This window comes from Salarias fasciatus, chromosome 16, assembly GCF_902148845.1.
Source record: "Salarias fasciatus chromosome 16, fSalaFa1.1, whole genome shotgun sequence".
NCBI classification, from domain to species: Eukaryota; Metazoa; Chordata; class Actinopteri; order Blenniiformes; family Blenniidae; genus Salarias; species Salarias fasciatus.
Genome location: NC_043760.1, coordinates 2,832,266 through 2,976,444, shown reverse-complemented (window position 1 = coordinate 2,976,444; position 144,179 = coordinate 2,832,266). Strand labels below are relative to the sequence as shown.

The following is a 144,179-nucleotide window of genomic DNA, read 5'->3' as shown; positions in this document are numbered from 1 at the left end:
TGTGAAAGGTGACGATCCAGCAGCTCTGGGAGTCAGTGTTGAAGGCGCATGGCCGTACCGGACTGGGTCCAGGACCAGGACTAGGAGAATAGGGGCCAGGACCAGGACCGGGGGAATCTGGACCAGGAGTCCTGACCCTCTGGAGGAAGGCCTTGCTCTTATCCTCCTACTGAGCATGTGCAGAAGACAACTTTTCAGAACAGTTCAATTTTTCCCCGTTTCCATGGAAACAGAGACAGGGCGTGTCGGAAAAGTTGTGTTTCAGTGACTCCCAGCACTGCTGTCATGGAAACGAATCCCAAAACGTTACAGAACATTTCGGTTTTCTCTCGAAATGCCTGAACAGGGAACCCGAGCTGGAGGAGGCGTCTCATCATATTTACATCTCAACAATATTCACATTTATTTGTGATGAAATCTTTTAACTGTCCCCAGAAATTCAATTTTACTCTGCAGCTACTTTTCAGCCATTCTCTCTCTCTGGGTTCAAACTTTTTGTCTCTCTTCCCATTATTTTATCATCTTCGTTCTGAATTTGCTTGATGATTTATAAACTTGTCTGAAGATGTTAGATAACGGCGTCCATCCTGACCAGAGTGCTGACCTCCTGTGCAGATTTACGTTACTATACGATGGGAAAAAAAAGGATGTTTGAGTAATCCTGACAGCTCATTTGTGATGTTTTGAGAATAACTGTTCAGACGGTCGATCTGCAGCTTCATCTTCACAGGAAACAAAGCTGAGAGGAGGAGGAGGAAGAGCAGACAGCAGAACGCTTCCACGATAATGACGGTTAATGAAGCTGGACTTCACTCCATTAACTGGATAAGTGAGGCTCTGAAGTTCAAACCACATTTTGCTGCAAGAACAGAAACCGAGCGAGTGTGTGACGCGACAACTCAAGCCAAGCGTCGCTAAAGAGAAAAAAACTGAAATAAAACTAACGCATGATATAAAAGCCAAACAGAGATGTTGAAGAGACGTTAAAAGAGCCGTTCCAGTCCGTCTGTATTTACAACATCTGGCCCCGGGTCTCGGTTCCCACAGAGCTCCTGGTCCTGCACTCCACGGCTCTTCTGCACATGCTCAGGAGATAGATAAGGAGGAGATGCTTTCCTCCAGCCTGCCTCGACTCTCGGTCCGCACTCCTTCGGGACTCCATATCTCACCGTCAAGCGTCTCCGGCAGGATTCGATCCGGAGCTCCGGAGCTCTGCTTGGTTATTCCCGTCGTCTCCGGCTTGCTGCCGCGGCGACTGATAACCCCGCTTTGATCTGGGCCCTCTCCAGCTATCTCCTCCGCCTCACTTTCTCTTTCATTTCAGAGCAGACTCCGGCGTTACATCACTTCCTCTCCGGCCTGTCACGACGCCGAGGGGGAAGCGGAGGAGCCGCCGTGCACGGCCCCGTGCACGTCCCCGCGGGACCGCGCTCAGCCGGAGTTAAGCTGTCAGCGCGCCTCGGCGCCGCAACAAAAGCCTCGGCGTCACCGTTCAGAGCGTGGGCCGCGCCGCCAGTTCAAGGCCCCGGGCGTCAACAGCTTAATCCGGAAATGAGGATTTCATTGGACCCTCTTTAGATACAATTATTTATGTCGACTCATTATGAGTGAACACACTGGCTGTGAGCATGACTGGGGACGATCCCGAGTCCCAGATACACACACACACACATACACACACACACACACACACACACACGAGTGGTCTGGGTCGTCATGTGTGGTTTGTGTGTCAGAAGGCGTGGTGTGTAGGGAAGCTGCGATTCTGCAGCCTCGGTGTGTTTACCTGAACTCAGCAGGGGGCGGCGAGGAGGCGCCAGCGTCTCGAGCTGAGGCCAGACCTGAGAAAACTGCTGAGTGGGGATATTATCGCTCTGTGTGTGTGTGTGTGTGTGTGTGTGTGTGTGTGTGTGTTAACCGTCAGGGTAAAGGTTAGGGCGAGGCTGGTGACTGTTAGGTTTAAAGTTGTTCTGCAGGTAATTTGTGTGTGTGTGTGTGTGTGTGTGTGTGTGTGTGTGTGTGTGTGTGTGTGTGTGTGTGTGTGTGTGTGTGTGTTCTCGTTTACCAGAAGAACCGAAAACAGAGCTCAGCCTTTCTTTTCACCCCTCCATACATCCTTTCTGTCCCCTGGCAGAGACCTCAGACCCTTAAACTACTTGTCTGTACAATAAAAAAAGATAAACTAAATAAAGCAATGACAGAAAACTGTCAGGTGATCACACTGTGACTCAAAGTCAGATGTCTGACTCATCAGGTAAAACATCCAGTGAGTCTCAGATGGAGACTGATGAAGTTTCCCCAAGGAGCCTGTGAGGGGAACTCTCATCTCGTCCAGGTTTAGACTATATGGGACCTCTGTGATCCATCTGCCAGAGGAAGGCGGTGCGGCCTGCAGGATAAAGCGCCCGGCCAGCCTGGGACAAAAGGCCGTGGAGGGTCGTGCGTCAGCTGTTAGGCTGCTGCCATGTGGGACACCGAAGAGGGCTGGGGGGGTGGCCGGGCTGCAGGACGGTCAGCCATATGAAGAGGGTCGAAGGTTTTCACCTGTTCGTTCTGGACGAGACCAGAACATTTGGCTGAGGCCTGCAGGAGACTGCACCGCTGGATTTACCGGTCCAGTACGAGAGTTTCTGAATGCTGGCTGCTCAGTAGCAATGTGAAACCTGCCCCCCTCCATACATTTAGGAAAATGTAGTGTATTTAGTTTTTTATATATTGCCTCAAGAGGACTTCATTCTCACTGCAGACTGAACCGAGGTGACGTGATTCACTGTGTGGACCAAATGGCTAGAAAAGGTCTTGATGAGGAGAAGCATTAAAAGGTGAGGAGAACTCCGGGTCGGCCGGGAGCAGAGGCTGCAGGGAGTCCGAGTCCCGGTTTGGTTTTATAGGAATTCTGGAGGAAACGAGGGCGAGTCAGTAAAACAACGTCCACTCTGAACAGCTGAGTTAGTCGAGTGGTCGTCTCTCAACTGAAAGGCTACACGTTCGATTCCCCATCCAAGTGTCCTTGAGCAAGGCACCGAACCCCAAACTGGCTCCCTTGCGTTGCAGCCGGCACGTGAATGGGTGAATGTAATAAACCGTGGTTGGGAGAGAAAGTCTAAAGAAAACAGAAACGGAAGAAAAACGCCCAAAAAAGGAAATCATGAAATGTTGAGGCAAAGACTCGATTATGCAAAGGTTAGGGCTATTACGTTCCAAATGAAAGTCAAGCACGCAGTAATTATGGCTAAGTTTAGAGTAAGTATGCAAGTCAGAGTAATTTAACCTGACAGCATGAAAACATTAGACGTGTGTGTGGCCTAGTTCTTTTATACTGAAGGGTTGGTGGAGGTTCAGCCTGCTATAGAGGAAGCCTGCAGGCCAGGAGCCAGGCTCAGAACAACGTCCGCTCCAGAAATGAGAACGCTGCGCTCTGGACCGGGGACGAGCCTGACTGCCCTCCACCTCTGGAGACGCACAGCGACTTCCATTTTTTCAACTCCACTACGACACAAAGGAAATCAATAAACGCTGAGGTGAAGAGGTCTGAAGTTTGGTTGGGGTCGGTGTCGGACAAGCGCTGCTTCGAGTGGAGTTCAGAGTGAGTCAGCAGGAAATGATTTATGAGTTTGTGTGTCAGAACATCCAGATGCATGAGGAACCGAGGTCTTCCTCGTCTCTCAGCAGACATCATGAAACCCCACCAGACGCGTTTTCTGCTGAGATCGGACGAACGCTGCCGAAACATGTCGTGGTTTGATTAAAAAAAAAAAAAAACTACGTGCCTCAAAAGACGGAAGCAAAACATATCTGGTGCAGTTTGTTGACAGAGGGAAAATCTATCCAGCGGAGGAAATACAGGAAGTGGTGTCGAGCACATGCTGCATTTTGAGCAGAAACGATTGTAGCTGGAGTTCACTTTCCCAGAGATTTAACAGCAAGTTGGTCACATTCACCCATCCCTGCTCTCATTCACACAGCAATGGAGGCGGCTGCAAGGCGCTCAGTCCAGGAAGAGGTTTGGGGTTCAGTGTCTTCCTCAGGGACACTTTGACACTGAACAGATGAGGGATCGAACCGGCAACCTGAATATCACTTGGACCCAGTTTTAGAAGCACAGAGGGTTTCTGGTGGACCAAGAGGAGGTCTCAGTGTTTATGTAAGAGGAACTACACCGGGGCAGGAGGGGGCTTCAGATGCCGTGCATACTCTACACGTCTGAGCTGAAAAAGCTCCCGCATGTGAAGCGAGAGCTGTTTGGAAAACACTTCACAGCTGATCCATCAGGGTGAAGGAGAACAACAGTAAAGCCAGACTCAATGCCTTGCAGAGTTAAGCAGCTCATCAGGAGCGAGAAGTGAAGCCTGAAAGCCTCCGAGCTGAACCTTACTGCTGGAACGGGGCGGGATGGAGCACGAAGGAGCAGAGCTGTCACACAGGAGCCTCACTCTACTGGACACTGCTCAGGACTCTGGCGTTCGTTCTTCAGAAACACCAGCGATCGGCGCCTCAGAATCCCGAAGCAGCATCTCAGTGGCTTCGAGCGTCGGCGTGGCCTCTACAGAGCACAGAAACATCTGGTTCAATCAGACGCATCGATACCCAGGGAAACCAAGTCGAAGCCTCGTGAACAGGCGCTCATGCTTCAAATTTCATCACAAAGACCCGATCCCACACAGGACAGACGCCGGAGCGAACAGGAACCAAAACAACGTGTTGTTCAGTAAACAGCCCAACGCCTCCTTTCCCGCTGCGCTTCAAAGACGAGCCGATAACGAGCCGTTCTGAGGCGCCGATCGCTGGTTCGCTTCCTCGCTCTCACTCTGTCAGCTGATCCAGCAGGAGCTCACGCCTCGCTGCTGCTCCTCCGTCACCGACTCACAGTTCACCTGATCCCAGTTCATCCTCCTGCAGCAAACAGCCAGGTGTGTGGTGCACACACCGCAGGAGCGCAGGGCAAATATTTGACAGGCCCGGGGCACGTTTGCGCGCGCGCGTGTGTGTGTGTGTGTGTGTGTGTGTGTGTGTGTGTGTCAATACAGTCGGTAAGCACCAGCGCATCCGTCCTGGACAAAATGAACAAACAGGCAGAGATTTTGACGGCGGGAGGAGGAGGAGGAGGAGGAGGAGGAGGAGGAGGAGGAGGAGGAGGAGGAGGAGGGTTTGTCTGACAGAGTCCTGCTGCTGCATTCGACCGTGTGTTCAGTTAACAAATTTGGACGCGGGGGATATTTTGAGCATATTTCCACGCCACGCCCACCAGCAGGTCGGGGGCCGCCGGCTCCCCGCGGGGCTCCAGATGGCCGAGCAGACGAGGCCAATGAGTCAAAGCGCCGGCGCTCCTTCAGGGCGCGTTCACGTTCACGCTTCAGGTTGGCAGAGCGGCGGCAGAGCGGCCGAACACCCAGGCGTGACGCCGCTCAGCGGCCCGCCACCTGCTGGCTTGGACAGATCCGCAGATCCACCTGCAGCTCCGACACCCTGCTAGCTCACCTCAGAGAGAAACCAGGCCTTCAGACGATCGGGAGCCTGAAGCCCCCTCGACTCCCGATCAGATCTCAGGATATCAGCCCAGAGAGGACGTTAGCGATTTTCCATCGATCAGGAAGTCCAGCCATTTGTGGCCAGACGTCATCCCAGACTTTAGCCCTGAGGTGTAGAACAGCAGTGCTCCACATCCAGGTTTAAACATAAATGAAAATCCCTCCAAAAAGAGGTGTTTTGACAAGAAACTTATCTAATATAAAAGCAAAACTGAACAATACTTATTGCTCTAATGAACGATACTTCGCCAGTGTTCGGAAAGGCTTAGTTCTCAGCTTTAAATCACTGTTAAAAAAAAAACTGGACTCTGGACTGAACACTGACTCACTGAAGAACTACAGCACTTCCCTCAAAGTTTTTAGCCATTTCAGCTGATTTAATGTGAATTTCTTTGTTGCAAGATCCATTAACAACGTCACACATTTATAAGAGCACACCAAAAAAAAAAACAAAAAAAAAAAAACAGTAATATACTGGGGAACATCCAGATAATAAAAGCTGGAGTTAAATTGGAAAGAGAGAGAGAAGCGCTCCCTAATTACACATTTTCAACAATTCTGCAGTCGTAAAATTCAAGTAAATTCCAGCATCCTGTCAGAAAACAGTTAAGTATTACTCATTTAAGTGTGTGAACAAGGCGCAAGTGATGCATGCAGAGTCATCTGAAATATCCTCACAGTGCAGGCGAGTATCACAGGCTGGAGATCGCTTCTGCAAAACACGTCCGTAATGTTACCCAGAGCGGCCGTAACTCGCAGCGGCGCAGCGGCGCAGCGGCGCACCGCCGAGCGGCGCAGCGTGGAGCGGTCACAACGCCGAGCGGCGCGGTCACAGCGCCGAGCCGTGTGGATGACGACACGGCATGACTTGACTTTCCAGCGTGAGCAGTGTGTGCAGGAGAGACGAGGACGACCAATGTGTGGAGTGTGTGGAGTCTTCCTCACCGCTGCTGGCCCTTAATTTTTTGAAAGAAGATCTTGTTCAATATCCTCAGATGTAAACTGAACTGTGGTAAAAGTCACCGTCAGGATCTTTTAATTGGAGGGTCAAAGTAACCTAATGAAGAAAATAACTTTGTTTTACTGAACACGTAATTTCACAGAAGAAGCAGAAACAGCCGAACTCGTCGCCGTGACTCCGCCCCCTCTGCGACCTCGGTCTCCACCGGTCCCCCAGCAGGGATCTCCTCCTACTGTTCACCCTGAAACCTCTGGATTATTCCATGATTCACTGATTCCCGTGATCTGGCGGAGTGATGCAGTCACAGAGCAGCCCTACAGCATGATGGTTCCTCCGCCATGCTCAACTGTTTGCTTGCTGCTTGTAAAATAAATGTTTTTTGTTCTTTGTTAAAAAGCACAAAGTCAAAACGTCTTCTGTCCTCAAAACGTTTTCCAGAAGGAACTGGGTTCTTCCCGGTACTCTCGTGTCTTTTCAGCGGCAGTGGTGATTCTTGACCTCGCAGGACTTTGATCAGACGTCAGATATTCCAGATTCAAGGCAGCGTGTTTGGGAGTAATGTAATAAATGGAGGGATTGACTCGAGCGCCGTTCAGTAAAACTTTATCAAAAGTTGCTGAGGAAACAGGCCAACAGCAGCATTTCACCGCCATCGGAGTGATTTCCCAGCAGGAGCGGCTGAGTGGAGCAGATGAAGGGATCCAAGGGGGAATTCATGACGGCTGCTGGTTTAAAACAATGTGTTTTATGATGTTTTTTCCTGGCAGCTCGGTACGGCGAGCGCCGCTCCATCACGGCGAGCGCCGCTCCATCACCAAACCCCTGCAGTACTTTACAACGGGGCCGGGACGCCGAGCATGTGTCAGCCATCTGTCAGGCAAGATGTCAACACAGCCATAACAGCGACGCTAAATGTGGCCGTTAAGGCCGCGCACGCCGCCGCTGCCGCCACCTCCCCGTCTCATCCATCCACGCCGTGGCTTCTGCAGCCGTTTACCCGTCACGTTTACCGTCTTTCATCTGGGTAGAACCATGGCGAACAGCGGGCGAACCTCGGTAACGAACAGGCTAAGGATTCAAACCCAAACTGCAGCGGTGTGGATCCTGGAGATGAGACGTTCACTTCCTACACACACACACACACACACACACACACACACACACACACACACAGCGCCTCTCGCTGCAGCCTCCATGAATGATTTAAACCCAGGTGTGAGCTCCAGCACTGCAACAGAGCCACAATGAACAGGCCCTGTGCACGCCGCGCAGCTCGCCGTGTGTATGAATCACCACAAACACCACCAGCAGACGTGTGTGTGTGTGTGTGTTCGTCTGCACGGTGAGTCAGTAATTACGAGTTGGGCGCAGTGCGAATGACGCATGCGCAGGCCGCACAGCTGGACGAGCGCGGCGGCGAGCAGGTGTGCGCGTGGAAGCGCTCACGCCAGTCGACACGAGCACGTCGACTGATCACCGTTATTTCAGGTAATTACTGTCATCTTTCCCCGAGCGCCCGACGTGTAAAATATGCAGGATCTGTGTAAAAAACAGCTGCGTGCAGCAGGAAGAAGAAACGCCTCGTTTTCCACACACCTCCTCCAGATATTCACTTCACTACCGTCTCAACACAACTTTCATTTCTGACTTTCAGCACTCATTTCAAAATAAAACAACTGATGGCTGAGTTTGCAGGAAATGAATGTAAGTCAATGGACTCATTTCAGAAAGCCGTGGTGTGTGTGTGTGTGTGTGTGTGTGTGTGTGTGTGTGTGTGTGTGTGTGTTGTGTGTGTGGTGTGTGTGTGTGTGTGTGTGTGTGTGTGTGTGTTTTGCATGAACTACAAATAAACCTCAACTCTAGGTTAGGAGAAGGATTCTTTTCCCTATTATTTCTCGACAGCGAGAAGAAAACCTTGTAAAATAAATAAATGTCTGAGTGGACAATAAAACTGTCAATGATTTCAACACAGAACAGAATTTTCACACTGATTTTCTTCAGATTTCATCATGAACGGAATTAAAATCTAAAAATACGCCTCAAAACAGGGCCGCAGAGTATACTGCCAATGTGATTTTTGTAAAAACATGTAGAGTATGCATGCCAAGCTGTAATAAATGTTTCCAAGATGAGCGCATTCATGAGTTCAAAATGACAGGATTCTTACTTCAAAAACATACAACTGACTCATAAAAATAAAATAACTAATTGAATGTCAGAGTGATTTCAAACTCAGAAGCACAAAAGGAAAAACGACCGAAACCAGCAAAGTCAATGAAATATTCCTCCGTTTCAAGAGAAGACATCTTAGATTTTGAATAGTTTCACATTTTAAAGTCGATGTCTGAAAACGATGGGTGCTGTTAGCATGCCAGGCCACTAGTGGCCGCTGTTTCCAGCGCACAGAAACGCTGTAACCATGGAAACGTCTGTCTTGGTCGTTATGCTTCACTCAGTATCGGTTTGTAAGAAAGAAAATGTCTCAAGGTGAGATCCAGGCGTCGGTTCAGTGTTTTCAAAAAGTTGCGTTTCCAGTGGCTCGTGCACTGTCGCCGTGCACTGCGTGAATGTTGGTCAAGAGAAAGAAGACCGTTAACGGCAAAAAGAAACCGTAAAGCACAAAGACATGAATGTCATCTGCATAGAGGCTCATTTTGATCCGAAATCGTGTCATTATCACCAGGCTGATTTCAGCCGACATCACACCGCAGCCATAAATAAAAACCGCCACATGAGAAGAGTCAGGCTTTCACTGACTACCAAATGGTTTGGTTTTAGCATGAGATTCAACTCTGTGAGAACGCCGGGGCTGAGGCCAGGAATGGAAAAGTAGTGGCAACGTGTGAGTTTCCAGTAAAACAGGAAGTGACTATAAGTCAAAGTAATGTCCCCACAAGGCATTCAAACCCCGCGCCTGTGTTTCTGCATCCAAAAAGCCCCGTGGCTCTTTAGCGCTTCTCCGCTGTAATCAATATGAAGCATCCCTGGCTGGAGGGAGCGTGGTCGGGCCCATTATAACCATCCAGAGAACAACACGTGAAACACAAGACAATAATGACAAATTGAATGAAACAAATGAAACGCATCTATTCTGGTTTCCACTGGAGGCCACCATCACAACGCATCAGACTCACGTGGATGAACTCGCAGCCGCGGCGCTCAGGCATGTGGAGGCTTCTGCACATGCAACACGAACACGGCCTGTAGCTGTTTACACGCCTGACTCTGTGTGTGTGTGTGTGTGTGTGTGTGTGTGTGTGTGTGTGTGTATCAACAAGCTCTGAATCAGCTCCGATGCAAACAAAACGAAGCGTTTATGTCAGACAGATGTTGGACGGACTAAACGAAGCGCCTTCAGCGCGCTCCGTGACGAGAGGCTGTCAGCCCCCCCCCCCAAAAAAACAATTAACATTTATCTTTCAGCTCTAGACTGCACACACACACACCACACCACACACACACTGGGAACAACCTCAGGAGGAGCAAAACAAGGTGCTACGGTGCTGCCCTCCAATTAACAAGCAGTAAGTTTTAATGGACTCTACACCTTGTTGGAGCCTGCGAGCCTTTCTGGAGGAATAAATGACGGGGTGACGGGGTGGAGGTGGAAGCTGACGCCACTCCGTGGCCTGGGCAGGACACGGTAGCAGTGAACACGCTGTCGAAACGTTAACGTAGGACTGGACCCACCGACGGGAAAGGAAGCACGATCGTGACGTTGTTTTCATCTCGAACTTTCTGAAAGCAGCAGAACTATCAGAGGAAAAGGCAAAAACGAAGCGTCTTCAATTGAATTTACTGGAATTTAATGTGCTACGTCATCTGCCCTCATCATGAGCTGAAAGCACTGCGTTTTATAATTATTTATTTCCCCCAAGCTGATGCCGCTGTCTAATGTTCCTCCGTCTGACCTTCATATTTTCCTCCCATCAGTAATTTAAATTGTTTTTTTTGTATTCAGGCAATAAAAACCAAAGTGAGAACTTGAATTTGCAATAGATTCGATACGACTTCTGCAGAGAGGCTGAATTACACCAACATGACGAGAGGAAAGCGTGGTGAACAGGTTGTGTCACATCGGTTGAAGGTCAGAGGTTAGGGTTAGGGGTTAGGGTCAGTGGAGGAGTTCACCGCCTGCAGCCAGGTTTCTCACATCAAGGCCTGCATTTACACCCCCGAGAAGATCCAGCCTCTCCGTCACGCTCCCTCCGCTCCACATCTCCGCCTGAGCAAACCAGCATTTACAACGGGAGTGTCAAACATAAGGCCTGGGGGCCAAAACCAGACCGTAAGATGCTCCAATCTGGCCAAACCACCAAGCAAAATGTAAAACTGTCAAAGAAAAGATTGATTTTTGACAAATATCTTAAGGGTAGCAGACACAACACAACAATGGCCCAGTTTACATGGGTGTTTTTTTCAATCGGATTGTAAACAATCGTATTAAACGGAGTGTATTCATGAAGTGATCCACGATGAATCCTCGTTTACAAGGACCCTGGGTGAAGCGGATTATACAGCGTCCTGTGACATGCGCACAAAGTCTCACGAGGAACTTGTAGGTCTTTAGCTCCGCAGCAGCAGTCCTCAGCGCCGAGCAGAGAGTTTTTATCTGCTAATATCTGCTCAAATAATGTCCCAAAAGTCCATGATACGCTGCTGGAGGAGCGGCTGCTCCCCTGGCTGCAGCACCGCTGCACCGAGCGGCACGTCTCGTTGTGAGCGCTGCTCCGCCTGTCGATGTTTCGAATTGACTGGTGCCCGTGTTAACTTGTGACCAATACATGATTGAAAAATGTAGTCGTCTTGCGAACGTCGGTTATCGACAGTTACAGTGAGTGTATACGTTTAAAAGTCATTTGTGAGTCTTACTTTAACAACTGCTGTAATCAGCAGGTGTTTACACAGACCTCCGCCGTCATTCGTTAACACGGGAACCAGTTAATCCATAACACCAGCCGGCACTCGCTTGTATTCTGCTATAGAGCTCTTTTATACAACTCGCTGTTGCGCGATTTGGGTTCCATCTCGCCTCTCCAATTGTTTTTCTGGCGGTTTTTACTAAAAAGGGTTTTTTCAACCACCGTGGGTTCTCTGCTGGTTTTTTTGACTGTGCTGCTTCCCGTTTACTGGCACGTCACACGCATGCGCAGAACAACACTCCCCCAGTACAATCCGCTCCGCTGTCAGACTCGTTTATAAGGGACACGGAGCGGATTGTCGATCGGCGTAGACCACCTCATACAATCGGCTCCAAATTACAATCCGCTCCGAGTGAAGCGGATCCACTCGGAGTTTACATGACACATTTTACAATCAGCTCCACGTACAATCCGCTTATACGTGGTCCATGTAAACGTGCCCAATGAGACTCTAGCTGAGATATGGGTGAAGCTGCCGTGAAAGCTAGCTAACTAGCATTAGCCTCAAAGCGATGCACTCAGGGGAGTTTGGACATTTTGCAGCACAAGGTTTCATTAAAATTGGTTTTATGTGAAGATTGTAGTAATTTCCAGTAGTAATTGTTTTTTTTGTCAAAATATAGACATTTTCAACAAGTAAACTCTTTAGTTACATCAAAGACAAACTTTACAATTTAAAGGCTATTATGTCTCTATGTTATCGGTGTGGCCCACTCAGGGCAAAACTGCTTCATATGTGGCCACTGAGCTGAAGTGTGTTTGCTGATTTCCAGTAAAAGAGGTGGACACACTCCGTGTTGTTGTAGTGTCAGTGTGTTTGGTGAATCTCTCCAGCTCCACCAGTGTTTTTTGGTCTATTTTAAAATGAGCACATCGCTCCACGCTCATCTGGCTCTCTGTGATTCCTCATCGCAGCCTCCTGAAAGGGGAAATAAAAAAGACAGTTTTCCTGCATTGATAATAAAAGAGCGGGGCTGCGATGCACCTAATGAGTGGGAAAAGTTTCTCCCTCTTTATTCTCCGTCTTTAGAGCTGTTTGTGATCTATCAGGCTAATAAAGGATGCATTGATCCCGGGTGCAACTGCTGCTATAAATTAGTGCAGATAAAAGCCGCTAATGCTAAATGGCTAAATGGCTTGTCGATAGAGAAGTTCACCGCGGGAAGGATTGCATTGCTGAACCGCAGATACTCGTTTATCCCGTTTTATCTATGACAGAATTGTGTATGCGGCATACGCATCTTCTGTAAAAATACATCAATATGAATAACTCCTGTGTGGAAAAATAGTACGTCTGAAATCTGGTCCCAGAAGAAACGCCGTGTTGCATTTCCATCCATTGTGAATGCACATGCAGCTTTTTCTGGGTGCTGTTCCAGGATTGAACGTCGCCTCCTACTGGTGGGATTGTAAGACGAAGGGCCATGAGTTCGTAAACCATGAAACAATTCCCGGACAGTGACGACTGAAACAATTCAGCGAGCGTCATTCACGTTTTCTCTGCTGCACATGTTGATCTGCGATACTCCCCGAGCGGTTTCTGCATCGTCTCGAACCCAGAAATCTTCCTTCTTCGCTCGATGCACCAAGATGAAGTCTGAAAGTCTGGGGGAATAGCTGTCTTTCATATCTGAGCTCGTTACGTCTCCGTCCTGTATAATTCAGGAACGACGTGAAGATCATTCACACACTGGATCAGCACTGCGAGCGTCACTGTGAGTCAGATCACACACACACACACACACACACACACACACACACTCCAGGTTCTTGTGATTCTGGGTAGAAAAGCTCAGAGAAAGCCTTTTAATGAAGTCCTGCGGTGTGTGACCTTCCTCGGCTTCACACCCGGACCCGTATTTCATCGCTTGGTGTGAAAATGAACTGCAGCTTGACCTGAATCACACGCCGGGTTGAAACGACTTTTCACTCAATGCACAGAAGCAGTAAAGTCTCTCCACATCTGCCAAGCACCTGAAGCACAGAAGGGCTCGTAACTCTTCACCTCCATGGTCCACAAGGAAGCAAACGTCCGTCGATTCTCTCACGCCACCCGACGTCCCTCCGCCTGTGTCTGAAACGCCGTGTTTTGGGGTTTGGAGGAGGGAAATGTCTTTTCCCCGTGTGCTCCGTGGGGGGAGTTGTTTTCCCGCGGCTGTACCCTGGTGACGGTGTGTGCTTTGGCCCACCCACGGAAAGCGGTTCGGCCTGAAAAAGCCTCCGACTGAACGACAGCGAGGCAAAGAAAACAACGTGGAGACACGAGAGGAGGAAACAAACCCAAAATATCACCGGCTGCATCAGCAATTCAAACCACCGACTTAAACAGCCCTGCAGAAACCAGCGGCGGTTTAAAAACAGGCTCCGGGTTTAGTGTTCAGCAGTTTCAGGAAAAGATGTAATTGCAATTTTTCTAGCAGATTTCGATTCGGTTCACGATATTTCTTTCAGATCAAGCTTCAGTGTGCTGTTCACCCGTGCAGAGTAACGGATTTACCACTTTACAGAAAACTAGCTGCGCCATCAAAACATTAAATGCCGTTTAAACTGATGAAAGCAGGAACACTAAAACTGCCTCCAACATGTATTTATTGCAGAGAAACATGCATGAGTGTTTTTAAAGTCCTTGACCAACGGTAGTTTTTTAGAACTGAAGAGTGTGAGACGCAGCCCTGGAGCCTCCAGCTAGCGTCTAGCTAGCAGCAGATGCTAACGTAGCCTGTAATACGCCCATATGACTGACATGCTGCCTAAATCCTCAGACTGGGCGTCTGGCTCTGTTGTGGACGTTTCCAGACACCAGTGTGTTTTTACTGAGTCGGCATGCCGTCACCTGGACAGGAGCGTCTGATCACGTAGCGTAGCTGCTAGCTAGTTTTTCTTTGCAAAGTATAAGTGATAAAAAATGTTCATATTCACACCAAACCAAAAAGTTACTACAACCATAACATCAAGCTAATTTCATAGCCCCGCCATGGTGATGTTTATTTGTACTGTTTTGCTTGGATGAATGTAAAAATCCTCCAAACTCGTCATTGTGAGATGAAAGTGGGCCCACACCGAGCCGCCGAGTCGCTGTAAATACTAACTAGACACACGACATCTCTGCAGGAGAGCAGTCAGACACGCAGGTCAGCCGGCAGATCCTTCATTAATAATGCATTAACAGAGGTGCCGAGTCCTCGTTCGCTCACAGAAACCTGCTGGGAACACAAACCGCCGTCCACGGAGAAACATGCTCACACGGACGGCACCGCAACGCCACAAACTCCAGACCAGTGGAGCCCACCGACACACACCTCTCTGCTTGTGTGAACAGAAATGTTGTGATTTCCATGTGGACGAGGTGCAAATTCACATATTTCCAAGACAAAACACCTAAAAGCATGAGGCGTGTTCAATAAAACTTAAAGAAGTTTTAATCCAGTTCAAGATTGTTTTTGTTGCACATATTCTGAAAACAACGTCCATTTCCATGGAAACAGCAAAGCAGCAACATTTCAACAAGTTGTTTAGCCTGTTTCCATGGAGACGGAATCAGAACATTTTCAAAGTGTCGTCATGTAAACGAACACCCAAAGCGTTTTCACTTGAAACGTTGTGGTGTGAACGGGGCCATTTCTGATATGAGGGGGCGGGGCTTAAAACTCCACCAAGCATTTCTATTGGATAAAACAAATCAGTGTAGTCCCAAGATGAATAACCAGATGTTACAGAGAGTGAGTGTTATTATTGTGAAGGAAACGTGGGTAAAATGTCACGTTTTAGACGCCGATGAGGAACCGAGCCCCAGCTCTGATAACCCGAACCCGGCGCCCCGCCTTCTGGAGGACGTGACTGATTACTTTGTTCACAAAAAGGTCAGCCGCTGTGTGTTTTCCACTCGCTGTGCAAACACGAAGTGGAAATGAAAGTAAGACGAGGTCCCTGGATGACGGCTGTGTTTACGCAGCTTGTGCTGAATGGCCGCTGTGCATACACAACACGAGTCCAGGAGGCGGGGGGGATTAAATAAAACACATTTAGATTTCATTTGAACTGAAACTGAGGCCGGAGGAGTTGGTGGATGTTTGCCAGGTCGAGCTTCCTGCACAGTCTGTGGTCAAAGGGCTGTAATTACAACCACAACGTGGAAGAACGACGCCTGGAGAAGAGCAGACGTTCCTACAGAGTTCGCTGGAAGTCCGTTCTGTTTTCTAGAAGCTGCTGCAGCCGCTTGACATCCCACAGAGAAAGACTCTGGAAGTGAATGCTGGCCAACAGGAATGTGTGGAAACCTGTCAGGTTTCACCATGTAGCCAGCTAGCTAACCGCTACATCACTGCGCCGGCAGGAACCGTAACGAGGCGTTGACGGTGATGGCGAATGTCTCTGAGCGTTACGATAACATGATTAGCAGAAGATACACAGTTACGCAGATGATATTAAGGTCTTTGAGAACAAACATTGCTCCGTCAGCTGATTGAACTTGTCTCATTTGGAATTAGCAGAGCGTGAACGCACGGCGTACGGAGGCGTGACCGATCGCAGCACAGTCAGTTTTCTGCGATGTGAACATTGAAATCATCCCGTGTAATGCCTCTCATCACCAGCCACACCCTGTATACATGTTACACATAGAGAACGACAAGATTTTTACAGAGGTGGATCATCTTTTCATAGTAGCATGAGTTCACAGTGCTACAGCTCAAATCAGGTATGAAACTGGTTCAAACTGACCCACATCAGACTTTACCTCGCGTCGAATCATCAAGTGTTTCTGACCTGAACTGAGGCACAAGCAGAGCGGGAAGGAGCGATTCCTCAGCGGAAACGTCGAATTTCACCAAGAAAACATGAGCTGGAGAGCCGGACGCATTAAACTCAAACAAACTGAGGGTGCTGGAGCAAATTCTGCTGCTCGACACCGAGCGGCACAACCAGACTCCGAATGCAGCGTTATTTACTGATGGCTGCACACAGAGAGCCGCTCAGATCTGCTCGGGGTGTTTTCTCCCCGGCTTGATGAGGATGGATAAATATTTTAGTGGTTCAGCGCGAGATCTCTCTGCTACATCATCTATGTGTAATTGTGCGTGTGGAAAGCAGCCGTTCGGCACATTTTCTGTCTCTCCAAGCCCCGACCGCAGGCCGAACGTCGTATATTATAAGCTGCTTGTTCGCACACACAAAAGGCCCCGGAGACAACAGCATGTATGTATTCCCATGAGGCGGCGGTCCCCGCTCAGTCACAGCCATTAGCACATTGTTGAGGCACAAAGACAAAAAAAAGCTTTTCTTTTTTTAATTGGATGGTTTTCACTGTTGCCAATTAAAACAGATTCATTATAACTGAATTAAACAGAAGCTAATTAGAGGATAGAAACTGTGGATATCCACCCCCGGCGTTTCACCGACACAATACAGACAGAAGCCCCCCCCCCCCCCACCGCCCGGTGGAGGTCGTTACTGTAGCTAACTCCTATGTCAAACCGTTTCCACGAGCGAGCCGGGTCACGCGGCGCGTGCTAGCTCGTCACGCTAGTCCATCGCGAAGCTAATGAAGAAACGCAGGCAGTCACATGGATTCATGGTCACCGGTTAACTGAACCTACATGTCTTCAGTTTGTGGAAGGAAGCAAGAAAAGGTGAAGAAAATCAGAGAACATAGAAAAAAGAATGCGCAAACTCAAAACAAGAAATGTTAAAAACTGAGATTAACAGGAAAAAAAACTGCCATCCGTTACATGGTGAGATGATTTCAGACCAGGCCTTCCAACCAACGCATGCACAGGGCGAACATGCAAACTCCAACTGAGGTGCCTGTCACTGGAACGCAGAGACGCAAACCACAGCACCAGCAGGTGACATAAACATGCAAAACGTGAGAAACAATGAATCTGTGAAATACGCATGACGACAGCCTCAGAAGCAGCTGCGCGTCCAAGACGCCGTTCAAACAATGTTTTCAAGTGCAAACTGAAAACTTTCCTTTTGGGGGTCTGTTTACACGACAACGGCGTTTTCTGAAGCACTGAAAAAAATGACAATATTTACAAAGCGTTTCCGTGTGAACATGAAAATTTTCTGAAACCAAAATGCATTTTCAGTTGAAACACCGTCGTCTTAAATGGAGCCAAAATGCGATTTAAGATGATCCGCTTACCAAAAACTCATGACCATGGAGGAGAAAAGAAAAGGGAAATAACGCACGCGCAGGAAGAACACGCAAAATCGACAGAAAAGCCACAAACCCGAAGGCAACCGGGGTCAATAGGAGCTACGGGGCAAGACAAACACTAGCATCAGCTGCATTATCGGATATTTTGAGACTGACGAAACACTAATCAAAACCAAAACGATGTTCAAATGATAGAATTTGTCTGGAAAACTAATGTTTATAAAAAATATCACATGGTGGACACAGTATGGTGAATCGCTGCGTCCGCATTGAAACGTGGAGCATCTTACTGTGGGGCTGAAGTGCATCCCACTGCTCCACCGTGCCGCCCTCTCTAATGCTGTGTTTTTTCCCCGGGTAAGAGTGTCTGCAGCGGCTGCAGGCAGCATTATGTTCAGAGCTGGGCACGCTGCCATTTAAAACGCACTCATGTCAGCCAACGTAAACAAAGCAGTGCTTAACCCAGTGACCCACAGCCCGCGGGCGCGCGGGTCCGCCGGTCCGCGTTATTAAGAGGACCACTTCCGGCCGATTCATCACTCGGGCTGCCCACGCGTCACACGCTGCATCATGTTGGAGAAAGCCGGCCACGACTGTTAGCATGACCAGCAGAGCCCCCGAGGCTGGCCGTGCCGCGGAGCCACCCGCGCTGATGTAGGTCAGTGTTTCACACATTTATTTCAGGGCAAACATGCAAAACCGCAGCGCGAGCGGAGCTGAAACACCCATTCAGAGGAGCAGGTCACCGTCCAGAGATCCGCTTCCGCTCACAAAGGAGCTGCAGAGCTCTGCCTGCCCGCTCTGTGCTTGACGACCCCAAGGACGCGTCTCCACAGCATCCTCTCAGGCCCAAGGACATCAGGGGGAATCGTCCAAACAGCCCAAAGACGACGCAAACACAAAGACATGCTGCAGTCTGCCTGCAGGTGAACACAAACACTGCGCAGGGTCGCTGCCATTCATCTTGACAGTGCGATTTTGGGCATCAGCTCAGGAAAGAGGTCAGTTGTTCTGTGGATGACCATCGATCCATCTTCTATTCTGCTTTATCCAAACCCAGAGGACACCCTCCCCGCCCAACCTCTGCACCACCCTGCAGCAACACCGAAGACAATATTCTCTATTAATTCTGATTTACAGGACGGGAGGCGGCGCGATGGAGGCAGAAGGGATCAGGAAGTTTCTTATGGAGGCAGTGAGGTGGAAGGAAATCAGATCACAGAACAGAAACACAAAAGATCATTTCACTGAAAACAAACCATTAAATTTTCACCAAGACTCAATTCATCAGACACAACCAAGAGTAAGATCACGATAAATCTCACAGGTATGCTGCTGGCAGAAACTTCATCTTAATACAAGGCTCTGAACACACAGCTGCTGTCCAGGGAAAACAGGGCATCAGTTACTGAAAGCTTGTATTGAGATCAGTCACTGTGATCTTTCTCTCTGTTTAGTCTTTTTAATGTTCCATCAGAATGTGCCCGAACTTGATATTTTCTTTAAAACACTCTGTTAAAAAACACAACGTTGCACTTCTGGGAAGACTCGACCTGAAAAGGTCTTTTCCAACCCATCGGATAGAAGAAACACACACACAAACTCGCACAGACACACACAGACACACAAATCCACACGACCTTAACAGAGGCTAAAAACTACATTATTACCTAAGCTGGCAGGCAGCACCTCGGCAAACCAAACACTCGGCTTCACCTGAGGGGGAAAAGGAAGGACGAGGGAGGCACACACACACACGTGCGCACACACACCTCCCTGCTGATATTACCACGGTTTCTGCCAGACAGAAGTGAAAAAGGCAGCGGTGGAGCAGCGAACTGGCAGGTGTCTGATTCCCAGTGGGCTCAACTGAACGAGGTGAATGAGACACGTGCACAGGACATGGAGCTACAGTCTGTCCTGTCAAGCCTACTGGAAGGAATACACACACATACATATACAGACACACACACACACACACACACACACACACACACACACACACACAGTTACTGTTTAATGACACTCAGGTTGTGTCTGACTGTCCACCCAGGTCACATCGTATGCAAATGAAGGCCAGTTTATTTTATTCACTCTGGAGCAGATCAGCGCTGCGCTGAGGACGGCGTCCACGACTAAATCCACAGCGAGTCCAACGCACCGAGGACGGAGACGCCGCCGAGGACACGAGCACGACCTCTGCCGCAGGGCGCCGAATCAACGGGCGGCCGCTGCATCGGGAGATTCAACGCCGTGATGTTACAATCATAACAACAAGACTGTGATCTAACAATCAGAGCATCAAGGCTACAATCAACACATCACAGGAGCAATCAGAACATGATAACTGCAATCACAACATAACTGCAAGCATAACATGATGACTGCAACCGTAGCATGATAATTGCAACCATAACATCACAACCTTGATCGTAACATCACAGCTGTGTTCATGATTTCACCGATATAATCACGACATCACAGCTGCTGTAGCATGCTGTATTTGTATTTACATTGCTTTGCGTTTTGATAAATTGCAGCACATTCAAACGTCACAATGATGTGAAAACCTTCATTTTCTTGACAATAACTTTGACGACACTGTTCCCGTTTCATCTGGCGCTGCTTTAAAATCAGAGCTCGGAGCCAAAGCAGGGCTGCTGTGCAGCTCTGATCTGAAGCTCTGAGAATCAAATGTTTCAGATCTGAGCTGCAGGAGCGTCGACACGCTGGGAGGGTTGGAGAAACAAAAGCCAACAGCAGCCTGGTCTTTGTGCAGAGTCCAGAGCTCCGGCTCCCACTGTGAGAAACAGGAACACAACTTTTCTTTTTTTTTTCCAAGGATGAACTAGAAAAGAGGACGGCCTCGGGGCTTGGGATGTCTCTTAATGTGTGAGTCAAACTAATGGACTGCTTGCTCGTACCGCGCCCCTGACCTCTCCTCCTCCCTCTCTCCTCCTCAGCCTCCATCCTGGATTCAACATTTCTCTTGACTTTCTGCCGCCGCGGTGGCTTCCTCTCCGTCTGCCTCGGGACGAATCGGGATCAGTCTGACAGACGTGCTCAACGCTTTCACACGCGGGACACAGACGGGCTTTTGTCCAAAAATACAATCGCTGGACAAAGTCCTGCTCTCGTCCATGAGAGAACTGGGTTTTCCAGAGTGGCCCAACACCTACACACACAGTCACAACACACACGCCGTGCAGAATGACCTACATTCACTCCTGGAAATACAACCACGCAGATCGATGCTGCTGCATATGGGGCCGACAGCCGCTGCTGTGTTTTTTTTGTAATTGAACCACACATTACATCCTGATAACAGGACATTCTGCACTTTCAAGCTCTTTAAAGCCGTCTTTCTTTGTGGTACAGGCCAAGTCAGCTGATGCCGGTGGAGACATGCTGGTAAACTGAACTGAGAGAGCAGCGTTTCTCTGGGATCCACCGTCGGCGTTGTTGTCCATCCACTCAAACACGTGCAAGACTATGTTTAAAAAGAGAGAACAGTGTGTTTCAGAAACACTACACTCCATAAGTTGTTTTAAAAAAAAATTAATTTTGAGACTCACAATGCTGCTGATGAGAAATGAAGAAGCCCAAAAAAAACTTTCCCATTTCCACTGGAGAACTCTGAACAGGTCCGAAGAGTTTGAAGCCATTTCCACGCTGACCTGGCAACCCGCGGATCCGACCTGCAGTCACAGGCTGTTAAGGCGTTTCCCGAAAAACAGGCAGCATGTCGCTAACTCCGTCTAGCTTTCAGAGCTGGCATCGAGTCAGACTCCGACATCGAAACGTTTTATTTAATGAATGCAACTGTGGTCCGGACGAAATGGAAGATTAGATCAGTGCGTCAGTTTCAGTTCAGCCCCTCCATGCAGCGTCTGCAGCTCGCCACAGGCTGCAGTGTTAAGTCAAGATATCTGAGAAGATTCCCGCTCATCCAGATCCAGTCAGGACGAGATTAACTCCTAATGAACTTCAGTAGAACTCCAGAGAGCAGCGCAGCCCGCCTGAGACAAAGGAGCGGAGAGTTTGACTTCAGTGATGGAGATAATGATCGGTATTTACATTTCAGCGGCGTGCGAGGAGAGTTTGGGCAGAGTGAGACAGACGGGAATCGCTGGCGACCGCTGTGGGATAAAGAGGAGCAGGAGCAGCTTCCAGGCCTGCCTGAACACGCAGCGAGCAGGAGCCGGTCTGATCACCCCGTCAGACCGCCGAGCATCTCCGTGACACGGCACGAGCCCCGCAACCGGTCGGCCCGCTGCGACCCGGCGCCGAGCGGCGAGCGCCGGTGCAGAGGCCGAGGTGTGGTCAGAAAACTGAAGTCTACGCAGCAACGCTTTCAGGAGAAGGCGGGAACCTTTTGGAGCGTTTCAGGTGTCCGTTTACACGACAACGGTATCCGAAATCATGCCCCCGTTTCAGAATGGTTCAAAGAAGGTGGAACTCTTCCAGAACGGGCCGAAACAAAACTCCGTGAAAACGATTTGTGGGATACGTCTCCGTGTAGACGGCGGAAACGCCGGTTCTCCTGGTCCTGGTAGTTGTACAGCTGTCAGTCACTGTAATAACAAGCCAACTCAGTGTTTTTCTCCTGAACCGTGGCGCTCAGGCGGCCTGAAGGGAGGTGGAAACCAACACAGACCCTCACAGCCGCTGGCCGAGCGTCACGTTTGGGCGACGGGAGTGGAGTTCCTGTGTTCTAACACCGGTAATCCGCCTGCATGCTTCACACGCGGCTCCTGGAACCACGGGTTCCTTTTCACTGGCAGTTCTTTAGAATCACGAGGACAAACAAAGCTGCTTAATGCACCCCGAGTGGGAAAACTGCAGAACTCACAGGAACGACTTTGTGCTGCAGCTCTGAAACTCTTCAATGCAAACTCATTCATTAAATACGCTGATTCACAGTGTTTCAGCTGCAAACCTTAACTATCACCCTCGCTTATGAAGAGAGTCATCTGGAATGTTATGACTTAATCCCATCGTGCTGCACTGTATTACACACTTCATATGAAAACACACACACACAGAAAAGGAAATGAGGGGCAAATGAGCGGCAGATGAGGGGCAGATGTTAGCAGATGTCCAGCCCCTGTCACGGCGGCCAGATGTGAATGAGTCAGTGTGTCGAGCTCTGCCCTTTAATCTCTGCACCACAGAACCAACCAGCAGGTCAAAGCACAGCGGCTCTCATGCCAGGGCCTGTGTGACACACACACACACACACACACACACACACACACACACACACACACACACACACACACACACACACACACGGGGAAGATGACACAATAAACACACCATAAACCCCTCCATGTGCCCAACACGCCCATAATAAACAAGCAAGCCTGTTCAATTAAAACAATCTTCGTCAGGTGGAGGAACTATGATGGAGGTCAGCTGAGATATCCGAGGACACGCTCACGCTCACGCTCACGCTCACGCACAGGTAGGTAGCTGCACGCTCTACAGTCTGGGCGCGCGCGCGCGTGCCCAAACCTCCGGGTTGATTATGAGGAGCGCGGATAAAGCAGCACTGAGGTGAAACACTTACTTGCCGATGACCTCGCAGAGCTCGTACACATCTTCAAACAGAATGTCGTCGTCCGCCATAGTCCGACCCCGGCTGGGGAGGAATCAGCCCCCCCTCACCCCTCCAAGCGAGACCACCGCACGGCCCGGAGCAGGGAAGAGAGAGGAGACCGGGGGAGGACGGCGGCAGCTCGCGGCGCTGCTGGACGGTGATCCCGGAGAGAGCAGCAGGCAGGACGGGAGTTCGTCCAGACCCCCCCTCCGCCCCCCCAGGACCCCCACCCAAAACAAGAAGGCAGAAAGCAGCGCCGCGGCCGGGGCGGCTCGGTAATCCAGTTTGGGAGTCAGTCAGTCGGTGTGTCCGCTCTCTCTCCTCTCTCACGGCGTCCCGGTGTCGTACTCCGGTCTCAAACCGGTTGTCAAACACTCACGGTGAACTCCTCCTCCTCCTCCTCCTCCTCCTCCTCCTCCTCCTGCGGAGAATCCACGGAGATGAAGGCACCGGGCCGCCTCGCGTGCACCGGGATCCGGTTACAGGTCGGATCCAGGTGGGCCGTGCGCCGTGCGCGAGCTGCGGGACTTCCTCATTCACTGTCCGGCTGCACAGACGAGCAGAGCTCCGCTCGCGTGAAGCTTGACGGTCCGCTGGAGGCGCGCGCAGCGGCGAGGAGAGGAGAGGCGTCACCTCCCCCTTCTCTCTCTCCCTCTCTCTCTCTCTCTCCCTCTCTTTCTTCTCCTCTCTCTCTCTCTCTCTCTCTCTCTCACCTTCTCTGTGTCGCCTGGAGGTTCAGCTCCGCGGAGCTTCCAGAAGGCTCCTCCTCCTCCTCCTCCTCCCCCCCCCTCCTCCTCCTCCTCCCCCCCCCCCTCCTCCTCCTCCTCCCCCCCCCCCTCCTCCTCCTCCTCCTCCTCCTCCCGCTGGAGTTATGAAACTGCTCCGCCGTCCTCCATCTTGGCGCACAGCAGTGAGCCGGAGCGTCCCGTCCACACGCGCAGGTTTTGAGCCAACATGGAGGACGGTCAGGTTCGTTCCCACCGCACAGTTTCACTCAATGGATGAGGAGGAAGAGGAGGAGGAGGAGGAGGAGGAGGAAGGAGCAGGGCTGATAGCGATAAGAAAATACAGGTCTGGGCTGGAAAACAAAAGTTATGTTTCACACAAACTAAAAACAATAACTTATAATAAGCCAATAAACACACACACACACACACACACACACACACACACACACAAATAAAAAAAAACAGACTGAATACAATTTCGTTTACGGTTACAAAAAATGATTTCCTTCCAGTAAATAAATTCAGTTTTATTTATTTATCCCAGTGTGGAACACATTCCAGTTCAGGGTTCACATGCAGCCAAGTTTAAGTTTTGCTATGAAAACTTAAATTTAAACGTTAAATGTTTTCTCTGTGGTGACAAAATATACGTGATGAAAATGTCTATATTTTCATGATTACTCCCAAAAAATATCTATAATCTCAACAGAAAGTGAGTTTTGTCGAACCCCAAATGTCCAAAAAAAACAAAAGCTGCGGTATTACACAGTTCCTACACCCTGACAGAGGCGTTGGGGCTGTTTGATCCCACAGGCGGCTCATTTACATCCAAACACAGACCTCAGAGAAAAAGCTCCACATGAACAAAAGCTAGTCTCTCTTAATACAATCTTATTTTAGAACCAGAAGATGTTTAGCCCCATATCTTTAATACAGGAAAAATGCATTGGATTTTCCACTTTGATATGGCAGATTTTTCCATAAAAATAGGTTTTCCACTTTAGGATGAAAACATTGTCATGTAAAATCGGTCCTAATGTTTTGAAGTTACATTTTTTTGCTATTGATTTATAATATCTGAGGAGTTAAAGAAAATCCATCAGCAGAATTGGTATCAGGCCGTATGAATTTGCTTTTCTGAATTACATTAATCCCATATTGACCATCTTTGTTTCAAAAACAAGAATCCGAATCAGTTGATACAAGATTTACTGATCTAATTCAAATTTTATTTCACATTTCTGCCCCCCTGTGTTAATATGTGCTGACACTTGCTAATATGTGATTCACACTTGATCACTTTGCATTGAAATTCTCATGATTGATGAATTCTTTTCACAGCAGCGCTGCAGTGCTTTTCTTCATGCGCCAAACGTTTTCAGCGGTTTGGATAATTTATGGACAGAGACTTGGTTACAGAATTTGTTTGCATGTTCATACGTTATCCTGCTGTTTTCATCCTTATATCTTAAGATTATTCGATCTCTTTTTGTCTCAAAGGAAGGAAAAAAAAGGAAATGAACCCACTGCTACCAAAGATCCAACCTGTCTGGGACATGTAGTCACAATGTACCGACACGTGCTGGGAATCCATATTTTATGGGCTCTGGTGGGCTCAATACATGGCAGCTGATTGCCTAATTAATGCCGTGTGAATAATTAAGCAGAGTTAGTAAACCCAAGATGATGAGCTTGTTCTTTTATTTATGGCTTTTCAGCATTTAAAAAAAAAAAAAAGGATCTGATGTGATTAAATGAGCTTGGTAACATGCACTGCAGGTAACGTCGGCCTCCACCGGCGCGTAGACGTCGACGCAGCACAAAAATCCGCCATCGGGGTCATTTGAGAGTTCTGCTGAAAAGAAAGAGGGAGAAAGGCGTGCCCTTGCTGGTCCTGTGAGGGATTCTGGGATGGAGCGAGGTGACGAGCACGAGGCAATTTGGCTTAGTAATAAGTGAAATCAGGACATCAGAGTAAATCTTATCTGTGGCCAACACACCCTTCCAGGCTCAGCCGGCGGGAACGTCCTGCGTGTGTGTGTGTGAGTGTGAGTGTGTGTGTGCTCACCTGCAGTTCTCAGCTCTGGTCTTTCCAGTTAGAAATCACAGCCCAGGCCGCTGCGCCGAGCAGCCAGCAGGAGAGCAGCTGCAGGATGTTTTCCTGGTGTAAACACTCCCACCCGGACGAGACGGCAATCATCTCTCACTCCTCCGAAAATCACTTCAAAAGGTCTTCATTTAACAGCAAACGGATCCGGATGCGAATGTCTGAGTTCAGGGAGACTGTGAGGCTGTAGAGCCGTTCACACAGCAGCGTTCCCTCTGAAAACGAGTTGTTTTTGTTTCAGAAAAGCTTCATGTTTAGGCGGCAAATTTTTGGATTTTTGAAAGACCAGAAACACTGAAAATGATGTAGTTAGCATGCCGGGCCACTGGTGGGCGCTGCTGGTTGTTTCTCTCATAAAACCACACACACACACACACACACACACACACACACACACACACACACACACACACACACACACACACACACACGCTGCAGGGAACAAGACACCGAACAGGAACAACTCCCAGAAAACTGTCCATGAGTTCCCCGTTCATCTCTCTAATATTTCATCGTTCTTGAGTTTCAGCCAATATTCTATGTTTACTTAAATTCCGCATTTATAAACCACATAGTGGTATATTTAAACGAACAGCAGCACCAAATTGTGACCAATTGCATCATTTTGAGCATGTCAGCCTTTGAAGAGACATCGTTTTCAAACGTTTCAATACTTTACAATATCCTGAATTGTCCCACTCTGGGAAATGTGTCTTGAACTCAAAAACTGTGCCATAAATACGTCGACAACCACAATGACAGCAAAGACATCTACACATTTACATAGTAGTGTTGCACATATCCCATAACGTTACTCATAACACATACGAGTATATGATAAAACCAGTGGCGGCTGCTGGTCTTCCAAAGAGGGGAAGCTCATTTTCAGCATACATTGTAATATGTGTAATCTGTTTTTTGTATGTAAATTCTATTAGCTTTCATGCCTTTTGTACGCCCTGTCAAAGTTAGACAGATCCTCAAAGCCCACTTGTGACCAGACAACACCTCCCTGAGATAGTTTCATCCGGAGGCGTGGCCAGCAGGACATTTTATTGGTGACAGCGCTTCCAGTCAGCAGCTCACCTTGTCAGACCAGGACAGCTGAAAGGACCTGTTACTTTTCCCCACCTTTCGGCACCAGCTCAGTCTTAGGAGTTGATCTGTTATGCAGTTTAACACCAATTTTCTCTTCGTAAGGAAGACTATCAAATGGCTTCACCAAAATCCGGTCCACAACATTCACATTGTCTGCCGTTGTGTGCAGCTAGCGAGCAGCTGGAGCTGCTGGAGGCTGGAGCTGTGTGAGAGAAGGGGAGAAGCTCCACAGCTGCTAGTCGAGGACAGAAACCACAGAGTGACCGAAACGAGTCTCCAAACACAACGCTAGTCGTTTTTCACAAACATAAAGTCTCCAGGGATCAGCAAAGCCTCCGAATCAACTCAGAACAACAGAATGAAAAACTTCAGAAGCACTTCGGTGCATTTTTTTTACTTCAAGATCGCTGATTTGCTCATTTCGCTGTCAATCAAGCTTCACACAGATCATCCAATCACCATGCAGAAGCTCAGCGTCCAGGCCAGCCCACTGCCCCATAGACCCCCAGAGACGCTGAGCGTCCGTGGGCGGGACCAGCCCAGTATTTTATCCAATGAGCGTCCAGTTTCACTGCAGCAGAACAACCCACTCTAGCTTCCGCATAGACGCTCAGCGTCCGGCTGTTTAAAGCGCCGTGCCGCTGCGAGGAGGAGTGAGAAAAAAGCCGAGTCAATTACTTGAGATAAGTAGCCGATTCTGAACAAAAGATGAACGTGTTGTAGAGTATATTTAGTCAATGAAATGTACACACAACAGTAAATATTGGACCACTTATTTTTTGACATTTTAGGGGAAGTTGAGCTTCCCTTGCAGTCTTAGAGCAATCGCCACTGGATAAAACACAGCGCATGATAAAAACCGTCACATCACTGTAAAAAGCATTGCCAGTCTTCAGCCTCCAGCTGCGCTGAGGTTGGAGCGAGTTGGTGAAGACTGCTGGGAGTCGGGAGTCCTGGATCGGAGCAGATCCAGACCAGCTCCTCTCCTGCAGGACCTTGTTTTGTGGTCACGCCATCATTTATCTGCATTGATAAATGAGTCTATACGTGAGCCGCTGTGAGCGGCGGCCCTGGAGCCTTTATTCAGCCCTCAGTTATCACGTCATGATTTTCTGTGACTTTATTGTGGAGCGAAAACCACCCAGAGCTCCACTGTACCCTGAAATTATGTTGACTTAAATACACTTTGGCATGAACAAAACACACTATTTACACTATTAATATCATCCTGACTGTTGTAGTGGGTATGTTTTGGGCATCCAAATGAGACTGAGTGGTGTTTATTTGGAGCTAAATGGTCTCATCATCATTTATAGGCTCTTCAGTCGCTGCACTGATCATTTCTGCGGTAAACCAGCTTTTACAAGCTCAGCCCTGAATGGCCATGAAGCCTTTCATTCACTCTTCAGTTATCAGATAATGATTTGATGTGACTTTGCCGTCCTTTGATAGACTTTTAATGGCGGTGCCTTGAGTCACTGTTCAGAGGCGTTTTATTTAAAGAGCAGAGTCGTCATATCGTTTATATGAACTCCAAGACCTTCAGACCAGCTCGCCGCGGCGGGGGAGGGGTTTAGAAAGCCATGAATCCACCGCATGTACAGTGGTTATCTGCAGGAACAGAGACAGCTGAGAATACATCACACACCGGTAATGTCCGAACATGACGGCAACGCGTCGCTTTGTTTTCATCTCAGAAAAGTTTGACATGTGGCATGAAAACAAGGTCCGTTTCCATGGAAACCCCATAAAGGCTGAAAATGGTGTGGTTTTCATGTTGCTCCACTAGTTGATGCTGATGTTTGTTTCTGGAATGAAACCAAGCACGCACACGCACACACACACACACACACACACACACACACACACACACACACACACACACACACCACAGAAAACAACACACTCTGAACATTAACAATGGAGAACACCAAACTGGACTGTTGTTACGGTGATTGTCAACTCTAAAACTACCAAGTCCAGCAGAATCTGGACCGGGACCAGGAGCTGGATCAGGACCAGGACCAGGAGGATCTGGACTGAGAGTCACGACACTCTGGAGGTAAACATGGTTCTTTTCGTCCATTTACTGACAGCAGAAAACATTTGGCAGCAGCATTCTCAAAAAGTTGCTTCCGTGGAGACGGAGTGGAGCGTTTTTCAGAAAATGGTGTTTTCAGTGACTGAAGCTACCGTCGTTCTGTAAACGAACCGAAAACGTTCCAGAAGTTTTCTGTTTTCACTTCAAACTGTTGTTTCGTTGACAGAGCGTCGGTTTGTCCCGGTTCGGCTCCTCCTCGCCTCGATGGGCGGGACGTTACCTCGGATCGTAAACATGAAGATGTATTGATTAAGACGACAGTGAACACAGTGGAGCCCGTCTCGGTCGGAGGTCTAATTCCTGCGTCAGAGGCAGAAGAACAGGGCAGTAGCAGGGGGGAACAGTTCATTCTCGTGATTCACAGCTAGAGCACTTGTGGCATTTGAGCAGTGCCATGAACGGAGCAACACCTCAGAGGTATCCAGTCCTCACAGCTGCCTGCTCTTCATAACACCATTACATACATGTTCTGATCACAGTTTACTGACAGTGTGATGGTTTACAAGCAGGATTTCAGATAAGCATCTTTTTGACTTCAAACTGAAATCGATTTCAAGAAAATCTCCCAGCAAGTTACTGTGAAATCGCCAAGACAGGAGAGTGAGCGACGGCGTGCATAAAGGATCCAGCGTGTGCTCTTTGTTTGATTACAGGATCCGTTTGATGTAGGCGGAGGATGATCACAGGCGGAACAGCTCTTCGGTCTTCCTCTGATCTCGCGGACGTCGTCGGCTGCCCTCAAGCTGCAGCCACAAAGCAGCACCAGCTCAATAAACTCTGCACTTCCACCTCTCGCCGGCCAATTGTTCCGCTGCAAACGGCACAATGTGCTGTTTGTGCACGGCTGCGGCACTCCGAGGACGTATGGAGTACATAGAGGCAATTCCATCCCCATTACAGCTCAGAGCAGCCCTGACTGCAGCCGCCGTTCTGCTGGTTCCAGTAGATCACTGCTGCAGCGCAGATCCCACCTCCAGCAGGCTCCGAGAACAGGAAGCTGTCTTTCATTCAGGTATGCTAAAGCTAACCACAGCTCCCGTGGATACAGGCTAATGCTAATGTGACTGACTGCTGGAAATCAAACTGGAGTTCCACAAAACTGGACAGAAAGAGACAGCAGCTCTGCAACTCTAAAACCGACGACAGTGAAAAGCAGCAGACTCCATGAAACTCACAGTAGTTACAGGTGTGTCATTGTTAAACTGAAGTGGTGTTTAGCACCAATGCTTTTTTCCCAAAAAAGTGTTTCCTCATAGTGAAACGACACACACACATTTTCCTTCTTCAGCTGACAGTCGTTCATTCAGTCTACTCTTCAAGCTAATGGCCGTTAGATTCTAAAGAGTGAGCAGCACAAACTCTGAAATCCTCCGTTGTCAGTGTTTATCTAACCTTGCATAGCAGACGGGCCTGCCTGATTCAGTTCCTAAATCCTGCAGATCCCATCTTGTAGCGCTCCATAGACCAATGATTTCACTCTGTTAAAATTTTGCCGGCCCAATCAGGGGAAAGAGACGGGAGCTGCTGGAGGAGCGGAAGTGACGAGAAGATGTGACGACAGCGGGAAGCGCATGAAAGTTGGAAAACAATGGCGGCATGCGAAGCGATCTCCGTGGACACGGCAATATCTGCAGTTTTATAAGAAAGCGACTCAGTTTCTTCTTTGAAAGAGGAGCACAGAACATCACTTCAAGTCTTTTTGTCAGGAAACGATGTCTGCTGCTTCTCAGCAGCAGCGCACGTAAGCTACGTCACACCGTGGCTTGATTCGGATTTGTCTGTGGTGAGTGTGTCGCGTGTCAATCAGAACGGTCGTCCAATCACCAGCTATGGATTGATTTGAAGGTCCCACCTCTGAAATCAAATCGGAAGAGCGGCTACCCAGATGGACTTGTGAAATATTTCCGTGGCGGACATATGAAACTGTCCATCTGGCGTGTCAGGTTAGGGTTTATCTCCCATGTGCAGAAAGACCAACGAGACGAAAGGCGAAACAAAAACTCTGCAAGTCGTCTGCATTTCCTGAGGCTTCCTGTCCTGCTGTCATGAATTACCAGTGAACGCACCGTGAAAGTTTATTCCGATCACCTGAGAATGTCTCGTGAACGGGTGTCGAGGCTGCACACACACATCAGACGTCGCCTCGTTCGCTTCTTCAGCTGTGTTGCTTCCGCTTTTTTCAACAGTGATCAGAAACACTCACCAATGTGCAAAGATTGTCCATCGTGACAGACATCACACTCCAACACTGGGACTCAAACGTGGTTTTTCTTGTTTGTCTTTCAGAAGTAATGAAAAGTTAATGCAAAGTCCAAGAATTCAAAGCTGCACCTGTCAGAACCACTTTCGCCTGAATATAGAACTCATTTCCAAACAAGTATAATTCAAAAAGAAGTCATTAGATCAGCATTTATATGGTTTTTTTGGATTTGCATGTAACTCTAAGATGATCAACCTGAAATGAGTGTGAACTCTTTCCAGCTTTCTTAGCTTGTCTAATTCAACATTTGAAGGTAGTCAGGTGACATAACGACAGGCGACAATCAACAAGTGCAACCGGAGTCTGACAGCCAGAGGTCGGTATCCAGACAGACTAATTACACACCATCTTTTCTCCTGGGACAAGCAGAAACTCAGGGTGATCATTATAAGCCCGAGACCACTCATTCCACTAACAAGTGTCTTTTCCAGTGTTATTAACAAAGCGGAAATCAATGGTGGTTAACATAAGCCGGATCAATGAGCCTGAATAATGCTGGGAAGTCTCAGGGAGGAAAACCAACTGAAAACATGTCTCAACATCAAACTGACACTCGCCTTGTGAACGTTAACGTTTATTTTAATGTTGCAAGAAACAATACAGGTCAATCACACCAGTTAACAAACTGCCGTCATATCATGGATGTTTGTGTTTTATTCTTTGGGAAATTAAAAGGAATCAAAATACCCCAATCTAAAAATAAATAGGAACATTTTAACTATCAAAAAAAAAAAAAAATACAACCTTGAAGTATTGATTTCAATCAATGAATTACTGCAAATAAACAATCCACAATAAATGTATGAATTTGAAAGGAGGTGCACTGTGAAATATTCGGTACTGATCAGTCCTTCACATTTTCATCATTCCGACAAATCAGAGACCAAACGGAGGAGACGTCTGGTCGACTGGCTGCACTGCTTCCTCCTCAAATGAAAAAAAAAAAAAAAAAAAAATCTCAAATCATTGAATTTCTGACGCTTTTCCATGACTTTGGTTGAGACGAACGGCTGCAGAGGCCAGACGAATGCTTGGCCAGTTCTCAGGAATCCTTCACATGTTGACTCACAGACTCCCTTCAGGGTTTTACCAAAACAGCAACGACTTCAAGAAACATGCGAACTGAGAGACGAAGCCATGATGCTGCTGTAGCTGTGAGGACTGTGGAGCCCAAAGCCTGGAGAGACCGACTCCAGCTGTCAGCCAGGAAATTAGAGATGCATCGCTCAGACTGAATAATAGCACAAGATCTTTCAGCTTCAGCTACAGAGAGCATCTTCCTCCCAATAACATCCAGATTATAGAGCATCTTCCTCCTCTATCTGATGTATCTCAAAGAGCGAAGCAAAGAAACACCGCGGTCCTCTGAAGACGAGTTCACATTGACTTCAGTGTTGCTTCATTATGAAACAGGGTCATTATAAGAACCTGAGACAGCATGAAAAAACAAAGCACAGCATCATTTTCCACTGTTTGTTTCTTTTGTCTGTGCATAAAACTGTGTGAATGTGTGCAGTAACTCAGCTGTGAATGCTCATGTTGCTCCTAAAATGTTATTAGGGAAATGAGAGATTCCTCTGCACCGGTGTTTTCGCCGGTGTGCCGCGCGGCAGCCTCCAAATGAATATGCTGCCTTGAAAAATGGCTCTTTGGCTGTTTGCTCAATTTCCTCTGCCCCGCGGTACATTTCCCCAGACAGGTGAGTTGAAAGACACGCTGAAGGAACGTAATGGACACATTTTAATGGGTTGTTGCTCCACGTCGGGGAGGAAGGAGGGAAAAACACAATCATTCACTCTGCCTGTTCGTCCACATGAGTGAGGGAAACGCTTCCAGAACGCGTTCCCCGATTCCATCGCAGGCCGTGGCTTCATGCTCAGGTTCTAATGCAGCAATGCATCAAAGCTGTGCCGAGTCAAACGTGTGTAGCGTGGTTCAACCGGGAGATGAACTGCGGGCGGCGCTGATCAGTATTCATCTTTGTGTTTCTCATCTTGCGGGTTCGGCTGAGGCGGACAGCTTCCAGACGTGAATACAGGCGTCCTGAAGCGAACTCCGGGACGACAGGAACCTCCCGTGGAGACGTTCAGAGTGAAAACACACCGTGGAAACGTGAGCCTTCTGTCTCTTCAGTGAGAGAAAGTTCCTGTTTTGGTCCCTGAACTCATCGCTGCAGAGCAGAAAGACTTCGTCACTGACGGGGATCGTCATGCTCAACCTGGTCCTGAGTCCAGGTCCACTACACCGACCTCCAGGCCGCCTCTGGCCCATGAGCAAGGCAGGCGGCTGCCATGTGAGGCACGCTGTCCATCCAAACCATCCATCTGGGCTCAGGGACATTTCCACAGGGAGAGATGGGGAATCGAACCTGCAACCTTACAGTTGAAGGATGACTTTTTCAGTGACGTTTCTGTGTTCCTGGTTGACATAATTCCCACAAATGAACAGATTTTAACAGTTGGTGATTTTAATATTGAAGTGACGACAAATCCTCACTTTTCAATTTTTCTGCTTCTAAGATCAACGTTAAAGACAAAACGGCAAAATGACGCCGACGGCCACGTTTACGCTGCAGGTCTTGATGCCCAGATGGGATTTTCTGCATAAATCTTAATTTTTGTTGACTGTGGTTACATGTATTTTACCAAATGACTCCTATCTTACGGAGGAGTTTAAGCTTTCCTCCAGCGTCAGAAACAAGGAGCACGTCGTGTTTCCAAACTTCAGACTGAATCAAGAACGCTGATGGAGATGATCTGAACTCTTCTACTGATTCATCTCTGCCCTCCTGTTGGATGATGGCCTCCATGCTTCTCGTTTATTTATGTGACTAAATCAAGCAGACGGTTGCAGATCTGATGACATTAAAGTGTTCAGAAAGTCCGATCGGTGTCAGGTTACACTTTGTCTCCGATACAGATCTGATTCAGTTCCACATGTGAACGATCCCTCCATCCCATCTGAACACACGAGTCTTTCTCCCGTTTACGCTGCCTGAAGGTTTTATTTCAACGTGCCGCTGAGTTGGATCACGAAGAGTCGTTTCAGGCCACCGGGGTTCTGAATCTAACTTCATCATGAAGTCTTTGGCTCCTCTGGCGGCTGATGGAGGCCTCGGGGCTTCGTTCATGGATTACCAGGCTTGCAGAGGATTTGTTGACACTTTGGCAGGAGGCTGAGAGAGTCTGTTCCTGAAAACGTGGAAAACATGTCTCATTAATATCAAGCTGCTTAAAACGTCTGAGTCAAGCTCGTTTGAACGATGACGCCACGGACTGGAAGACCTGACGCGTGTAAATCCAGACATATTTTGTCCCAAAGCAAAAAGAGATGAGAAGTGTGTATTCACCACATCACCAGAAGTGTGTGTGAGTCTATGATGGACTGTGTTCAGAACATCCAGATGAGTGTGTAAACGCCACACGCGGCTGAGGGTGAGGGTTATTTTCCTGTTTCTTGTCAGAATGCTGCACTCTGGGCTTCATGCTGAGAGGCTTCATAATGCAGGCCTCTCATCTCGTTTCCTCGCAGCACCGCAGCTTTTATGGAATTAAAAACCCTGTTTTTCCCCCAGTCCTTCCACCACGAGATGTAACTCAGGAACAGATTACCCAGGATCCATCAGTCCACTGAGGTGCTAATGTTCATAAGGGTCTGTAGGTTCAGCAAACTGTTCTCAACTCTGCTGCTCATCCCACAAATGCATGTTAGTAAGAAATATTGTGCTATTTAAAAGGGAAATAATCAGCTTTTGTCAGGCTTTTCAAGTGAAAACATCGATGTAGTGTTTCATGTCAGAATAGTTTCATGTTTAAATGACAACATTTCAAAAATGATGTAGTTAACATGCGTGGCCTCAGGTTAGCACAGTTATTCTTATTTAGTTTTTGTAATGAAACACAGATGCTGCAGAACAACACACAAACATTACTAATGGTAAAATAACCATCATGGCACAGTAGAAAACTTGTGTTTCCACAGAGTATTTTCAATAAGGCAGAAGTTTTTCCGTCTGTTTTTTTGTCTTCCAAACGAAGCCTCAGTCAGCTCTGTGCAGATAAAAAAAAATGTTTATATTGTTTCAAGTGTTTCTCTTTCCTGTTTACACACTGAAGAAATGTCCTCCGGATTATTTATATTCAACCAAGATGTTTCCTTTCCACCAAGTTGCCCTGATGCAACGTTACTAAAACTGGCAAAGACCTTTAAAAGTGAAAAGATACATCATCAAAGGTAAGAGACCATTTCATGTTTCACCTTCACTCCTGTGCTTTAAGTTTTCTCCGTTTTAATCTTCTCTACGTTTGAGGCAAAGTTGATTTTTCGGGATTGATTCTGGTCAATTTATGCCTGGTTAAGACGCAGAACACGCGCCTTCAGCACCTTAATGTGGCTTTAAAGACGGAGGAAAAACAAGCAGTTTGCTCCTCTGGCACGTCTGGCTGGAGATTTCTGTGCTCGGAGACGGAGAGCTTTACCCGCAGGCTGTTGTTTTCCAGACAAAGCCAAAGGCGGAGTGAGAAAGCCAGCCGGCATGTGACTGACTAATTGCTCATGCAGCGCAACAGTTTGAAGGCGGAACGCCGAACGAGCGGCTCCCTGCCGTCCGACTCAGCCTGGAGTCGACCTTGAGGAGGAATGAAGGAGCAGCAGAGCAGTGGAGAGACGATCAGACCAGACCGGACCAGACCGGACCAGACCAGAATGGACCAGAACGGACCAGACCAGACCACATCAGACCAAAGCCTGATATCACAAGTTCAGAGTATTATTTGAGGCTATTCTATTTCTTTGAAAGGCTTATTTTAGACCTCATAATAAGTTCAACATGGCTCCATGGCCTGACAGGCTAGATTCTGTGCTATGAGAGCTTCAAACAGAAACACTGTTTTTCTCAGCGCGCAACGGATACAATCAACCACATTATCAATAACTCTTCCTGAACAGCATCCATGTCGCCTCGGTTTGACATTCTGATGATGCTGATGTCTTAACACTTCCAGAAACCGACCCAAATGGACAATACAGAGACGACAGCGGGAACCAGACGGTCATTGTCGCAGTTCTTTCACTATGGCTTTATGGCGCCGCATGCCACGTACCTCACTACACTGACTCCGCCCCTTCCCCCACCGCCATTCAGAAACAGAAAGAAAGAGCCAAATAAACTCTGATACTAAATGATAATATACTAATAATGCATGTGTTTCATTTCTAAAAATAATCTGCAATAAAAGAGGAGCTAAACAGCTTGGAGCAGGAGGTGAATGTGACAAACTAAACATCTCCATCTGTCACCAAGACAAGCGAATACGCTCTTCATTTTTGATGCTAAATTTTGGCTCCAAAAAACGTCTAAATTAAAACGTGTTGGTGGAACAAAAGAACCCGTCTGGGTCACCGGACCTGAAATCGAGTGCTGTAAACAGAAGCTCAGACCAACATTTCACATTCATTCGTTCATTCATTCTGCTCTGAACCAGGTTTTCATGCGGTTCTGTGTGAATGAAGATCTTTTTGAAAACGTAGAGAGTTCAAACATCCGTTTCTGTAAACAGCCGGCTCCATGTGACCGTGGCCTCAGGTCAGCAGGACTCCTGACTGGAGGAACACGTCTGAAAGAAGCTTCCGGTTTGACCTGTGGAGAAGATGAGGAGACGTTCAGGATTTCACGCAGTACCTTGAAGCAGCTGACTGAAGAACACAGGCTGCTAATTTGTTCTAATCATAAAGTCTGGAGCGGCGGGAACTCTTCATTAGCGGTTCAATGCTGCTATTTTTAACGGCACGGCGATGTGTAACCGCCCGTTCAGAGAGAAGTTAATGACAGCCTCGCTGGGAAAAGACAAACAGATTCAAACGGACGTTTTCCAAACGGCGTCCAAACAACCAAAGACGGCGTGACATTCCCTTGATGGTGGAGGTGACGGCGTGCGGCGGGAGAGTCGGCGCCGGGCGGCAGACTGAGATGTGTCCTTGTTACATCTTTGTTTCCCTGCCTGTGAAATGCTAATGTGCCTCTGGGATGGCACCCATCAGATGGAAACCAACCAAGCATTCGGAGTGAGCTGCAAGCCTGTGATTATGGTGAGCGGCGTGTTTTTTTTAGACTGAATTAATTTGGGAGGAGTGCAGACGGAGAGCAACAAGTCGTGGAACAGAGCCGGAGGTCGCTCCAGGTCACGACCGGTCCAAACTCTCTCTCATTCGTTCCTTCTGATGGAGAAAAAAACTGAAAAAATGACTTAAAATCTAAAATGATTCAACATCAAAGTGGGAAACGATGAACTGCCAAAGGAAAGAAATTCATTTCTGAGCTGTTTCTCATTACTTTACTTTCCCTTTTGCTGTTAGTTAATGGTGAAAAAAAATCACATAGTTAATGGACAAATAAACCGGTTGATTAAGTAAACAACAACAGAGTTATCAGACCGGCACTGTATTTTTCTTCTATAATTCTCAACACTGTAGATCAAAAAAAAGCTTTTTTAATTCATAAAAAAACTTGAATAAATAAGAATTTTAAAGGATAAATATGTGCTATTTAAACAATATGTTGTCTTTTATGAGGCCTGCTGTTTTGAATTACAAGGAAATGTTCAAAAGCTCTTCCCTCTGTTTTGTTGTAAAATTCTATTAGATCCAAATGTGACTCAAGTGACTCAACTGCAGCCTTCAGCACTGATGGATGTTGAACGGACATTAAAAGGTTAATTTCTTCAGCATCCTCTTTCCACAACAATCTGCCGATATGCGATCAGTGGCATCGACCGCAGGCTTTGAAAGAGCCACAGTGTGATTAACTGATCGGCGGCGTCTGGGACGAGGCTGCAGCGCTTTGCTGCTCCGGAGCGGAGGAGGCGTCTCCAGATGAGCTCATGTCTTTCATCCTCACCGCGATCTCAGCCTCGGGCCTCGAGGATTCACCTCCCACAGCGCCGCGCTCTCTCCGTGGCTTCATTCCTCCGCTGCTCTGCCACCTCCACCACCTCCACCTCCACCTCCAGGATGGAGGTTTCTCCCATCAAACAACAAACAGCTGCTTGTCAAACATGTATCGACAAGACAAAGACACATATTGATTGTTAGATAGGGCATTTCCTTTTGCTAGTATTTTTTTTTTTTTTTTCCTGAGCAAGGTTTGTGCTCCTGGTGGAGTTCAGGCTGTTTTTCAGGCTTTTTAAAAAAACACCAGAGCACAACTCAGCGGAGGACAGATTAAAGATGCCCGGCGGCTCATCCGTGTAAACAAACAAAAGTTATGTTCAGACTCGGCTTTGCTTACCTGAACTCATTACGTCTGATCCTGCAGCTCTAAATTCTGTTTAAGTACGTTCTCCTTCCTTGTAGAACATTGATTTAGACCATGGTGTGGTTTCCCTCCTCACTTAGCAGCTCACAGCTCTCCTTTCCCTTCTTCATTGGTACTTTTGGAGTTTTTTTTTTTTTTTTTTTTTTTTTTTTTTAATGACACATTTCAAGACGGATGAAGTGAAATCATAGTTGACCCAACATTTTATTCCCCCTCCTGGTTGACGCTGGAACCTTTGAGCAGAGGACAACAGGGAACACTGGCAAATGTGAAACTTTTCTGAAATGAAAATACAACAAAAAAACCGTCTTCACTGAAAACTTCAGTGTAAACTGCCTGAAAATTCAGAGAAAGGTATCCTCCACCTGTTTTCTCATCCGTCCAGCATGACTCAGACCTGCTGGAACCCTTCTCCTCCCCTCTGCTCCTTCGGTCCTGCAGTTCTTCCTCCTCCTGCTGATCCATGTCTCCTCATTTCATCCTCACCTCGTTATATCCAATCATCCTACTCCTCCTTCTTTCATTCCTTCATTCCCATCCTGCATCCTCACCTCATCCCCTTTGTTTTATTCATCATCATCATTATCTTCATCATCATCATCATCATCATCATCGCTCTTCCCCTCCTTCGTTTGTTTTATCCAGTTATCCTCTTCCTCTCCTCCTCAGCTCTCTCACTCACGGCTCTAATCCTCGTTCCTCCTCTTCCATTCCTCACACAAACTTTTTCATCCTCTCATCCAGTTTCTTCTGATTTCCTCCCTTCTCTGTCAGGCTCCATCTGGGGGTTCGGCTCAGTCAGCCGTCTGACGCCCCACAGTGAACCTGCTCCTGCTCCGCTGGAGGGCATCAGCCTGACCCGACAACCCATCCCCCGCTCTTCTGATCTCCGTCATCTCATCTGTTTCATCCACTGCTGGGTGGTGTGTCAGACTGTTGGTGTGTCAGACTGTTGGTGTGTCAGATGGTTGGTGTGTCAGACTGTTGATGTGTCAGACTGTTGGTGTGTCAGATGGTTGGTGTGTCAGACTGTTGATGTGTCAGACTGTTGGTGTGTCAGATGGTTGGTGTGTCAGACTGTTGATGTGTCAGATGGTTGGTGTGCCAGACTGTTGATGTGTCAGACTGTTGATGTGTCAGATGGTTGGTGTGTCAGACTGTTGGTGTGTCAGATGGTTGGTGTGTCAGACTGTTGGTGTGTGAGATTGTTGATGTATCAGACTGTTGGTGTATTGGACTGTTTGTGTGTCAGACTGTTGATGTGTCAGACTGTTGGTGTGTCAGATGGTTGGTGTGTCAGACTGTTGATCTGTCAGACTGTTGGTGTGTCAGATGGTTGGTGTGTCAGACTGTTGATGTGTCAGATGGTTGGTGTGCCAGACTGTTGATGTGTCAGACTGTTGATGTGTCAGATGGTTGGTGTGTCAGACTGTTGGTGTGTCAGATGGTTGGTGTGACAGACTGTTGGTGTGTCAGATTGTTGATGTCAGACTGTTGGTGTATTGGACTGTTTGTGTGTCAGACTGTTGGTGTGTCAGACTGTAACAGACTGTTGATGTGTCAGACTGTTGATATGTGTTGGGCTGTCGGTGTGTCAGACTGTTGGTGTGTTGGATTGTTTGTGTGTCAGACTGTTGACGTGTGTTCGACTGTTGATGTGTCAGACTGTTGGTGTGTTGGACTGTTGATATGTCAGACTGTTGCTGTGTTCGACTGTTGGTGTGTCAGACTGTAACAGACTGTTGATGTGTCAGACTGTTGATGTGTGTTGGGCTGTTGGTGTGTCAGACTGTTGGTGTGTGTCAGACTGTTGGTGTATCATACTGTTGGTGTGTCAGATGGTTGGTGTGTTTGACTGTTGGTGTGTCAGACTGTAACAGACTTTTGATGTGTCAGACTGTTAGTATGTCAGACTGTTGCTGTGTTCGACTGTTGGTGTTGTGTTGGATTGTTTGTGTGTCAGACTGTTGGTGTGCTGGGCTTTTGGTGTGTCAGACTGTTTGTCAGTGTTTTGGTTGTTGGTGATGTGTAGGACTGTTTGTTGGTGTTTGTGCTGTGGATGTTGTTCGTGTGTCAGACTGTTAGTGTCGTGGTTGTTGTGTGTTAGACTGCTGATTGGTGTTGTGGTTGTCAGTGTTGTTGATGGTGTTGTTGTGTTAGACTGTTGGTGTGTAGGGCTGCTCGTTGGTGTTGTTGTGTCAAACTGTTGATGTGTTGGACTGTTTGTTGGTATTGTGGGTGTGTCAGACTGCATTGGTGTGTAGGATTGTTTGTTGTTGTGTTAGGATGTTTATTGACACATAAACACGCATTGCTGTGCTGTGGTGTGGTTGGTGTCTCAGACTGTTGGTATTATTGTTGGTGTGTCGGGCTGTTCGTTTGTGTTGCCGGTGTGTCAGACTGTTGGTGCTGTGAGTGTGTCGGACTGTGCTGGTGTGTAGGACTGTTTGTTGTGTCAGACTGTTGATGCGTTGGACTGTTTGTTGGTATTGTGGGTGTGTCAGACTGCGTTGGTGTGTAGGATTGTTTGTTGTCTTGTTAGGATATTTGTTGACACGTAAACACTCATTGCTGTGGTGTGGTTGGTGTCTCAGACTGTTGGGATTATTGTTGGTGCGTCAGACTGTTTGCTGGTGTGTAGGATTGCTTGTTGTGTTAGACTGTTTATTGACACTTGACCACGCGTTGTGTGTGTGGTTCTTGAACGATGGAACTTACTGGTATTGTATCGGAGCAGCAGGTAGAACATGCAAACGAAGCAGGAAGCTCGGCATCGTGATTTGACTGCTGCTAAACGACTGTAACACAGCCGTCCTCATTTCCCCTCCAGGAAAATGTTTCCAAGCTGCTGCTTGACAGCTTTCCGCTGACAGGAGCTCCTCTTATCTGTCAGTAAACAAAGCCTGAATTATTGAATCTGATGACTGTTCTCCTGTTGTTTTGTTGCCAATGAGCCTGTTTGTCAGCTTCTCTCTCCCATCTGCTCAATCTTAATAAGTGACTTTGAAAACCCACGGTTTGCCTAAAATTTTCAGCAATTAGTCTTTTATTTTTCTTTTCTTAGAGGAGATATAGCAGACAGGTAGCCTCACAGTAGTCGTTTCTTCCTGAATGCATTAGTCAGGGAGCTGGATGCAAAGTACCGGGTTTCAATTAAAGCAACGTTTATTTCAGGGGGAAAAAAGAAGAAAAGAACCAAATTCAAGGAAATCTGGGAGCAAAGCAGGACAAGCACATGGAGATGATCTGGGTGGCAAAATGAAGCAAGATCCAGAGACAGACTGAGGCTCTGTTCACACCACAGTGACTTCAAGTGAAAACACAAAGCTTTTGTAGTGTTTTTAGTGTCTGCTCAGCAGCGCTGCTGGGAGTCAGCGGGGGTCGGGGGGTCGGGAGGTCGCAACGTCGCAGAACAGTGACGATCCACCTGTCAAGAAAAAATGTTGGGGTGGGAATCTGGCGGGGGCCTCCTCGTTCCCTTCTATCCAGGACCGGCCCTGTCGGAGCTGAAAACACATCAATAGGAACTTTTATGAAAATAAAAACCAAAAACGGCCCATTTTCACTTGGAAGCTTAACATCAACAGCTAGATGCAAAAACATAGGACGACCTTTCTTTTTCAGATGTATTTCCATCAAACAGTGTCTCGTGTTTGGACCAAAGCTGTTTTATATTTTTGGAGAAGACAGCTTGAATCATTTGACAGGAGGAAAACAGAGTTAACAAACATCCCATGGGGGCTGACTTTAGTTTTCCCTCGGCTGCTCTATAATCGTACAGCAGCTCTTCAGGTTCACTTTTCCCTCTCTCACTGGTGGACAGAGACTTGACTCGCTGTTGTTTTCCCGGTTTCCTGCAATTCTGCTCGGGTGAGCTGCTGCATCATCCATGCATACAGATTCTTAATTAAAAAAAACTTCACACAGCAGACACCAAAAGGCGGCCGTCATTCTGCATACCGGTCACTCAACAAGCTGAGAGCACAAACAAACGGGGATTCAGGTCGCCGGAGAAAACACAGCAGCTGAGGAGATTCCTGCACGGGAATATTCAAATTCAGCTTCAGAAGGAGGCCGGCAGGAAATAAGGAGCAGAGTGTGTGTGTGTGTGTGTGTGTGTGTGTGTGTGTGTGTGTGTGTGTGTGTGTGTGTGTGTGTGTGTGTGTGTGTGTGTGTGTGTGTGTGTGTGTGGTGTCGCAGAGGGCTTTATCTCCTCCACGGCCTGGACCACTGCCTCTCTCCCCTCCTCTCGAGGGAATTAGGCTATTAAAAACCACACACAGCGGCGACACACACTCTGTGCACGCAAACAAACATGTGCTTCCTCCCCCGATCGGGCTGCCGGAGTGTGGAGAGCGCCGCACACGTGAAACCTCTCGCCATTAACTTCTAACCAAGACAAATGGACCTCTGTGTGGAGGCAGGAAGAAAGAGCTGCCAGAAATATAGAAGTGTGTCATTACTCTCATCATGTGGCTGATTACAGTACGGAGGGAGGGAGGGAGGGAGGGAAAACACATAATCACCTAAATCTCCCAGAATGCACAGCCTGAAAATAGCAGATCACAGGGTTTGTGTCACTTATCCTGCAGGAGAAGGCGGAGCGGCTGCAGCGGCCGCAGGGAGGAGTTCCTTCAACAAACTGCTTTGGCTTGATAGATCGGTTCAATTCCTCATCTCCACGTGCCAACGTGTCCTTGAGCAAGACACTGAACTGCAGAACCAGGAGGGTCAACTTCAGCAGGAAAGAATACTGACTGGTTGATGATAATCATGCTCAGTCCCGGAGACGCATACAGCCAGCTTTGGATTCCAACGGAGAAGATTTATTTAATGGAGTCATAGAAGACAGGAATACAATAAAAGAGTGGATGGATGAAAACGTAACAATACAGACCTTTTTAAAGCTGCAGCATCAAAGTTTATCGAGAAAGACCGAATCAAAAGCCACCCTGTAACGGCGGCTGCTCTGCTTGTGCTGTTTGCACGGCCAGATGTGAGTCACTCAGGATGAACACGGCTGCTGAACGTATTGTGCAGCACAGACAAAGAGCTCCAAGGACTCGCTCAAGTCTTCCCACAGAGCCGGAGAGATCAGCGGTGTTGCCTGGGAGCGCTGCCTGGTCCTTCAGTCTGGACGAAGCCCAGAGCGAGCAGAGAGCAAGGCGGCGACGCTCAGACTCACCGCTGCAGCCCGTCCACTACTCTGTTGACAATGTTCTGCTTATTCCTTGTTTGGTGCCCTGTTGTCTTATTTTCTTGACTTTTCCTGAAGTGTTTTTGGTTCTGTAGCAGTCTTCCAGTTGAAATTTTCCGATTCAAAGTTTCTATTGTTCGATTTCTTTGTTGAACATGAAGCCCTGTGAGGAGATCATAGCATTCATGAGGCTGTAAATATAGCAACTCCCTGAGAAATGCTGCGCTGGTTTAACTTCTGCTGCCTGAACAGAAGCTCCATTGAAAACAAACTCTGTAAACACAACAGCTGTGGTTGGAAACACAGAAAATGTGTTGAAAATGGCTTCCAAGGGGAAACTTTTCAAAACCCTGCTACTTAAAGTTCATAGCGTTCTCTGCAGCATGTTTGGTTTCGTCACACAAACAAGCAACAGAACCAACTAGTGGACCAACATGCTAACTACATCGCTTCCAGCATTTCTGCCATCTCTGTGTAAACGGACATCACTTTCAAAATGTTGCCGTGTAAATCCAACACTTTCCTGAAACAAAAACACAAAATCAAAGCATTTTCACTTGAAATATCATGGACTTGGGCTGAAAACCTAAAAGTTAGAAGTGGGTACTCAGTGCGTACGATGAGCTTCTGTCATCTGTGGTCATAATGTTACGGCTGATTTTTGTAACCCAGTGGTCATAATATTTTGTCTGATTGTTTTAAATGTGTCCCACTGATGATCAGTGTTGGGCAAGATATTTTTAAAAAGTCATTAGCTAAAGTTACTAGTTACTTCTTCCAAAAAGTAACAAAGTTTTTAACTGAATTAAAATACTCAAAAATATCTAATTACTCGACAAATGCGCAGATGCGCAGAATGTTTACAACAGTAAGTTTTCACAGGAGACCAGTAGGGGGAGCGCTAAAGCAAATCTTGCATAGTTCTCCTTTCATAAAACATTCAATGTAGCAGCTTTCTGTTGTCATACAGTGACAGCTAGTGGTCCCGGGTGGTATTTTTATTTGATTTGATTTGGTTTGATTTAACCTTGATTTTACTACGTAAGTTAATGGAGAATTGGCTGTAATTTACGTAACATATACTGTGTTTTAATGTAATTTTCAATGTAAGTCACTCGACCAGCCAAACAATTAAAAAACATCCCTTCAGTTGTTTGAACATTTGTGTGTCTTTGGTGCCATTTTATGCCTTAAAGGTGTATTAAGGAGTTTGCAAATTTTATGTGAAACAGCGCCCCCTGCAGGCCTTGGGCGTAATGCAGCTTAGTGAAAAACTCGTGCCTGTGGCTCGCATGCACGGAAGAGGGGAACTCCCTCCTCGCTCTTTTAGTAGAGCTCGAGTAAAGTTTAGGTTTCTTCTACCTGGTGGAGTCTGTGTGGAGCTGTGGCAGTGCTAGAGGCCAGTCTGTTCTTACTTTCTGGAAGATCCTGCTCAGTTGTTGCTCACTAAGTATCTGGCGGAGTAATGGAGGACAAAACGAAACCTAAGTAAATCAGGCCAGCCGGAGCGTGCATTACGTCATTCCTTTCAAATTCTCCCCAAAAAAACTCTGGTGCCGGACCGGCACTGTGACTTTCAAGTGACAATTTAGCGCTGTTAGAGGTACTGGTAATGAATATGTCAGGGCACACTGTACACATCATTAAAAATGTGTAACATATTTATGGTGGAAAATAAGTATTTTTAAAGTTGAAAAACTCCTTAATGCACCTTTAAATCCTGCGTTTGGTACGATTAATCCCTGCTAATCTACTGGGGAAACCCTGAGCGTCGCCTGCAGAGGCCAGTTACCTGGTAGAGAACCGGTAAGTCGCCCCGGTCTCTGTGCACCAGACTCATCTGACGCCTGTTCCACAGCAGTGTTTCCTGTAGCATCTCTTCAGCTGTGGCGGTTTTCAGGTGTAACTCATGTTTGTTTTTCCAGCTGCTTATAGAGACAACGTTCTGAACCTGCTTGTCGTTCAGATCCAGAGACACTGGAACTGCGTGGAGACGGTTCCTTTTGTCTCCCCGGATCTGTCATCCATCCGTCCCTCCCGAGCGCTCGCTCTCGTTCTGAGGCCGATGAGCTTCATGAAGTCGGACGGCGGCTCTCGGGAGCGAACGTCTCGCCGGGGAGAGTCGCAGTTCGGGGAGGTTTTTTAAGGATCGGCGGAGCCTTCGGGAGATTAGACTGGAGAGCAGCAATTAAACCATGACACGAGGCTCTATCTCCGTCTCACCTCATCCCCGACTCACACAACTACAGGTTACCATGGAAACTATCTCCCTCCCTCTCATCTCCCCGCTCCAACTTTCCCTCTCTTCCCTCCTCAGCTGCTTCTGCGTCCTCGACTCGCCGTCCACTGCATTAGTCGGGGTCATTGTTATCTCTTTTGTTTAAATATCATCTGTTTTCTGCCTGATTTTTGAGCAGCGCCTCTGTTTTTTTTTTTTTTTTAATTTCTTTCTTCATCTTTCCCCTGAAATGCGGCCATGGCGCCTGAATCTCTGTCCTGCTGCTTGCAGCATGGAAGGAAATATCAGGTCTGCACTGGCGCTGAGAGGAACGGGAAGGCAGGCCAGGCTGAAAGGAGCGAGGCGGAGGGGGGTAAAAGGACTGGGGGCAGCAGATAGAGGGGAGGTGGATCAGAGACACAAACGGAGGAGGAAGAGACAATGAGAGAAGAGCTGCTCACGCCAAACTTATACACCGATTCTCCTGGAGAGCGTTCAGAGAATACAAACAGCCCGGCGTCTGCTACCTGCCACCTTTATCAATACAACGCTTTTTAATCATTTAGAGCTTTTTTCCATTTTTTCTGGGGGGATGCACTGATACCATAAGACGAGTACTGATCTGGAGCTGTACCAAGTAATTCATAAAAACCGATGCGTGAAGGTTCTGCTTTGTCACGAACCACCTCCGAACAGCTTCTGTATCAGCGCTACGTCACCTTGAACGCCGTTACACGCAGCAGGCGGGTTTCATCAGGGAGCTTTCATGAATATGAGGAGTCTGTGCAGCATCGGTATCGGTACCGGTATCGGTATCGGTGCAGCCCCAGTTCTGATCGATTTGAATCTTTAATTCATTCCAGTCACAGTAACAGTTAAGGTTCTTTTGATCTATACTGTATTTTATTATGACCAACATTTCAACATCATTTCCATTAACTTAGTGGATTGAAAAGGTTTTTTTGGGAGGAGTAACATGAGATCTGGTTAGCAGGAAATATCTCTTGTTTATTTTCGACACCCCGGATTTAAATCCAAATCTGACCCACCGCAGGGTCCTGTCTGGAATATCATGGAAAGACTTCAAATGAGAAATAACAGATTTTTTTGTGGGCTGAACGTCAGCACTATTCCTAATGTTTCCACTGAAGCACGTATCAGCTGAACCCTTCGACGCTTCTTCTCAGAGGTTCCTGCTTCTGGAGGCTTTAGGGAGCTGGACGCGTCGGGCACTTCCTGGTTTTACTGTTATTGAGAAATCAGCCAGCAGAGAGAAGTTCTGCAGCCTCAGATTCAATATGGGGGGGTGGGGGGGTGGGGTGGGGGGGACCTTTTCCATCAGCGGTGAAAGCAGCTGCGGCCGGATCTCTCATGCTGTTACTGAAGTGAAGCTTCGGGCTACGAGGGCCGCTTGAGAAAGCTTTTCTTTGTGGAAGTTGAAGGTGGAGATTGATGGCTGCTGGGGGGCTGTGTGCTTACCGTCAAGGCAGGGTGGCTTCCACTGCAGCTGGACCGCGTTCTCGCCAGTATTGTTGCGAAGCCGAGCTTCAGTTTGGCTCTTTCCTCCTGCAGAAGCTCGAGTCGGAGCCGCAACCTGGATCCAAGAGGTGATTTCCGAATGAGACGATGGAGACTCATGCATTTCATGATTTCATGTTGTGATCTTTTCACATTATCACATCAACAGAGAGCGAAATCATCAAGGTGACCTTTCAACAAACTGCTTTCCCTTGAATCCTCCTGCATCCTGCCTGCTGAGTGTCATTTCAGTTGAATTTCTTCAATTCAGTGGCCATCAATGGTTTTGCCTGGTGAGCTGATGTTCTGATGACTTGGCCAACGTTGTGTGTAACTGACGATCAGAGTCTCATTCAGTGCCGACGCTGGACGGCAGGTGTTTGGAAAAAACGGCTCTCTGCCAATTAAACATGTTCACATTGATTCTGTAACATTCATTTATGAAAGACGGAATAACGGTACATTTCGAACGTCTTAAAATGTTGCAAGATACAGGAAATGCAAAGTGTCAGGTTAAAAAGAAAGGTGAATCTGTAAAAAAGAAAAGGACTGGAACAAGAGAGGAAAACAGAACATGGAAGAAATGGACTGAATCATAGCTGAACGCATCTTTTTCAATGAAGAAATGTATGAAAGTTTGAAACAGGTCGAGTTGAAGCAACACAAAACGAGTCGAGATGATCAAAGTGTTCGTCCTCAGAGAGAAGGAACTCATCACTGACTATAATTTAAAGAAAACTGTATTTCAGAAACAATATGGTTGTCCAAAAATCCCAATGGTAGTCGACTGCCCCCCAAAATACAAAGTCAAATAAAAAGTCTTCTCACTTTAAAGTTGTAAATGTGTATGAATCACTGCAGACCTGCTCCTCTTCATCTCAGAGTGTCTCTATCAAAAAGCAGTCGTCTGGATCACACACAACGTCTTCTGATGCTGTTTAATCTCCACTTGTGAGTTTAAGACTGTCACTTTAATTAGACGCTGTCAAATAAGAGTCATTCATCACAATTATCCTGCTTTAAAAGGCAGATTTTATTCCTGTTTCCAAGCACATTCCCACTTCCCCTTGAGTCCGAGCAACAGTCCTGTAATGACGGGATGGATGATCATACTTGTGCCATGGTGCTGCAGTGATTCGCACGCTCGCCTCACAGTGACAAGGAATCGGTTCAATTCCACTCTTGGTGGAGTCTCCATGTTATCCATGTGCCTTGTTTCCTGTCCAGAACACCACTTGGCTCTCATGGATCAGGAATACTCTCATAAACTCACTCCTTCACCTCACATGTGTCCATTCAAAATCCATGACGGCCGATGAAGCACCGATCGCCGGTTCACTGGAGGCCGTTTTGGTGAAAACTGCCTTTGTTTTCACCTTTGATCAGCAGCAACACATCTTCTGGTTTCCGTCTAATGACATAAACATGAGGGGAAAGCTCTGCACGTGCAGAAGAAAGGCAGGCTGATGTGACACTTTACACGAGGCGTTTATTGCTCATTACAGCCTTTGAAAAGGCCGAGCGAGCTGCGAGCGCAGCTGCAGCTGCTGTGGATTTGGGTAATGCTCAGGTTACAGCAGCAGTTTGTCTTCTCACCCTTCGCCTCACATCGCTGGTATTGTTGTATTTTTATGTACTCACATGCCTGAAACCGACATCAATTTTCCCAGCGAGACTCACGTTGTGAAAGAAGCGAGCTGAGGCTGTGAACATGCACGGCTTTGATGAATGGAGAGTGTTCGGCGTTCAGTTCACTATTAGACCTTCAGATCAATGGGAGTCGACCGGGACTCCGAGGCAAAGACACCGAGTCGTCGTACTCCAGACCAGTCTGTGGCGGTCCTGCTGTCTTGTCGTTTATCACACCTGACTCGTTTGCTGGACCCTGTTGTTGGTTATCTTGACATTTTGTCCATCAGTGACCACTTCAGACTTCTTCATTTGAATTTTACTGTAATAAGAACGTTAGACAGCCAACCACTGAGGTTCCTTTCTAATTCATTAATTCCTTTAAAGAAAGATGCCCCCTCTTCAGTCCACCTGAGCATTAGCGATGGAGGCGTGGTCGGCCCCTCTCCCAGCTATCAGCCCACTGTGCAGGCGTCCGGTGGAGCGTGAGAGAGGGGTCACGCCTGGGAGACGGGAGACGGAGGCTGGAGCTGCCATCCGTGAACAGGGAAGAGCAGGATAACAATTCCCCCGGCAGTCTCCCCTCCTCTGCATTAGCGATATCTGAGGGCCAATAATGTGCCGAGCCTCTCAAGTGTTTGTGCCTGCTCCACATGCTGAGAGGGGCTGAACACAAGCTGGCCGCCTGTAAAATACCTGCCTGATCGAGGTGACAGGAGTTTACACAGGCTTTGAATGAATGGAGTGTAAAAACATGGGATTACTGGGTTTTCTGTAATACTGGCAGATGAACCTCCTCAATAAATACCTTTATTGGAATGTTTTTCCTTCCTCTCATGTTTGTGTACATGATCTGCCATAACTGGAACAGTTAATGACAAAAATCATGACCAAGTACAATCATAGCACCTGTTAGTGTGTGAGATATTTCAGGCAGAAAGTGAACATTTTGTCCTCCAGACTGACGTTCGATGCGAAAAGTGGCCAAAGTGTCGAGGTCTTGAGTGACAATGTTCTGGGTCCGAGCGTCTCAAAGCCTGGTGGGTGTTCCTGGTCTGCAGAATCTGTCAGTGTTCAGAGGAAGGACCAGAGGTGAGGCGGTGTTGGTGGGGAGTAAAGGGCGAGCAAAGGGCGAGTGAGGGGCGAGTGAAGGGTGAGTGAAGGGCAAGCGAAGGACGAGCGAAGGGCGAGCGAAGGGTGAGCGAAGGGGTGAGCGAAGGGTGAGCGAAGGGTGAGCGAAGGGGTGAGCGAAGGGTGAGCGAAGGGTGAGCGAAGGGTGAGCAAAGGGTGAGTGAAGGGGTGAGCGAAGGGTGAGCGAAGGGGTGAGCGAAGGGTGAGCGAAGGGTGAGTGAAGGGCGAGCAAAGGACGAGCGAAGGGCGAGCGAAGGGTGAGCAAAGGGTGAGCGAAGGGGTGAGCGAAGGGTGAGTGAAGGGTGAGCAAAGGCCGAGTGAAGGGCGAGTGAAGGGCGAGTGAGGGGCGAGTGAGGGGTGAGTGAAGGGTGAGTGAAGGACGAGTGAAGGGCGAGCGAAGGGTGAGCAAAGGGCGAGCGAAGCGGCGAGTGAAGGGTGAGCAAAGAGGCGAGTGAAGGGCGAGCGAAGGGTGAGTGAAGGGTGAGTGAAGGGTGAGTGAAGGGTGAGTGAAGGGTGAGTGAAGGGCGGCCATGGGGTCAGTGTGTCAGTGTGGAGATGAACCAGCGGGGGCAGCGTGATGCTTGGTTCAATGTTCTGTTGGGAAATCTTGGGTTCTGCTATTTGATGCGTAACATCACTGCAACAACTACTTCGAGACATTTCTGTGGTCTCCAAATTCTCAAAATCTCATTCCAGTCACGCGTTAGTGAGATGTGCTGGACACAACTTCCATCACCGACAGGATCTGCTGCTAACCTCAAGGCATTAGACGCCTCAAAACACCTTCAGAGATCTGGTGGAATCCAGTGGATCATTCAGATTAACAGTCTCCAAAGCACTTTTCAGTGTTTTTCTCAAGGACACTTCAACATCTAGATGGACCGATGGGGAAACGAAGACGAACCCGTCCCCCAGCCGAGACCACAGCGCCGCACATGGTACCAATGACATGTGTACAAATGAGTGTTTCTTATCAGTCTTGATAAGAAATGAGAAGAACCATAAGTTTGATCAGAGAGGAAGGAGAAATTCATATTCAGTCAAAGTCTTTCTGCTACTTGAATTCAATTAACGCGGTAATGGATGCATTCACCGTCTCCTCACAGTTGTGAATTAAATTTTTCATTTGGGTTTATAATCAAGTGCAAATGAATGTGATGGCCTCCAGGGGGTTTTCTTCAGGTTTCCAGGGCATACATTGTGTGCTTAGAGCAAACCATGTTCGAAGCATGCAAATTATATAACATCATGTTATATTTATCATCTCAGGCGCAGACGATGCTTATCTCCTGGTATTGTGTCTCATTTCCAACATTTTTCCTTTAGAGTCGCTGTATCATCAAACAGTTTTCTCTAAATTTTGACCTGATTTTTTTTTTTTATTATATCACAGAATTTCCGGAAAACAGCCCAAGAAGACACCTCTAGTCAGTCAAACCACATGAAGGCGTTCTGGAAAATTAAAGGCTTAATATTTTCCCACATGTGCCACGACTGAAAACTTAGATCTGACGACCACAAATTAGGCTCAAATGCAGGACCTCCATGATCCCCTGGTTCCCATTGACCCCATGGTTCCAAACGACTGACCCCACCTTTCCACTACTGAGGAAATGATTCCCAATGACTGACCCTGTGGTTGGGAACCTCTCACTTACATCATGTGCATATAGTCTCCATTGATATTGAGTCTCCATTGTTATTAAATCGGCTTGTCTCCATTTCCCACTTATTTTGTTGGATTAGTTGATCAACACAAAACATTTTTCATAAAATTTCATGCTTGTTTTGAAGGAATAAAATAATAAAATTTAAAAAAAAATACATCATAACCTTTAGGTGTTCAAATATTCTCAAAAGATTTGCAAGATTTGCTTAAAGTGTTTGGGAGCAAATTATGAAGAGTGATTTTTTTTTTAGTACCCTGATTATTTAAAGTTCGTCTTCCAACAGTTATTACATTTTATTTGTATAGTGCCAAATATGACACTGTCAATTCTGGATAATTTTGCAGAAAAAAATCTTGGCACAAGCTGACGAATGCTTGCTTTTTTAGGCCACAGCTATTCATCTCTACACCATTTTGCACATGCGAGAGTGAGCGGACCTTTTCCTGCTGATATTGGAAGAAGGGCAGGAGTACTAGTCCGTGACAGAACCAACCCCGACAAGGTTACAGGAATACACACATTTCAAGATTATTTGAATAAGTTTATACAGATAGTAGACTAAAAAACTGGCATGCGGTGATTGGATTGGATTCCCTGAGCTGCTAAAGGTTCAGTGGAGCTGGGAAAGAGAGAAAAGCTTCGCCACGGGCAGGTAGACGGAGCGTTTACTGCGCTAATGGTTCAAATTCAGGTCCATGAGGAGGCAGTCGGTGAGATGAGGCGAAGTCGAGCTGGCATGCAGACCACAGGAGGAGGACGGGAATGTGCAGCCAGCTCAGGGGGGAAGTGGGGCAGGTCTCGGTGTGGGCAGATGATCGGGCATTCGTGAACAGGTGTGGGAGTCAAGTGGCGGCTGAAGGTCACAAACAACAGGAACTGCAGCAGCATGAGAAGAGAACAAGGGAGAGGTGGTGATAAGCTGAATAGAACTTGCAAACCTTACAGGCCGGTTCCAGCTGGACCCACTGTTTTCATCGTTACACACCGCTACATGCTTTAGCGTGGGAGGTGAAGGCTACTGTACAATCAACAGGGATGTTTCTACAAGAATGTGAACTGCATTCAACCACAAGAACCTTTTTAAGTTGAAGATTGTTGCAGGATCTTTGTGTGTTTGGTCATTTAAAGAGTCATTTAAACTTCAGATTCATGGCGTTGGATTCCCTCCCTGGTTGTCTTGGCACCACTGGTTTGGCTTGAGTTTCCTGTTGGACCCAGGTTTTCTGCCGATAGTGTTTCTGTAGTTTCAGTAACAACTTACTGTTTTCCGGGGTGGGGTTGTTATCACCACCTCCAACCCCCTAACCTCGTGGACCTGGTGCTTCTTTTCGTCTGTCCTCTCACCTGTGACCTGCCTGGCCTGGCTGGACCTGCCAGGTGCTGAAGAACCCACCAGTATAGCTCACAGGGTCATTAAGGTACACAAGCTTCCCCACACCAGAGCAAACTCTTGGTATTTTGGTTCAATCAGTGACTGAAAATATTAAAAATGCAGCCTCCATTTATACATCCAACTAATCGATGGCGTCCAACCTTCATTTCCTCAACCTTTGCTGCAACCTTTTTAAAACACAAGTCCACCGTCTGCCGGACAAAAACCCAATATCTGCTGTAATGTTGCAAGCCGGAGTCGAAAAAGTTTATTTTGTTGGTCAGACATTGCAGGTAACAGAGTGTACACACTACCCATGCCTGCCTTTCTACACGAGTGTGTTGGTTTGTACACCCCCAAGGCTGCAAGGCTGCTCTCAGGTAAAATAAAACCCCTGAGGCTAAAAGAAAGGAGAGCGACTACAGCAAGAACATACAAGAGTGTGAATATAAAACCACTACAGACATCAGAGAAAACACTTCACTGTCAGAGTATCGGTGTGCAGAGCTTCGTCTGTCCCGCACTTGAAGATAAGTAGGCTACCAAGGCCATGAGTGTGGAAGGGCTGAGTGACGGCAAAAGCTTTGCTTTATACAGCTGTTTACAAATGAAGTAATGATCCCATCTGTTTCCTCCAGTAGAGTGAGACTGTCTGCCACCCAGAGGAGTAATGGCAGCTCTAGATCAACAGCTTCAGCCAACATCAAGTCGAGTTGTTGTCAAGACCACCGAACCTCAGACTGAGTCACGACCAGGACCGGAGCACTCCAGGACAAAGACAAGATGAAGACTTTAGGGATCAAGACCAAGACCAGAGCAACCCATGACCAGATCTGAACTGAGAAAAGAGCACTGCAGAACTAAGACAAGGTCAAGATTTCAGGAGGCCAAGACCAAGGACTGAGACTTTATGAGGCCAAGACTGAGTCAGGACCAAGACCTGGGCATCCTGAAACCAAGGCATGGCTAAGACCTTCCGTACGTAGTCTCAAGACCAAGACCATTCTCCGGTACAACAACGCTAACCTCAGGGTGACAGAACAGAGGCAGCAGCTCTGCAGTCATTCTGCATAAAAGTAATGATGTGATGGAAACTTCAGTCACTTTAGCGGAGTTTCTAATTTCATCCGTCACATTACTGGAAATGAATACGTCGCTGCCTCTGCCTCTTAAGCTCACAGGTAGCGTTAAAAAGATATTTCCACTTGGCTCAGAGCTCAGTTTTTGATGGAGATTCTCACTTGATTTATCTCGAGGGCTTTTATTTTAATTAATCCATTCTGAGAAAGAGGCAAGTTGAGATATTCAAGCTTGAACCACTCAAATAGAGAGTTCCTATTCACGCTTCACCATCGCGCCTGCCCAGAAATAGGCTGCTTCAAGCTTCCTGTGTTGGCATTAAGGGCTTTTCAATATGACTAATAGACTTTTCTTTCAGTCTGCCTGCTAATTATCCCGAGCTGCAGTTAGATTGTCAGCTGGATTGCGAGGTGGAAATGGGGGCTTGTCCTCGGTGGTACATCAGCACTCAGGGGAGGCATGATTATAAACAATGTCTGCTCGCACGACAGAGAGAATGAAAGCTTGTAATTTCATTCCAGGTAAAAGCTAATTGGTGGTAATCACTGTGAAACTGACACACGGGGAAGTGCGACTCGCTAACCAGCAGAGAGCGACCCGGGCGGCTCTACCCAGCGTGGTTATGGGAATATAAAGAGCGGTAAACAAAAGAGCGCGTGGGGCGCACGGTGTACGGCGGCTGGCCGGGTCTGAGCAGAAATGGGTCTTCAGTCGCTGTCAGCTGCAGTCAGACCCGGATTAATGGGCCCTGCTGAATAGTGAGAAGCTCATGGAGGCCACAGGTGCTGCAACACACACATGAAAAGAAAATCAGCAGGTAGATATTCATGTAGCCCAGAGGAACTACTTTAAAAAGATACGCCACAGATATTAGAATATTAAAAAACACCAAAAACATGAGCACTATTTTACTAATGTTTTTATATACTGGGCCCATCTTCTTCGTTGGGATGAAATGTGGCCTCGGGGGAGCTTTGTAGAGACTTAATCCCTCAACAAAAGGCAGTATCATGTTTCACACAAAGCAGAGAGACTAAAATTCCAGACAGGTCAAAGTGCGTCCAGCATTAGTTTCTGAAAACTCAGTGAAATGAGCGTCTAAGTCAGGGGTGATGAGACCAGCGGGCCAAAACCGATGCAGGAGGCTCCGATCCAAAAAACTGGACAAAGTAAGAAGAAAAGGTTGGTTTTTAAACAAGTTTCTTGATATTCACAGATACAAGTCAACACTAAGAGCCGAGCTGAGGTATCAGTGATGCTGTCATGAAAGTTAGCTTACTAGCATTAACCTTAGAGCCATGCTGTCAGGGGGAGTTTGTAAAAACACCCAGAATGCAACAGCGATACAGCAAGTCTTTTTCAGTTTCACTGTATTTTTCACCAGAAGGTTTCGTTCAAATTGGCTTTGTGTTGAGAAAGGAATTATTTTCTGTAGTAACTGTTAAATTTTGTGAAAATACAGAATTTATATGTCACAGTATGTCTTCAGTTCTATTCACTGATCTCTGTTATCAGATGTGTTGAAGTGGAGGCACATTGAAACCAGGCAGGGAAGCAGCCCCGGAGGATCAGGGGTGCCCACGCTGTCCTGGACGGACAGAAAGACAAACACCCGCAAAGAATCAATATCATCAATTCACCTCAAAACATGGTTTGGACAGGAAACCTGCTTTGATGAAGTCCTGGTCTGGATCTGAAACTGCAACCTTCAGCTCTGAGGTATGTTTGCTAACCGCTGCACCATTCTGATTAAAAATGGGAATACCACCACAGCATACTATCCAGCCCTAGTAGTTTTACAGCTGAAGTTGTCCTTCTTGCTGAAATATGACATTGACCATTTCCACACAGATAAATACATAAAGCTTTGCAAAAAGGTGTGATTTCATTTGAGACGTCGTGTAGCTGGGTCGTCAGTGAAGGTTTCCACTTCACCAGGAAAACAGTCACAAACACACAAAAGAAAAGTGTAGTCGTCTTCTTCTTTCATACTTCGAAAGTTCTGGAGAGGCGGGCCTGAACGACGAACACGACCGCTGCTGTTTTTAGAACAATACTCATTTGCTGCAGCACAACGGACCATTAACGACTGGGGAAGACGGACGTCTTTTTGGAGCGCGCTCCATGTCCCCTCATGCTTTAGTGAGCTCAAATTAGGAGCAACACGCTGCCAAAGCGAGTGTGACCAGAACTGATTTGTTTTGATGCTTTTCTGATGTCGGGAAGCTCGATCCATGACAGCAACCCTTCAAACGCCCTTGTTCGTTCAGCACCTACATTATTGAATTTATGCAGAACATAACGCGATGCGAGCCGCACGGTGTTTGCTTTCTCACATGCTCCCCACAGTGACGGCGGTTTTACAGGTGAGAAGATGGAATTAGACCACTTCCTTGTGTTCTGGCATGATGATGCACTTGCACGCCTTGGCGCCCCGGACGCCCAGCTTCCCCCCCCCCCCCTGCAGAAGTGGCGCTCTCACGCTGGGCCTTCACTGAGGCGTAATAATCCAATAACACTCCACACAGTTAGCTTTCCAATATGATTAAGCCAGGTTGCCATTTGCAGGGACTAATTTAGAATGAGTTGTGATTAGCTTATTTCCTCCCTCCGAGGCATTATGCATTTAAATGGAACACACTTCCCCAGATGGGAATATGACGGCGTCAGCTGATTCCCTGAGAGCAACACCGGAGTGTTTATTCCTCCGCATTCACTGTAATGGGCCATTTACCTGCACAGGCAGGAGACAACAGAGGAGAGCGTTTATTGTGGGAGGAGAGAAAATGAGAGCGGGAGTGAGAGAAAAAGACTATTTGGGTTCCAGGCCTTGACTTGTGCTGCAGTCATTTCACTCCGGGGATTAGGACTCAGAAAGCCTCCCTCGACTCTCCCTCCCTCCCTCAGTCCTCCTTCCCTGCTGCAGCCTGCGGTGGATTTACTATTTACCCTAGTTATTTATCACTTTAGAGCTGTGATGGAAAGGCCTGCGGGGCCAGAGAGAGAGAGTGACGTGCCGACCAGGACTGGAATTAAAACTCCGAGGCTCGTGTAATTTGATTTGCCTGCTCTCTCATCTGCCGTCAGAGGAGCTCTCTGTTCCCGCTGCAGCTGCAGATGCTGAGATCTCCGTGTTTGTGCTTGAAGGTTGACATTTTACTGGTGTCATCTGTCAGAATCTGCCGTTTTAAACTGCAGGTGCTCGAAAAACAAGGTGGGAAAATCCCCACACATTATCCACTTGGTGAAAGTGGAAAAAGTGCATCTTTAATAAAAATGTCCTGACTCTGCTGAGAGCTGAACAACTTGTGATCTTCTCTTCCTGATCTGTTAAAGCCGGAGTCTGAGAGCTACGCTGATGACAGTGGCCTTTTTGTTTATGTTGAAGGATGCTGTCTGATTGAGACGGATTGGTTGGTAGCTAGAGAACAGCTGCTTGTCATCACAGAACAGGTGGAGTTCATTATAAACAGAAACAAGGTGAAGGTCTGAAATCAAAAGACTTCAGGAGAATCGTAGGAAACATGGAACTAAGAACAGAATGTTTGACCGACTGGTGACGAGACGCAGAACTGAGGCCCGGTTTGAACCACAGCCACCAGGTGAACCCAATCAGGGCAGGAAGCAGCAATCAGACACCGGGAGCCTGAAGCCAGAGGCAGCGTGAGGCTTCACTGCGAGTCCGTCAATAGGCATTTCTAGTATTAGAGGCCACAGCTTTCATAAAGATATGAATGGGACTGGTTGCTTTCACTTCCACAGTGATGCAGGATTCGCTCCTCCTGTCGGCGACAATGAATCAGAGTATTTAGTTCAGGGTAAAAACGAAAACTTCTCGGGGTGAAACTCTCACATTCTGAGTCCAGCTTCAAATGCAGTCATGAGGGACGAAGAGTATTTATCATTTACATCTTCAGAAGATCAGTGATGAAGTTGAATTCCTGGAGGAAGTGATGGAAACAGTGAGTCAGCCTCTAAAGCCTCCGATCAGGACTGACCTGGATTCTCTCTCATCAGGACAAATGGCCTCATTCGCCCCTTCATCCTCCTCTCGCCTCTCTGTCTGCGCCGTCGCCTCCTCTGCCCTCACCTCAACTAAGATCTTTCCTCTCACAGACTTTCCTCTCACTTTCTTTTGTCCACGTGCTTTGACAGAGTGACTGATGCTGATCATTACGAGGCTCTGATGGCTCCGTATCAGATGAAAATCTCCTCAGTGCTCCGTCAATGTCACCAAGAAAGCCATTCCGAGGCTAATGGTGCAGCTCCGGCACCCAAACCCCGACCTAAAAATAACCCGCTACCCACCCCCTGCTGTGCCGGATATCATGAGCACAAAGGCTTCCAAATGTGGAGAGGAGATCTGACATTTAGCGACTTTTAGTCGTTTCGTTTAAGAAAAGCTTCAGACAAAAGATTTAGTTTAAAATGAAAACAGGAAGAGAAGTGATATCCACCACAGCTTATCCTACTGTTTGCTCAGCCTCCGCCCATTTCCCTCATCAACCAATCAGCTGGTCACTTTTCAGGGAAACCACTGATGGTGAGAGAGCAGTTGGATTCTCATTTACCAGACATTTTCAAGTGGACACCCGGTGTCCGCATTTACGATGACAACAAAGTCACTGAAAACACAACTTTTTGAAAACGTTTCCTCTTCGTCTCCATGGAGAAACATCGTTTTTCTGAAACGCTGCTGCTGCGCATGAGCGTCACAGTAAACAGTTGTTCTGCACATGCTCAGTAGATGGACAATAAGAAGAATGCCTTCCTCCAGAGTGCCACGACTCCCAGTCCAGATTCTCCCAGTCGATCACATTGTGATCAGGTTTAGCATGTAGCATGTAGCATCGCTGGAGTGTGAGTGTAATTTACAGTCTGTCTCACTTTTACAGTCTCATTATTGTTAAAGAATGTCCAGGCCGTACTGCATCACAGAGCTTCCACCAGTGCGAGTACTTTGTGCAGTATCGGGCTGATATCGGTGCATTCCTAGTTTTAACCTCAACTTCTTCCTTTTAACATGATTTTTCTGAGAACTGAAGGAGATACACCTGAATCCGTCAGTCCCTGAGCCTCAAGGCTCAGCCTGAAATTAGCATGCTGGCTTGTTTCCTGTTGCGGGCGACATTTATCATCCAAACACTAGAGTGATATATCTTCAGTGTTATTTTCATCCTCTCAGCAAAACAAGAAGGAGTGCGTATTTCATAAAACACCAAACTTTTCCCAGAAGAGATTTAAAAGCATGCAGGCAGACACTCTGAACCTGACGCACGTGATTTTCCTCCTCATGCGTGACGAAATCTTCGCAAACATCTTCCAGGAATCAGGAGTGTGGACAACAGGAGACACTGTTCCTCCTCATCCGGGGAAAGTGAAATGTCTAACAAGAGGAGGTGCTGTAATCAATTGAGGATCTGGCAGTAAATCCAGCAGAAGTCCCAGCAGCCCAGAACAATAAGTTTGAAAGCCCTGCAGCAGTTTGAGGTGGAGGAAGCTGGCAGCGGCGATGGCTCCATCCAGACCTGCTGATTCATAAAGGGCCTGCTGTTAACGGCAGCTGGGATGAGGAGCCATGATGTCTCTATTACCTGCAATATACTGCCTCATATCGGAGCCACAGTTTGAAATCTATGAAGGCATTAACTGAAGCTTTGGTGGGTCAGTCATAAAGCATTAGTTTTAACAGCGTGTGGTTTAGCATGCTGTGAAAAATCTCTTTGAATGACTGAACCATTCACTACTTAACTCGAGGAAAAGAGCCATGAATTAGACACAGAATAGGGATGGATGGAGTTACTTTTACCTGCCCTCTTCATTAGGCCTGTCTCCACACTACAGATTGAGCTGCTTTATTTTGATGTGACACATTAGCTGAGCTGTGGGTCAGTTTAAGAACAGGTTAATGAGTTTAACTCATTACATTCATCTAAGGTTGTGACAGTCAGTGTGAGGAAGATGCTCTATGATCCAGATGTTTGTACTTGGAAAAAAAAATGAATGAAAAAGAAACAAGCAGTAAATAGCTTGAATAAACTTCACCACCTGCTGTTTTCATGAGGAAACTCACGTCGTCAGGGATCAATAATCCGGGCGTCTCGGTTCGGTTCTTGTTGCTGTGTTTGTTTACCGACCCGGCATCACCTGAGTCGCCTCCACCTGTTTTCCCTCTTGGTCTGGTTGGTTTTCTAATGTCGGCTGCTGGTTCACCGCGCTGTTCTTCCTTAAGGAGTTTGCACGTTTTATGCGAAACAGCGCCCCCTGCAGGCCTTGGGCGTAATGCAGCTTAGTGAAAAACTCGTGCCTGTGGCTCGCGTGCACGGAAGAGGGGGACTCCGTCTTCGCTCGTTTAGCAGTGCTCAGGTGAAATGTAAGTTTCTTCTCCCTGGTGGAGTCTGTGTGGAGCTGTGGCAGTGCTAGAAGCCAGTCTGTTCTGACTTTCTGGAAGATCCTGCTCAGTTGTTGCTCACTAAGCATCTGGCGGAGTAATGGTGGACAAAACGAAACTTAACTAAATCAGGCCAGCCGGAGCGTGCATTCCGTCATTCCTTTCAAATTCTCCCCCAAAAAATTCTGGTGCCGGACCGGCACTGTGACTTTCAAGTGACAATTTAGCGCTGTTAGAGGTACTTGTAATGAATATGTCAGGGCACATTGTACACATCATTAAAACTGTGGAGCATATTTATGGTGGAAATTAAGTATTTTTAAGGTTGTAAAACTCCTTAATGCACCTTTAATGTTAGTCTTAGTTCTTCCTCTGGTCTTCATCTGGAGGGTGACAGAGAGCTTTTAAGTATTTGACACTTTTCATCACCTGAAATAAAAATTCTTGATGACTTGCTTTAGTGTAGTTCTTTGTCAATTGCCTTGTTTTTGCTCTATAAATACATTTGTATTTCCTGTTGAATCGGATCGGGACTTTGTTGTCCTGCTTGAACCTCAGCCTGGTCCCTCTGCCTGTTGAGTGGTGTGTTTGAGTCCTGCCCCTTTATCTTCGTCACTGAGAGGCGTTTTCCCGCAGTCCCGGTTTCTGCCAAGGCTTTTTCAAGGCAACACATTTCATTTATAATGGACTTTCCATTTTGTAAAAATCTCAGTGTGACATTAACTGGCAAAATAATAAAAGAGCTATCAAAAGATTCTAAAATTCTACCAGATAGAATCCTAAACTTTTGTGAAATTGACATTTTTGAGTGAATTCAAATTCTCCAGAGTTTATCCAGTGAGACTTGCATTGCACTGCAGGTGAATGTTTCAGTCTGAAGGTTGGTAACTGTAGTGGAGGGGGGGAAGATCCTGACGGAGGAGATGCTGGTGGTGGGGTACAGGAAGGTGTGGAGAGGGGTGGCAATGATAATACTGTTGTTATTAGATTTGATTTGATGTTGATGCACAAGTCACAGAAAGAGTAGAGTCTGTTTAAATGTGTAGTTGTGTGTCATCAGCATAATGACTGAAGGAAACTGAAGTGTCAGAGTGGCTGTATGAAGAAGCTGAACTGCACTGGACCCAGCACTGAGCCCTGAGGAACCCCTCAGCCAGTCAGGATGTACCTGACCGGCTCTCAGCTCCTTTCAGCTCGTCACTCTTCTGTTTCCTCACCTGCAGGCCCATGAAGAACACCACACTTTTTTGTTGTTTTCAGACTTTTGAAAGTAAATTCTGCATCAAAATAGGAATCTACGCTCAAAGACAGTCACAAAAAGCACAACTAATCCCCAAATGTGTAATAAATTTTAAATCACCTGAATCCAATCCATCAGAAACAGTGATTTTCAGCTAGCTTTGCTTGTGCAATTCACCTCGGCACCCAGGGGAGAGATTCCGAGCGCCCCTGGTACTCACTGACAAAAAAACAATCTAACAGCGAGTGTGGGAGTGGGAACATTTAACGGGAGATTGCAGGCGATTTCACCGTCGAGGGAACCCGTCGAGGTACGGCTGTGGGTGGATGGACGGCTGGTGGTTGCCAAGGCCACAGCTCAGAGTCCCCGGTCCCCCCAGCACTGCCATCTGAATCCAATCCACGGTGTGACGGATTGGGAGGCAAATTGACACTGTCAGATTTCATATCGCGGCAAGCCGCGGCGGGGCCGGGAGCAGGGCGGCGGTCTAATAAAGAGAGGACAGTGTGTGTAAAGGTGACAGGAGGTGTGTGTGTGTGAGTAGTTACGGCTGCACGCATGTGCATCAACATGTATATGTGGTGGTGGTGGGGGGCGGGGGGGGGCAGCCACCCCCAGCTGCTGTGGCGCACGCAGCCGTTACACAACCTTTGGTGCAGGCTGGAAAGCATATGTTGTCAGAGCCTTTGAGCGTGGGATTGGAAAGTGGTTACAGTGACTAAGCCTGCTGTGTCAATCTGGGATTGGACGGGCCGCCGGCGGTCGCAGCTCACACTGGAGCGACGAGAGCAATGTAAGTGCCCGTATGTCAACCTGCAGAAACGGCCGGGGAACAACGTGAGCGACCCCGGTCCGGGATTAATGTGACAGCCAGACCTTCCCCTTCATCTGCCTTTTATGTGCACGTGAGCGATTCCCACAGCAGCCAGCCAGAGTGTGGCAAGGGAGAGAAACAACGACGCTGCTTCAAATGACAGCAGCTCCACGGCTCCATGCCACACAGCAGGCTGCGCTGGGCGAGTCTGCCCTCTGGTGGATATTCTCAGAACCGCAGGAAGGTGTTATGACCTCCACCTTCCACCGTTTGGGGGAAAGAAGAACACTTTGGCTGACCTTTGGCTGACCTTCAGAGAGACCAGCGGCCAGGACAGTCACAGCAAAAACACACAAACACACACTTTCACGCCTGCAGGAAATTTAAAGTCACTGAGTAACCGAAGACATGTTTCCAGACCCAGATCTGCTTCCTCCCTGACCCAACCTGCCTTTTATTTGCAGAATTGTTCTTGCTCTCAGAAACCCACCTCATGTTTTCACCGCCACCATCAGCGTTTACAGAAATGTGTGAGCTACAGTCGCTCGACTGTTGGAGACAGACAGGAGAAGACGCCCACACTCTCACATGCAAGGTGCTCACACACCACTGGGAGGAAACTGAGCTTCGATGTCTTGCCAAAGGACACTTGGGCATATGGGCAGGGCAGATGGAGGATCGAACTGCCAAACTCCGGATGGAGAGACGACCCACAACTGAACCACAGCTTTCACTCGACTGGCTCCGTCTTCTGCTTCAGTGAGTCTTCACCGCCCGACCTTCACCTGCTTCTCTTTCTCTCACCACTGCTCATGAACACTGACCACTGCAGCCGACTCTCATCTCGCAGGATTAATGAAGGCCTTTCTCCAGTAATCAGAAGGTTAGCGTAATAGTAACAATTAAGACAAAAGGTTTGGGTTGTGATCCAGTCATTGATTCATTACAATATGGCTCCAAACTGATTTAAAGTCTCACACACTGCCAGTGTTGGCTTCACAGACTTTCCATCAAGCTTTGCGTTCTCCCAACTCACACACACTCTCACACACACCCATGGTGACAGCTGCCATGCAAGGTGTCCACACAGTGTTGGGACAAACTTGGTGTTCAGTGTCTTGGCAAGAGGACATTTTGACATAAGGACAGAGCAGACGGGGATCGAACCGCCGGAGAGCTGCTCTAGAACGAAGACCCGTTCAGCCAGCTGAGCTACAACAGCCGCTAAGGACGGGTTCCGTTGTGGCTCTACTGAGTGTGCGTCCTTAGTGCTGGAGACCCCTCTGGATCAGTCCCAGCTCCACGAGGCTTTAGACACACTGGAAACAGAAGACTGACAGATGAATGGACGGAAAAACATCAGAAGGAAACGATCAGTGATTGTCGTCCAGTCATGATTTATATTCACCGTCTAATTCCTGAATTCATGTGAGAGGCTCTGCAGCGACGGGCTAACGGGGAGATTAAACCAAACAGAGCAGATAAAAGAGGATGGCATCTTAGCACGCGCACACACACGCACACGCACACACACACACTCTGAGAGGTCTACCCCGGTAAATCTTCTGTCCAGTGAAGTAGTTCTGTTCACTGGGACCCATTTTCTGGTGCCCCCCCCCTTGCTGGTTTTGCTTTCCTCTACAGCAACGACAGATTTTTGTTTGTTTGTTTGTTTGTTTGCTTCTTCCCACACAGAAAATGACTCTCATCTCTCTGGCAGTTTTTTCCGCCTCAGATTTTGATGACTTTCAGTAAATATCCACACACTCTGCAGATCGTCGCAGCGAGGCCTGCGGGGCTCTGAACCCCCCCGAACGACAGTCCAGCGAAAAGCGCTTATCCGTCTGTCTTAATTAGCTCCGGCTCCCAGCCTTTCATTCTGACCCACTTTATGGGCCGGCGGCTGCTTTCTGTTCACGGAGCAGTAAATGAGAAAGCAGTCGGCTCCCGAGCCGCCGGCAGAATCAGCCGCCGCGTCCCGGGACCGGAGCATCGCTTCGCTAACGGACCTCTCGGGACTCCAACGTCAAGATCTGATGGATTCACGGAAAACTGTGGATGAGTGGAGTTTTTTTTAATTTGCTCTCATGCCTGTGTGCAGCTTTTTGGCCATTTGTGCTGTTTTCAAAGTACTTTTTAAATTAGTGAGAACATCCTGCTTTCACTGCTCGGTCTCAGTTTTCCTGGCTTCTGGACCCTTCAGTGTCACTTCTTGACCTGAAGAAAGATTCACCAAACTGCTCTCGTCGTTTCCATCCATCACAAAGCTCTTCCGGTCCATTCCTTGATGTTTTCTGAATCCCTGCCTTGGACCGAAACGCAGACACAGGTCAGAAAAGCTTCATGTTTCCATGGAGGTGGTGTGAAAATGTTTGTTTACAGGGAAACAGCAGATGCGCTGAAAATGATTCTTCATCTACTGAGCTTGGATTTCCCCCCGTTTACACGGAGGCGAGTCAGAGTTTTGTTTTTCAGAGGCTCCGAACGCCCTTGTCATGTAAACAGACACCAAAAGTGCAACGAGCATTTAGCGCTTCCACCTGAAAACATCAGAGAAGAAATGCTGGAAGGCAGCGAGTCTAAACACCCTGGGAAGAGGGAGACGCCGGTGAGTCACATCAGGGAGGAGTCAGCTCATCAAACACTCAGGGGAGGCAGACAGAACCGGAAACAGACCAGGCACCCGAGGCTGAGAAGAAAAGACTGAAGCTGGAAACAGACGAGACGACTAGAAACACGAGGTGAACCGGGGCTGGAGCGAGGGTCTGGTCTTCCTCCAGTCCCTCGGACCCGAACCCTGACTGGACCATGCATGAAGAGTCCTGGAATGTGGTCAAACCGCTGTAATCTCTAATCTCTACCTGCAAGTGGCTCCTGTGCTCCAGATGTGCTTTGAAATGGTCAAACTTTGTTATTCCAGAAGGATTAAACTCGCAGTGAAACCCTGCAGCCTGACTGGATCCCTGTCGACCAGGTGACAGATGGAACCCTCTCCCTGTGAGTGTCTGACCTCCCCTTCGACCCCCGATGGAAAACTTTCCAGACACAATGACGCACCGAGGCAGTTCAAGACGAGTAAAAGATTTATTTCACATTTTAATTCACTTTTCAGATATCACCAGCTTCGTTTGAGGAATCAAAGACACGGAAGAACAGGTCACAGGAGAAATCAAGGAGGCTCAAAAGCACATCAGGACAAGAGGGACGAAATCAGCAAGGACGAGCTGATGGGGGGGGGCAGGGGTGGGAACGGCAGGGGGCAGCGGGGGGGACGGAGTCAGCACTTCGTTCAGCCGACAGCAGAGGAATGTCAGAGATGCTGTTAAAATGTCTTCTCAGGAGTTGGCCTGGAGGGGGGGGGTTAGTGCAGGGTGTGTGTGCGTGTGTGTGTGGTGGAGGGGGGGGGGGGTGTCAGGGGGTCTGAGGCCCCGTTTACGCCACACTTTCAAGTCAAAACCTGTCTTGCGCTTTGGGGGTTCGTTTACAGTGCAAACGAACCCCCAAAGCACAAGACAGGTTTTGTCGTTGTCGTGTAAACTTTACACGACAACGGTCATCTGAGTCACTGAAAACACAACTTTTCGAAAGTGCTGCTGTTGCACACGTGCACTACAGTACACGTGCACTAGTGATGCAGTAAACGGTTGTTCTGCACATGCACGAGCAGATGGAGAAAAACAAACATGGCGGCCTCCAGAGCGGCGTGACTCCCAGTCTAGTCGAGATTTATCGTCTGTATTAGTGGAGTCACGGCGAACTGCATCCAGTTTGATGTCCAACCCTAAAAACGTCCGTGCACGCCCACTGTTAAAGTTAACAGCGTGTTGTTCAACAGCGCCCACTCCTGGCCTGGAGGCTAGCTACACCGTTTTCAGAGCACTGTGGTGTAAACGGGGCCTGAAGGCGCTCCTCGTCACTCACTGTGTTTTAGTTTGGTGTGGGGGACATGGGGGGGGGGGGGGGGGGGGGGGGGGGGGGTGGCAGAGAGCATCAGATTCACACAGGCACTTGAGAGAAATGACAACAAAACACCACAACTTCCATTAAGGCATGACAGATGAACAACACGAACACAGCGGTTTGGGACGAGAACAGCATGATTCCTACACGAGACCTAGACAGAAGCAAGAACGTGTGTGTGTGTGTGTGTGTGTGTGTGTAATATCAGCATGTCTGCAATGCTGTGTTGATCTGTCCATGGAGACTTGAGGTTTTGCCCATGAGGACCTGAAAACATCTGCAGGTTGCTGACGGGGTTTTCTGGGGTTTCCTCTGCGCTCCATGCTCACCGAACATAAGCAGGACACGACGGAGCAACACAGCAACACAACACTGAGGCCCGACTAGAGGTTTCACTGATGCTGCCATGAAAACTTGCATCATTAAACTCGACTGTGCGTTGAGACTGGAGTCATTTTCGAAGTGAAAAGTTCAGATTTGGAAAAATAGATTTTTTCTGAACATATACTCTGCGCCACAACAGAGAAACACTTCAGAGTTTCAATTGAAAGGTTAATATGGCTCTATTTTACCTGTCAAATCGCGCCGCTGAGGAGTTTGACACCCCTGCTGCAGAGCCGCAGACACACACACTCATCTTTTCATCTTTGTTTTGTCTCTTCAGCTTCGCAGCGACACTGTGGCTCCAAACATCACGATCCAGGACGAGGAAAAACCCCAGAAGACTCAGATAAACCCAGGAGGAGTCGAAAAACAGACATTTACGGGTCCTCTTACACACACACACACACACACACACACACACACACACACACACACACAATATGATGCTATCTTATTTATTCCCACAGAACGGCTCCTCCTCACTGATGCTACAGAAGCATCTGCATCAACAAGCTTCTGCCTTCGCATCTGCCCTCTTCAAAATCTCATCACACACAAAGACACACGCACGCACGCACACACACACACACACAAACACACACACACACAAACACACACACACACACACACACGAAGTTCCTGCTAACCTCAAAGTGCAGCTCATCAGCGTGAAGTGCCGTTCAAGTGTTCGCACCAGCAGCTACTGTTCACTGCTGTGATTTCTAGCAGGAAGTCGTGCGTCTAATCTCTCCCAGAATATTTCGGCAATTCGCGGTTTTCCCCCCGAAGCATTTATTGAAATACATCAGCTCCATCCTGCGTGATTGACACTCATTAAACGTCTCTACAAGTCAATAACACAGTAAAGCATCCGATTAGTGCAGCAATAAAAGTGGAGCTAATGCAGTCATGGGTCACACACCGTACGACAAACACCAGAGCAGGTAACGAAGAAAGAATTGTTTAGTGCAGCTCTTTCCTGTTAATGTAAATCCCCAGTGACCAGGTTGAATATATACAGGTCAGTATGAGTGATTAACCATACCGATATCAACAGAGCGGTGGAGAAGTTACATTCATTTGTTACCAACAATAACTGCACAGATTAGAATAACACGACTACAATACGCCCCGAAGGCAGGCTCACAGAATAAGACTGGAATAATCTTTAACGATCAACAAACCCGAATAAATCTAGAAAATAATCATTTCAAGATCGATTTTTTTCTCAGTTAAAAGTGCGATTTTCCCATTTCCCAGTTACACACCGACACAAAACGAGGAACTGTTTCACTGCTGCTTTTCGTTGGATTTGTTGAAAATTGAAAAAGGAAAAGAAAAGAAAAGAAAAGGGAAGCAGTCTTATCCGGAAACCTGGTCTGTGATTGAGAAACTGGGCAGCGACTCCGAGCTCGACCGGATCTCATCAAGCAGCTGCAGCTGCCTGGCCGGCGAGAATCAGCACCGACAATCAGTAGAGGTAATTAGACACAGTGGAGACACAACCACACACACACACACACACTCTAACACACAGAGCTACGCACGCACACACATGCACACAGTCCAGAAACATCGTTGGCAATGTGTGGAGCAGTATTAGTGACAGATTTGTTGTTTTTCCGATGTTCTGCTGGTTCGTTTACGGTGGATTAAAAATGGCCGCCCATCTCTTCACCGTTTTCTCTTCTTTCTGAACGGACGCTGCAGAGTGACGGTGTGTGTGTGTGTGTGTGTGTGTGAGAGTGTGTTTACTGGAGATCAACAGTCTAACGGCATGGCCGTGTCCCGTGCGGCCGGCAGCGCCGCGGCCGTGAGGACGTGCAGTGGTCGGGTACGGACAGCACCGAGGTGTGTTGGATGCCGAGGAGAGGGCCGGGCGGGGCGGGAGGTTTAGCTCCGTGGAATCAGGCCCTTCCTGTACGCCACCAGGCCGGCCGCCGCCGCCGCCGACAGGACGGTGGAGAACCCGATGAACCTCAGCAGACCGCCGACCGAAGGAGAACGCCGCTCAAAGAAAGAGGTGTGGAACGGACGGGCAATGACTTCCTGTGGTGGAGAGGAAGAGGAGGAGGAAGGAGGAGAGGAAGAGGAGGAGGAAGACAGCCAGCGAGGGTTAAAATGACTTTTTCTTTTACACAAAAATTGTTTCAAAGTGATAAATCAGTCATAGGATTTTGGTTTCATCAATCCAGTCGATCCAGCTGCTGATCTGAACAGAGGAATGTTTGAAGCTAAATACATCGTTTTCAGTGTTTGTCTCATTTTTGCGAAAAATGACATCCTGTAAAATGAAGACGATGCCTTTTCCCTTCAAACAGCGTCGTGTGAACGACGCCTGGATTCAGGAAACCAGAATCAAAGTTTCTGAAAAGCTTTAACGGCTTTTATGATTTCAGATTTAACAGAAACAGGATCTTCAACAAAGTCTTCACTCTGAAGAATCTTTAAATCTTTAAACCTTCTTCTCCTGCACTGAGAATTCTTCGTCCTTCCAGCCGTCAAAGGGACTTTGAAGATTCAAAGGAGGAAAAATTATTTTCCTGGAGTGTTTGAAAATTCTTCTTCACCTAAGTCCTTCTACATCTTTCTTCTTCTCTTGTGAATTTTATTCTTCCTCCAAGTCTTCAAGATTTTTCTTTTGACTAATCTTTCACATGATTCATCTTTGTGTATGAAAATCCTTCTTCCTGTAAATCTTTAAAGATTCTTTTCCCTCAGTCATTGAATATTCTTCTTTTTCTTCTTCTTCTAGCCTTTGAATGTTGTCTTTGCTGTCAGTCTCCACACTCTGAGCCTTCTACTTCTTCCTTCTTTGGAATTCTTCTATTTCTCTGAATATTTTGAATTGACGTCCAAATCTCCAAGAGTCTTCATTGAAAGCTCTTTAAAATTTAAAATTCATCTTCTTAGAAATGTTCAATCTTCCCCTTTGTCCCTTTTTTCTTGGAACTGTCTTCATCTTTAACCTGGTTAAAGAATTTTCTTCTTGCCAAAGACTCTCCTCATTGAAGTTAAAGCTTTCACATGAAAATCTCCTCTTTGACGTCTATTTTTATTCTAATACAATCTGTAGATCATGTGATTCGGCCGAGGGAGACGCTTTTCTCTCCGTCTGGTCATTTCTTTGTTTCATGGAAAAACACCAATTCGGGTGGTTTAATAAAACTGACTCAGATGAAAGGAGCAGGTAAAACCTGAGCTAACCTGTTTCACCTGAGTCCTGCGTCGGATTCGTCTTACTGAAATACTCATTTGCTGTTCTGTAGCTTTTCTTTAGAGTCCTGAAATCAAGCATTTCAGACTGCAGACGGCCTGAACCTGTCCTGTCAGATGGACCTCAGTGCTTCAGCACCATGGAGAGCTCCGCTCCTCCCTCCTCACCTGAGACTCCGGCTCGTCCTGCCAAACCTGGCTCTGGTGGATTTTACCCATGGCACACATGATCTGCGAAGACCAAACACAGCAGCCGCTCAAAAACGTCCATTACAGTTGATTTCAAAGCGTCAGGCCTCCTTCAGACCGGCGCAGCCTGGGCGTGAACTCTGACCTCCCGGGCCGCTCGCTCTCCCGCCTGGACGGCGCCCTCCATGTAGCCGCTCCACTCGGTGGCCGTCTCGGTGCCGGCGAAGTACAAGCGGCCCACCGGCTCCCTGAGCACTCTGCAGACCGGAGACACAGGAGACACGGGGACTGACGGGGACCGACGGGGACTGACGGGGACCGACGGGGACTGACGGGGACTGACGGGGACTGACGGGGACTGACGGGGACCGATGGGGACTGACGGGGACCGATGGGGACTGACGGGGACCGACGGGGACTGACGGGGACTGACGGGGACTGACGGGGACTGACGGGCGTCTGCTGTTCACACAGCGACGTTTTCACGACTGCCACAGAATTCTGGGAGTTTAAACAACTTTACCGCACAAACTGATGGACACAGACTCCATAACGTACTGTTCTCTGCTCGCGTGTGGGTGTAGCTTCATCATAAAAACAAGCAACGGCGCCTACTAGTGGCCCTGCATGTTTACTTCATGGTTTTCAGCACTTGTGCTGTTTCGGTGGAAATGGGGATCGATCAAACTGCTGCTGTCTGAACGGGAAAATCTGGAAAAACAATGCTTGAAACGTTGTCATGGAAACAGGGCCTTGAAGCACCTAAAGCTGAATTTTATCATCTTTTTTTTTTGCAGCGTTTTCCTGAATGTCTGACTGAACATCGACGGAACGCCACGTCCGACGCTTTGTTCCAAACCTCCTCCTGGAGGCTTCAGGCGGCTGCAATGTGAAACCTCACCACAAGATGGCAGTAAATCCTACACGTTAGAGTGGAGCTGTGTGTGTGTGTGTGTGTGTGTGTGTGTGTGTGTGTGTGTGTGTGTGTGTCCTACCTGCCGTACTGCGTGAGGATTCCCGGGGGGAAATAAGCTGTGTAGCATCCTCCAGAATACTCCTCCTCGCACCAGTTCTTCTCCTCGTAGTGCACCGGCTGAAACAAACACGAGACGTGACTGTTCCGAACCACCGAATCGTTCTGCGTCGTTCAGACGGCGACTCACATGCAGGGCTTCCTCGGAGCCCAGCACTCTGGAGTAGATGTCGCAGATCCTCTTCAGCCTGAAACAGGAGAAGAGTTTGTATGAACGCCTCCCTGCAGCTGCTGGGACTCCAGCACTGTTTCTACCTTTCTTCTTTGGTCAAGCTGACCAGCTTCCTGCACTTCCGCGAGAGGATGAACCTGAAAGAAACAGAAACCAGAAATATTCATCAGAAGATGATCTATGAACTGTGGATCATATCCGCCCACAACTGAATTCTAGAGAACATTCAGTGGATCTGTGGTGATTTATATTGAAGGAAAACGGCTCCATGATAATCCATATATTCTATATTCTGCTATAATCTACTCACACACTCATGTTCTTGTATTTACTGTGTTTTGAGAACCAGCTAAATATACGTGGACCCATGAAGTGAAGACGATCTTTCTGCCTCTCTTGTAAAACACAGAAACTGGACGTTTGGAAGGTGTGTTACCTGAGTGTTTCTACAGACTATGTGGAAAACAAAGTCTGGGGAAAAGTTTTTAACCAACCAACATGGGACAAGCTCACGGTTTGTGTGAGGACGAGGAAAATGTGTCAGATCAAACCCGGGTCAGGCCCTGGAAAGGGTTTATAATGAAATCAAAGTGTGGAAAGGCCAAAAGTTCCTCACTTCACAAAGACGCACCACTTTGTTAAAGCGATACTTCAACATTTTGGCAAATTGGCCCATCTAGGGCAATTCGGTAGTCATTTAGAACAGCCTACTTACTTTTTTTGTGAGGGCGAGCTGTTGTTTATTCAGCGGTGCGTCTGAGGAGAGCTTCACGGCGGACATAATGGAAGTGGACGGTACAGTTGCTTCCCTCGTCAAACTCATCAAATACACAATCCAACAACCCCAAAACACTCAGGTGGACACGTTATAATCTGCACATTCACTACGCTGTGAAACACCAACAAATAATATTGTAGCGTTACGACATTGAAGCAAATATTGGGAACTACTTTTTCTTTTTAAATCACTACGCCCAGACGCCATGTTTAGTAAGTAGTTCCGTCTTAGCAATCTTCGCAAAAAACACTCAATCTCGTAATTTTGCATTAATATTTCACAGCGTAGTGAATGTGCGGATTATAACGTGTCCACCTGAGTGTTTTGGGGTTGTTGGATTGTGTATTTGAGGAGCAAGCAAGCAACTGTACTGTCCACTTCCATTATGTCCGCCGTGAAGCTCTCCTCAGACGCACCGGTGAATAAACAACAGCTCGCCCTCACAAAAAAAGTAAGTAGGCTGTTCTAAATGACTACCGAATTGCCCTAGATGGGCCAATTTGCCAAAATGTTGAAGTATCGCTTTAAAAATGGTCCTCACTTTGTAGCATGGACTAGAACACAGACACACACAACAACAGGTGTCTTTGAAACAGGCGCAGATTCAGAGACTAAATTTCCAAAAACATCATAAGAAGAAGAAGCTTCGACTGGAGTACAGAGGTCATGACTGTGAGGAGCTTCTGTGCTGAAATATGTTTGATGGAGATGTAGCTGAGTTTTAATCAGACGTTCAGATTTGAGTGAAAATACTGGCTCCATCATCGGCTCGAGGCGCCTCAGGAAGCCCCTCCCCGGTACAAGCACACAGCATGTGTGCACATTTAGGCAAGTCCAGTACATATCGAGACGTTTCTGTCAGAATAAAATCCAGAATCCGTCTTATATCATCCTCATTAAAAATAATAATAATCAACAGCTGCAACTAAGACTGTTCAGTGAGCGATGAGTTCTTCAACTGCTTTGACAGAAAAAGGTGAAAAAATTTATTTAAGTTTGAGACGCTTCCTGAAATGTCCTTTGTTTTGTTGAAAATCTAAAACCTAAATCTGTTCACTTTATTAACACACACACACACACACACACACACACACACACACACACACACACACACACACACACAAGCAAACATTAAACTGTAAGTAGCTTGAATCAGGAAATAAAATGATAATTCCTGGTCTGTTCCTGAGAGAAGTGGACGACTGATGATGATGAAGTTCTGAATTCACCCCATGATGGCAGGAACTGTCCCATCAGGCTTTGTGTCGTCCAGCGTCAGGCCGATCGGAGCGCCTTCCTCCTCGATCACCATCGTGCCGCAGAAACCTGCAGAGGACAACGTCAGCCGTCAGGAATCAAACCCGCGCCCGACCGCCTCCCGTCCACCACACACACACACACACACACACACACACACACACACACACACACACACACACACACACACACACACACACACACACACACACACACACACACACCCTTCTTCCTCCAGAAGTTCTCTCGGTAGTAGACCATGCACTTGATGACGGAGCCCATGGGGACGCGGTGGATCAGCTGGTTCCTGAGCGGCGGCAGCTCGGGGGTGAAATGCATCTTCAGGTTCAGGCCGGGGGGAGTGGCTACGATCACATAACGGGCCTGCGATCAGAACACACACACACACACACACACACACACACAGAAAGAGTCAAAGCATGCATCAGGATGTGATGGCGAGCAGAACCAGCAGGTGGCAGCAAAACAGCAATGTTGAATAATCCCAGCCTGGCATGTTTTCCCCATGGATCCCTGAGCATGGGGAGACAGTCTGGCTACAAAAATTCAGTTTAGATTCACAAGTTGAAAAGCTTGAAAGGTAAATTTAGACAGCTGCTGGGCTGCTGGGGTCAGTCAGGGATCAATCCTCACAACCAGCTGTTCTATGAATGAGCATAACAACAGAAACTCCTGAGGGGTCAGTTCAGTCTTCTTTAGTGGATTTAGTGGTTCAGTCCATCCATCGACAGAGAAGGGAAATCGAACGTGCACCCACCCACTTGAGCAACTGAGCCCCACACACACACACACACACACACACACACACACACACACACACACACACACACACACACACACACACACACACACACGTTTGTACAGCTATATGTTGTGAGGACATTCATTGACATAATGCATTTCCTAGCCCCTTACCCTAACCCTAACCATCAAAAATAAATGCCTAACCCTAACCTATGCCCTAAACCTAACCTAAACCTAATTGTAACCCTAAACCAAAAATGAAGTCTTAACCCTCAAAAAGGCCAAAAAAGGTCTCTGAAATAGTGAGGACCGGCAAAAATGTCCTCACTTTCCACAAATTGTCCTCACTTGTAAGGTTAAAAACCCAATGTCCTCACAAAAGGTCCTCACAACATATAGCTGTACAAGTACACACACACACACACACACACACACACACACACACACACACACACACACACACACACACACACACACTGTACTTTTATCCTTTAATGAGCTTTAAATAGCTCCTCTTTCAATAACTTCCTGATGTGGGATCAATAAAGTGCTTCACAGGTTATCTCCTAAGTTTTTCTTCTATATTTTTCTTGAGATTTTGTCTCTTAAAAACATTTTTCATGATTTGAAGATTGATGATTGTCTTGTTGAAGTTATTACATTCAGGGAGAAATAGTAAATCTGTAAAAAACAATGTATAACTATGCAGTCATTTATTATGTAGACTGTTCAAAAGTAAAAAAACTATTAAACAGAATTAATACATGTATGTATTTATATTGTTTTGATTTGCATATTTAATCTCTCTCTCTCTCTCACACACACACACACACACACACACACACACACACACACACACACACACACACACACACACACACACACACACACACACACACACACACAGGTTTGTATTTCTATCCTTGTGAGGACACTCATTGACATGATGCATTTCCTAGCCCCTAACCCTAAGCCTGACCCTAACCCAAACCACAACACAGCCTAACCCTAAAGAAATGTCTTTGACCTTTGACTTTTTTCAGTAACAACAACATGGTCAAGAAAACACTGTTTCTCCTCATTAGGACCGGAAAAAGGTCCCACAAGGCACATCGTGCAGGTTTTCCTATCCTTGTGGGGACATTTGGTCCCCACAAGGATAGAAAAAAGCCCGCGCACATGCACACACACACACACACACACACACACACACACACACACACACACACACACACACTGAGGGGTCTACCCCAATGAACCTTCTGACCAGTGGAAGTGGTAAGAATGCTCAAACACAGCAGAACTCTTTACAGCTGGTGTTTTAACGGTGCTGAAGTTACAGACTTACATAAATATTTAGTGCTAGTTTAGTTTTAAACCAGCACATCTCATTAACTACCATTTAGAGCCTTTAGATCCCACAACAGCATTTTTCAGTAAAACTCTGACTGTTGGGTGGCTTCATGTTTGAGCTATCGGCAGAGTGATTTCTGCAGCACCGTTCAGACACGATGCTTTACCACGAAATCAAAGAAACACCTTCAAACAAAGCAATAAGAACAACTTCAAAATGTAGCTAAAATCACTGTCATCTGCATGGAGATGTTAAATAAAGTGGCCCAAGGATGGAGCCTTGAGGAACACCACCAGTTCTTTCCATTGGCTCAGGCTCATGTTCAAGCAGCACTGAGGCTAAACGGAGGCTGCAGATGTGTCCCTGCTCACCTGGACATCATTCAGCCCTTTCAGAGGTGCTGTAGCCGTTTCCTGTTTTGACCTAAATCCAGATTGGAAAACAGTGAAGTCCTTGTTTTGTGAGTTGTGTTGAGTTTTACTCTGAATGTGTGGAAGTGTTCGGTCCTACTTCAGTTCTTCAAACCTTGACTTCTGTCAGACTGACCGGGGGACGCCGGGGGACGCCGTCACCCACTCACCATGTAGGTCTGCTTGTCCAGCGTCTCCACCACCACCATGTCTCCGCTCTGGTCGATCCGGTAGACCGGGGACTGCAGCTTGACGCGCTCGCCCAGCTCTTGGGCCATGCACTCGCTGATCTGGCTGGAGCCGCCCACAAACTTCCTCTCCTGCAGGGCGGAGGAACACAGCGGTGAGCAGCGGGAGGGACCCGGCTGAGAAAACCAGACCTGATCTCTTTATTTATCCTGGTGCTACACATTGTCTTGTATCTATAACAGGGGTTAAAGTTAAAAAAAATGATTTGACTGAAAATTTTCGAAAATTTTTTTTTAAGTGAAACTTTGTGCTTTCTTCTCAATTTAGATTTGATCAATGTCCTTTATAACAAACAACATCGATATTATGGTTCAGCCAAATCTGCACCACGGTTAACTTTCTCTTAAGATTCATAAATTTGTATTAATTGAATTTTTTTGTTTTGACTGATTTGCTTTTTTTTTACACAGGGATTTAAGAGTATCTCTTTATAAAGATAAAACTGTCCAGAAAGGATTATTGAATTGCTCTGATATTTATACCCTCAAATGGAGACTGAATGGACTCAAATATTTGTGACAACCTCTATGTCAGTGGCTGCATACTGGTTGACTCTCTGTAGGGTACATCTGTACTTAACTTCCTCCTCATCTCTTTCTAAGGCACACACAACGGCTGGTGGATGCCCCGCGCCACTCATGTGGGTTCAGTCGCACAGCTTTTTGTCATAGTTTAACACACAACCACATCCATGCACACACTGATAACTGACAATCTGTGAAGTTTTTCACATTTTGTAAATAAAAAGTGTTGAGCCCTGCATCCTGGCCTCTTCGCCGGTCTTTGTTGCAGACTTGGAGCTCCTGGTTGTAAAACACACAGCTTCACTGCCAGGTAAGGCTGGGCTCTGTACAGGTAGGTAAAACAGTCTCTCTGGTCTCTTCACTGCTTTAAGAGCAGCAGAAACCAGTATTAATGAAATCATAGATATGAATCAATATAATTAGACTGGGAAATATTAAAAAAGACTGACTTGAGTTTGAAACAGTTTAATACAAAAATAAAATCTTTATTGACAATGATATTCTGCAATAAAATCATTCAGGAACTGATAAGAATTTGTAGTGAAAATAAAACTGCATGAAACTGAAGAGCAGAAAACACAACAGAAAGTGTAAAGCTGGCCTCCACACAGCTCCAGAATGAGGAGACTTTGACAGGGTTTCCTCATCCTTCATCCCACCAGCATCTTTGTCCACCTGCCACAGTAAAAACAAAAACTGAAATTATCAAAGAAAACACCACTGAACAAGCCCTAAAATAGTATATTAATATAATATATAATCAGGAAGCAGTCTTGGGTGTTTTACTTGTCATCAATAGGATAACGCCTGTTAAAGCTGTAACAAAGCAGAACCTTCCTGCAGTCAGCATCAAACAATCCATTTTTTCCAATTCAGGAAGACCTTAAATTTCACTGTGGTTCACTTGAAGTCCCAATGTCTCATTTACTGTGTCATAATTCATTTATTTTAACTTAATTTTGTAAAGAAAAAAAAACACAATCAAAGAGTCTGCCTTTTTTGTTTCACTGTGAATTCAGACAAAACATTAGTGAATTTATTCTATTTTATTTGGATGTTTCAGACTTCCAAATACATCTAAAGTTTCTCAAGCAGGTTCCAGTCACCTTGCTCTTGTAAGTTAACATTGCCTGTGACTGGTGATTCTGTCAACATAGAATCATTTGAAACAGTGACTTCCATATCTTTTTCTGTAATGAGCATAAGGCTGTGGCTGTACAGCTACAGCAAGTAATAGCAGTGTGTACCAGTTACCTGTTCTTCTGCCATTGTTCCCACGAAGAAATGACTTCCAGCAGTTTGGTGAACAGAGGGTGAAAAGTTCGCCGCTCCGTCCTCTACAGTCGTCGCTGTAGCTGTTCTAAAAATAGAATCTTCGTCCATGCCGTCGCCGCGGCTGTGCAATATTTCTCCAACTCGTATCTTAAAGCACTGAAGCCCACTGGCTGAGGGCGCAGTAACATTCTCCGACCTGAGCATCACCTAGGCAAGCCCTCTGAGCCCCTGACTTGATGGAGTCCGAGTTTTAACTTGAGCGGGCCTGAAAACGGACAGCCTCCATGCGTTGGTTCCCAGACCCCGAGGAGACGCACTGACTCCCGCGGTGTCCTCCCCCGGCTGGAGCTAGCTAGCCTGAATAAGTAGCTCCTGATGTCCCGTGTGCTTTTAACGCTGCATTGTTCTTGTAGATTGTGTAAATCAGGTCATGTCTTCAAAACCGTAATGATAAATGTATTCCTTACAGCGGAGAAACTCTCCTTCGGCTGTAAATTCGAGGCAATGTGAATATGTACATGTACTTCCCGCATCACCTACAAAATAAAAGTCCCCATGTACTCCTGCTATCAGGATAGATTTATTGTGACGAGGTGCGACAACAACAAAGCCTGTAACCTTGCGCATATGACATTTTAGACCAAATGAATGAAACAACTTAATTGAAAAAGCACGCAAGCCAGAAAAGGAGGCACCCAGTCAATATGCGCTTATGATACGTATTTTTTTTTTGCTTAATTTTTTCAACTGACGGAATTCCGTCGTGGCAACGGAACTCTTTAAGCCCTGATCTATAATCTCCCCTTTACTACAAACTGCAGCCTCCTGAGCCAAGAGAGGAGAAAAAGGTGCTGGAGAAGCTGCTGGCTGATGAAGAGGAGGCTGAGGGGGCGGAGGCAGATTAAGTGCTGCCAAAGCTCTGATACACCAAATTAAACAGGCAGTGACCTTTTCCATATGGTTTGTGTCAACATCTCTCTCCCTGCCCTGATCAGAAACACATTGTGTGGATTCCACTGTGACATTTGCACAAATCATCCTGCCAGCCGCCGCCGAACGGCGAGCTGGAGCCGGCCCAGCCAAACCGCCGGAGCCCGAGCGCCGCGGATCAGATGGAAGGACGGTTTATTTCTGCACTTTTGGAGGAGAGTTGTGCTGATAGTGATGAAATAGCAGCAGTTTTTGCTGTTGTTGTTGTTCATTGCACACACACAGATCTCCACCATGTGTGCGGGGTCTGAGCGGGCAGAGCCGGCGCGGTGTTTACCGAAACACAGTCCCGAGCCGTCAGCCGCTATGGCAACAGGAACACTGCGCTTTCAGGGCAGACCGAGCTCTCCGGGAGCTGCAGGAAAACACCTTTTGTGCAGAGCGGACTGAGGGGCAGCAGACTGAGCCGGCTGTGGGATCGGTCTTTTTTTGAATGAATGAGTGCGTTTCTCTCGGTGGGATAGCCGCCGCTTGGCCCGGCGCCGCCTCCGCTGTCCTTCACTGAACTTTCTACTGGAACAGTCTTCCTGGAAAGCTTAAAGCAGAGGCTGGGAGGACTCTGAGCATTCCAGGTTTGGTGCGAGTCAGTGTGTTTACCAGAGAGAACAACATGCAACACGCAACGGGACACGATGACGGGGCAACGTTTTGAAGAGAAAACACAGAACGTGTTGATGGAGCTCAGAGGCACGGAGAATGTGACTTTCATCCTTAATAAAGATTTTAATGACTCAGAAAAGCCTCATTATTCAACCTGAGATGTGAGACTGGCCAGCAGACCGAGAGCTGAACAGTTTCCAGCTTCAGGCGTGGCGGAGCGCCCGGACCTCACCTGGCCTCCGTTATCGGTGGAGAAGATCCTCATGGTTCCGCCGCACTGCTTCACGTACCAGAGGAACCACAGGGCCGACACCTCGTGGGGTTCAGAGGTCACGTTCACGTTGACGAACAGCGTGGCGAAGCGGCGGACGGTGCTGCGGGGGAAAAGCGAGATGAGAGGAACAGCTGAGCGATGGCCGCCATTCAGAACGCCGGCGGCGACTCAGATGGTCTGCACCGACAGAGAGAGGAAAGCGTCGAGTCTAACAGACGCACAAAATCACACACTTCACGTTTAACGTCTTCGTGACTGCGTCTGTGTTTAACCTGGAAATCAAGACGCCGTATCTCAGCGAGACATTTCCTCCACTGCCCCACCTCCACTTTTATTAGCAGACTTTACTGGATCGAAGTCGGACCTCATGCATGTAAAACCCTGATTTTAACCCTCCTGTTTGGAGTTCTGTCACTCGAGGTGTTAGCTGAACTCCAGAAACTCCAGAAACTCCAGAAACTCCAGAAACTCCAGAAACTCCAGAAACTCCAGAAACTCCAGTCTCTACTCTGTGCGCCAGTCAGCATCCAGTCAGCTGGTGAACCCGACGTCTCTGTACTCAGCTCCCTTCACAAAGACATGCAGTGTCTAAGTACGTCACAAATAGCTGGTGGAATTCAAGGTGTGTGTGTGTGTGTGTGTGTGTGTGTGTGTGTGTGTGTTTCAGCAACCACCGGAACGCTGACGAACCAGCTCAAGATAATTCCTTTTTTTTTTTTTTTTTTTATTTCACGTACGGCTGTGCACAGCCTCAGAACAAACACAATAAAGTTATCTCAGCGTATAACCTCGGATGAAAAGGAGCAGGAAGAATAAAATCTTATGATCCCTGCCGCTTTCTGAAACATTAACACCGTGACAGACGGTCTGCCAGCCGGTTACGTCAGGATCAATACTCCATCACAAAAAAAACTTCACTCACAAATTTACAATCTGTGTAAGAGCGTCATGTTTCAAGTTCATATTCACTAAATATTTTATGCTTAAACATTGCTACGATGCACATCTTGAACTCTGCCTGTCATTGGTTCCACAATCGGAAGCCGTGTCTTGAGTCGGTCGTCTGCTTTGAAGCTGTTCTTGCTCTTGACTACTGACTTTAGAAACATTTGGTGACGCGCTCTCTTGGATCTGCTCTGTGAATCATTCTTACTAAATCGTCTCCTCGGTTGAGGAATTTTCATTTTTTTTAGTTGAGGAACAGTTGGAAGTCGTTAGCATGAAAAAGGCTTGGTATTTTAAAAAACAAAAAACAGTGTGAACCACGGCAAGTGTTGATTTCAATCAAAGACAGAAAAGATCCGTTTGTTCTTGTATTGCCCACTGTAATCAAGTAACTGTTGTTTAAATAGAAAATCCTATTTCTCTGATGTGTTCAGCCTAATTAAGGAGCTGATGGGGGTCAGGGGTCATGCTCAGGGCCCACAGCGGTGACCTGTCTGCAGTGGGAATGGGACGTTACCTGGTCCAGCAGATCTTGTCCACCAGCTGCTGCATGGACATCTTGTCCCACTCCTCGGCGTGCGGCGCTCTCCACGGAGCCTCCTTGGGGATCTGAAACACAGGAGGAGGCGTTCAGACGGGGGCCGGGGCGAAGCGGGCGGCGGCGGGGGCGGGGGGGCGGGGCCTCACCTCCTCTCCCATCTCGTCCATCGTCCTGAACAGGTTGTTGAAGTCCAGCATGATGATGGGGTTCCACATGGGGGGGAAGGAGCCTTTGAACGGGTACGACTTGCCCTGGAAGACACACACACACACACACACACACACACACACACACACACACACACAAATGCAGAGTTCAGTGGGAAAAGTTCTGGATTCCAGGAACGCTGAGAAACAGCGGAGCGTCATCTGGTCTTCATCGAGCAGCCGACAGTTCCCAGAAAAACCTCCTGAAGTGGTTCAGAACATCACATCACCCGCCAGGGCAGGGGTGTCAAACCTGAGGCCCGTGGCCCAAAAGCGGCACGCAAGAGTGTGACAGAAAGAGCAAAGTGAACTCCTGTCTTCTCTGGTTGGTCCACCGGCTTTATTCCTCTTTGGTTTTTACTGTCATTCTGATCCCAGAGGAGTTTCTACAGTCAGAAGCTACAGTGTGAGAAGAGTACCGATGCTTCAGTGTGCTCATTGTTTACAGGCGACCTCAACTTTGCTGAGTCACAGTGATTGTGAGCGTTCTCCAAAAAGTTTTTTTTTTTTTTTTTTATGATGGGCGGATGCAGAGTCCTCAGACCTGATAAGAAAGACCATAATGCTCACATAACGGCGCTGAGCAAGCAGACGGCCGCTCTGATCCGCACACACACATCCACACACTGCCTTTACGACTACTGCCGTCCAGAAACACTGGACATGATGGTTTCCATGCTGGGTCACTAGTGGGCGCTGTTGCCATGAAACCACAGGTCTACAAACTTACTGAGCACACAACGAAAAAATAGCAATCAGATTTTCTAAATTAAAGAGATAATTATCCCGGAATTGTTTCTTGTAATTATGAGATAACTGTCTCATTAATTTAGAAAAAACTACCTTTTTTTTAAATATATATTTTTCCTAATAATCATAACGATGACTATTATGGTTTTCAGTTTTAATTGTATTCAGACTGTATCTATTAATCAATGCAGGGCCGTCAATGAGTGTGATTAATCACAGAATCAGGGTTTGGGTTATAAACGGGCTCTAATAGGAGAGAAAACTTTTTTCCCCTCATCGATGCTTCATTGTTTTTCCTCCCGGTTCAGTCCAGGTGAATTATGAGGATTAGATTCTTCACTTGAAGCCAAAAAAGGCTCCGAACATCCTGCTGTGGCGTCGATGTTCTGGACTGAGAACCTGCTGGCCTTCCCTTGAGCAACTCAACTTTAACATGTTGGATGGCTCAAATCCCACATTCGTGTTTTCTGATGAGAAACTGATTCACTTCAGTTAAAACCTTCAGACAGACATTTTTGTGCATTAAATTGGTGATTTTGGGTGGTAATTTCAAGTTCACAATTGATGCAAATAATCAGAATTAACTGTGGTCCAAGTTGCAATTAATTAGGTTTAAAAAACATTTGTCAATTGACATCACTAATTAGAATATATGGAATTCAGAAAAGGGAAGAAATCTCCTTTTTTCCTGTGAAAACACTTCAGCACACAGAGAACGGCAGAATGGCTTTGAGGTTAGCTTGATAGCGACCAGCTAGCTCGCCTTCATGGCTGAAATGTCAGCTGGGATCTCAGTGTTGTGTTCACTACTGTAAAGAAGTTAGCTTTTTTTTGTCTTTTTAAATCAATGTTTATGTAGAAGTGTGTTCAAACATGTTCTTGATTCAGTGGACCAGATTAGAGTGTCTTGTGGGCCGGTTTTGGCCCACGGGCCTTATGTTAATTTGGATCCACTAAAACAGTTTAAGGAAAAATGTTTCTCTTGAATTCTTGAAACTCTGTCGTTTATATTAAAACGCAGCACGTCTGCATCAGACCGGAGAGGGAAAGTGCATCTGAAATCAACACGTCAGCCACAAAAACAGAAGCAGCGTCAGGATTTATAATCAGCTATAAACTAGTGGCTCTTTATCGAGCGTTTACCACATGAAGGGAACGTCGAGGCCTCGCCGCCGGTCCTCTGAGTGACGGGGTCACCAGGGTTCAGCCGTCAGGAGAGCGCTCCAGGTTTCAGAGACGTTTTAACCTCAGATGACTTCAGGCGATAACGGCGGCGGCGCCGCAGCAGCGATGCAGTGATACTTCCCCTGAACTCACGTTACACCAGAGGTGAAAGTACAGAGGCGACACCAGCTGCCGAGTTACGGAGGGCGGCGGACGCCACCCGACATTCACAACCGTCAACGGTGGTGAAAACAAAAAACAAAAAACAAAACTGGCCAAAATCAAATGTTTCTCCCAGAAGATTTCCTCTAAATGAAAGAATTCTCTCCATCTGGGGTCCGATTACACAATTCCTCAGGAGGAAACGCATCGGTTTTCTATTTTCATCACAGAAAAGTTTCACGCCTGTTTCCACGGAAACGAGGGAAAACACTGAAAACCATGTAGTAAGCATGCCGGGCCAGCAGGCGGCGCTGTACCATAATAACAATCCAACTTGGGGTTTCCATGGAGACGGAGGGTTTTCAAACAGTTGAGCACCAAAAATGCCGCCAGTGTTTCTTGCTTTCACCTCCAACACGGCGCCTGCAGTTCGACAGTTTTAATACTTTTAAAACTCTGACCGTTGCTGAATCGTCACATTTATTTGATTTCTTCCTGTCATTGGATTTGCGTGTCTTAAATCTTTCCTCAGCTGTTTTGTTGGCACCATTTTGCCTTCATCCTGTTCAGAAAGCAGTTTTCTGCCATTACATTTATTTTTTTTTTTTGCGTTTTTGCTTTTTTTTAAACGTACATTTACTAAAAAACAAGCCAGAGGGCGAAGGACGCCGCAGACGAGGGACACAGCCTACAGCATCCATGCAGGTCTGTCGCCATGGCGATGCGGTGGAGGAGGCGGGGGGCGGAGCATCTGTTTCCACATCAGGGAGCCGAGGCGGCTCCTCACAGGAGCCGCAGAAAGCTGCAGGTAACGACGCGACCGGAGCTGCACGTCCCATCAGCCTCCTCCACTTAACAAAATAAAACACTCACACACCGCCACAATAAAGCTACAGCTCTCAGATCAATCTGCAGACCAATAATCTGCTCAGGTCACTTTGAAAACTGTCCCAGTGGAAAAAGTTTCATCTTAAAGGTTGTTCAGGCTCTTTTGCTGAAGCGGTTTGTTTAACACTGCTGCTCTCAAGTTTCCAATGACGTCAATGAATGAAGTAACGATGTTCTTCAGCTCCGCGTCTCACAGCTGATCGTCTTGCCTCCTTTCAACAGTTTGTGGCTGATCTCAGCCAGAAGAGGAGGAAGAGCTGCAGGATCACAGTGGATCCCAAATATTGTGGTTTTGGCCGACAGCTGATATTTATACTGTTTAAACAAGTTTCTGTGATGATTTTGTAAACCGGCAACCATGTAAACACTGAATATGAAAAAAGGAATTTATTTATTTTCCAAATTTTCAAACATAAAATACAAAAAAATTGTATGAAAATTCAGTTTAACTTTAAAAGCTTTTGATCATAAACCACAAATCAAAACATATTGACGAGATTTAAAAGTGAAATAGTTTCAATCAGAAATATCAAAACATGAGCTGATGATATTCTCACTGATCAAACTTACTGATAACAGACTGCAATCAGTGGAAATGTTCCAAAATGAACCAGTAAAGCTTTAGTAAATGTTCCAACACTGAAACAAAGTTTTGAGTAAGAAACCCTTGTATAATCGTTGTATTTGGCAAACCAATAAAATTTAAGTCGACGCACATCTATGAAATTACTAAATCAATTATCAGAACTATGACTGAACTACAACTTATTTTTGCAAATTCCTCAACTTTAATCAACCCTAACCCACACAGAACGGGGAAGTAGAGAGAAATAAATATCAGCTGTTAATCAATAAAATCTTATCTGATGCTTTCATAGTTCATAAGCCACACTTTGTTTTCTTGGCTTTTGCTTTGCAACACATCTGATTACAAATAACTGAAGTTTTAAGCAACACTGTAAGACTTCAATAATATTTATCCATAGTTAAACTGAACACGGCTCTGCCGCTTATTTCACAGTTACAAAGTCAAGTTGTTTTCCACGTATTGGACCTGCTACTGATCCTGGTAACGGGATCATCCCCACATTTTAATAGTTAATTCCCCTGCAAAGTGAATCGATGTTTGGATGATTTGTGTACATTTCTGTTTACATTTCAAGCCTTTCCCTCTGGGATTAAAAATGTCTTTCTTTTATATTTCTATTTCTATTACAACTTGGGCACAATCTGGCATATTTCACCATAAATAGCCTGAAATCTTCTCACCATTACTTCCATTTCTCCCTGAAATCTTATGAAAAAGCATTTATCTGACCATCCGAAGAGGCATGAGAGCTTCAAACTCAATCATCTAAAAATAACCCTCATAAATCAGCTTCAAATGGGCCGTCAGGGATATTTTTATAAACAGACTGCACAACAAGCACTGCGGCTTGAAAGAGCCGGCCCACATTTTCCAAATAACTCTCATAGCTGGGAGTCAATGCAGCGACGACCCTCGGCAAGCGGCGACCACGGCGACCACGGCGCTGCGGCACCGGAGGGACAATCCCCCGGTTCGTCTCAATCCCCGATAAGCAGGGCCGGTATTTAATCAGAGTCCGTCTCCCCATCTCTGAGCGCTCACGAGAAACGCCTCATTAATAAATCCAGTGCTGAGAGCGGCAGCTGCCGGTTAGCCAGCAGTTTGCTGATCAGGGAAACCGGCGCTGGCCTTTCGGATTACAACGGGCCAGGGAAAAGCTGATTAGCTCCGCGGCTCGCTTGAAAGCCAGCCCTAATTACACAGCGGCTCGGGACACTGGCTGGCTTACTCTGACTCCAGCTTTTGGCCTGTGAAGACACGCCGAGGCTGCGGGTCTCACGCCTTCAGAGGAGGGAGGAGCCGCACGCCGTGCCGTCACTCCTGAAACGCTGCAGAACGCACCGGCAGGACGGCGAGTTTCCAGGACCAAGCAGACCTCTGACCTCCGGCCTCTGGGTCGGCTTCTCCAGCCGCTGTGCGACACAGGACGAGGGACGGTACCGAACTCTGGACTTTTGTAGGCGCCGACCGAATCCTGTCAGTACTACCGAGTACCGATTCATGTAAAATCAATCGGTACCATGTTTCAGTACCTGAACACATCCTCGTGACTGAGGGAGTGGAAGAGGAGGCGATTTTCCGGGCTGAACCTGAATGCTGCATTGCACACACACGAGCATAATGCCATCAGTAGCTAGCATGTCAACAAACAAGCGTGACCTGAAAGTGTTCCAAAGTATGGTTCCAATTTTCAAAATACTATGCCGATAACGCTCACTGTGATACTTCTAATCTGAAAGCTCCTGGTTAAGAAGAAAATTTTTATCAAAGCTGAGGAGAGACCAGCCTCAGAGCTAAAGCTACAACTCCTGCCTTTAGCACCGCTAGCATGCTAGCATCCATTTGTGACTCATCCTCTTCAGCCAGCAACAAATTAACATTTACTACCACATAAAAAATAAAAAGTACTGAAAATTGATAGTGTTGAGTAGCGGCACTGATTCCCAGGTACCGGGTACCGGTACCGGACTGGTTCAAATGTGAACCGCTACGCTGGACTTCAGAGAGGATCACAGGAGGAGCGGCGCTTTTGACATTTACACTGCAACCTTTTGAAAACCATGCAGTCTGCATGTCAGGCCACGAAGTGCTGGTTGAAATCACACACACACACACACACACACACACACACACTGTCTTAACTAGCATTACCAACCAAACACTTTACCAAATAACAGGTAGAGCGTAAACATCTGTCAGGGAAAAGATTCAAATCATCTCACATCATTTCTGCAGACTCAGCTCTGGAAACAGGAGAACCCCGCCATGCATATGCAAATAAAACACACACACACACACACACACACACACACACACACACACACACACACACACACACACACACACACACACACACACACACACACACACACACACACACACACACACACACACACACACACCCCGCCTGCCACTGCTGGAGGTGAGCAGCGTTTGATGAAGCGTGCTGCCATAGAAACCAGGCAGGAAGCTAGCAGTAGCATGCATGTGTGAGTCTGGGCCGCCCAGTGGATCTCAGCCAGATAGTAACTAAGGAGACGTGGGAGCTCCCGTCGGGCCGGCGTCGGAAATCACAGCAGCGCCGGTCACTTCACACCGCCAGACGTTTGTTCTCCGGGGGGCGTCTGCGGCCCACATCGTGTTTCACGGCGCCGCCCAACTAGGTCAAGTCAACGTAAAGCTGAGCAGAGTCCAGCCAGGCTTGACAGGGATTCAGCGGTTCCCCGATCGGACACAAGGAGCCTCAAGCAAAGACACACACAACACACAGCACACAACACACCAGCCAGTGTGTGCTCTTCAAGCTCCACTTTCCTACGTTCAGTGAACACATCACCTGTTTGATATTCATGAAGGGAAATGAACACATTTCAGATTTTTTTTTCAGCCCTGGAAATGCTAAAATCACATTAATCCATCCATCATCCATCTGTCCATCCATCCATCCACCATCCATTCATTATTCATTCATCAATCATCCATCCGCCCATCCATCATCATGTTTTCATAAATTCATTCTCATCGATGCTAATTTTCTAACAATAAGCTAACTATTTCCACCTCCAGCCTCTGAGCATCACCATTAGCTAGAAGCTAACTAGCATCAACAGCCATCCTGGGTCTCAGTGTTCAGATTTCAACATGGACTGAAACAATGAGACCCCAAACGAGAACCTGGACAGTAAGTTTTAGTGAATTTGGAGTCGGGATGCACTGATATGAACAATCTGACCGATACGATATCTGATATCAATATTACGGTTGAGGCCGATTGTCGATATTCACATATATCGATATGAAAACAACTTTCTCAGATGATTGTGGATACTGAAAACATGTAAATAATAAATAATTAATTTCAAAAACTTCAAATACAAAATACTCTGTTCCTAAGTAACAGTTTTAGTTTTAGGATCATCTGAAAACTTGTATCAAGTTCCTCCATGAAAGTTCAGCTTAACTTTGTCCCCAGGGCAAGATATAGAAAGTTTGGTGACCGCTCTTTTGCTGTTCTTGGCCCGAAGCTCTGGAACTCTCTTCCTCTGCATTTAAAGTCTATCACTGCACTTAATGTTTTTAAATGTCATCTGAAAACGCACCTTTTTCGTTTAGCGTTTGATGTTTAGCCCCTTTTAGTACTTTGTTTCTTAAAGTGTTTTTACTTATTTATTTTGTTTTACTCTGTTAAGCGCCTTGTGCTCCATTTGGCAGTTGGAAGGCGCTTTAGAAATAAAATTTGATTGATTGATTGATTGATTGAACTTTAAAGTTTTTGATCATGAATCACAAATCAAAACACCTTGACAAGGTTTCACAACGTAAATCAATTTCAACTCAAATCCAGGGAAACAGTCTAAATCAGAAAAATATCCAAACATGTCCTGACTACATTCTCACTGATCAAACATATTGATAAGAGAGGAGAGCCAGTGGAAATGTTCCAACTTAATCTGTAAAGTTAAAGTAAATGTTCAAACATTGAAACAATGTTTTGAGGGAGAAACTAGAAAAACACTCGTATGATAGTTTTTGTATTTTTTTAAACCAAAACAAGTCAATTCAACTCACATCGATGAAATTGCTTAATCTAAAATATCGGAACCGTGACTGAACTACAACTTGTTTGGTACATTTCCCAACTTCAAACAACACTAACCCAACACACACAACAGGAACTAGAAGGAAATAAATATTGACTGTTTCTATCTGACCACTTTTACTTACTGGACCAACACTGATATCAGCGCTGATGTATTGTGCATCCCTGATCAAACAATCATCAATTAAACTGACATTTGGATTTCAGTAAGAACCTGCAGCAGGTGGATGAAACCAAGACACAACTCCAGCTCCAACTCAGACCGGGAGACTTTCTCCCTCTGAAGCCAGTCGCCTATCTGCCCGTCTGTCCGTCTGCCGCTGTGTTTTGGTTCCTTTGGTAGGAAAGACTGACGACTTCCTCTGTTTTCTATTGGAAGTTTGTTTGCCAACTCCAGTGCCTGAGGTCAGATTCTGTCGATTCTCCCCCCGGAGGAACCATAAAAGGACCATAACGGGGCCGATGTGGAGATAAGCTCACACCGTTCCCACCGACAGGAAGCTGGCAGCCGCACAGAGCACTCCTGTGTGATTTACAGGGGGAGTGGTCCGACCAGGGTAAAGGCCATCAGCCACAAATCAAATCAGGTGGAGGAACACAACTGTGTTAACCAAATATGGAGCAAAGGAATACCAAGAAAAGCAGTGCAGCCTTTCCCTCTGCTCTCTTGGTTTGCCTTTCAACCACTTAAAGACAGGGGAAACTGCATTACTGATCCCTCAGGCTGAGATTAGCATCTCCAGCTCCCGCGCTGCAGAGCGAGACGGCCAGCTGCCTGCTGGACGAGTCCCGGGTCAGGACGAGGACCCGACGCTGGGTTTTCCCTCAGCCAGCTGAAAGATGGGATCACACTTCCTTCGAGTGAGAGAATGAGAGTGAGCACAGTAACGCCAAGCTCTCGTTATGCATCCACCGTCCTCTCAGTCAAGCCCGGTTTCTCACACACACATGAATACGAAGCAAAGCAGCGAGGTGATATTAACAGATGAAATCTGACGGCAATAAATCAAAACCGCTGCGAGCACGTATCAACGTCAGCATCTCCATTAACCTCTTAAGTCGACAGCAAATTCATGCGGTGTCAGTCTTCAGTACGGGAGCTCGGCTAATTAGCTGCTTACTCTGGTTTCTAGATTTGGAGGATGGATGTCTGCAGCAGCAACAAGACCTGCAGACAATTCGATTTACTCTTTCACCAAACTGGAGCCTCAGTAGCAGAAGGATCACACGCGCCAACATCCTGTTCTGCAGCCGGCACGAGTTCACAGCGAGACCACGTAGTTTTTACTGGCACCAACAGCCAACCGGGACTCACCGGGACCAAGGTCCAGACTCTGGGACTGAGGTCAGGACTCCGGGACTGAGGTCCAGACTCCGGGACCTGAAATTCTCGCCATTTAAACGAGCCCTAAATAAAATCACCTCCTCATCGACACTCCAAAGTGACCACCACGAACTCTGACTGCGCTGCTTTTAGAGGGACCCAGAGGAGGCTGGCTGGATGACGGGTCAACATGAGAGGGTGTTGTCTTCTAGAAAACCTGAAGACATGTGGAGACAACAGGGACAGAGGGACATGGTCCCACACTCACATTGGTGTAGTGCACCAGGTTCTCCTTCTCGTTGACTTTGTAGGTCTTGATGCCGTACTCTGCAGCCAGTCTGAGGATGCGGTTCTGGGTCGGTCCGACGTACGCTCCACCGAGGTCGACCCACTTGGTCTCCTTATTCTGAAGAGAGGAAGACACCAGAAGCGAGTCAGCTCATCAAATGATGAATATCTGCAATCAAAACGTTATCTGTCATGGTCATGACTCTGTCTGGGACTTTAACTCCAGTCTGCTCGACCATCTGGAAAACAAGCAACAGTCTCGCTGAAGGGTCGTATGTGTGTGTGTGTGTGTGTGTGTGTGTGTGTGTGTGTGTGTGTGTTCTCGTATTTCTATCCTTGTCGGGGCCAAATGTCCCCACAAGGATAGCAAAACGTGGAACGACGTGCCTTGTGGGGACCTTTTTCCGGTCCTAAGTAGGAGAAACAGTGTTTTCTTGACCATGTTGTTGTTACTGAAAAAAGTAAAAATGCAAAAACATTTCTTTAGGGTTAGGCTTTGTTGTGGTGTGGGTTAGGATTAGGGTTAGGGTCAGGGTTAGGGGCTAGACATGAATGGGAGTCAATGGACGGTCCCCACAAGGATAGAAATACAAGACTGGGCGTGTGTGTGTGTGTGTGTGTGTGTGTGTGTGTGTGTGTGTATGTGTCCATTCTGTCAACAGTTTGGTGCCATTTCCATTTCGTGAATGACTGTTTCTCCTATGAAGCAAACGGATAGAAGCGCCGGCAGGAAATGTTTAGGAATGTTTAATGAGTCTTTTGATCGGAAAAAAAGCCGATTTTGGTTTTGGTGCGTGAACGCGCCGCCGTCACGCAGAGCAGAGCCGTCAGCTGCGGCGTCCTTCGCACTCCAGGTGTCACACAGTTCACTAAAGACCTGGACTGTCCGTCCCTGATGTCCTGCACAGCGTGAGATCGCATCCCGCCACGAGATGTCAGAATGTGAACAAATCTTAGCTAGCATCTCACTGCCACCAGTAGCTAAGCTAGCAGCAGGGTGCTGCACGGCACAACAGGTTGTGTGGCTGCTGGGAAATGTAAACACTATGGTTTCTACAGTCATGAGACATTATTTATTTTTTAAGTCCAGACAACAGCTGAGTTATTTGCCTGAGAAATGCGAGGTGTGGGTTCGGGCATGTGAATGGACGGAAATGCGTGTGAGTTGAGAATCCTGTGCTGGATACCTTAATCCACCTAGAGCTGCTGTTGGAAGCTCTCAGTTCAGCATCCAGTCTCTCAACGGCAGGCGAAGCAGCAATGGACACAATTCTGATGTGAAGCTAAAGCATTTCTCTCTCCCGGTTCTCGATGAGGACCTCATGAGTCGTGCTTGTGCTTTTCCCACTGCATTTAGGGTTTCACAGATTCCTTTCGCCGAAGCTCTTCTTGAAGCTGGTTTTCTACCTGAAGCTGGACCTTGCTCACTGAATAACTCATTATTTTTTACAGTTAGTAATGTACTTGTGTTTCTATGCTTCTGCCTTTATCCATATGCTGCCGTGACATCCAGAGATGGAGAATATAATTTCATTGAACAGTTGCTTGCAGAGGCAATAAAAATCTTATCTTACATCATTTGGAGTCCCACCAGGCTCTTGACCCGACCCACTACTTAAAAAAAACACACAAACCCAGAAGCAATACATCATTTCCTGAACCTAATGCTCTCATAGACTTTAGTTTTAGAGTCTAACTATTTCTTTGTCGTCAGATTTTTGGACGAACACAAGACATTTTCAGGGAATAGAAGCTAGAACAGTTAAAACCCCAGTCCTTCTTATTTTCTTGAAAATCAAGGGGAATCATGGGTTGGGTTGAACCATTCCACATCTTATGAAATGTTGCACTCTGGGGAATCGTGTTCAAGGTCGAAAGCAACTGAGACATCTCAGAGACAGGTGGACCCGAAGCTGCCTCCGGACCAGGATGCAGTCCTGGGCCGACCCCGAGGCCTCAGTCCAGTGGAAACCCCTCTTCACCACGGGGGTCCTGCAGCGTGACAGCACCTGATCCCGCGACTTGGATCACCTACACACTCTGAGATAACTGAGGATTCTCCCGGTGGACGAGGCCCCGCCATAACGACCAGGTCTTACCCGCACGGTGAAGGTGCGCCCGCCGACCCGATCCCTCGCCTCCAACACCACGGGACTCAGGCCGCTTTCCTGGAGGAGCTTCGCTGCGCTCAAACCTGCAGAAACCGGAAGAAACAACGAAACCGTGAGCGCATCCATCTTTAGCGTCAGTCGATCCAACACAAGTGAAAACACAAGTTTCACATTTACACAGAAACGTTTTGAAAATGATGTTCGTTTCCATGGTTACGGCAGAAACACTGTGTAGTTTTTGTAAAGAAACCAAACACACGGTGCAGAGAACACTGTTTACTACGGCCGTGGTGCACATGAGCAGCAGCACCACAAAAGATGTGTTTTCCCGTTTCCATGGAGACGGAGTTTTACAGTTTTACTGTTCAAATGTTTGTTTTTTAAATGTTTGAGAGAACACGAGGAAGAACACGAGTCGCTCAAACATTGTTGTGTTTTCCAAGAAAACAGACGGAGTGGGTGGAGGATCGACGGACTGGAGACACGCCTTTCCTTCAACGAACCGCTTCATCACGTCTTTGTGTGGCTGCCACTGGTTGATTAGATAACTTTCAGACAGATTACGGAACTAAAAAAGGATCACTTGAATTAAAAAAAAATGAAATCTGACAATAAAGGAGAAGATTAGACTTCTGTTTCAGGCTGGAGCCTGACTGTACTGTGGGAAAGACAGAAAACTCTGAAGCAGCTGACCTGGAGATCATGTGAGGAGACGTGGAGAGGGCAGAGAAAAGAGCGGAACCCCCCCCCCCCCCCCCCCCCCCGTCCCCCGCCCCCACCCCACCACCGACGGACCAACCGCAGCCCCTCCAGCAGGGAAAAAAAACATTTTTCACACACTGACCTCAGGCACTTCCTGTCAGAACTTTAATTCACTTAGACATAACATGTACCAGCTCGGCTATGCACACACACACACACACACACACACACACACACACACAGGGATGTGGCCTGTATGTCGGAGGAGAAGTGAACACAGTGTTGAGCAGAACAACAGTGAACTTGGATTAAAGTGTCTCGACACCCAGACTGGAATCTTTCAAAAGCAGAAAAGCAAGACTTTTATCTGCAGACATGTTTAGAAACTGTGAAAGAAATATGTGTGAGGACAGCAGGGCTGGTTTTACCACCAGAACCACCTGCAAGAAAAGTATTGCTTGTTCTTTTACTTGCGTTCGTCCTGCAGTGATTAGACAGAGCTCAAAAAACACTGAGGTGGAATCGGGCGAAAAATCTGAAACAAAGAAGTGAAACCAAGAAAAACAGGAAACGATGGGGCTGAATTACAAGACTGTCTCAAACACCTTGAAAGCAAACACAATCATAAATGACGCCAATGTTTTCACCCTGTCAGCATGATATTTCACCAGTATTTTGCTTGATTTTAGATAAATCTCATATTCATGAAGTTATTCAGCTCCATCGCTACAAGGAGCATGGGGAATCCACTAAAGGAGCAGTCGGCTCTTCCACGCTCCATGGACCCGGTCTGCTGGTGCTCCTGAGCAGGTTGGCCACTCTACACTCACACTGCAAATCTTGAGACTTGGATTGGACTTGCTGCCTAAATCTCATCTTTTATTGACCCTGCAGCTACATGTAGGGCTTAACGATTTTAGGAAAAGAGCTCATTGTGAGTTTTCTTGCAGATATCATGATTTCTATCTGCGACATTTCTTCATATAAAGCTTCAGAGCAGTGTTCAGCGTGCACAGTAACAGGTTTAAAACATGACACAACATTAAATCAAAGCATTAAATACCGTTTCTCTGATGAAAGGATGAATACTAAAGGGTAACGTGCATACACACACTTTAAAGTCGTCGACCAACGGTAGTTATGACTGAGGAACCGGTGAAGCGATAAGTGATTCGGTCCTGGTTACACCCGTTATCAAATGACCCACATTTGATTTCCCGATTCCACTTTTCTCCAGCGTCAGAAACATGGTGCATGTGGACTTGTGTTTATAAGGCGACCCCTGAACCGAGCACTCCTGAGAGGTCAGGTGACCTCTTCACCCGAGCGCAGTGCCGGGTTGTCGTCCCGTCAGGAAGCCTCCATGCTTCTCATTCATTCACCTCGAAATCACGATGCAACAATAATATGGAAAAAACCCAGAAAACCTGAAATGATGCTGCAGGGTGCGTTACCACGTTCATCCACTCATCTTCACCCCGAGCAGGTCGCAGGGCGCTGGAGGCTGGGATTTGAGCCCGTGACCTTCTCACTGTGAGGTGAGAACACTAACCACTGCCATTATACAAATCCCAAAACAAATGTCATGCCTTCAGCACACATTCCCGAAATAGGAGGGTAACCTTTAATGGAAGGCAGCCGCGGATTCCTCGATGGCAAAGTGGAAAGGTTTGTTTCTTCTCGTGTTTGAACGGGCCTGAAGTTCTGATGCGCAGCAGAAAGCCATGGTGCAGCCGTCGCAGTCTGCAGGACTCCCGTCTCACAGCTCCGCTCTCAACAGACGCCCACATCTGTGCAAATGTTTTCCTGGCCTCTGCCCTGAATTCCCCGCCTCAGCTCAACGTCTTCAGGTCCGTCCGGATGCCGCTGAGCCCCGTGGAAGCCGGCCGGCTTTACGCCGCCTCAGCCTGCTCCTCCTGTACAAACACGCCCGGCTGAAAGCATTAGCTCCGGCCAGGGGGGGCTCGCCGGCGCTTCCCGCCGTGGAATTGATGCTATTACCTGTGCTCAGCTGAAAACGCTCAGCCGCCACCGGGAAACAATGAGCGTCTGTCTGCTGCTGCTGTTTGTGCAGCGAATCCCGGAGAAAGGCCGCTTCCTGTCGGGACGTGAGGCTTTGATCACAGTCTGTCTGGACAAATTGAGGCTTCAGTTTTACCTCATTTTGGGTCAATAAGTCATCCCTTGAAAGGGCTCAGTGTTTGCTTCCATTCCTCACTGAGTCGACACGAGGAGGAGGAATGGAAAGATCAACAGGCTGCCGCTGCCTCCAGCCGAGAGGAGAGGCACGGATTGAAATTCAACCGGCGCCGCGGCGAAGCAGCAAAACACCCGGCAGTCCGCAGGTTTCTCCCAAACAGAGACAAACAGGTGAGGGTCGGCCAAAACAAAGCGACTGGCTCATTTCCCAGACCGGCTTAACCCTTCCCTGACCGCCCTGCTGAGTGTGAGGAAGAATTTGGAGACTCCTGCAGACCCCATTTGGAGATCTGCAGTATCTGAAAAAAAACCCACACATTTCACAAAATAAGTAAAGATCTAAACCATCCAGCATAACTTCAGACACCAGTACAGCACAAAACTGAGACTCCACTAATTATGGAAATACCATCAAAATGTAACCTTCAGTTATAAGTTTTGCTTTCAAACGATAGAAAACATTTGCTAATAGGTGTAAACAGTACAAATTATTTCACCACGGGACGAAAAAGTCTTCTTTCACCTCCAGCTATGGTAATATGCGTGTTAAAGTTCTAAATGAAGTAAAAAGGTCAGCCTGTGTTTTGGTGGGAAGCGTGAAAAATCGGCGAGAGAAGGCAGATCTTTGGACCTCTTCCCTCTCTGATCCCGATTCTCTCTGCTGTTAGAAGCTTTTCTGCACCTAAAGACACGTCTGATATTCATCAAAGGCGTCCAGCCGCCTTGAAGCGCAGCCTTCCTGCCATCTGAGGCCCGGCTGGCCGGCGGTCCGCCCTCCATGTCTCCTTTGTGCCAACAGAGGGAGGGAGGGGAGCCGCAGGTTCAAGTCCAGGCAGCAGGAACGGCGTCTTCAGCATCTGGAGGGGAGCCGCAAGCTGCAGCCGACACGCACAGTGGAAGAGGACTGCTAAAAACAAATACTTTGAGAGCTAAAACACAGCCTCGGGTCCTCGATCCACATCTTTAACACACAGACCTCAGTCCAGAGAAGGACGACACGTCACTCAACACAACAGGTCAGAAAAACATACAACGAGTGGCCTCCTCAGCCGTGGCAGAAGCACAAAGTACCCGAACAACGGCATTAAAATGGATTTCTTTCTGCCAGTGTTTACGCCCGTTTCCATGGTAACAGCAGCACAATATCTCACAAGATGCTAAAGTTCCCTCAAGATCTCGACTCCCCTGACAGCAATCCCACAGAGCATTGTGGGAAGTCCTGACCAAACACGTTCGATCCATGAAGATCCTTCATGACAGGTTCCAGGATCTGAAGGATCTGTTGCTAAATTCATGGTATGTTGGGAGTCAGAAACCTCAGGAGCTGCAGCCGGCTGAGCCGAGCGTCTGGACATCAACACACACACACACAAGGAACCAAGTGTTTCGTTAGTGAAACGAAGCTGTACTGAAGTTTTATTACATAAAGACAGATGAGCAACACACACACACACACACACACACACACACACTAAAGCATGCATGCTGTGTTTCACTCTGCCTCCTGTGTGATGGAACAGAAGATGGGTACAGACAGTTTCCTTGACAACAGCAATTGTTACAATGGAGCCACTTGGCAGGAACAAACTGTCTGCGTGTGTGTGTGTGTGTGTGTGTTGGTGTGTGAGTGTGTGTCTGTATCTTGTCAACTTGATCAATCCGAATGACCACATGCAGTGTCAAACATCTCTCAGATGCCAACACACACAGGACCGCTGCAGTTAGATCCAGTGACTTCCTGTTAAAATCCACAGTATTCTCCAGACTTGAAGTGAAACCCGTTTTATTTCAGGTTGCTTGGCTGGTCCTGTGACTTACGCTCCAAAGTAAACCAGTACATACCGTCTAATGGCCACTAGATGTCGCTGCATGACAACAGAACGCTACCGCAAAAATCGACTGTTATGACTGTATTTTACTGACAACAGTAGTCAAGTCAAGTAAAAGCTCTCATAAATGAGGCACCAAATCATTTAACACCTTAAAAAGAAGAAAAAAAAATCTTAAAACATAAATCTTACAGAGGTTGGTGTGATTGGCAGAGACAGGACTTCACTTTGGCCAAACCCGGGTTTTACAAGAGAACTCATTGATTTGGTAAATCTGAAAGAAAAACCTCAGCCCCAAACTTTGTAAAGTGAAACATTACCAAGATGAAAACAGATTTCAAACTCCAAATTATAAAAGAGCAAAAGAATAAACTTGACAGTGTCTAAAAAAACTTGAGTTGCTGCTGATTTCTTCGGTAAGTAAGAGTTTCTGGAAAGGAAGAAAATTAATCTATGATCACTGCTTTGATTTATTCATTCTTCCATGTATTAACTTTTTACTGAGCTTTTTTATTTTCTGTAGCATTACAAAGATGTCACAATTAAATTACACTTTTTATCAAATCCCTACCTTCTTTTATCCAAAAGCCATGAGGGACGTGAAAATATGATCGGCTAATAGACCTCGCGAGGGCAGATGAATGTAGAGGTCAAGAACAATAATATGTAGAAATAAATAATAAATACGCTGCGCTGATAAAGTGATTAATTACATGTGAAAAAAATGAGAAATTAGATCAGACCATTCAATTTACTAAAAGAAAAACAAAACAAGGTTTGTAATGAATAAAGAGGGAATCTGACTGACTCTGACAATCTCACTGCTTTAATTCACCAGTATATAGGACTAAATAATTCAACATTTTTGTGTTTTTCTTCCAGAAATGTTTTACGTTTACACAGCAGCATTGAAAATTATGTCTGTTTCCATGGAAACGGCAAAAACACTGAAAACAAGTTGGACTGTTATCATGGCGACTGTCAACTCCAAACCAGGACCAGGACCAGGACCAGGACCACGACCAGAAGAATCTGGACCAGGACCAGGACATCATGCTTTCATGTCTCAGGTTGATCCATGTATATTTTTTTATTTCCCAGTTTTTCACCTCCGTGCTCTGTGAGAGTCGCAGGTTTACTCATTTTCCTAAACAGCCTCGTCGGAATGAAGACTCGCATTTTCACTGGTGTTCGTTGCGAAAGCTCAATATTTAACATCACATCAGAAAACCTGCGTCGCTCGTCAGGAAGTCTGCGCGGCGCCGGGCTGCAAAACGCCGTCACGGTGTGACATTTCATCCGCTTGATGTGTCTGCGCCTCAGCAAAGCGTTCTGTTCCCAGGAACACACGAAAAAAAAAATCCAATAGCATCCGAGTGACGAGCGAGCCACTTGAATCAGGCCTTATAAAAGGCTCTTTATTGATTTGCAGTGGAGAGACATTTATAAGACACGCGGCGATCACGTATTCCCCGTCCTGCATCCGCCTCACGCTGAGACGAAGTGGGTGCTTATGGGTAAAAACACTGAGACACAATACCGGCAAGCAATCCCATGTTTCAGTGATCCAGACAGACGTGGGAGTGGTGCTGATGCCTCGACACGACTTCCTTCCATAAGGGAAACAACAGAGACCTGTGAACTTCTCTGACTGTTTTCCGAGGGTCTTTGGTGATCAAGACCATCAAACCAGCATGATGGCAACGATAGACCACGGTGCAACACTGCAGACCAGACACAGACCAGCGCTGACTACCACAGACCAGCAAAGACCTGAATCACGGCAGCGCAGACAACAACTGGACCAGCTTAAAGCAGTACCAGGCTACCAGGGACCGTGACTGACCAGCGCTGACTACCATAGACCTCCATCAGACCAGAACAGACCACTGCAAATCATGCTGCCATGGACAGCGCTGAAATGAACCAGACCTGCACCAGACCAGCATGGACCTCCGTAGACAACCACAGAGAGGGATCAGAACAGTGTAGACCAGCACAGACCAGCACAGCGCTGGACCATAAAACAGCCTCATATGAGCCAGGCAGGTGATTATCTGGTATTGTTCGCATGTCTGAAGGCGACACCCAGCATTTCCTACATGTTGAGCAAATGTTAAATACCAGTGGAACAACTCTGAGAGCCAAGCACCAACATTTCATCACAGCAGATGGCTCGGATCACTTGTTTAATAAATCACCGACGGAGGCCAAGACCGCTCCAGTTGTATAAACACGCCGTCCAGCTACGTGCAGCTACGAGCGCGTTTCACACCAGCCTCCGTCACCATGTATGAGGCCGGTGCAGCTGAGATTACAGACGTGTGTTTTTCACGCCAAACACTAAACACAGATGAGCGAACATGCAGAACACGACCAGTGACAGAATTTACGGCTGGACCGCTGCACGTGGCGGCCGGCTTATTTACACAGCTGCACAGAGGAAGTATCGATCCGGGGCTGCAGACATATTGATGGTGATTAGAGGAACTGCCAGAGGAATAAAGGCTTCATGCTGCTGCAGGAGCTTTCAGACATCAATTCATCAGCCGGCCTTAACCACGTCAGGGTGCTGGTACTGAGAGAAGAGCGTCCTGTACCAGCCGACAGGTCTTAGGCGCACAAACGAACCTGAAACACATGATTTCAGTCTGTCTGAGGAAACCGGAGAACACAGGGGAGAGGAGGAACACGGAGGACGCAGAGCTTCGTGGAGCTCTCTTGATTTGAGGGTTATTACGTTCTTTATGTCTTAAGAACCGGTGAGCCTGCAGTTCGGGTCGGCGGTGGTTCAGGTGGCAGCGTGGTTATCTCCCAGAAGGTTGCACGTTCGATTCCCATCTCCCCTGTGGGCAAGACGCTGGCTGGACTGAGCGTCTCGCACGGCAGCCGACCGTAATCATCACTGTAAAACTCTTCCAGCTCCACTCAAGTGGTGGAAAAATTCACTAACGTCACAAAACTGTCAACTTTTACAAGCATTTCCATCCAAAGAGTCTCATTTATTCAAAGTAATACGGTTCCATAAACTGGCTGAATCGAAGCAATGGACACAGCTGGAGCCGATTTCATCTTCTGTGGTGAAAAACTGGCAAACGAAAGTTTGAGGCTGCGGAAGCTGAAGCGGCTCCAGTTCACCGAACAACAAAGAAGCCGAGTTTAACGCACAGTGTGTCATGAGGTTCCTTCTTTTATTTTCTTGTGATTGCAGGGTGTGGCGGGATGTGGCATCACCAAGGTTTACAACAGCATGGAAAACATTTGGGCCATTCAAGAGTAATAAGGTAGTAAATCACTGTCTATCAGTTAAACCAGGGTTTCCCAGGCCTGGTCCTCGGGGAACACTTCCTGCATGTTTTGGATGTCTCCCTCTTCCAACACACCTGATTCACTTGACCAGCTCGTCACCAAGCTCTGCAGAAGCCTGATAACAATCCTGATCATTTGAATCAGGTGTGTTGGAAGAGGGAAACATCCAAAACATGCAGGATAGTGTTCCCCGAGGACCAGGGTTGGGAAACCCTGAGTTAAACAAGGAAGCCAAGGCATGCAGAGAAACACCAGTCACAAACCAGCTTCGGTCCTGAAGTCCGTCAGCCAAAACCAGAAAAACAAACAGAGATGAAGGGAATGTGTCTTTAAAAATGAACGGCAGGCCAAAACAGGAACAGCGGCGAAGGAAGGAAGACTCCTGTGTCAGAAATCCCAGGAAATCCCAGGACAGTCGAACGCCGGACGACGCCCAGCCTGATCTGAACGCCAAACCAGAGAACCACGTGGCCGAGGAGACGCGGTATCGGGGATCAACAGGCCACTCAGACGCTAAGTCAATACAGGCAAATGGAGTTAAAAACATTAGATTAGCAAGACCTACTGGACGTGAACCAGGATGTATACATCCTCTTCTGTAGAAGAATATAAAAATAAAAACTGTACGTGCTGCTTCATAGTCCTTTAATATAATAGCAATGAAAAAGGGACTAATTTAGCACCGTGGGGACGAGTTCGGAGACACAGTAGCAGATAAACACGGCTGGTGGAGAAGCTGCTTCGTGTGTTTATAGACTTTTAGATTTTATGTGGCATCGTGACTCTTAAGAATTTTGCTTCTTAATGTTTTTTTTTTTTTTTTTTAAGTCAATGTTATCTTGGAATGCTTGGTCTCTTGTGGGCCAGTTTTGGTCCACAGGCTTTATGTTTGACACCCGTGAACTAAAGTAAGTGAATTCAGATCTACAGAAAGTCAGTTTATTCTCACGTCATACTTGAAATCGTGAGGAAATGTACAACCAAAAATGTCACCAGCTTTAATCACATCAGAATGTCACTGGTAAAAAAACAATACTTGATTCTAAACATATCGTAACGGAGGCAGAATCAGCCGTTACCGTGTCCAGCAGCATCTCCTCCACCAGCAGAGCATTTCCCCGCCGAACCGCTGCTCGGCTCCGGCGATCGCTTCTGAACGGCCTCAGCTGCTCATGACCGATCGCGTCTCAGGTGACCTCTGAACTCTGGCACCCTCTCACAGTCCGTCAGGGTTTGGATAAGGATTACCCAGAAAGACACTGGGCTCCACACTTTGTACTGAACATTGAGAACAAAACGCTTTAAATTACTATCATAACGTCTTCATTTGATCTGCTTCCATTTCCTCTCGGGAAAACAGAAACGGTTTCTTGTTCTAACCGGACTGTGTCTGTCTGAGGTGGGACGAGTGGTGGAACCGCGAGGAGAAGACAAAGACGACACAAAACATGAAGAAGACGAAAGAAGAAATGATGCAGAAAAACAAGAAAATGATAAATGTTACAAAGAGGAAGGAGACAGAGGAGAAAATGATGAGTAGAGAGAGGAGGAAGGAGAAGGTCATGAAGAGGAAGAAGGTCAAACAAGGATGAGGAGTGAGGAAGAAGAAAAGAGGACAAAAAAGATAAAAAACGGTGAAAATCGAGAAGATGACAAAGAAGATAAACTCAAAAGACCAAAAGGACTTGAAGTCGGTCCATTTCTCGGAACATCCTGCTGAAGCTGCCGCCTCGTCTTCACCGTTTCTGAACTTCCACCTCCTCAAACCTCTGTCCACTGGCTTCCCCCGTCTCGCTCCAGACGTTCTGATCCTCACGTCTCCGTCCTCCTTCCTCATCCGCCTCGCCACGTTTCCCACATCTCGCAGCTGCAGAGGCAGAACAGCAGGAAGCGCTTCCTCCTCCCCCTCCTCCTCGGTTTGATAACAGCCTGTCACAAACACTCACTGTCTCCTCGGAGAGCGCCGGCGGCTCCCGGCCGGCCACGGCGGTCCTGACAGGCGGGGAGACGACAATTGCATTTGCAGGCAGACGGAAGGGAAGAGAGGTGCTAAGAGAGAAAAGAGCAGCGCTTCTCCTCCATGCTTCATCTGTTCATCCGCCCTTTGATTGGACAGTGATTGTTATAAGTCGACCTCATTGGAAACCAGGAAAGGGCAGCGGCGTAAACAGATTATGCAATTACAACACCTTAATGTGACACGAGGTGGGCGGGGCCGGCGGGGGTCCGCTGCTGTGATTCAATCCGCTGCTTTCCTCCCGTGGCACTTGGTCCTGGTATTTGACTGATCTGAACTGACGCTGACCTGAATTCTCCGCCGCCGAAAGAGACGTCAGGCCGACGGGAAGAGGACGGCGAAGGGACGGACGCTGACTCTCTGTCAGGACAAACAGCTCGAGCCAGGATGGCAACGTGACGGCCGTTTCAATCTTCTGCTCTGCAACTGAATGCCCCGTCGGCACCAGAACGCTGAGTCAGCACATGAACGCCTCGTCTGCACGTGAAAGCCTCATTTGCACTTCAAGGGTTCATCTGCGCATGAACACCTTGTCTGCACAATAATGCCCCGTCTGCACCTGAACGCCTCGTCTGCACACAAACGCCTCATCATTTCACATTTCTGTAAATGTGACCGAACCCAGAAACACTGACATTTATTTGAGAACCACTGAAGAATTTCTGGTAGCTTTTTTTGCCAGACTGATTTAAAACGGTCAGAGTTTGTAAATATTAGAGCTGCTAAAAATGCTCTATAAACTGGATGCTAGAGGAGGAAGATGCTCTATAATCTGGATGGTTCGGCGGACTGAACTTCTTTCTTGTCGGCTGTTTGGATGAAAACCCTTGAAAGCGACGGTCCTTATGAATGTGGAACATTTCGTTTACAGTCTTCCTTGAAAGAGTCTTTACTGTCCGGGACTCAAACTGCTTTCACCTCAGATGAGTTTATGATGCCTGATAAGACTCTGCATGATAATCTGGAGTCCTGTTGTTTGACCTTCAGTGTGATATGATAGATTTATACAGAACGGCAAAGACCAGCGATAAGCTGCAGAGTTCTGCTGCGACCTGCTGCCCTGCGGCTTGTTTTCAATTCTCCTCAACACTTTTCTGAGGCGACATTTTACCTGGATGTGTGTTGTGTGTATCCACTGATCAAAAAGAATTATGCCCTTCATCATGTACATATTTATAATTTTATCTTCATTTTGTTTTTCTTCTCATGATTTCTGTTGAAGAAAAATGAGAGATGAAGCAGGAATGGAAAACTGATCGACTACAGGCATTTATTAAAATTACAGTTTAAAATGTATTTATTTTATGCACAATTGACTTTCAGGCCATAAATAAATGGAGTTTGGGCCACATTTTGGTCCTCGGACCAGAAGTTGTTCATGAGGGGGAATAAGACATCCTGTCCCATCATGCACCTCAACAAGACACCTGAAGACCCTCATGAGTCGCTTCAGGAGTAATTCCACTACTTTTACAGTAACCCTGTCTCTCCCGGGCAGCGGGTATCTGAAATGTGTTACACTGACAGTCGTGCACATCTTGCTGCAGATTGCTGAACTAATGACCCAGAGGTGCTGCTGCACGTGCAGCCTGCAGGACTCCCTCACTCAAAGTCTGGAAGCATAAAAAACCGCGTGTCAGCAGCACTTTTTACGACCACTCCGCTCTTATGCAATGCAAAGTGCGCTGTCTGATTAGCTGTTGCTTAACATGCTGTGGTGATACAGAGGTGGACACGCGGGGGGAAGGAGGGGGAGGAGGAGGAGGGGGAGGAAGCCCTTCGGAAGAGGAAAACAAGACGCATGCAGGCGCGTTAAAGGCGCGCGTAAAAACTGCGCGATGTGCGCAACGCGGCCGCGGCGGCGAAACCCGAGAAGATCTTGTGCAACAGTTGGTCTGGTCACCTTACACAACGCGCATCAGGCAGCGACGCACGCTGCTCCACCTCCTCCGCCTCCTCCCGCCGCGCGCTGCTCGGGATTCGATCCGCGCGGAGCGTCTCCGGCTTCAGCGCGCACCGGAGCCGGAACAAAGTTTGCGCGGCGCCGCACCCACCTGATATGCCTCCTCCGATCACGATGACATCGTAGGTGTTGCCGGGTGCAGCCATGGTGCCGTGTGCCGTGCCGTGCCGTGCCGTGCCGGGCTGTGCTGCCGCTCCGCTGTCCGCTCCGCCGCTCGACGCAGAGCGCACCGCGGAGCGCATCTGTATTAAAAGCGGCGGGCAGGCCCACTCCCACCGGGACTCCGCCCACCGGGGGGAAGCACGGGGCGGATTATCATCATCTTTATTATCAGGAGGAAGACACACACACACACACACACACACACACACACACACACACACACACACACACACACACACACACACACACACACACACACACACACACACACACACACACACGGGATTTACACTCATTCATATGCAAAGCAGCCACGCAAAAACAGTCTTATCCAACCTTTTTTTAAAAGGTCAAATAACGGTATGTCCTCTGGGGAAATAGATTGTTGAGTAATGAATTATTTAAAGCACATTCTTCCTTTCTTATCGCAAATCCTACTATATTACAAAAGTTTGTGTTCTCAGTAACGACAGTTATTCAAAAAAAATATTGTTTAATTATAGTAATCTGAGTATTTGTCATTTCCATTCCTGATCTGACCTGCAGTGAAAAACATTCTGAACACTGAGTTGACCACTCTTAATTATCTTAATAATACGCAATTTTAAGTAAAAGTAGAGTAATTACACATGTAATCTAAGAAGGAAGTTACTTGTCTGTAAACAAACCCAAATAATCAACAATTAAAGCACATTTCACCATTTTCCCCCACAAAAGATCACTATGACAGATGAACATATGTTCTCAGTAATGATTCATCAGGTGCAGTTAATTTAAAAATAAGACTTAATTACAGTCATGTAAGTATTTGTAACTCATTCTTAAATAATCTGTTGTTTGAAGTGAAAAGAGAATGAAAAACTCTCAAATGCTGTTCTATAGCTTTGAAAATAGGACTGGAATCACATCTGGAATTAAAATAGAAGTACAAAGTACTTCACTCTTTTTTCATTTAAGGCACATTTCACCATTTTCTCCACTAAATCACAGTATATTACACAAATGCACGTCTGCTGAAGAACTAGTTACAGAGCTCAAAACTGTAATCAATTAGGCAGGTAATCCAAATAACTAATCCCACATAAGTAATCCCTCATAATTCAATACGTCTTCTTCTACTGAATAATCTATTACCCGAAGTGAAAAAATACTGGGACTGTACAAAAGTAGTCAAATTGTGTTGTTATATAGCCTCAAGAATGCCGATTCCCCATCGCCGATGAGTTAAAAGAATTAAATTTATTAAAGGAAGTTGCTTTTTCTGAAGAAATACAGAGTAACTTACTTTGTACCATAATTTCAGTTTTATTAACAACAGTATTCTGATCTAGCACATTTTCAGCAGTTTATATATTATGTTCAATAAATTTTTTGGAACAAATAAGTTTTCATATTGATCAGACAGGTTCACCGTCTTCAGCTCAGACTACAGCTAAACATGGAGTTCCCCAGGGTTCTGTGTTAGAACCTCTACTCTTCGCTCATACATGTTTCCTGGAGGGAAGATCATCAGGAAACCAGCTGATCCTGATCAACTCTTAAACCAGAAGCTCCCTGTACGTCTGCAGTGTTTCAGAGTGTTTGACCTTTTACGAGATACTACAGGCTATATCCAGAATTTTTTTAAATCTTCAGAATTTCAAAATGTTTACAACCAAACTACAGGCTTTTTTTTTTTAATAAAATAAAACCCCTGATGCTCAGTTCTGGTTAAAGATCATTTGTCTTGAGGAGAAGACACACGGGACAAATACTGTGTTTTTTTCCAGTAACTTTATTGATATTGAAGCCCAATTTATTTCAATAATTACTTTTAATTCAAAAGCTGTTTTTCAGTACGTCCAAAATGTGATTCAGTATTACATATTGGAGGCATTTTTTGTGTAAGATGTATTTCTATTAGTGTATTTGTGCAGGACATTTCTCAGAAAGGTCTATTTCCAGTTATTTGGATGTGTTCACCTGAGAGAACACACACCGTTTCCAAAATGATTTGTTAAAGCAAAACTTTCTTGAAGTAAAAATGCAAAACAACGCGTCTTCACTTGACGGGTTGTCATGTAAACAGGGTCTTGGTGTGTTTTTCTTGCAGGTATCTGCAAAGCGACGGATCTGTTGGAAATATGTTTGACTATCATTGCTAAATGCTTTATTGACAACTGCACAGGAGACTAGAAGTAAACTAATCAAGAAGAGCCCTATGAACGAACCGCTTGCATTGCTAAATATTGACTGAGTGCATCTTATCTATGCTCACTGAGTGCGTTATCCTTTTCCCGTTGGAAATGATTACATCTGTTGTGACTGATTGCATCTGTTGCATTGTTTCCATAACAGTTTTACCAACCTTTAACCAAGAAACACTTGTCAGCTCCACCCTGTTTGTGAATTAAAGCTGGGAGGAAAAGTTTCTCACCAGAGAAAATAAGTGAGCTCAACCGGGGCGAACGGTGTTTCTCTCCTTGCAAGTAATTTTGACTCTGCCTGATTCATTCTGTGTTTGTGTCCTAATTTTCTTTAACTATTTCAGGGGAAAGAACCTGACAGGATCCTTTCCTGTTACTGCACCAGGCAGCTCATTGTACACAACACCAGGAGTTTAAAAAGAAGGAACAGTTTCTTTCATCTTCTGTCGGCATTCAGTTGATTTGAAGAGAAGTGATACATTACTGCAGGAAGAGTCAAATCTCCAGGATAAAGTCATAAAGAAAAGAGTTTGATGTGGAACTTTATGGAGAGCAGAGAGCTGCACTATCATTCCACTGCATTAGGAGCAAAGTCCATGTCCTGGACAGCACTTTGTAAATATTAGATATAAAAAGGAGTGGAAAGAGCACGAGCTGAGTTATATGACTCCAGAGAAAATAGCTGAGCAGGCAAAGTGTGACTGAGACACCCGGGAGTTTGTTATAAATCTGCAGATCAAAAGGTTTGAGTCTCAACTGCGGGTTTTCTCCCAGGTCACTTTTAAATGTGAAAGTAGCAAAGTCAATCGTGGTGGAAACTGCAGCCAGTAGAAGGAATTTTTATATATATAAAAAAAAAAAGATCTTTCACAGTGTATATGTAAAAACGTTGACAGTATTTAAGATTTGCTGTTGAGTTTGAAGGTGCGAGGTTTCTTCTGTGCTTTAGGGGGCAGCAGTGAGCTGCAGTGCGTTCAGGTTTTCGCAGGTTGTTTTCAGCTCTTACCAGAAGCTCCGCTTCCTGTTCTCCGGTCAACCTGCAGGACGACCAGGCGCCAGATTTCCAGTTTGAGGCTGGACAGGCTAATGCTAGCTGGTTAGCATGCTAACTTCACCAGGTGTGAATTTAACGACATCGTGGTTGTACAGGCCAAGGCTGAGTCAAGACCTGAACTACGGTAAGACCAAGACAAAAGGGGGAGGAGCCGGATCGTCTGGCTGCCGCAGGCAGGAAGGACCTCCTGTAGGGTTCTGTGGGTCACCTCCGAGGTCTCAGGCCTCATGACCCAACATGTTCTGACAGGACGTCAGTGTGGTTTACAAGGACATCCCAGGACCAGGACAAGGCCAAGACCATGGCATCCCAAAACCAAGACAAGGCCAAGACTAGGGCACCCCTAGACCAAGAGAAAGCCAACACCACTATAAGGCCAAGACCAGGGAACCCCAAGACCAAAATGAGACTAACACCCCTTTCCCACTGCAACTAGCGGGTCGACCCGTGTTTTCGACCCACTAACGATTGCCTTTTTAGACCCCTTTCCCACTGCTTGCAGACCTTCGTCTCACCTCCTGCTGGCGAGCCGCGTCGCTGCGTTTTCCCGCGCTGATGGCGTCCCACATTGATGACATCATCAGGAGCACAACGAAAGTAAACAATGCAGCAGAACACCATCCCCGTTACCTGTAGACAAATCTTCTCTTCCCCACGGTTCAGGAGAAGCTCTCTGGTCTCGCTGTCCTGCCAATGCTGGGTCATCTGGGCGAAGGAAATCTCACGCTGTGTCCAGAAACAACAACTCATGCGCTAACGTAGCCGCGCTGCGTCGACGTCATCACGTGAGTCCCCGGATATGTCCCTGCTGCAAAAGGCTGGTTGAAAGCTGACCCGGTAAATTCCCGGGTCGATTGCAGGGTCGAACGACCCGGGTCGAAATGCCGATTAAACCCTTTCCCACTGCCACGAGGAGCCGATTGTTAGCGGGTTTAAACAGGTTTTTTTTGGCCAGTGGGAAAGGGGTATAAGATCTTAAGGGACCAAGACCAAATAAAGGTCAAGGCCAGAACGTCCCAAGACCGAGATTTTACAGGGCCGAGGCTGAGTTAAGACCATGTTTTAGAGAATGTGGTCTTCAGATCGCTCTTGAGTCCTACAACCCTCGTAGTCGCGCCGCCCTTGGCGTCCAGTCTGTCTTCTCCATATTGATTCAGTCTGAATGTTTCAGTCAAGAGAGTCTTGAAAGTGAAATATTGTGCCGTACTGGACTGTGAGGCAGACCGGGCTGAGTAGACCGGGAGCTTCAGGGACCAGGACTTGGAGTCTTCCCTGGTGTTGGGTCCTGAGGGACCTCCTGTGTGCAGGTTGGAGCTCCAGCACAGCTCACTGGGACTGACCAGGTTTCTGCAGAGCTCCAGGATCTCCACCTGTTCACGTGAAGCAGGTGTGCCGGAGCGGAGACGCATCTGAAACCAGGACGGCGGTCCTAATCCGGGTCGGACCGGGTCAGCCTGCCAGATCCAGGACCAACTTCCAGGATTAAGTGATCATGTCTCTTCTCTGCTCTGCAGCTTGAGTTTCCAGTCCTCACTGGGTGAGGAATCACTGAGTATGAGCGCGTGAAGGGTGGAGGTTGTTTCTTTAGCTCCTGCTGCCCCCTGGTGGAGATGCGGTGTAGTTTGTTCAATCAGTTTCCTTTAAAAAATAAATTGTGAAGTCTCAGTGAAGTGTCAGGTCTCTGTGTTGTGATGAAACGTGACATGAAATTAAATATTTTAGGATAAAACAGTGTCTTTAACTTTTATTTTTCATACAAATCTATAAATAAAAGTCATTTAAAACAACTTTTCTCCTTCTTTTAATAGGTAAGTCTATTCAGTTTCTTCATGATTATGAAATATTTGAATATTTTTTAAATCTTTAAGATTTAAATGTTGACACATGTTTATATAAGTACTATTTAGTTTCAAAAAGACTGACTGCATTTGCAGCTATGATTTGCAGATTATTGCTGATTCTCATTTCATCGCTTTGAGCACCCGTGTCAAAAAGTGAAGGAATTGTAGACATATTATAAAAATATGAAGTGTAAAAATGAACGACAGCTGAACTCAAAAGAGACGTTATGAGCAGGATTGTATGTGATGGAGACTGAAACATGAATGTCCAGGTCAAAGGTTATTTAATGATCTGATGGTCAAAGGATAAAATCTGTTTTTCATTCTTTTAATTATATGTAATCCATGTTATTTATTTCTATTTTTTTAAAAGCATATTTATTTTTTTGCCTCTTTAGAAGAGCACTTTTATTCATTTTTTAGTGTGACCATTCTTAAGTACATGTTTTAATATTAAGAATTTATCTTTTTCATTCAATTGTATTTTTTCATTTGACTTGTTTCTGACTTCATTTTTATTTCAATCTTTTAATTACACATGTATAAGATTATCAGACAACCTTTTTTGTCTGTAATGTTTATTATCTTTAGACTTTTTAAACATTACAATGTGACATATGCATAATCTTAAAATGTTTTAATTTATCTATGTTTTTGATAAATACTTAATCATGTTTCTCTGTCTGGGAGAACGAGATGTCAAAGCGACATCAAGGCGAGGTGGATCTGATGAATCATTTCGCTCTTCCAGACTCCCCTGAGTTTCAGCCGACGGGTGCGAAGTGACGAGCCCCACAGTGGGTTAATCTCTCCATGATTGTGGTTAATCCTAATCCCCACTTGCTGAATTAGCTGCTAAAGTCCCACGTTAGCAAATCGCTGTCCTTTCAGGGAGGAGGAAGAGTAAATCCCGACCCCTCATCAACACCGTATCGTGCAAAATGATTCATTTCAACCCTTTTTGTTTGGACTCAAAGTCGACTTGGTGTGATGTTTAAATGCTGAATGTTAAGTTCACGTTTATAACATTTCATTTTTGATGCTTTAAGATGCAGAAGAAACAGTTTAAAGTTACATTGATGACTGGATTTATTCGGCTACACTAAACAAACTCCCTTTAATCCATTTTCAACTTTAATCAATCATCAGTTATGGCTCCTGTCGCGACTTGCAGTCAGTTTTAATGGTACAAAATCTAGTGAAATGTCCAAAAAACTTCACTTCTGGCAGCTGAATTCTGCAAGTTCCTCCAAACCCCCGCTGACAGCAGGCTCTGAGGCTAATGCTAGCTAGCTAGTTTTCATGACAACATCCCTGATGTCTCAGCTCGGGTCTCCGTGTTGTTTCCTATCTGCTAGTCAGAAGAAATCTGTTTAAATAAATCAGTATTTTGAGTGTTTGACCTCCTGAGTGTGTGTGGGAGGTGTTTTTGTCTTCAACACTCATTTCTGACGGTGTCAGCAGCACAAACAGCAGGAGAGCAGAGTGTGAAACACTCCAGGTCAGACTGAAGGTCAGACTCCCGATCAGTTCTCCAAACAGCAGAGGGCAGCAGGAGCCCGGGACAGACCCTCAGCCTGGAGGGGAGGTCTGGAGGACTCAACCTGAAACCAAACACTCCCCGCTTCAGCCCGCAGACAAGAACCCACACCATTCAGATCAGGTCAAAGGTCGCTGAGCAGAGCAAATTATATGGGAACAGTCAGAGAGACGCAGAAAAGAGAGGATCCAAAAGAACATAACAGAATCATGAAAATTCCAGAGAAAAACAGTGTTTGGATTAAAATATCCTCCCATCACGGACTGAATGGAGGCAGTAAATCTTTCTGCGGCCATTTTTATATCGCCACACAAAGAGGTGGAAAAGAGACGGTAATGAGGCTTCATCAGATCAGGTGGTCCAAACGCTCAGCTCGTTTAATAGTGCGGCTCGCACACACACACACACACACACACACACACACACACACACACACACACACACACTGCCAGAGCTTCTCATTAAGTTCAGATGAACTCCGGCCGACTCTCCGACTCAGGAGGACGAAGACGGAAACACTTTCTAACGAGGAGAAACAGGAGGAGCCTCTTCTTCGCACTGGACGACTTTTCTGTTTGGTTCCTCACATCTGGAGGAGGAAGATGCTCTATAATCTGATGTTAGAGGAGGAAGCTAAATGTTGAAGTTATTCACCTTAGAAGTGCTTGTTTTTAAGGAAATAACCATTTAGCATCAACTGAAGCAAAGTCAGACAACAATGTTTCAAGTTTTTGAATCTTCATTTTGAGAAAAGTTTCACGTTTTGAGAACGATGTCCATTACGTTCGGGTTCATCCTAAAACTTGTGTTTTCAGTGGCGCCCTGGTTCGTTCACAGCTAATTCTCTCGACGTCGTCGGGTAAATGAAGCAGAGCAAAGTTTCTTCTTCTTCCTCATGAATTTCCAACCTGTGATTTAATGCAGACGTGGAAAAAGAAAAGCCGCCGGTCTCGGTTTCAGACTTCCCTTACGCTCATTACCGTGTTGGCGGTTTCTCGTGCTGACAGCCTGATCACAGGCCTCAGCTGCACGAGCCGCTAACGACGCCATCGCCGCCGCCGTCAGCCCCTCTGGCTGGCGGCGGCTGGAATCCGAAGGAATGCTGAACACTAACGAGGAGCGCCGTCCAGCGAAACGCCGCTTCCCCGTGATTTTTATGAAACGGCTGGATGGCTGTGATTAGCGTGGGGAGCGAATGTGAGCTTATAAAACGACCACATCTGCGGGCCAGACCGCCTCGCACCTGGAACCCCCCCCGGACCAGAAACGGCTTCTGACGAATGATATTTGCGTTTCTTGGACTGGATCTCCTGCCGCCGCCAGCCGGTCCTGCCTGGACCGGGTCCCGACCGCCCTCATCTCGCCCCGCCGTCGCTCCGTCACGCCACTTTCCCGGTTCGATGCTCCGTTCTGCGTTGACGCACGCCGCGTGGCGATAAAGCGGCGAATCGCCGGCTGGGACCGGCCGAGTAATGCGGCTCACGTGTGAAGCTGTCAGTCACAGTCGGGATTGAAACGTCGAGGAGAGCAACCGGAGAGTGTGTGCCTGCGGGTGGAAGCCATCAGCTGTGTGTGAATCTCAGAGCGGAGAGCCGCCGGCTGTGATCGGCGCCGCTTCGCTCATCTTATAGAACCTGGTTCCAGAGCGGCGGAGAACCTGGTTCCAGAGCGGTGGAGAACCTGGTTGCAGAGCGGCGGAGAACCCGGTTCCAGAGCGGTGGAAAACCTGGTTCCAGAGCGGTGGAGAACCTGGTTCCAGAGCGGTGGAGAACCCGGTTCCAGAGCGGCGGAGAACCTGGTTCCAGAGCGGCGGAGAACCTGGTTCCAGAGCGGTGGAGAACCTGGTTCCAGAGCGGCGGAGAACCTGGTTCCAGAGCGGCGGAGAACCTGGTTCCAGAGCGGCGGAGAACCTGGTTCCAGAGCGGCGGAGAACCTGGTTCCAGAGCGGCGGAGAACCCGGTTCCAGAGCGGCGGGCGGCTCTGCTGCTTCAGTCGCTCTCATCTGGTGCGTTTCTACGGCTTCGGTGTTTCAAGTGAAAATGCCGCGTTTCGCCTTTACACAGCAACGTTGAGTAACTACCAAGTCCAGAAGAAGATGGACCGGGACCGGGACTGGGACCAGGACCAGGGGAGTCTGGACTGGGAATCATGACACTCTTTATTTTATTACTCTCTCTGAAGCACGTTTGAACACACATCACCTTCAGGTCAAAGTTGAAGCATTAGCAGGATATTGACTTTATTCACACTGTCGAGCTTTTAATGAGATGGTTTGATGATTCCAGGCATAGATCAATATACACACATCAATCAGCCATAACATTATGACCGTCTGACTGGTTCTGAGCAGGTCGACCCTCCTGCTCAGTCCTTACTCTCTGAAGCCTGGATTCCTCTGGAGACGTGTAGTTGAATCTGGAACAGAGATGTTGGCAGCAGCTCCAGGAGGCCGTGAGGCAGAGCCACGGTCTACCAAGAGCTGCAGGACCAGAGACGCTCTGAGGGCCGTGTGGTCGCACAGACACGGTCAGCGGTCTTAATATTATGGCTGATCGGCACAAAGGTTGGTAGGTGGCAGCGTTGAGCCACGATGAGTGTGGACAGATTGGGAACAAACTCCTGAAGCAGAGGATTGAAGCTGTTCTGCAGGAAGAGAAAAGTGAATCCATGCTGTCAGTATGAGACATGATACAGCGGCGGCGCAGGAATGCTCAAAATAAACTGATGTAAACAGAAAATTAGCATTAAACAATGATCTGAAGCCTTTTCTGGGTGAAACGGGCCTAAATAAACCCTTTAAAGCTCGTGTCCGGAGTTTTGAAAGAGAGAGGTTTTTTTTTAATCCAACATCTCGAGGTTCCCCCTCCCTCTGCTTTCATGAGCGACCAAGCCACGCCCCTTTAATTGTGCACGCTATTATCCGTTGGGTGAAAATGAGAGCCTCTGAGTCCTACAGCATCCTCCATGTTGAGCTGTTTCCGGTGGATGTTCAGCAGACAGTGGATATATAAGAGGTGAGCGCGGCGGCTGCAGCGGAGCTAACTCTCCTCTGCTGGGCGAGCGGCCGTGCTCTCTGGCTGCTCCACACGTTGACTGACAGCACGACAAGGCGGAAGCTCGAAATCTATTGGCTGAAGCTGACCGGCGCTTTTTTGGATAACATGGGGGTCTATGAGACGAAGGCGGGGCTCATAAATACATTTTTATATTGCTTGATGCTAATATTATATTGTAGTATGGAACCAGACTGACACATTGAAGCTCTGTTGAAAAATGATTCATACGTTGGAAACGAACGGAAACTCCGGACACGAGCTTTAAACTGGGTTTCAGAGGAGCTCACTAGCGCCCCCTGACTTCTGAACAACTGTCTGAATTTTTCACCACTTCTTCAAAATGGGAAGAAAATGCTGAATCCTTGATGTGGTGTTCTTCGACCGAAGCCCAAAGTGAAACAACAGAGTTTGCTGAGGAGTTTTTTAATGTTTCAGCGTCTTTATTTGCTTCCATGAACTGAATCCGCTCTGGATTCTCTCTGGTTGAGAAACAAAAAGAGCTTTAATGATAGAAAAACCACATTTTGGACAACGAAGACAAGTGGAGGAGGTCAGCGGGTTCACACACACACACAGACACACACACACACACACACACGCACACCGAGCGAAGTACAGAAGGGTCTGAAGGTCTGTGTTCACCGAGCTGCAGATAAGCTTGTTTCCTCTGAGACACGTCGTCAGAAACGATACGCCTCAGGTGAGAGGCGGCGGCGGCGGCGGCGGCGGCGGAGAGCGGCTGCCGGTACGATAACAATGACAGGAACCAAGACAGATAGATTACATATTGAAGCCGGTGCCGGTGACAGTCTGTTGATGGTCGGCCCCGGCCGAGTCGCCCCCCCCCCCCCCCCCCCCCCCCCCCCCCCCGATCTGCCGGAATCCCCCCCGCCCCCCGGGACTCATCTTCCCGCCGCTCCTCGTTTTACCGTCCTCGATGAGCCGCTCGTGTCTGACACGGCGAGATGAGAGTCAGCGGGGAGAGTGTGAAGCGCTGCCGGCTGAGCGAGCAGGTCTACAGATCCGCCACGTGTCCCGCCTGCTGGGCTCCCGGACTGCCGCGCCGCCGGATGCGAGGCCTCGCTTCGCTCCTCTGGCGGGCGCGTTGTGTTTTACGGGAGAAAGGCGGTGCAGATACGCGTCGTGCCGCGGTTTGCCGAGCGTGTGTGTTATGAATTACGGAGGCCTGTAATGAGTGCGGTTCTCCCGGCGCTCTGCGGTGTCTGAGGAATCTGCTTCGTGCGCACTTGACTGAACGGAGACGGCGTGTAGCGTGTTGAGTCCGCGTCCCGCGGGCCGCGGCTCGGGTTTCAAGGCCCGCGCGAGGGCGATCCGGCCGCTGCAGGCCGTCGCTCCCCGGCCAACGGCCGGCATCTCTGGGGGCAAATTCCTGATCCGATAACCGAGCCGAGCGCTCCGGTCCGCGGCTCCTGAGAGTCTGCGGGGTCTGGGAGGGTCCGGGGGGGTCTGGGAGGGTCTGGGGGGCCGGCTCAGCTGCACTCCTCGCAGTTGCAGGCCAGGATGTATCGGTACGTGGCGGTGATGCGGGTCCCGCCGGCGCAGCGCAGCCGCACCGCCTTCAGCTTGGAGGTGTGCGGCCGGCAGCAGGAGCAGGTGCTCTTGAAGGGCTGCTTGAGGACGGAGCTGAAGGAGATGAGGGGGTCGGAGCGGGTGGTGTGGCTGCAGTGGCCCTCGCAGCGCGCCAGCAGCACCATCTGCAACACACACAAGGAGGAGCGGCGGTGAGGGAAACACACTCCGGCCATTCTTTCTGGTCTGTGGCGACCTGCGGGCCGCGGCGGCGGCGGCGAACACAAAGAGGACAGTGTTTCAGGAGGCGGCTCGGCCCCGATGGCGTCTTCGGCCTTGCACCTGCACGGCGGGAGATAGCAGCAAGAGCCGCCCCGCATTCCTCCACGGCGGCCTGGCCCGACAGGCCGTTCACACCACGGTGTTTTCAGAACGACGTTTCTATGGAAACGCCCTGCAGTTAGCATGCCGGAACACTAGCTGGCGCTGCTGTTTGCTGCATGCGGACCCTTAGCTCAGGGTTTTTCTGCCAAATCCCCATTTAAATGAAAATCACTCTCATTATTGACTCAATTATCTCTAAAATGCTCACATTTGCCACATGATTGGCCGTCAGTACATTATTGGCTGAGCGTAGCGCCTTCGCTAGTATAGCTAGCAGTCGTTATGTCATGAAATAAAGTGGATAAAAGATGGTTAATGAAAAAAATCACTATTATTTACTGAACATGAAATATAGAAAAAAGTCACATTGACTGAGAAAGATTCGAAGAGAGGGATTTACAGAGCAGAGCAGCGTTGTTCTTCCTGTGTCTCTACTGAGCATGTGCAGAACAGCTGTTCACCACCAAAAGTTGTGTTCTCCCCGTTTCCATGATTTGGAAGCATCAGATCCGTATCAACAGACTCCCAAACCGACAGCTTTGTGTTCTGACTTGAAAACCCGGAGCCGGCTCACCCGCAGGCGCGCACGGCGGCCTGATTAGCCTCGGCGGCGGCATTCCTCGGAGGGACGCCGCATTCCCGCCGCCTCCCTAAACAGACTCCCGTGTCACGTCCTTCTGTCAGCTGCTGCGTGTCGCCACTCGTGTACCCACTCTGACAAAAGCCTGTCTGGGGCCATGGCAGGGTGACACACACACACACACACACACACACACACACACACACACACACACACACACACACACACACACATACTCAGACATCAGGAGTGTTGTCGCCACTTTAAGACCATTTGTCTTTGTCCAGGCTGGAGATCAGAGCATCAAACGCTGCCCTCCCCTGTTTACCCCCCCCCCCCCCCCCCACACACACACACACACACACACACACACACACACACACACCCCTCCTGCCCCATCCACCCTTCAGAGCAGCTACTCTGAAGTGCAGCCGATACAGAAGCGACTCAGAGGAGAGCGGCGTTAGTATCCAGCATTAACTGAGGCAGGTCTCCTGTTCAAAGTCTCAGAGTAATCTGATTACATGGTCAGTGTTAAAGTAACCATGAGTCGTCAAAATCATCTGGTTTTAAAATTCCCACATAAAATTCCAGGAGGATGTTACTGTTTTGTGTGATCTAAATACTTTTCTCATTACCTTCACTGGATTTTTAACTAAAAATAAAAACTTTATTTCCATGGTATGTCGACTCTCATGGTTTCTTGTTTCTTTCTCAAAACTTAAATATCATTCGACTGTCGATATTTGAATTTTTGTGAAAAAAGAAAAAGTCTCAAAATTTTGTTTTTGTTAAATTTTAGTTTAATTTTTCAAATCTTTCACTCCATTATTGACATTTAGATTTGGTTTTTCATCTTAGAAATCATTTTTACATGTCAGAAAGTTTGAATTCATTCTTAAATCTCCACTTTATTTCTTGATATTGGTATTATCAGATTTTTCTCAACATTTGGATTTGATTGTCTCCAGCTTTTTCTTCTGTTTCTGACATTTTATTTTTCTTTGAAAACAAACAAGATATTTATTTACTCTCAGCGTGATATTGTCAGTTACTGATTTTTGTCAGAGGCTGGGGGTTCAGTGTTAGACGTTACGTCTTACTGTTGATATTTCTACTTCTAAACATTTTGAGTGTTCCACATTCCTGCTCAAATCTTGAACTGTAAATTTTTAGTGAATTTACTGAAAACTTTTGACTAAACTGTGACGATTTTAAACAAAAATTAACAAAAATGTTTCTTGTTAACAGTTTATATTTCTGTTTTATTCTCAAAGAGAGCACTTTCCCTCTTTGTTTGACGTTGTCTCTGCTTTATTTCCTAGTATGAAGATATTTTTGTCTTATTTCCACATTTTGGTCAAATCTTTTCTCAACATTTAGACTCTTTTTCGTTTCACTTTTAGGTCACAATTATGACAGAATATAAGAAAAAAAAACAACAACTGAGATACACTTTTACATTATTTTTTTCCCTTTTTTGCTGCCACCGGTTTAAGCATTTACTCAATTTACTTAGTGAAGAATTTAATTGCTAAAATTAATAATTAATATTTGTCATTAGAATTAATTACATACATTTATTTACATTTTTGATGCAATGTGATTTTGATGTGAAGTCCTAAATCTCCAACAATTATTAAATCTCAGAGAAAAAAATTGTTTTCAAAGCAAGCCAAATAAAAAGATCTGCTCTGATTTCTTTAAGTTAAATCTTAAAACATTTAAAATAGTAAAATATTCATCTGTTTTCCTGACTTTGTAAATGTGAATAAAAGTTCCTGTAAATCCAGATAAATCCAGCTGAGCTGTAAAGCTGCATGTGTTCAACACCGGTCCTGCTGAAAGGAAATAACAAGTTAAATTAGTGTTTTAATTACAGTGTTTTTCTAAGCTGGAGAAGCAATAAAAATCAGAGCCTAATCCTATTTGGTTCACAGGTTTGAGACCGGAGCTTCCAGCCAAGAAAACCACGATAAAATCCCCCGGCTGATTTCCTCTCCCCTCGGAGCCGCAGAGGATGTTATACGAGTGTTTTCACAGGCTGAGCTGCGCTCTCTGTGACATGTAGCCTGAACTTTACATGCTAAGTTAGCGGATCCAGCATTTTGACCACCTGCTTCGTGTTGTGAAGGTGTGCTGAGAGCCGATCCTTCCACTCCACACCGACCGTCACATTAAACACCACATGTGGGCTTTTCAGAGCTCGGCATCATTAGTGAGGCTTTCCTTTCCATTAAATCACCCCATGCTTCAGATCCATCCCAAACGCTCCGGTTTTACAGGATAAAATCAGAGAAGCTGTCGTGTGAGACATGAATCTGTCGGATCTGGAGTCCCGCACGTCCCACAGACGCCTGATTGATTGAAATCAGAGGAATTCGGAGACCAGACCGTTTCTCAAGCACTTCCTCATCATGTCAGGATGTTTTCAGTGAATATTTCACCACTTTTGATTGATTTCACCAATAAAACCTCCAAAAGCTAAAGGTCTGCACCAAGCTCTGACCCTCAAATCCTCACACTCATTTCATTGTTCTGCTTTTAGCTTTAAACTTTAAAGACAAAATGTTCAAATGCTCCCATTTATCAACAGGTTATCGATGTTTTTTGGGGGTTTTTTTGCACTTTCTCCAAAACTTGCTCTGGTTGGAGGTAAAATGTTGTTCTGGCTCATAACTTCTTAACATAAAAGCTAAAATTAAAAATAACTGATTTTGAACAAATAGGTCCAGTGTGGAATTTTGATATTGAACTGCGAATAAATGTTAAAAGCTTATTCGTGTACGAGGCCAGTGGGTTGTAGTACCGCCCTCCACCACTAGTGGGAGCTACAGAGTCTCCAGACAGCAGCAGACTCCAGTTTGGGTCTGACCCAGTTTCAAAGGTTAATAAGTTCAAACTTTTTATTTTATATATTTGGTTGAAATCTGCGTCTGATTACTCGACACTTTGCTCTTTACGAGACAAATTATCCTTCCTCAGTCCCCTCTGTCTTCCTTCCTTCCTTCCTTCTCTCTTCAGTCCCTCTCGCCGTTCGTCCCCTGACAGGGTTCAGGACGAAGCCGGCTGACGGCGAGCCGTCCGTCCGTCCGTCCAGCCAAGTCAGCGTCTCAGCTGAGGTGCAGGGTGTGTGTGTGTGTGTGTGTGTGTGTGCAGCGTGGCCGCGGTCCAGCGCCGCACACACACCAGCACGCCGTCCCCGAGGGCCGGAGCGTGACGGGAGGAGCGCAGGAAGACGCGGTGGAACGAACCAATGAGGGAGGCTTTCGGGGGCCGAGCGCCGGGAGACGAATGACTGTGAGCGAAGGCCTGGACGCCTTGTTGGCCGCCTCTGCTGGGTTTTCCTTCGCGTCTCCCAGGTTTTCCCGGGGATAAATAGTTTCCTGAATGTTTGTAGCAAAATAATCAACCCGTCAGCCGGACCGGTTTCGTTGCCTTAAACAACTTTTTAACTAAAACAAGCGTGCGGCGGATACGGCGAGGCAGGCTGGGTCTCAATCAGCAGCCCTTCACTGTAATCAATCTTCTGCAGACGACTGGAGCCTTTCCCAACGCTCTGTGTGTGAAGGGTCGAGTTAAAAAAGAGAAAAAACATGTTTCTGGACCGTTTTGGTTTGAGCGAGCGCATGGAGAACATGCAAACTCTGCAGAAAGGAGATCCAAGCATCGGGGGAGTGGCTTATTGTTATTAAAGTCGGTTATTGAATGACTACGATTTAAAACAAAGGAGTCGCAGTCAGGAGCCACACTGAAACATCGTCATGATAAACTTTGCTTTCTTTGTTGTGGTTCAGAGTGTTCGTGAGGAAAACGTCCACATTTTCTACAGAAAATAAGAACAAGCTCATAAAAAGTCTGAAATCTTTTCAGTTTTAATGAAACCTTCTCCTCTAGCTGTGAGCATTCTATCCTGCTCAAGGCTAGAATTATTTAAGTTTTTCAGAGCTCCCCCTCATCGCACAGCTTCCAGGCTAATGCTAGCTCGCTAGCTTTCATGGCAGCCTCAGCGATATCTCGGCTCTCAGCGTTGTTCTGGATCGGCTCCTCTTTAGAAATTTGTTATCAATCAATTTTGTTCAAAATAAATGTTTTTGAAAAACTTTTTGGTGGCTTCACGAGTCGAATTGAAGGGGCGGCTGTGGTTCAGCGGGGAGAGCAGTCGTCTCTCAATCGGAAGGCTGTTAGTTCGATTCCTGTGTCCTGCTATCTGCATGTCGAAGTGTCCTTGGGCAAGACACTGAACCCTACATTGCCCCCAGTGGGTGGACTGAGCGCCTTGCATGGCGGCCGCCTCCACTGGTGTGTGAGTGTCAGTGTGAATGGGTGAATGTGATATTGCAGTGTAAAGCGCTTTGGGCTCTGTCAGTGCAGGGTAAGAAGCGCTATATAAGTGTAGAACATTTACCATTTCTTTTCGGACAGCTTCACACCCCTGGATTAAGAATTAAGATTTAAGAGATTTAATAAAATGTGGTGATTAAAATAAATTTTGATTGAAGTAAAAGATTAAAATAAAAAACTTGAGCAATGCTTTGAAAACGATGTTAGTTTACAGGCAGACACTGATGTAGTTCTCTTGTTGGACCACTAGCGGGTGCTGTTGCTTGTTTTTGTCATGAAACCACAGACGTGGTCAACTATCTGGACCAGGACCAGGAGAACCTGGACCAGGACCAGGAGAACATGTAGACATGACTATGTTGTAACTGACATTGTATAAATAAAGCTGAACTGAACTGAAGCGTCAGGAACAGACGAAGCCTTCAGAAGTCTAAAGCGCGTCGGGTTTTGAGTTTTCCTGGTGTGTGTGTTTCCTCGTTACCTTGGAGTTGCATTTATAGATGGGGTGTGTGATGGTCTCCACGAAGTGGTGCCTCATGCAGCGCTCGGGGTCGGCGTCGCCCAGGTGCGGGTGTGCGTTGTCGCCGGCCTTGTTGCCGCCGGCGGACTGGACCAGGCCCAGCAGGGGGCAGCAGACGAGGACGAGCAGCAGGCCGGACGGCGGTCCTCCGGGGATGAAGGCCTTCATGGTGGGACCTCCCCGAGGCGCTGGGTCCTCAGGGGACGTCCACGGCTCTGCACTCTGTCCTGCTCTACTCGATGAGCTTCCGCAGCAGAAGCGGCGAGCCGGGGAGGCGGGATCCGACGGCGACTATTCGCTCTTACGGACGTCTGGCGTCAGCGGGCTGCAGGAGGAACAGAGGGAGGGTCTCCTCACCGGGACGCTCCATCGCTCGCCGGCTCAGTCCATCACGACCTGGAGGAACAGGACAAACCGGGAGGCATCAGCGGAGACGGTTTCAGAGTTCGAAATGCCGTCACAAGTTTGGAAGGAAAAGGTGTTTGAATAGCAGCAACACGAGCTGCCTTCACCTTCCGCGATTTAGAGATAGCATGATCCAAAGCCAGTGTCTTCGACAGTGGCTTCACTGGAGGACAAGTCACTCCTGAATAAACTCAGTCCTCCTTCATATTTATATGACATGAACATGAACGTCAGCCGAAGCAAAACCTGAAAAATAGTCACAGCGACTTGAGCGTCGGCGGCACTGAAAACACAACAAATTCTATCAGATTGATGAGAAACTGACCATATAAACGCACTCCGATTTGTGTGTGTGTGTGTGTGTGTGTGTGTGTGTGTGTGTGTGTGTGTGTGTGTCCTATCCTGAACTCCGGAGCTGTTGGGGATGGATCCTGCTCCTCTCGGATCTTGGATCCCTCTCAGCAGTCTGTCACCTGAAGCTGCATAAAGTGGTGAAACAGGACGGAAAATGGAAAGAAGATCTCAGGACGTACAGAAACCGGTCATTTCCAGTGACTTGCACGCCGTCGGTTTTGTCTATCAGCTGACTGTCCGTCAGCGGGAAATCCTATATCGCGCCTTACGAATCGGCCTCCGGAGTTTCTCACAGACTGTGTTGTCGGTGGAAGTGATTGACCGTTCTGAGAGCGGGCGTCCGCGGACCCGGCTCCCCGCCGAGCCTGCTTCACCCACACACAGCACACACACACAGCACACACACGCAGACGCATCAGTCCCGCAGCTTTTATTACAGGCAGAGAAACTGAATCCATGCACAAACAGCCTGCAGCCAGGCCCTTTCCTCTGCCCGGGAAAGACTTTTCATTAAAACAAATCGCTCTCCCAACCAGCCCTCCCAGGACTGCCAGTCCCGCTGCATACTTTCACATGTATTTACTTCTTTTTCCCCCCTCTCTCTCTCTCTCTCTCTCTCCCTCCCTCCCCCGGCTTCAGGGTTTTACGGCCGCTCTGACAGTAGGGTTTGCGTTGGGAGGAGCTCGGCGGGTTTGCTAAAGAGCAATGTGTTGTGAATTAGGTGTGTGGACATGTGGGGTCAGCGAGGGAGAGAGGCCGGCCGGATTATTACAGCCGAACCCGCTCGCCGTGGAAATATGTGTTGATGGCCGGACCGCTGCGCCAGGCTGCCCATAAAATATCGCTGGGTTTTGCGCATCGTGTTTTCAAATTTGTGCAAAGTGAAAGTGAAGTGACTCACTCAGCCGCGGGAATCTACTGAACTTCTATTCAACTGCAAGCAAAGCATCACAGTTTATCTGCTGAGACCACCACTGCTACGAAGTGGAGTTTATATGAGCGTTTTCCAATTAATGTCAGATTTATTTGCCACTGTCAATAAAAAAAAACTCAGACATCAGATCCATGTATCAATAACATTTTCTCTGTAATTCATTCAAAACTAAGATTTGCTAATGAATTTAAACTCAAATTCCCCAACTTTTTTTTTTGTTTGTTTGCTTTATTAAAACAATTAAAAAAATTGTACTGTGGTTGATTTAAACTGATGGATAAATAAAGTTGGCATTTTTAAACAAACTCCTTAAATTATTGAAGGGAACTGATATATTTTCCTCATTTAGTTTGACTGAAAAACAAGAAATTAGAGATGAAACAAATGGGCATAAAAGATATAATATTAATTAAAAATAGCAGGATTATGTGAAGGGGGCTTAGCTCTCGTTTCAAGCCACACTTATTCATCAAGTTTGCTCTTGATATTTTACCAACTTGTCAATACTTTAGAAGTGTTCTCAGCATTTGAAAACTACGATCAAAATGTTCTTTAATTTGTTCATATTTAAAACTGTTTCCATTTCTATAATATTCTAAAAAATAAACTTTATAATATTTTAAAGTCACTGGTCTCTAACACAATGTGAAATGTTTCATAAAGTTAAGAGGGAGAAAAAAACATGTTCTCATGTCTGAAAATTTCATAATATAAATTAGAATTAAGTGTGTCACTCTATGAGTTTTCTGTGTTAATGTAGGTAAAAGACGGAGTTTTCTTTTTAAAATGAGATCTATTTCTTTGGCAGTTTGGAGCTAAATTTACATTTTGTTGCTGTTTTGTGTTTCAGGAAAATAAAAATTATTATTTGTGAAATTTGGAAAAACATGAACCTGAGAAGATTTACTCATTAAGTTCTGAGAAATAAATGTAACTAAAGTAACTGTGATGAGTCCATTTGTGGTGGAAACGGACGACTGTCATGGCGTTTCGGGTCGTCTGTTTCCATGACAACGGAGCTTGAATCGACTGAAAACACAACTTTATGAAAACGCTGACTCTGTCTCCATGGAAACCAGAAGAAAAGGCTACTTTGTCCCTGTTCAGAGTGTACTGTTCTCTGCAGAGTGTGTGTGGTTTTGGTTTTATTATAACCAACAGCACCAACTCGAAGCCCAACATGCTATCTACGTCTTTTCTCCGAAATCACTTGAATCACCGTCATATAAACAGGATCTTCAGTACAGTTTAATTCCTGAAGCTCCAGTGGGTTTGTTTGTTTGTCGTTCTAGAAAAGCTTGACAGCTCTCACCGTTCTCTTCTCTGGTCAGCACTTTGCTTTCGCGTTCGCTTCATTCGAAACCATTGTCTCAAATCTCGGTGTTTTCCTGAACTCCTGCACACTTTGGTACGATTTCCTGCTTCTTCTCGACCTGACCCCGTCCTCCTGGCACAAACTGAGCTCAAGGAATTTAAATTTGTGCAAATACTTGTAAACCTCCCTAGCTCGATATGTTATACCGGACAGGCTACAAATCATTTTAATGCCGCTTTTTCATTTTTACATGCTTGAAGAGAAAAACAGAAACAATTATTCGCCAATAAATTTAAGGAAGAAACACACATCATCATCATCATCATCATTTTTGAGTGAAAGCTGTGATTTCCTGGTTGAAGCGATACGAGCGGGGATCCGAGCGCGCCTCCTCCCGTCACTCTGTCTTCAGCCTCCTCTCAGTCGGGGAATCATTTAACCTGAACATTTCTCCGGAGAGAGATAGAAGCAGAAATTGGCCTGTTAAAGTAAATAGCGGGTCGGGCGGCGGAGCATGTGCTCCTCGGAGGCAGGAGCCAGCGCCCATCAGCACCTCCAGGCCTGCCAGCCCGTCCCTGGCTGTTATCCCCCTTCCGGCTGCTGGTATCGCCATCAGCGGCGCTGCCGTGCCTGTCGGCGGCGGCGCGGCGCGCTCCAGACCTTCAGAGTCCAGCGAGGGAGCGTGAGAAGGAGGCAATACTGATCCGGACGTTCAGGTCGGAGGGAAGAGACGGGGATTTTTACAAGACGCATCTGTTGGTACCAAAACATCTGAAGATGGGTCGAGAGCTCGAGTCCCTGAGAAGTGAAGCGAGAAATCAATTGAATCAGTGTGATTTGGACTACAAGAATAACTGATCCATTTTTAAGTGCTTAAAACATTAAATTAACTCCGTTCCAATTGCAAAAATCATGGTAGCGTTGAGTTAACCAGAAGCCCCGGGTTCTGAGACTATCGGGGTGAATCTTTGGTTTTCTGGCACATTTCAGTTCAGTCTTGTTTTGAGCGGCTGCTTCTCCACTGTCGGCTTGAGAAGACTTTAAAACAGGAGAGCATTGAGCAACAAACAAAAGAGTCCGTTTTTTCCCCCAGGAGAATAAAGAACAGGGTTGAGAAAAATACTTTTACCATGTGGGTCAAGAATCTCAATGTTGCTGCATATTTAACTGATGTAGAAAACAGTAACACACCCACACACTGAAACAACAAAATAGCTTGATTTCCACTCCGTTCTGAGGCGACATATATCAGCGTATCGGTCGACCTGTGTGGTGTGTTTTCACGAGGATCCAGTGTTCAGCCGTCCTCGTACATAAAAGCTCCCCAAACCTTTTCTCTCCCATCTTGAAATGTAATTCAGTGTCGTATTCTTCATTTTCAGCACGAGCTGCGGAACCACCAAGGTTTGATCGACAGTCAGAGAAAATTGTGTGAAAATGCACGATGAAGGAGAACCTCAGAAACGCTTGGTGAATGTAAACTGAACCAGGGTTTGAATCCAAACCCTCTGCCTGAAACCACCGTCTGTCCGTATGTCCACTTCTTTTCTCTTCTTCTATCTCCAAACCCCGACTGGAACTCCAGGAAGTCTCCTCCGAGTCTGGCTCTGCAGAAAGTCTCTGAAGACCTTGACTTGAACTGAGCTTATGGTTTTCAGCTAATCGTCTTCAAGTAAACAGAGTAGAAAAAAACCAAACAACCCCAAAACAACCTTATTTAAATGTCCCTGTGTTTGATTCCAGTTGTTATTCTAAAGCAAAACTCATATTGAATTCACTCTATTAAACATGCAGTTTAGAACAATTCCTGTTGGATCTGAGTAAATCAGGCATTATGTGTGTGAGAGGGTTAGGGTTAGGGTTAGGGTTAGGGTTAGGGGCAGCTCTTTAGAATGTATGTGGTGGACTGGTGACTTGATAAAGGAGTAATCTGTCTTCATCTCCGGTCAGCTGCGGTCAGCTCTAAGACTCACGGTCTTCCATAAAAGTTAAACTCAAAGTAAACTGCCTCTCAGAGCTGGTCGATCCCTCATCCAACCACCACAAACCAGACCCACAGAGCGGAGAGCGACCAGCGTCCACCGCTGCGTTTCAGCGGCACTTCGCATTACACCACGATCCTCGACGTTTCTCCTCTCGTTAGAAATCTCCCACTTAAATCCGCAGATGCAGTAAATTTCTTCATCTTTTCAGTCTTGTTGGACTGAAGCCCGGCGGCAGTCGCCAATATAAGTTAGGTGATACTTTAGGGCTCTTTTTGAGTGCAGAAATAGAAAACATATGTTATTGCAGCATCCACTAAATGGAACTTTAACAAAGTGAAAACATGTAAAATCAGTTCAGCATCAAACATGACAATGAAACAGTATTTACAGTCACACGGGAAGAAACATCCTCAGCATTTCCCCATAAATAACAATTCCCTGTAAAACATGTGTTTTCTCTGAAGAGGCAGCAGGTTGTGGCCTCGTCAGCTCAGAAAAGACAGATAATGTCAGGAGTGATCCGCTCCAAAGCCACCAGGACGCAGCAGGTGTTGTCATTTTGATCCACTGCCGTTATCGTCCTCTCTCATTACAGGTCGGCTGATGATTCCTGATGTTCCCACACTTTCTACTCAAGCGATGACTTTTCGATTGATTGCGGTCGGACAGCTGAGGCAGCGCTGATCTAACTGCCCTGACATGCGAACGGGGACGTCCCTCACAGCGAGGAGGCCACGCATCGTAACCTCTGTGTTTCTGGCTGCTTGGAGCTGCTGAAGCTGCCGACGTCCAGGGTTTAACCTGGGTTTCCAGGTACTGGGGGGCAGCGGTCTTGTTTCTCTAGCATGTCATTTTTCCCTTATTTGATTTCCAAGAATTCAGTATTCCTCGCTAATGTAACTAATATTGATTTGATTTAACCCCTTTTCTCCTGCTGACAGTATTTGACATGTGTCCTTCCTCTAATCATAACTCTGGACTCCATTTACAATGTTCAAAAACCACCAGGAGAGAAATACAGCTTGTTGCTCATATGCTAGTTATTTCAGTGACCCCCAGGACTTTGGCATACATGATTCAATTTACCAGCGTGTCAAACATTCTGTAACGAGAGTTTATTAGTACTGTCAAAAACACCCAGTGGTATTGAAGAACTGCCAGATCTTAAAAGTTTTCTTGGGAAAAAAAAAAAAAGGGGGCAGAATCTCCGACTCATTGGACATTTTTGAACAAATCTGGAGTCAAAAAATTAAAATAAATAAAGGCCTAAGGAGAAACAAGGGAACAGATTGTGATGGAAATGTAACAGAGATACCTTCAAACGATTGTAACTGCATCAGGGTGAGGATCGGGGTTTAGGGCAGGGTTCGGGCTACCTTTAGGGCTTGTTTCCCTCTATATTAGGGTTAGAATAATCTCCTCATCGTAATCAACTATATTTATAACAAAGCTTGAGAGCTTTATGTTAGGACCTGTCCTCTGCACTTAAAAAAAAAAAAAGAAAAAACCCTATACTTAGTCTGGATCCCAAAAAGCAAAATATTTGTGAATTTTTGGGTGAATTTAACCCGCCGCGTTATCTTCCAGCCCGTTCTCACCATGAATCACGTCGTGACGCTTTGGGAGAGTTGAATAGGTGGAGGAAGGCTCTGAGTGGGTTCAGTCCTGCCCTGATGCTGGAGCTGCTTCACGGCCTTCTGCGCTGGCAGTTGAAGGACTCGCAGTAAAAGTCGGGAGGTTTGGAGCAGTCTCGCTCTCACCTGTCCCGCACAGATTTATGCAGCCTTGAATGTTTGTGAAAAAAGCAGCTGGATCCTCCTTCGACTGTCCTCCTCACCATCCAGTAATCTCTCCAGGATATATCGCCTGGAATCGGCCCAGTCTTTCACTCAACCCGAACTCCTCTTTCAGATCACAACGAAACCAACATCCCCTCAGAAAACCTCGACCCAGGCTCTTCCTTCTTCAGCGCTTCTTCATCTGCCCGATAACCCGACTGTCTTGGAGCTGTCGTCCGGCTGAGATCCACAGTGAGTGTTTCTGGGAGCCATGCTGGATCCAAACTCCCGGTGTCACCTTGGGTCCTTCTTGTTTTCATTACAGAATGCAGCGCTGCTGGCAGCGGAGAGAGTGCACTCATTCCGAATTACCCATGAAACTTCACCTCCAATAAAGTAAACAGCTTCGCTTGATGACTGCTGCCGGGCTCCGTCCAATAAAACCTCCACCAAGACAGTCAGACTTTCCATCTGTCAAACCGGGGGGACTTTTTGTGGAATATAAAGCCATCTTATCTCTGTTCAAACAAAGTCCGACTTTAATTTGACGGGTTGCGTGTGGTCCGGGATGGGAAACAGGAGGTCACGGTTCCAGCTACATGTGAGGTACACAAACGCCCATCATGGTTCCAGGGTCCCTGTTTCTCGCATTGCTCAAACCTTGGCAGCGACATCGGCGATCGCTTTGGAGTGGGAACACAGCGCATGAGGTAATGCGACACAAAACAGTGGCTAGACTGCTGCTGATTCAAAGCAGCGGAGTTAATCTGCTCTCGCAGCGACGGAGAGCGTTCGGTCTGCTCCAGTCAAGCCCAGAGGAAGACGGGAGACATGCTGAATTACTTTGAAGCAAGTCCAAAAACAAGCAGCAGCTTCACCGTTCGAGGGAGGACATCGAGACGGGATTTTCTTCATGAATTTTAAGTAGATTAGAAATGTAGACCTGTGATCAGTAACAACAGAATGGAATTACACACAATAGAAATCACTACTAATAAAAATCCACTCCAGCTGAGTAAACTGACAACAATCAGAGATTTGGCATCACAGAAGCACTTTATGACTTTTGTTAAGTGTCTCGCTCTGAGTTCTGGAGCTTAATGCTGTAAATGTAAACAGCAGTTTCTCATTTTGAGAGGCTAGTTGAAGTTTCACTGATCTTCACTAGAAACGACCCTACTAGTTACTCGAAAGGTTAAACCACTTTAACCGTATTTCATTACATCTGATTCATTGCTTTGAGCTGAAGTTGCATCAGTTAGAGGAGGAAGATGCTCTATAATGTGGATGTTAGAGGAGAAACATGCACTATAAACTGGATGTTAGCACTTTATGATTTGATGACCAGGAGAATAAGCAGCAACAAAGGAGCGAAGTCACTCTTCCAGTGTACAGACTGAAGCAGGCACCGCTGAGAAAGGGGAGAACACAGTGTTTGAGAATGCTAATGCTTATCATAGCTATTGTTAATCACAGTGAATGCAGTTTAATTCTATTGTTATTTATTGAGAGACAAACTTCTATTTGCTGTCAGGTTGACGCAGTAATTTCAGGATTAATGAAGAACTTCTCCAGTAAACAAGAGTGCTGTGAATAATAACCATAAGGACAAACGGACAGCTAATGCTAAGCTAAATAACGCTAGCACAGCTGTAATGTCGCTGTCAGGTAGTGTTAGGAGGATTTTTTTTTTCTTTTGTGGCTTTCCCAGAGGAAATGGGAGTTTAGATATGATTAAAGCCTTGGCTAATGCTAATGCTAACAGTCTATTCAGTGAACAGGACCAATCATCTCCTATAAAGAAAGGCGCTGTTGTACAACCAGTGGAACAAGTAACAAGCTAATTACAACTGCTAAGTGAAGAGTGACACTGCCAGATATCGTGTCTTTTCACCAACCCAGGACTTTGTTTCCAACATTTTTCCACTTAAAGTTGAAAGTTTGACATCGGAGAGAAACAGTTCCACAAAAAGATGATCAGTGAGGAAAGAAAACACAATTTTTAACTGAAAGTCTTTCTGAAGGGTTTTCAAGCTGCGCGTTGGGCTCCAGGGTTCAGGTGACAGTTTAATGGGCCGCGTTAACACAGCCACTGCAGCAAGGCTTGTTTAAACCAGACCTTCTCAGATCAGACTGTGGGTTTTCTAACACTCAGCCGGTCTTTAGCGACACCACAGTGTGGAAGCACAACCACAAAAATACACAAGTATGGAGCGTTAGTAAATCATCCTCTGAAATGTTAATTTTTTTTAGAAAAATCTTGGCAAAACTTGGAATTTTGACATTTTTCTAACTGGTATTTTGGCATTTTCAACTCATCAAATCAGAGGTATTGTTCTAACTACAAGCGTCCAGATTGCTTCAACATGTGGAGAAATTCAAGGCTGGACAGACCCGACATGCCTGGTTTCAGTTATTAAGCCATGACTGAACAGTGGAGTGTTTCGTGTCTCCCCTCCGCCCCAGTCCTCCAGGTGGAGGGCATTGCTACACCAGTCTGTCTACGCTCTCAGCTTTTCCTCAAACAAATTACAACTTCAATAATTTGGCAACACAATCCTGAACAATCCGAAGCAATCTCTTTCCCTCCTCAACTGGCCAACCTGGAATTCCCGGTACTCAAAAACTAATTAGAAATCCAAAGCTGGAGGCCCGGAGGCAGCCCAGAATATTACACAGCATGCATTACCTGTAACTTCAGATCGATCTCCAGATCTGCTATTTGCTGCTTATTAAACGACGTATCATCTGTCATACAACAAATCAAATTAAGCAAATTCCACCTCCATTTCCAGAGACACGACTTGACCAGCGTGGCCGCGGGGCAGAGACAATTTAGGAGGCAGAAAGATTCGACCTGGGTGGAGGAACATGTGGGGAGCCAACAGACAGATCTGGAAGTGAAACCCCTCCTTAGCCTGACGTCCCACAATCCTTCTGGCTTCAAGCTTCTTGGATTTGCAGAGTTATGAGATGGTGATTCAAGGCTTAAGGACGGGAGATATTGCGAAGTCTCTCTCAGAGGTTTCGGTGGGAAAGACGTTCCCCTTCCTTCACCCAGACCACAGCACTGTGTGTGTGTGTGTGTGTGTGTGTGTGTGTGTGTGTGTGTGTGTGTGTGTGTGTGTGTGTGTGTGTCTAGTCTAGTATTTGCATCCTTGCTTTCCAGAGGGAATGATTTGAGTTGCTTCACTATCTAAGGTGGACCTTGGATAAACAAATTACAAACCATTAAAAACAAAGTGCTGAAATAACTTTTTATGATGGTCTATAAAGACCGTGGCACTTTGCCTGTTCGCAGGAGCTTCTCCAGGTCCGACTGTGTGTAAATGTGGATGAATGATGGTGTAAATGTCTGCTGTAAGTCCGTTAATGGTGCTCACTAAACCCCAACGTCAGGAATTAAGCTGAACGTCAGAGCGGATCGGACTGTGACGGATGGTTTCGCTTTAAACGTTGGACGATTGCCTCTCCGGGTCGATGGAGGCTACAGCCGCTCTGGGTGTAGCGCCGAGCGGGTCTGGAGACTTCTGAGGTAAAATGCACCACGACTCCTCCGACTTCTACATTAAATTGTTATATTAACTGTTCGGGATGCACCAGGTATCCATATGAGCACCGATGAAATGCCCTAAACTCAGATCAAGTGTTTTATTTTTGGGTTACAGTGAAAAAACAAACTGACGAAACTGCCTTGATTAGAACCAACCGATCGATCCACAAGAAGAGCGTCTCTTCCAGTGTTTTTCTCTTCTCGCTAAGTCAACAGCCGAAAGAGCGGAGGTGCAAAAAAAAACAAAAGTCATAAAGAGCAGTTTTGTTCAGTGTAAGTGAAACAGTGACATTTATCTCCAAATCTGTTGATGTGAGGATGAATGTGACACCATGGAGCTTCCTGAACGTACCGGCCATATGCTGTGCCGGGAGGAGTTTCACATGTTTTGTTGATGCCAGCGGGGTGCCGGTATAAATATCCCCTGCCCACCTCACATGCACACACACACACACACACACACACACACACACACAAACACACACACACACTCACACACACACTAAAAAATTCCAACATAAACAATGCACAATTCGGGCCCGTTTACACAACCAAGTGGCATTTTGGGGTTCGTTTCCATGACAACGGTGGTTGGAGCCACTGAAAACGAAACTTTTTGCAAACACTCCATCTCTCTCTCCATGGAAACGGAGGAAAATGCAACTTTGCAATGTCGTTGAGTGAACGGGATCTTAAACTACACAAGATTTCCCAGATTAGAAGTTAAGAACAAAAACATTAAATATGATTTATGGGATTAATTCTGTGGTGTTTTAGTAAAATGTCAAAGGTATATGACAGGAAAAAAAAACCCTTCTATATTTTATGCAATTCACATAAATTTATATTTAATAGACAAATTAATAAGAAGACGTAACACAGTTTGTTCCTGTGTGGAAAGTCCATTTTCCTCACTTCTAGACTTGACAGATCAAGGATATGTTACTAACTCGAACTCCAACCAATGGCTCTGAACCCGAAGCCCTGCCCTGACTCCAGACGTGGCGGTTTAGTCCTGGAGCAGAGCAGGGCAGAGCCAGAGGAGGACCACATGTCCTATCTCACATGAAACACTGTGGAAGACGACAAAATCCAAACTTTCATGGCTCTGGTCTGAAAAGCGGAGTTTAAAGAGTAAAACTGCTCTTTTTCCTGTTAGTTTTAACAACCAACATTTCCGTGAAGCCGGTTAGCAAGCACGAAATTCATTCCTCCGACTTGGCATGACGCAAAAGCACGTGTGGTGCACGACTCCAAGTCCTCTCACTTTCCTGGATGAATCTGTCCTGACCTCATTGTCTCAAGTGGCGGCGCCGGTAAATTAGCTCCACTCGTTTGTTTTACCGTTAGCACGCTGCATATTATGCTAATGCTATCTGAGGCGCAATGCGGTAACACCACGATCACGACGTCCAGCCTTCCGATCAATCTGCCCGCATCCAATCACAGACGGGCCTGAAACATTGCCAGCTGTGCTGACGGGGATTGGCGAGGGAGGAGAAGGGGGCGGGGCTTCATGAGCTGACGCCAGTAAGTTGGACGTATTTTCAAGGACGAGTTTCGTTATTAACTTTAGAGGGATGCTGGAGTGTGTGTGTGTGTGTGTGTGTGTGTGTGTGGGCCAGAGGGATCCTCTGCTGGATGACTCAGGCCTGCCGGCAGCTGGCTCGCCGTCCGGGGACTGATCTGTCTGCAGCGGCGCTGACCGGCTCGGCCCGACAGCCGGACAACAGGTGCAGCAGGAGCCCGGCGGGGAGCGGAGCGGGCGCCGCGGCGAGAGGACAGGTAGAGGAGGGCCGCCTTCCAACTCCAAACCGCATCACTGTGACGGGCTCCGGCGCCGCGCCACGATGGGCTCCGGCGCCGCGCCACAGTTTACGTCATGATTTTCTATTCACCTCCCCACCTGCCCTCATCCTCCTCAGCTCACCCCCTCCATTGTTTCACCAGCTTTTAATAAACTAAAGGGCAGATTCCTGACTGCAGCGAAGGGGGGGAGTGTGTGTGTGTGTGTGAGTGTGTGTGTCTGTGGACCCATGGACCCGTCCTCCAGCAACACACAAACAGTGTATGTCGCACACACACACACACACACACACACACACACACACACACACAGTTTGGCATGCAGAGTGCCAAGCTCTTCCTCCATCTACTGACGCCAGCTCTCAAAAAGCACACACAAACTGACTCTTCCTCACCCTCACACACACTCACACACACACACACACTCACACACCCTCCCCACGCGCCACTCTCCTAAAAGCTAAGCTCCTCACTAAATATATCTCCCCCAGTAAAGATAAGACAAACAGTGTGGATTTGAGCGCAGCGAGCAGCCAATGGCGAGCGGCCGTGTGAGCCGCCGCTAAGCTCCCGTTAGCTTTCGGATTCTCAGAAACTCCGGAGAAGGAAAAGGACAAATATTCTCTGATTTCTGCGTCTTTACAGCTCAGCGTGGCGTCCAAGCTGCTTCAGACTTCGCGTGACTCCGCCCCCTCTCCATCCTCGCAAGGGAGAAGGCCGCGAGGCAGTGGCGCCGACGGCGACGCCGTGAAACTGGAGCAAGCCTCCGTGCAGCCCTGGAGCTGCCAGGCGCTCTCCCAGAAGATGCAGCGGAACGCGGCCGTAGGCGGGCTTGGAGCAGGTTTGTCGGGGCGGCGGATCTCCGCCACTCGCCCGTCTGGCAGGGCGGCGTTCGGGATCCTCTCGGTGGCCCCGCGCTTCGTGCAGAGCATCCATTTGTCAGAAGCACATTCCTGCGGCGGTGAGACATTGTGAACTGCCTATCGGAGCTTCAACACTGTCCAAATAAATACACTCACAATGGGCCCCTGTGTGTGTGTGTGTGTGTGTGTGTGTGTGTGTGTGTGTGTGTGCGCGCGCGAATATGAAACATGAGACACACAAAGCAAGCGTCCGCCGCTCCGCCAGAGCATTGCTGTCTCTCTGCACCTGGCCGAATGTGCAACGTTTCAAACACACCTCCTCTTCCTCTTCCTCTTCCTCCTGCTCTCCTCCCTCTTCTGTCCCGGAGCGTTTCTCGTTCGGACTTCGAGGGCGACGAGTCGATCAGCGAAAGAGGAGACGGTGGCCTGGCGGTCCAAACGGATTCCTCATCTGGTGCGGCCAGACGTGCGGAGAGGCGTCTGGAGGTGATGTTCGCATCTCAGCCTCTCCCCCGGCTCCTCCTGGGCCGCTCTGTCTTCCTCTCACCTCCTCCGGTCGTCTTCTTCTCCACCTCTCTCACACATCTCCATTTCATTCTGTTTCTCCTATCTTCCCTCGAACTTCACTCGTTTTTCCCTCCCACTCGTTCCGTTTCCTCTTCTCTCCTTCAGTGTCCTTTTCGTGGACACTTCATCTGTTTCTCAGCTGAAGGGAAGAGGTAGCTCCTCTCCTCCTCCTCCTCCTCCTCCTCCACCTCTCCACCTCTCTACCTACCACCGACTGTGTTATATCCGTCATCTCCTCTGAGTGCACCGCGAAGGGCCGAGTCAATCAAACACTGACGGACATGAACACACACACCTGGAAAAGACGTATTGGTTCATACAGAAAGTTACAGGCACCGCCGTGAACCTCGCACACCGTCCCTCACACACCGTCCCTCACACACCGTCCCTCACACACCGTCCCTCACAGCCTCACAACCATCAGAGCCCGATCAGCACATCCAGCAGAGACAGCACACAGCATGCTTCCTGCCGTCACACTGAGCCCCGGTGTCAACCACGGCTCGGGGAGAAAAGACGGAGGAGCACCTGAGAAGTGAAGCGAAGTGAAACTCTGCATCATCTGAGAGACTCTGCAGGGAGGTGGAGGTGAAGATGAGAGGAGGAGGTGGAGGTGAAGATGAGAGGGGCCATTACCCCACCCCCCATGCAGGTGATCCAGAACCGGAGCGGCGGTCTTACCTTGAAGAAGACAGCCGAGGTATCCAGAGAGGCTGACGTCCTGCAGGCAGCGCTGGACTCGTCTCAGTATTGTTCCCCAGCCGACTCCTCTCTCCTGTTTCTACCTCTCTCTCTCTCTCTCTCTCTCCGATAGTCAGAGCGCTGCTCTCTCCTCCCTCTGCCTCTCTCTCTCTCGCTCTCTCTCGCTCTCTCTCACTCGTGTGGATGCTCGGCCGGTGAGGACGGTCGTCACATGTGGATCGTGACACAGCAGTCGTATATCACACGCCCTCCCTCTCTCTCTTTCTCTCTCTCTCTCACTCTCTCTCGTCGACTCTATTCTCTCACACAAACACACCAGCTGACGCACCGACACGCTCCGCGGCGGCAAATGGGAATTCCAGGCCTGGAAGGTCTCTGCTCGCCCCATCAGGAGAGGGCTGACCAAAAGCTGCAGCCGGTTTTACGAGGTCAGGGTTATAAAACTGTTAGCAGATTTAGTTTATTTAAAAACAACTGGTCCTCGTGGCCTTCCTCTTCACGCGCTTTCTCCGGCCGCCGCGGCGCAGGTGGGCCGGGTGGGGGGTGAAGAGGGAGGTTAAATAACTCACCTCTGGCCGTGAGGGCTTCTGGTTACAGAGAGGACGGTGAAATCAGTGGCGTCGCCCAGCGTCCTCTCCAGCGTCCTCTCCAGCGGTCCGGACCAGAACAATCTGCACAACAACCTTTAAAGCGTCTCGCCTGATTAAAATGTTGATATTTTCACAAAACCAATCGATTAACATATTTTAATGACGTAAAATACAGTAAAATGAAGAAAAAAACTTCCCCTCTATCTAGGAGGCTAACGCTAGCTTGCTAGCTTTCGTGGTGAGATCTGTTGTGTTGTTTTCAACATTCTGATCATTTCTTACTTAGTTTAAAGTGATTGTTTTCTTTGAACATTTTCACCATTAACTTGTGGCTTTGGCCAGATTGGAGCCTCTTACGAGTCACTTTTGGCCGACGGGCCTCATGTTTGACACTTAAAGGCATTTGCCTGAGAGTGTAAGTTACATTTAAGGTGAATCTGTCGTCATATATAAAAACAAAGCATCGGTCAAAACAGGAGTTTTTTTTCTTTGTTTCTGCTCCTATTCATGTGTAAGTACCTGGTCTGTGTTTTTAAATATGATACTACGACAAGCTCATCCATCACATCTAACATCAACCCATACCTGGAGACTAGACTGGACGGAGAGCGAATAATGAGTCTGAGACCATAAACTGAAGTCGGTGACGTTCTCATTCCCTCTCTCAGCATCTGCTGCTCCATTAAAAATGAAAGGTTAAAAAAAAACAAAAAAAAACATGAGATATAAGTGAAAGTCGTAACTGGAAGCATGAGCAGCAAACTGATTTGTAACGGAGCGTAAGAGGCGATTTCAGCTGTTTTACTTTACAAATGTTTCAATTTTACACAAAGTCTCCTCCCCTCAGTGGTTCTGCAGGTTTCTTCCTGTTAAAGGAGTTTTTCTTCCCACCGTTTCCTCTGTTTGCTCGTATGGATGTTAGTTTTCTATCAAAGTGCCTCGAAATGACTGAGATGTGTTTGACACCGTAGAATTAAAATTTAATTGATGTTTGCTTTTGAGAAGAGTCAAAGATATCTATGAATGATTCACCCAATCATTAACATTTACATGAATATGAATATATGTAGGTATAAATCTGAGTTTTCTTTTTAAATAATAGAAGTATTTTTGACAAAAATGTGCTGAAAAGACTCAGATCTCTAACCAACCTAATTGAAAAACCAGTCATTAATCACAGTAATGTGAGTATTTGTAATCCGTCCGCTCAGACTATTTCATGAGAGAGACTTTAAATGATGTTAAAAATGATTAAATGATGTTAACAGTACGTCGACCGGAAAGATGAAATGTTCCAGAACTGAGTCACGAGGAAGAAGACGGAGAGTCGCCATTTGTTCCTGTTCTCCTCCATAATGAAGACAAAGCATTGTTCTTTTCAAGAATGTTCCATGAGTACCTGGGAAGTGGGAAATCTTTCACCTCCAAGTGGGAAAAATATATCTGAGAGCTGTCGAGGTGGAAACTCTCCGTCAACACACAGCATTTCTTTCCCTTTTTTTTTCAGCCGTAATAAACACATTTCATGGCTCCAAATGGGATTTCCTAGTTTGTGAACTTTCCAAGATCCCACCAAAAAGAACATTTATTATTGTATTTTCACAGAATATGAGAACAAAATAGCCTTTTTCATGCTGGAATCTTCTAAAAACGACTCCTGCTTCTCAAGCAGTAATTGGTTTGTTTGGTTATTCTTGAAGGCAGGAGCTTTTTTCCAGACTCTCACACTGTTTGGCGAGTCGTGACGACCTGCAGCCAGTAAAAACTCTAAAGAATATTGCATGAAAATAATACAATGAAGTAAAAAAATACATTTAATTGCACCCAGTGTGAATTTCTGAAGTTTTATTGGTTGAGGAATAAAAAAAACAGCTGAATCAGAACATGAATCAGTGAGATTTTCATTAGTTTCACATCAGTATTTGCGACATCTACTCCAATTTAAGAAAGACTGAGTGCACTTTCTGTCACCTCCAAGTCTAATAAGGCTCATCTGAGTGTGAACTTTATCTCACACGGAAAGAGAACCAACCAAAACACACTCTCGTACTTTGGAGAGCGAATAAATCGGCAGAGTGGTGTGTGGGGATAACAATGAGCGCAAATGCCAAAAAAAAAAAAAAAAAAAAAAAAAAAAAAAGGTGAAAAAGAACAACACGAGCTGTGTGTGGGGCTGACAGCATATGTTCAGACACTCATTGTATCAGGCACAAACACACACAAACACACACTCCTGGTATGCAGAGTGGAAATTCTCGGGGGAAATAAGGGGGTGCGAGCTGCGCCACACTAAGTAGGGCTTAGTGGGTCAAAAGTTTAAGAAGTGCAATTACCTGAAAGACCTCGGCTGACCCCCAAATTTCTCACCTTCTGTTCCCTCACACTCACGCACACACACACACACACACACACACACCTCTCAGACAGCGGCGATTTACAGCCGGCAGCAGGAGAGGGTGAAAACTTATCCACCACCAACAGGCTCCCGGAGAGGATCCGAGTCCGAGGCCCACGTAAGCAGGGTTTGTATTTTGATTAGACTTTCAGGCACAGTAAATGATGGCCGCTGCGAACAGAGTCAAATTAAATGCTCATAACTCACCTGGACAGCGTCTGACCGCCGCTCCCCGGCTTCCTCGGGCCGCGTCCACGGCCGAGGTGGTGACAGGGAGTAAATGGCTTCAGATAATGTATCATAATATCACATTAAGCGAACGGTCAGCCCCGGCCAAATGTGAATCCCATATGCGGGGAGGAGAGGGGAGGAGGTGGGGGGCCGGGGGAGGGGAGGGGAGGGGAGGAGGGGAGGGGGGACCGGGCCAGCGGGCCTGAAGATATATGGAGCCAAAAGCAGCGGATACACCGAGATGACGTACCGCCGCAGGAGCAGCTTTTTGACAACTTGTAAAAACACTTTCGCTTTCTGTAGCGGCGCTCGGTAAACGGACGCCAATAAAAAGCTAAGTAATGGCGGAGCGTCGTGACAGCCTGCTGACAGCCAGCGCGCTTTTTCAGATTACGGTAAAACTGCGGTCTTCCTGCGCTTCAGCGATGCGTCGGCGCCCGGTCAGCGTCTCGGAGCCTGTCCCGGGGCCGGGCGGTCCGGAGATTAGGCCGCGGGTCGAGCTCCACCCTGATTACTCCACAGCGGCCATTAGGGCTGTCAGCCGCCTCCGTCCTGATCCCGTCCCGCCTCAGCTGCAGGCGGTCTGACGGCCTCGCCAGGACCGGATTAGCAGGTCACACTCCGGCCTTCAGGCCTCCTGGAACCAGCCGGACTCACCTGTGTCCACATTCAGAGCCCGAGGCGGCGCCGAAATCCATCCTCCACCAAAAAGGCCCTAAAGATCATGAAGTAACACAACGAAGCGTTGAACATCCAGGCTCAATGGGCGCCATATTTATCAAGTAACCAGCTCGGGCCCCGTTGCAGCGCTCAGAGCCAACGAAAAGCCAACTTTTTATAACCTGCTCTGTCTCCATGAAAACAGCCAAAAACTGTAGTGTGCATGCACCAAAAACAAACAACAGCGCAGACTAGTGGCTCAACATACCAGCTACACCATTTTCAGCATTCCTGCCGTTTCCGTGGAAACGAGCATCATTTTCAAAACCGCTGCTGTGGAAACTTTTCTGAAACTAAAAGGCAAATTTCCACCTCTAAGGTGGTGCAAACGGGGTCTGAGTCCCTCTGATGGAATCACGGATAATATCCCGCTACGTTAGCATTAGCCTGTGATTCCGCTGTATTTACAGCTCCGAATAAACAGCAGCTGCCACAGAAATCACAAATCAAAAAAGTCACGCATTTCCACACTTTTCACATCCCTGTTTACCTTCTGCAACCACTCACTCACTTCCTGTGTGTTCGCCAGTAACTCACGACTCTTTGCTGAGCAGCGCTGGGAGGTTAGCGCCTGGATGAAGAGTTAAAAACCTTCCTTCCTCGGTTTTTTTTGAGCGAAGCTCATTCTGACTGTGCAGGAAAGCCCCACCTCAAGCCGTAAAGCTGTGAACTGACTGACGGTGCACGGACAGATTTGGTCTTCATTTGCAAGATTGATTTCCAGCCTTATTCTAAGCTACACGGAAAAAGTGGATGTGGGCTATAATTTTAGGAGATTTATGTGGACCGGTGCGTTACAAAAAAACAGGCGCATTTGCCTCCGAAAACGGCCTCCGCTGGGAACCAGACGTCTGACAAAAGGAGTCCCATAGTTGTAATTTACAGCAGGTGTAGAATAACTTTCTCTGTTCTCGACCAGGTAAAGTAATGTCACAGCGGCTGCCAAAGACAACCGGGCCCTGATGAGCGGAGCAGGCCTGGTTATGGAGTTCAGGGGAAACGCAGTCCGGTCGAGGATAATGTCTGGCGCGCGGAGAATCAAAGCGAAGCGGCGCTTCCTCGGACGGTGATGAAGACGCAGTGAGTGGAGCCCACGGCGCAGCTAATGACCATAACACTCCTCCCAGCGCCGGCGGCACCGGCCGTGTCGGTTATATCACATCTGGAACGAAAACCAGAGAAGACGACGGAGGAGTCGGCGACGGAGACACAGCGATACGTGGAACAATAAGGCAAACACTAAGTGCTTCACCATGTGCACCTGGGGCAGTGGGCGAGCCTTTAAAGTGGGGGTCTGAGCTTGAATCCCTCCACCCGGCGCTCTGTGCCAATGCCCATAGGCACGGAGGAATCGCAGGAATGAGGGAGCGCAGCCAGAAACAGGCCACTCCGCTCTCTTCATCTCTTCTGAAGTGGACCTCTGGTGTGGTCCAGACGGCGAGCGTTTAGCAAGCTGCTCCATCTCCGCACCCCTCATGGGACGGTGATGGACTCCGAGGTCGAGTCGCGTCTTCCTGAGGAGGAGCGGGAACGCCGGCGAGCGCCGCTTCCAGTTAACCAACCCTCCAGCTTGAACAAACACAAGGAGAAGAGCGAGTCCATCCGTCTTCTGAGGCCCTCCGCCCGCCGGGTGGAGAGGCGACGGAGCGCATCCCAGATGGCTGGAGGGTGGAGGCGCCCTGGACGGGTCGCCAGTCCATCACGCCGCCGGCGCAGAGAAACAGACAACCACATAAACACGTTCACACCTACGGGCCATTTTACAGTCACCAGTTAACCCTCAACACATGTTTCTGGACTGTGGGAGGAAACCGGAGCGCCCTGACCAAACACACACACACACACACACACACACACACACACTCAGAAAGCCCTCCAAACCAGACGTGAACCAGGGATCTTCTCACTTACCGGCTGCTCACCGCGACGCCGCTGTGCAGCCAGAGACTTCCAGAAGCAGAGCCTGGCTGTGCTCATTTGTTCATTTGACTCCAGCGGTCACGTCCTCTAATCCAGGGGTGTAAAGCATCTGGCCCGGGGACTGAAACCGGCCCTCAAGAGGCTCCAATCCAGGCCCGCCAAACCACCAAGCACGGTGACGTCCCTGCTCTATGCTGGGTGAAAACACGAACGCTGCAGAGAGATTCTGAGAACCGGCTTCACTGGAGCCAAATGACGATTCAGACTTCAAGGTTATCAGTGGTAATGTCATGACTGGATCAATGGACATCACATCGGCGATGATATTGGTAATTTTTGAATTATTGGTTTTCAGCAAATCCAACTAATCATCTGACAGACCTGTGTTATGCCAGCTGCCGCCCTCTGAGGCCCGTTTACAACCTGCTGGAAACAGATGAAAACCAACTCAAAGCAGACTAACGAAAGTTTGAATGTTCATTTTCAAAATTAATCTCCTTTTTTTTTCCAAAATAGAGCAATTCATTCAGTGTCAAAAGATTTTCAAATCAGAAAAATTTGATCCAACTGCCATGCCGGGTGTCTGTCCTGTGTTGCGGCCGGCAGAGTAACCATGCAATGCGCTTCCGTATCAGTAGGTGGCAGCAGGGAGCTAACTGGCAGGTACTTTGAGATGAGCGAAGTGTGAGGCATGGATGCTACAGCGGCGGGACGTGACTCGGCTAAAGAAATAGCTTCAGATCATAAAATACCTCTTTATTTTGGTTTATTTGATTCCTGGGGACACTTTGACAAGAACGACTTTGTATTGTTAATATAGGCTACAGAGTTTAGCTTTTTTTCTCTTACATTTTCAGTTGGTGGTGTACCTTGTGGTTTATTTTTCAATGAAATAAACCTTGGATCATTAAAAACTGACTTAGTTAGGGTGGTGGGGCACTGAAACTGATCCGAGATGCAGAACAAAGAAGGTTCCAAAGTGAAACGGAGAATCTGGACCAGGACCGGGACCAGGAGAATCTGCACTGGGAGCCATGATACTCTGTCCTTATTGTCTCCATTGAGCATGTGCAGAAGAACTATTTACCAAGACTGTGGAGCACAGGATCAGAAAAAGTGTTTCCATGGAGGCGGAGTCTGAATTTTTTTTTTTAAACATTGGCGGCTGTTTTCAAAAAGTTGTGTTTTCAGTGACTCCGAGCACAGTTGAGTGAAATAAAAAAAACTCTTCCAAAGTTTTCCATTTTCACTTGAGAACTGGTCCTTCGGGTCACTGAAATCCTACACATGCATGGAAGGAATATGGAAA

General features: G+C 47.1%; 3 protein-coding genes across 13 annotated transcripts in view; all 3 read right to left on the bottom strand.

The window, feature by feature from the left end:
• caska (calcium/calmodulin-dependent serine protein kinase a) overlaps nucleotides 1-23,380 on the bottom strand; it is a 129,440-nt gene extending 106,060 nt beyond the window's left edge. For 7 of the 11 annotated variants that reach the window (XM_030111550.1, XM_030111542.1, XM_030111543.1 and 4 more), the window contains exon 1: nucleotides 23,144-23,379. In XM_030111550.1, the coding sequence (XP_029967410.1) occupies nucleotides 23,144-23,202 (59 nt within the window). In that variant the 5' untranslated portion in view covers nucleotides 23,203-23,379. Of the gene's footprint in view, nucleotides 1-23,143 lie in introns of all 11 variants that reach the window. The other 4 variants (XM_030111548.1, XM_030111540.1, XM_030111541.1 and 1 more) reach the window with 1 other exon arrangement.
• A 43,594-nt stretch (nucleotides 23,381-66,974) lies between these two features.
• On the bottom strand, nucleotides 66,975-105,797 carry mao (monoamine oxidase). Its single transcript, XM_030112145.1, has 15 exons — nucleotides 105,647-105,797; nucleotides 93,525-93,619; nucleotides 91,406-91,543; nucleotides 82,102-82,206; nucleotides 81,932-82,023; nucleotides 80,428-80,569; nucleotides 76,728-76,877; nucleotides 74,253-74,412; nucleotides 74,001-74,097; nucleotides 72,077-72,130; nucleotides 71,952-72,009; nucleotides 71,784-71,881; nucleotides 70,934-71,045; nucleotides 70,768-70,830; nucleotides 66,975-69,432 (listed from the first exon to the last, which is right to left on the bottom strand). Exons 1-15 carry the CDS (start codon nucleotides 105,795-105,797, stop codon nucleotides 69,277-69,279), a joined length of 1,671 nt encoding a protein of 556 aa, XP_029968005.1. The 3' UTR covers nucleotides 66,975-69,276.
• An 11,087-nt stretch (nucleotides 105,798-116,884) lies between these two features.
• ndp (norrin cystine knot growth factor NDP) lies at nucleotides 116,885-122,957 on the bottom strand. Its single transcript, XM_030111565.1, has 2 exons — nucleotides 122,714-122,957; nucleotides 116,885-117,109 (listed from the first exon to the last, which is right to left on the bottom strand). Exons 1-2 carry the CDS (start codon nucleotides 122,918-122,920, stop codon nucleotides 116,885-116,887), a joined length of 432 nt encoding a protein of 143 aa, XP_029967425.1. The 5' UTR covers nucleotides 122,921-122,957.
• Nucleotides 122,958-144,179: the final 21,222 nt, after the last annotated feature.

What these genes read in the sequence shown, in the direction of transcription:
- mao (XM_030112145.1), bottom strand. Translation starts at nt 105,797, where the DNA reads ATGCGCTCCGCGGTGCGCTCTGCGTCGAGCGGCGGAGCGGACAGCGGA. An exon ending in ACCTGGTGCACTACACCAAT is followed by an intron (nt 82,207 to 91,405) that starts GTGAGTGTGGGA and finishes TGTGTCTTCCAG; the next exon opens with GGCAAGTCGTACCCGTTCAA. An exon ending in AGGACGAGCCGGAGTCTCAG is followed by an intron (nt 69,433 to 70,767) that starts GTGAGGAGGGAG and finishes TCTCCACCACAG; the next exon opens with GAAGTCATTGCCCGTCCGTT.
- ndp (XM_030111565.1), bottom strand. Translation starts at nt 122,920, where the DNA reads ATGAAGGCCTTCATCCCCGGAGGACCGCCGTCCGGCCTGCTGCTCGTC. An exon ending in TCTATAAATGCAACTCCAAG is followed by an intron (nt 117,110 to 122,713) that starts GTAACGAGGAAA and finishes TGTGTGTTGCAG; the next exon opens with ATGGTGCTGCTGGCGCGCTG.